General features: G+C 43.6%; 9 protein-coding genes across 13 annotated transcripts in view; 3 read left to right on the top strand and 6 right to left on the bottom strand.

Moving 5' to 3' along the window:
• lmd (lame duck) overlaps nt 1–2,144 on the top strand; it is a 6,410-nt gene extending 4,266 nt beyond the window's left edge. The window contains exon 3 of the mRNA XM_036822122.3: nt 1,140–2,144. Coding sequence (XP_036678017.3) covers nt 1,140–1,979 — 840 coding nt within the window. The 3' untranslated portion in view covers nt 1,980–2,144. The remainder of the gene's footprint in view (nt 1–1,139) is intronic.
• A 6,387-nt stretch (nt 2,145–8,531) lies between these two features.
• Nucleotides 8,532–11,761, bottom strand: LOC118879475 (uncharacterized). The gene is made up of 4 exons (XM_036822346.3): nt 11,479–11,761; nt 11,347–11,415; nt 10,022–10,144; nt 8,532–9,896 (listed from the first exon to the last, which is right to left on the bottom strand). Exons 1-4 carry the CDS (start codon nt 11,638–11,640, stop codon nt 8,970–8,972), a joined length of 1,281 nt encoding a protein of 426 aa, XP_036678241.3. The 5' UTR covers nt 11,641–11,761; the 3' UTR covers nt 8,532–8,969.
• Nucleotides 11,762–13,456: 1,695 nt separating this feature from the next.
• On the top strand, nt 13,457–24,081 carry LOC118877833 (uncharacterized). 3 transcript variants are annotated; one of them, XM_065866305.2, is made up of 5 exons: nt 13,457–13,640; nt 15,624–15,943; nt 17,232–17,321; nt 21,007–21,178; nt 22,687–24,080. In XM_065866305.2, the coding sequence occupies exons 2-5, from the start codon at nt 15,629–15,631 to the stop codon at nt 23,820–23,822; spliced, it is 1,713 nt and encodes a 570-aa protein (XP_065722377.2). In that variant the 5' UTR covers nt 13,457–13,640; nt 15,624–15,628; the 3' UTR covers nt 23,823–24,080. The 3 variants fall into 3 exon arrangements, with proteins under 3 accessions (XP_065722377.2, XP_065722376.2, XP_065722375.2); XM_065866304.2 differs by lacking the exon at nt 13,457–13,640 and adding an exon at nt 13,862–14,402 and having other exon boundaries at nt 22,687–24,081; XM_065866303.2 differs by lacking the exon at nt 13,457–13,640 and having other exon boundaries at nt 14,456–15,943; nt 22,687–24,081.
• A 1,762-nt stretch (nt 24,082–25,843) lies between these two features.
• On the top strand, nt 25,844–44,035 carry Nha2 (Na[+]/H[+] hydrogen antiporter 2). 3 transcript variants are annotated; one of them, XM_036817139.3, is made up of 11 exons: nt 25,844–26,073; nt 26,786–27,055; nt 33,481–33,847; nt 38,056–38,343; nt 38,398–38,580; nt 38,656–38,831; nt 38,929–39,035; nt 41,051–41,239; nt 42,384–42,527; nt 42,855–42,956; nt 43,645–44,035. In XM_036817139.3, exons 1-11 carry the CDS (start codon nt 26,058–26,060, stop codon nt 43,888–43,890), a joined length of 2,088 nt encoding a protein of 695 aa, XP_036673034.3. In that variant the 5' UTR covers nt 25,844–26,057; the 3' UTR covers nt 43,891–44,035. The 3 variants fall into 3 exon arrangements, with proteins under 3 accessions (XP_036673034.3, XP_065721992.2, XP_065721993.2); XM_065865920.2 differs by lacking the exons at nt 25,844–26,073; nt 26,786–27,055 and adding an exon at nt 29,693–30,040; XM_065865921.2 differs by lacking the exons at nt 25,844–26,073; nt 26,786–27,055 and adding an exon at nt 30,917–31,204.
• Nucleotides 34,078–35,707, bottom strand: Or94b (Odorant receptor 94b). The gene is given in 1 exon segment (XM_070995717.1): nt 34,078–35,707. A coding segment is annotated over 1 exon segment (1,167 nt). The 3' UTR covers nt 34,078–34,540.
• Or94a (Odorant receptor 94a) lies at nt 36,533–38,061 on the bottom strand. The gene is made up of 3 exons (XM_017068907.4): nt 37,146–38,061; nt 36,720–37,086; nt 36,533–36,658 (listed from the first exon to the last, which is right to left on the bottom strand). The coding sequence occupies exons 1-3, from the start codon at nt 37,886–37,888 to the stop codon at nt 36,605–36,607; spliced, it is 1,164 nt and encodes a 387-aa protein (XP_016924396.3). The 5' UTR covers nt 37,889–38,061; the 3' UTR covers nt 36,533–36,604.
• Nucleotides 44,036–47,793: 3,758 nt separating the features above from the next.
• On the bottom strand, nt 47,794–48,439 carry Gbp3 (Growth-blocking peptide 3). Its single transcript, XM_017068897.4, has one exon. The coding sequence runs from the start codon at nt 48,388–48,390 to the stop codon at nt 47,908–47,910; it is 483 nt and encodes a 160-aa protein (XP_016924386.3). The 5' UTR covers nt 48,391–48,439; the 3' UTR covers nt 47,794–47,907.
• A 16,479-nt stretch (nt 48,440–64,918) lies between these two features.
• On the bottom strand, nt 64,919–130,246 carry klg (klingon). Its single transcript, XM_036817132.3, has 11 exons — nt 129,931–130,246; nt 113,169–113,836; nt 78,329–78,481; nt 73,760–73,960; nt 73,518–73,639; nt 70,871–71,021; nt 69,943–70,040; nt 69,282–69,403; nt 68,226–68,406; nt 66,832–67,005; nt 64,919–66,684 (listed from the first exon to the last, which is right to left on the bottom strand). Exons 2-11 carry the CDS (start codon nt 113,377–113,379, stop codon nt 66,466–66,468), a joined length of 1,632 nt encoding a protein of 543 aa, XP_036673027.3. The 5' UTR covers nt 113,380–113,836; nt 129,931–130,246; the 3' UTR covers nt 64,919–66,465.
• LOC108005609 (very long chain fatty acid elongase 7) lies at nt 103,737–104,889 on the bottom strand. Its single transcript, XM_017068919.4, has 2 exons — nt 104,398–104,889; nt 103,737–104,339 (listed from the first exon to the last, which is right to left on the bottom strand). The coding sequence occupies exons 1-2, from the start codon at nt 104,794–104,796 to the stop codon at nt 103,908–103,910; spliced, it is 831 nt and encodes a 276-aa protein (XP_016924408.3). The 5' UTR covers nt 104,797–104,889; the 3' UTR covers nt 103,737–103,907.
• Nucleotides 130,247–142,671: the final 12,425 nt, after the last annotated feature.

The following is a 142,671-nucleotide window of genomic DNA, read 5'->3' as shown; positions in this document are numbered from 1 at the left end:
CAGCAGGCAAATCGAATAAACTAAACGAGTTACTTTCGTTGCCTAGCTGAAGGGGCAGGGCAGCCAATCAGGATCACAAAAGGACACAATGTGTGCTGGTTTGGCGCGGCTGCCAATGCCAGGGGCACACTCGAAAAAACAGGTGTTCCAAGTATTGTCACCAAGCTAGTTCTCAGGAAGCGAAAAATGACATCATTGCTAAAATTAAATCTAAAGAAAATGTTATATTTTCCTTATACTTGGAAACGATTACATTTTTGCGTGCAGGTCTCAGTCATCACTTATTCTAGTTAGGTTACTAGGAATTTTGAGTCTAAAATAAATGAAATATAACTTTAGAATTCTGAATTTTCGGAAATCTTAAAATTTTATTTTTCAACATCTGAGTACCATGAATCATTTTAAATGGAAATAAAATAACTTTAAATAAAATCATATGTTGTTGTGTATTTGTTAAACACATTAAAACTTAAAAAAACTCTAAAATTTTTGGGGATTCTTAAAATAAAAATAAAGTTAATAATATTTTTTAATTTTACAATGAAGTTCAAATATTTTTTATAAAGCTTATAGTTTCATTAGGCGTTTGATAATAATGTACAGCACAGTTTAAACTTCTATAAATCAAAAAAGAAGTAAAAAAAAGTTTAGCAGTTTCTATAATTAAGGCCGTATTTCTATCTATTAAGGGACTATATTATCCTTGACTCATGCATGTTAGGTATGTCAGGTTTCCAAGGCAATTGCAAGCTTCCTAAATTAATAGAAAAATTTTTTCCCAGTGCACTGCCATTGCTGTTGTCGCTTTCGACCCGCGGCTTTTGCCTGGGCAGAATAAACAAAATGCAGCATGACATTTCAAAACGATTTGACTTGGCAAATACGCTGGCCCATCTGTTAGCGGGTGTGTGAGAGTGTGGGTGTGTGCCATGTGAGGGTGTGTGTGTGTGTTATGTGTGCGTGTGAGTGAGTTAGAAGGACCTGCAGGGCGAATGGGAGAAATCAATTGCATAGTTTTAGGCGGCGGCGGCATTGTAGCACTGAGCTGCCGCTGCGGTTCGATTCGAATGCGAATTCGAAGCGGAGGCAAATACAAGTACTAACGCAACGCTCTACCAATTCTCGCTCTATTGGAACAGAAACCGTATGCCTGCCAGCTGCCGGGATGCACGAAGCGCTACACGGATCCCTCCAGCCTCCGCAAACATGTCAAGAACCACGCGCTGCGCAACGCCAACGGCCAGCTGCGCCGCAAATCTGCCGGCGGCGCCTCCATTCCGCCCGCCGGACCCAGGAAGGCGGCCAAGACCCGCCGTCACTCCGAGGGGGGCGTGGCAGGGGGATCGGCTTCGGGGGATCAGCGACAACACCGCAGCAATAGTTGCAGCGAGGCGTTGCTGCAGCCCGAAAACGACAGGACAACAGGGGCAGGGACATCTAACCGCAACAATTGCGGCACCACCGGTGTTGCAGCTAATAACAATTCAATGAACTTTAATGAGTTGTCAAATTGCATTGTCATCATTGAGCACAATCAGAGTGGAGATGGTCCTGCTCCTGCAGCAGCAGTTGCAGCAACCGCAACGGCAACTGCAACATATGGCGGCAACATGGCGCCCGCACCGGAAACGGATGTGCTTAGCGGGAGCAGCAACAACAATAACAACAACAACAGCAACGGCCATTACAATGGGAATATTAATCAATTAAGCGAACTGGAGCAATTGCTGACGACGGCGAAGCCTTCGGGCCCGTCATCTGGTAATGGAATTAGCCTGGCCAACAATAACCATAATAACCAGGCCAATGGCGACAGCAAGTGCCACTTGAGTGAGTTTGTGTCCTTCGAGTACGTGACCAAATATCTGGCGGATGTCTACGAGCCGCCTGCGAAAAGCCCGCAGCCTCCGGCTAATTTCCACTTGCAGCCAGAGTTCGACAATAGCTTCGACATGCTGGACTTCCCCCAGTTCATTTAACTTAAGTTTAACCTTAGCATTAGATATAATAAGAGCGCCCACCTGGAAAAGTCAGCGATTCAATGCCCAAAGATCTCAGTGCCTGAGCCCTTATAAGAATGCCTACCATTAGTAAGACACCACCAATGTAAATACTGTATTTAAGTAGTAGATTAGAACACGCCAAAAGAACACGCGTCTTCCCAAACTCTTCCCAATCGTAAATATAATTAGAATAGTATGCTCTCGGTTAAGTACTACCTGTAATTGCTTCGTTAAAGTTTGTCAACAAACACATTGACCATAATAAATAACTTAATTTGCATAATTTTTTCTTGTAACTTGAATATTTAATTTCATTTGAATATTCATTTTAATGGCTTGGTGAAACATTTAAAAAAATATAGAGTGCCTAGGGAAAAAAAGACAATAAAAAGATTCCGCCCAGAGTTAATAAATTGGATTAAAAAAGATTTAATGGTACTTCAATGAAATGGTAAGTATAATTAAATGTATGTTTCAAATTCGGATTACCTTAACGGTTTTTTAAGTACTTACATAATGATAAAAATATGAAATGTCCTTATCCTTAAATGAACTGGTTTTCCGCCATAAGTGAGTAAAACAATCGTTCATAATACTTTTAGGATGATCATTCCGTCTCCCAATAAACATTTTAACCAGCTATAAATCCATTTCTGAGTACATAATTCCTGTTAACGCGCCGTGATTACGCCTATCCATTCCATTTCGATTATATATCTCACACCTGGTTGCCTTTTCCGCGGAAAATCGGACAGGGAGACACGCACAACATGTTGGGATTTCCGTTTCATGTTTGCCCGCCTGACTTTACTTAATTGCTGTGCATTCAAAAAATAATTTACAACGCCAGCGAGCCACATTTATATGTTGGTATATAGTTAATTTATTATTCGCTTTTAACACATTCTCAGTTTTTCATTCATTTGTTTACATATATCGAATTAATTTGCGTTGCATATAAAATTCATAAAAATCGGCTTAAGTCTTAAATTAATTTGGGTTCAGGTCGCGCACTGATTGCAGTTTGTTTGGGGTCACCGAATCGTTATGGGAGAGGGGTTGAATCAACGCGACATTTGCCTAATTTGATTTAATACACCACACTGGGTCCTGTAATGGAAAATATTGGATACAAACGGGAATCTCATTAAAAAAGATCATATTAAGCCTTAAACCTTGACGTACCTCATTGGCCAACTGCACTGCCGATGCATTTTTAGTGACTTAATAAGGCTCGAATGGCCTCTTTCGTTAACTGGTTGGAAATGGCCCTGGCTGTGGTACACAGCGGGCTGTTAATGTGTAAACAACTGCCAACATATCAATGAACAGGGGGCGGTCGGGTCGGTTGGGGGCGTGGCCCGGACCGGAGGGCAGTCAGGCAAAAATAAAGTGGCCAGAAGCATGGCCCCGTTAAATGAGCAGTTAACATTGCCCGTTATGAACTTTAATATTAATAACCATTTATGCTTATGACAGACAATGAAAGCCGTGCGCAAATTTACTTGCCGCACAGCCACAATCCCCTTTCTCCCCCCGGAAAAGCCCCATACCCATGGCTCGTCTCTGTTTTCGCTGTTCAACTACGGCCCTAAAATGCTTAGGGCTGGAGTTTGGTGGGTGGTTGGGTGGTGGTATGTGGGAGGTGGTTCAGTGGGTGGTTGGGCGTTGTAGTATGCATTTAAAAATGCTGCAAGTGTGCCAGTTAATATGCAGACCGACACGGTCTTCATTACAGCCCGCAAACACAGACAGGGACAGACACACTCGCACACATGTACATATATCCACGGAATTGCAGGGACAGCGTCAACAAAATAAACAAAAATGTAAAGCAATTAAAAGCAGCCCAGCAGAACACAACGGAATATCCCACATAAAACATGAGCAAAGGCATGATTTTGACTTTTTTGCTTGCTTACTTTCTATTAGTCCGTCCCTGCCTCTCGGAGAATTCGAAACCATACTCTGCGGAGAAAAAGATACCCCTTCTTAGGATATTTTCATCAGGATCTCTTAAAAAATACTGCAAATATATCTTTAAGGTGAAAAATTGCAGCGAGAGTTAATAATCATAGTATACACCCTACTTTCTCAAGATGATTAAAAGAAATGCTTAGCATAAATCTATGATATGATAAAATTTTCCATTGCGTTAGCTGATCTTTGTAAAGATATCAAATGGGTAATCAAAAATTAAATATGCAGAGAAATAGGAACTTTACAATAAACTATTAATTGTGGCAAATTTGAAATGGAAATTTTTTTAAATTGTATCCTGTTTTGTAATGAAACACAAAACTATGCTAAAAAGTTAACAAGGTTTTTTTTTGTTTTTCAAATACAACCGATCATATTGTCCCGAAACCCATCCCAAATTCCAATACACCCCTTCTATTTTCGCCGATTCCTGGTCATCGAAAACGACTGTGGGACTGCCCGCTGAGGGCTACAAGTGGTCATTGGCTGGCTGCTGGCGCTCGTTCAGACCGGATTTTAGCTGGATCCGAAATGAATTTTTTGCTTTTGAGGTTAAAGGGCAAAAATGGTGCAGCTAGGCGTCGGCGAACACACATCGCAGCGGATGGCAGCTAAATATTTACAAGCTGAGCGAAAACATCCGCAAACAAAAAGCGCAGACACGCAGACGGAGAACGAGAAGTTTTATGAAAATGTCCATCGGTATATATGCCCCGCATATGTGGCGGAGTAATTGTTATGCCAAAGTCCCGCTCACAATTTATTTTTGTTAATCAGCAAACGGTCATTCCAGCCGGCCACGCCCACCGCCCACCGCCCACCGGACAGGCACCACGCGTGGCAAGTGGCAACAATTCGACAATTATGTGGCATTTCCATTGCTGCCCCTTGCTGTTCGTTTTTATTTTAATTAAAAAGTCCCCTGCCAGGATGCAAAAAGCGAACAGGTTCGCGGGTTCCCACACCTGCAGGCAAGTCAACCCGAAACCAACCCGAAACCCCCCTTGCAACCCACCCATGTGTTAGAATTTTTGATATTTATGGGCAGTGGGCACTGGGTCGGTGCAAAGTTACACCCCGATAAGCATCTGCACCACCCACAATCCACCAAAATCGCCCAATCCACCGGCCATTGCAGCTGTTGTGGCTCAGATTTTCGGTGCGTTGCGACGGTTTGGTTCGCAATTATGCAAATCGAAAGATCGCCACACAGCGATATCCTAAAATTCCATGCATTTACAATTTTCTAATCAATGGAATTTTAATTTTAATTTCCAAGGCTGCCCCCGCCGGCTGTGGTTACTCATATATCTTTGGAGTCTGCATTTTATTCGCTGCGAAAATATGGTTTAATTTGCTGCCAAGGGAACACAGAAATCTAGGGTAATCGCCGGGCAGTCCAGATGAGCTTTCGATTAAAAGACCCCATGTTTCGATTAATTCAATCCCAGTGTGAAATGTGTCACTCACCTGTCGCCCACTGAATCGCTTTGTTGCCTATTTACAGGCGCCGTGAATGTGGATGTGAGTGCGCCTGTGAATGTGAATGTGAATGCAATTCATATTCATTTTAATTTAATCAGGCTCTTGCGACATCGCTCAACCGTAATTAAGTTTCTTGTGCCGGGACCAGAAGCTCGGTGAGCGTGCGAGAATAAAAACAAAATACCCTGCCATATAATGGGGGAAAAATTGAATAAATCAGATAGATATGTGCACCACATTTTACAGACAGCGAACCCAGGGAACCCAGGGCCCCCAGCGGGCCCAGCTCATGGCGACTAATGCAATAAAAGATGGCCACAGCACGTTTTTTAATATTTAATTAAATAAATAATTTCCATTTGCCGTTTGCCAGTTGCCGTTTCAAATATTCGAACGCACGAATTTAAATATGGAAATACTTTGCACGCAGGCGGTTGCATTTTCCATTTTCATTTCGCATTTTGCATTTCCCATTTTGCACTTCCGGTGGGCGACTCGTCAAAGTTTCCACGAGGAGATGCACGCACACACACATGAATCAGGGGGTTTTGGGCCAAAAGTTTTCCCTCGGAGTAATTAGAAGACTTAGTCCCCTGCCAGGCGGTCTTTGGCTGACTGCTTAAAATGCTCTTTTGGCGTTAAATTTATGACAACCGCACATGTTGTTTGCCAGCAAGAAACAATAACAATAACAGCCCGCCAGCCGGCAGCCGAAGGCGTGCAACAACAAAGGCCAAAATGGGGCGTCGGCCAAGGGGGGCCAGATCGCAGAGGGTGGCGCTGCGAAATGCTCGTTAGAAAGTTTCTAAGGTTGCGGCCGCACACGAAACAGCTGCGCCGCCAAAGGGGCAGGATTCTCCAAATTGTTGCACGCTTTCCTTCGCTTTGGGGCGGTCACATTGTTGCTAAGCTATACACACACTCTGTAAAGACTGTTTCTGTTGCTGCCTGATAAGCTACACGGAGAGAATAGTACCATTAGAAATTCAGAAATGAACTTGTGGTGGTAACTCCCCAGGAAAGGTAATTAAAAATGGCTTCCGATGTCTTGAAGTGAAATTCTGCCACCGAGATATCTTTAAAGTCACCACAAAAGTAGAATAGTATATGATGATGCACAAATGACCTGAATATTATTTTGGTACAGATAGAATACATTTTTTAAATGAAACTGTTATTAAATAGACTTTAATTGTATTGAAATCACTTATAAATGTATCTAAAAGTATGCAATGAAAAAGGAACATATGTTATATATATGTTGTTGCATACTTTTAGACACCTCTTTTAATGGGAAAAAAATAAAATCTGTTTAAGTATTTTGTTTGAAATTCTGTAAAAATACTTTAATTTAAATTCTACTAATTGTACCCCAAATGTAGGACCAATTACCCCCTTTTTTTGCCAAGTGCACTGGGACTCAAACGCATACCCGTACCCATACGCCGTGTGGTGCACTGACGTGACCTCCACTTGTGCGGCAAGTGCTCGAGTGGGCGTGGCAGCGAAATTTTCGCTCCAAAGTGAATTTATTGTTTTGGCCATTACCACTTAGCCGTTCCCGAAACTTGCCCCAAAGAGCCGTTTATTTTGATGCAAGACGAGAACTTAAACAACGCGACTCGGCTGCCATGGATGCAAATTGTAGGGAGAATAGAGCGTCGATGCTTTAAGGGCTGAAGCCCTCTGTGTTTACCCAAGGTAAATTGCACTCGATAATGAGTGCTTCACATTAATTAAATAACCAATAGATCGGTCTGGGCTTCCCAGTGCAAATTATGCGGGGAGGTGATTCGCCGGGGGCAAAGGAAAACTGGAAGCACAAGCACACTTGTCGCGGTTTTCGCAGCGATTTCTTTTACCCGCGACAGCGAAATTAATTGCATTGCAGCGTTTCACGTGGAGGAGCACTTGTTACGGTTGCCATTAGCGGTGCCATCATCGACCCTCGAAATCGCTGTAATTTCCAATAGATAATGAAATGCAATTAGAAAACGTGTGGCTCAGCCTGTGTGTGCCGCAAGACTTGTGCGAAATGAAAGTGCAACAATAACAGCAATTTAAACACGCTTTTCCAGCAGAAGCAGCAGCAGCAGCAGTGCATAATGGCGCATAGAAGTTTGTAATTAAAGTTTGCCGACTCTGTCAGGTGACGACACCACGGGATATGGCCGTTTATTCCGGCCATTCCGACCATACCGACCAGTCCGGGCTCACAATGCTGCACCGGGAGCAGCATCACAGGCAGCAAATCAATTTCCGCAACCGGACGCGGATCCACGGACTGCGAACTCGGTGCTCCTGCTCGGACTTGGTCTTCGGCCGGGGCCTTTGTGCGGGGCATCAACAAAGCAGAAAATAAAATTCAATTAACGCGCTTAAATTAAACTGCCACTTCCTGTTTTGATGACATTTTCATAGCAGGCTCCATCGTGGAGCAGCCAGGGGGAGGCTATTCTGCAGCGATAAGAATGCGGTTGGATCGGAGCAACTGAGGGCCTGCTGCTGGCGTGGTTCATCCTCCTCCTTGGCCGCCTTGTGCATCAATATTAAATGGTAAACGGGCGGCATAATGGCTGTCCGACTGCGGCTGTCATTATGGTTCTGCCGGGACAGGTTCCACGCCTGGTCCCGATGACAAATAAAGCTCATTACGCGCTTGTCCGGCATCCTTCACTTCGCTCCTGATTGACCTGCATCTGCGGGTGGCGTCGCCGACTGCAGCCAGTGTTGGGCCTGCACTGGGAGAAAAGTAGGGCTTGAAATGGGAGAGAATATCTGGAAAAGATTAAGAAATATTTCATGGCAATCTTCAACACTTCAATCTAATTTAATGGATATTATTACATAATGTTGTGCCTAAAAGTATGCAATGAAAAATAACTTACCAAGATTCATGAACTTTCCTGTTCAATATATATGTTGCATACTTTTGGACACCCTCAAAAGTAATTTCAAATCCCTTGAAACTCTCGAAAAGGTATTTTATTGATTTTTACAAATTCTTCTTTTTCCTTATTTGTATTTTTGGTATTAGGTGGATTTCAACGAATTATCAGAATATATTTAAAAAAAATCCATTTATTTTCTGTGTAAATCGAAGACATGCATTTGTCAAACAAACCCCTTAAAGCAAAATACCCCGGCTTCATTATCGAGCAGCGCAACTCTGATGCCAAATGACACAAAGTCAGTGGAGCGTTCAGGAGTGATTAAATTAGAACTCAACTTGGCCAAGTTGAACTCTTCGCTGCAGTTCACCGGGCAGTGGAGCATCTCTGGATGCTGGACCAACTTCTTTGCATCTCTAGTCAGGGGCCTTTGTCCTGGCTCGACACCCATTCAATTCCTTTGCCGGGTTCAGTTCTTTGCGCGATAAGCAACTTTGGCCAAGCAACTGGCGTTTAATTTAATTAGTAAAGAAAACAGGAGGAGCTATTTGAGGATGGGAAGTAGGATGCCTGGCTGATAAGAGGATGCTGTTGATTGAGATGTCGGAGCTCAAAGCAAACGAAAAGCGGATTTGTAGCAGCAGTTCTGGTGCAGGTCCTTGGCAGGATCTTGTATATCCTGCAGCTCGCAGGGACAGCGGTACATCAGCGAGGCCGGCTTAGTTTGGACAACCTGCTGGGGCAAATCTTGGCTAGGAGTGACAGGAGGTATGTGAATGGGCTGCATCCCAGAAGATTCATTGATGGCCGGGATGTCGGCGGAAGACGGAGTGGGATGCAAGGATGCGGCGGAGCTGTGGCTGCTGCTGTCCGTTCCGGATTCCTTGTCACCGCCCTCGGCAGTCGGCTTAACCCCATCCTGCTGTAAATCATTCGTCGAGAGTGAAGGATGCTCCACACTCGCGTCATCCATGGCATGCATTGTTGTCCTTTCGGGGGGCGTGGCTGTCACTGGCGATGTCCTGGCCGGGATTTCACTGGGCTCCGTGGAGCTAGTCCGCAACAGGGTGGCGGCATTCGAAGGGGAGAGGTTGTCCATCGAGTAGGCACAGCCCTCCAGCAGCTTGGTTAGGAACTTGTTCGTCGGCAGCACAGGTCTGCGCTTTCGCCAGGTGTCCTGCTGTCCATGTCCTCCTGCTATTCTGCTCTGTCGTCCACTGACCACCGGTCTTGTTATCCCGGCGAAGAGCTTCTGCCGCAGCTTATTCTCGGATCGGCACATCTCGAAGGCGTTGGCTATGGTCAGGAAAATCTGCTCCGCCAACAGAGCCCGGCGGGGCGTGTAGAAGTCCCGGCAGACAGGACAACGCTCGGAGCGTATCCGACAGTCCACGCAGAGCAGGTGTCCGTTTTGGCACTGCATCGCCGGCGGAGAGATGGTCACTCCGCAGACAGGACACTCGACGAGGCGCAGGATGCTCTCCAGGACGAGAGACAGGCGTCGCAAACTTGTGGGCATGGGGGCACAGCAGATGCTCTGCGGATTGGCACAAAAGATACTTTAGTTAAGTGTCGGAATGGATTTATAGATAAATGTTGATTAAGAGATATTTAAATGTCATTCTAACATGAATATAAAATATATATCACTTTATTACTCACATTTTTATCACATTCCTTATCACATTCGCTGTTCCAGCAGAGAATTGTGACGCAATCCTTTTGGCTTTTGACCATTTTGGCAATCTCAGCTACTCTTAAGCCCAGAACATCTTTACCATTTACCTGAAATCATATGTATAAGTATCACTTTTTGGGGTTTAGATTAATAAGCGTTGTACGTAAATGAAGAAAAATGTGGATTTGTTATTCCAAGAATACATTGTATTAGGTATCTAAATATTTGTACTCAGACAAGCTTTAGAAAAACAAACAAATAAAGCGAAATATGGCCAACACATTTTCAAATTCCAAGCACTGCTTGCTAATGCTAACCCTCTGTTAACTGGAACTGTTAACCGGCACTGTTAGATATGTGAGATATTATCTGATAACTGCAAGTCGCTCGGTTTTGCTTGTTTTAAATATTCAAATATTTACTTAGCGATAATTAATCTTTGCCGTCAGTTAGTCGCGTTAACGTTCGAGTTGTGTCATAAGTGTTAGGCTCGTCTAGGGCGGTTTTTGCATTCGCCAGCTGTTTCAGATGCCCCCTCCAATACACCTTCCTCCAATAAAAGTGCTGAATAGCCCCGATGAGAAGCAATTAAGTTTTACTGCATTGCTATTTTAAGCAAGCAATATCCACGAAGAACAACAAAAGCAGGTACTAGACTGCAAAGTCCAGGCTTTAGACATAAGGTCCAACTTCCACTACAAAAACTTCGATTTAAAATGACTTTACCTGAAACGATTGGTAATTTAAATGTCTATATTGCTCGAAAAATGTCTGAGTTAAATAATTTTACTAAACCTTTACCTTTTGATTTGTACCCAACTGACTAAATTTATGTTTAAAGTAATGGCAACCAAAATTTTATTTAAGATATAAATTCATAAAATATTGTTAAGTGGACACCCTTTTTTCTCTATGCTTACCATAACGATTTAAAATAAATTACTTGTCAAAAATCAAGCAAGTGTCATGGGGCGTTTAATGGGATAATAAGTTTTCCAAAAAAATATAACGTAATTATTTTGTTTTCCGAAGAGTAGAGAACATGAAATGTTATAATAATGAACGCCTTCTTACTTTTATAATTAGTTTTAAATACTTTGGTACGAAAACACTAATCTAGGCCCTATTAGGTGAAGTATGTTCTGATCGTCACATATTAATTCAAATTCTTAAACCTGAGTTCTTGGCTAGATAGTGTTGCTTTCGCGGATGACCTGCATTTTGCATAATCCAAGCCAAGCCCCTTTTTTGTCAAAGCTGATACTTTGGTGGCCAGTGGTCGGTGGCAACTACGTGTTGCAGTACTCACCTCCAGAACGCAATCGCCGGATTTTAGGCCGCAGAGTGCGGCAGGTGTGCCGGCTGCCACATCGCATACCTGTCGTTTGGGGGATATGGCATTAGGAGTGGCGGGATATAATACTGCTACCTAGGTTGTTACCCATGGATAGGGATCCCACTTGCTGCGGGTCAGCTGGAATCCGTAGTTCTCCATGGCCGGGGCAGCCCTTGGGATCCTCAGCAGGCGAACGGAGGAGCCCACTTCGTTCTCCCCGTCATTTTCAGTGGGCGGTGGCTGAAGTCCTCCCCATGATTTCCTCATCTTTGGCTGGAAAACTCGCGATATGATCCAAAACAAAACGCGGCTAGCGAGAGACGTGTTCAACGTGCGCTCTCAGTTGGCAAACTGTTTTTCGTGTGTGTTTTTTTTAGAGCCAGCTGGCTATAAGTGGGCCGCCTGAAAAGTGGCCGAGCGCCGAGCACTGAGCGCTCTGGGCCGACGCAATCGGAATCGACGACAAACATTTTGGCCTCAGCTTTTGGCCAAGCTCGTAGCTCCCAGCATCAACCATTTAACCCCTGCCCCTCGAACACTTTGGGCCATATGACGCTGTGTTGTAAGATCCGAGTTCGGAGTTCCGAGATCCGATGCTGACAGCCAGTTGAGATCATGGAAATTAGTCTAGCGAAGCTAAGTAAATATTTGAACTTTCGGCTGGCTGCGGTTTTTGGGTGCGCTATAAATATGTCAGTAAAAGCGATATGACATTATAATGCGATAAAACATGAATAAACAAATACATGTTTCACCGATTAGGTCATAAGAAGACATGGTTTGATTTAAAAAACTTAAAAGTGAGTGTTACTTTAATTTAGTTACGGCAATTCTGCGGAAGTGAAATCGAGAACATGGCTGAATGAAGTAATTATCATGAACATTTGGAATGAAACTAAAGGGGTTTTATATTTCAACATTTAAGGAAAATTGTATTACAACCAGATGTTTCCGAAAAATAATATTTCCCTATAAGAAAACATATTAGTTTCGGAAATAAATGAATGTTTTTTCAATCTAGTCAATTTAACTAAACAACCAAACATAATAAAAACAAACCTCACCCAAAGCGTAAATTAAGTTTTAGGCACAACCCACACAAAGTGTAATCGGATAAAATCGCTATTAGCAGTAATGTACACGAAACTTAATCAGTTTAATTCCATTTTGTTTACTTTAAAAGTTTTCCGACTTTGTAATTAAATTTGAAATAAACAGCGTTGTTTTTCAGCTTAATTGCACGCCGGCAGTTGCCAAATGGGAGTGCATTGTCAATTGAGTGTCGGACCAGTGAACCAAAATATTATTATTTGAAAGGCCGAAGAAATTAAGGCAACAAACGTGGCCCTGCATGAAGGTGTCAGGCCGCGATAAACATAAACAATGAGGCCCTAAATAAATAATCGGTCCCAAAACCAGCTCGTCCATTAACCCTAACAATGATAACTGATGGAAATTGGCAGCTGACAAATGGATTTGGCATGGCATGGCCAGCAAACCATCGCAATCCATTTGACTTTCGCTTTTTTGTTGTTTAACTGCCATTGAGGCGGTGATTTGAGTTTGGCGCTCTGCTGAAACATTGCCCAAATAGCATTGAAATTGGCAATTTCATTAAATTTTGTGCCCAGCAAAACTGACCCTGGACGGCATTGTGGTGTGTGATTTCGTTTTGGCTTTTCAATTTGCCAGTTCAATTAGATTTGGCCGAATTTATGTGGCATCGAGTGGCCCACAGAAGCGTTCGGCAGCCAAAAGCCGTCAGCAGTGTCAAAATTACCAAATACTTGGCCATAACCAGGCAATAACATCAAAATTCATGTTACCCAAGCGAACGCCCACCCGAAAAGGTAATTGACTTTTATTAATCGGCCGGCAATTAGGCCTGGCCCAAAGGCAAATGGCCAAATTCAAGTGCAATTCCGCCTCTCAAAGCATTAACCACCGTCTGGTTTGTGCTCGATGGGTTTTGAAAAACCGTTCAAAAGCTCGCAGCAAGTTGGTTCAAAGCTCTGCCAAAAGAGGGCGCTCGGTTTAAGCCAAGTTTGTAGGTCTGTTGGTCAGCTGTGAAGACGGCGTGGCTCAGTTTCTTCGCAACTGGCAATCGGTGAAGTGCGCAAGCGCCGCAAGTTCCGCTAGCAAACGCGAAGTGCGAAGCGCCGGCGCCAAAAAAAGTTATTACGATACGATCTTAAAGAAGGAAAAACCAACTAGCGTGTCCAAGAGTTGTGAAAATTGATTAACCAGCTAAGCTATAAAAAAGAACGGTGTGTAATTGTTAACAGGCGAGACCTAATGGCCCAAATGACCTTACTATCCCAACCAACTTCCAACTTCCAAGTTGGTTAACGTTGGCTTAGGTCAAGGTCCAGCTAAGAGCCGAAAAACCCGGAAGTGTAACGCATAGTTATAAACGCATTTGCTGGCTTTTCGTATAATTAAAGCGGCAAACAAGTTTGCTTCTATTTCCTAGCTGCAAAGCAAACAAACGGGTCTAAATTGAATTAGAAACGCGCCAAGAGCGCATAAATCAAATGTACTCATACGCAATGCTTGCGCAAATCTCAAACACTCACATGCACACTGTGCGAAAACGGAGGCGAAAAAGCAAATCACGTCGGAATCGGAATTTATACACGGCAATCCCACGGAGTTTCAGGTCCCAGGCGGCTAATTGTAGAGCTGCAGCGTCAATGGCGCATGCGCAACTTTTTAGCCCGCTTTGGGGTTTCTGGGTCTCTGTCTCAGGCGCTTTTTTATCGTATTTGATTTTTATTTTTTCGCTTGCGGTTTCTTTCGTGTAACTGTGACGCAATTTTCGTGTGAGTTTGTTTTAGTCTCGCCTCGCCAGTTTTGCCACTGACTCAATCCCAATACACTGAAAACGAAAGCGGCCAACAAGATCGTGTGCAATGTGCCTTGCCTTCGGGCGACTGCGTGCTGCAGTCAGTTGCAATTCACACGCGTGTAAGCTCAGTTCGCTTCCTCCAGAAAGAAAGATAATCTACCATAATAGCGTTAACTTTACGGTATAAATACAGAAGTTGGCAATTAGATTTGGGCCCGAATTGGAGCGTTACCAGGGGCAGTCATCCTGCATTTGGGGTTTGCGCAATTGTTAGCCAAGTGATGCGCTTCATTGACTGGGTCCAAAAAGAAAACAATGGCTTGTGGTTCAATTCCAGTAGTGGGTGCAGCTTTGTAAAGTAATTAAATCAAACGCAACTCCTAATTGCCCTCACAAGGGATAAGGCATAATTGATTGAGGGCCAGCTTATTGTTCAATGGCTTATTTACTTTCCGCTGTGCCCACTTCAATAAACCGACGTCACAGCGACTTCATGGCCAATGTCAGTAGAAGTGAAGTGAAGTGATTTGAACAAGTTTGCCGTACTCGTACTCGTTTATCTACAGATACTCACATCTGTATCCGCGTGCGTAGACAGCCAGAGAGGAAGCTATAAATTCGCAATCTACTCCAAGTTTTGGAGTGCCAGAAACATAATCAATTCCGCTGAGAGAATCTTCTAAACTGACAGCCCAGCGAATCTGACGCAATTCATGGCTTCGACTTCTGAGTGACTAAGCGTAAGAATCCAGTTGGTAGAACAGCTGGTTCCATATATTCTATATGGGCATGTGAGTTCCGGGGCTTAATTGATTTTCGTTAGTGCTGAAAAGTTTTCAAGAAACCCTTTCTATTTTTTTCCCCTTCCCGAGGCTGGCCCCGGAAAACTTTTGATTTATGTGGGCAAATTTTACGCCTGGCGAACGTGGCGTATGCGTAATTACGACCACTTGGCACCAAACTTTCTGGCTAATTAATTGGGCTTCGTCTCGAAGCTGCCGAAAGGTGAAAGAATCGCCCGCCGAAAGGTGCAAATGAGTCGAGTGCTGGAAATCAGAGGACTCCCGGCTAAGGTTGCCCCAATCACACACACTCGGGGCATAATAAATGCGAGTGTGTACGTGATGGGCATATCAAGTGGTGTGTTGGCCCTCTAAGACAAACGAAATAAAACAGTTTGGTTTGGCAACATTTTTCAAAGCCCCTTTTCGCCCCCATGTCTATCCAGTTATATATGTGTTATATGCCCAGGTAATTAGATGAGCGAGGGTGTGTGCGTCTGGCAGACGCCCCAAGTGTTGAAAAGTGGCCAAATTTATGTTGGCCAAGGCAATGGGCGACCTTGTGGTTGGTTGACCAAGTGCTGGATTTGATTTGAACCTCATGTCATTACCAATTACAGACGAGATGCTTCAGCTGTGCACCATCTACGCCTGCGCGAACGGGACTTTGGGCCTGAATTTGAGTCGTGCCCCCTGGGATCCGTATCCCTGGGTCAGCGGGGTGCAGGCGAAGTCGAGTGCGGAAAGGGGCGGCGTCCGGCTGGGAGATACCCTCCTGGAGCTGAACGGAGCCGATGTCCTGGGATTGAGGATCAGTGAGCTGGCCAGTCGGTTGCAGGATCACTGGCAGAGTGGCGCCGAGGTCGTGACCCTGATGATGTGGCGACAGCAGGCTGCCATCGACCAAAATGAGGATCCTGCCGAGGCATCTCATGCTGTGGTAAGTATTCCACCGTTGGCCTAGTTAGAGTGTGTTGCCTATATAGGCCATTGTCTTACATGAGTGCCTTAGTCAGCGTTACGTAATACTGATTGACTTAATCACTGCTACTGCTGTTTTAGCCCAGTAATTAGCAATTAGACGCTGCAACTTGGTCCGCTTGCTTTGTGGGCCCCAGAATAAAGCCCGTGCCAAGGTTTCTTGGCTTATAAAAAATACGCAAGATTAGTCTGTAACTAATAACTCATCCATAACCGAACGTTATCGTATTTGACTGGCCATCAAATGCTATTTGCTTGGGCTTAATTGCGCATATAGAAACTTAGTTGCCTGCATTTTATCTTAGGATGAACCTATAAAAAATATTTTATTAGAAAAATGAGCACTTAAAATTTTTGTAAAATGGTTTTTTTTTTGTGTTTTTTAAAAAGTTATCATAACTTGTTTTAAAAGTTAACAAATAATTTTGTGTACTCACATCAAATGCATGCCAATATTATTTGCCTAAAGCAGGCCTTGAAGTTATTTAAAGCAGGTCCGAAAATAAGAGTTATTAAAAGGTTATTAAAATTAAAAAGTCAACCGGTGACCTTGATTTTTATTCGGAACTCAGGTCCACTTCAATGTATAGATAAACTGAGATCCTGAGGCGAGCCTAGAGGTGTTCAGCCATGCAGATGTCCGTGCGTCGTTGTAAATTGTTTATCTGCCGACCAAGAAGCTGTTTACTTTATTAAATGCAATTGAATCGAAATAATGCAATTTCGTTCTTGACACATTATGTGTACTTTATTGCAATTCAATTGACCTAAATGTCCTCGCAGAGGACAGTTGAATTTTAAGGGCATTCGCACACACGTGGTGGACATTCACCTGCACAGGTGGTTGGCAGGGAAAGTCCATTTCAATCAATGCCGAAGGCTGTGAATCACAGAATGTGTGCCAGATTGACCCGTTAAACAGATTAAACTTGCAACCGCACTCGGCCATAGGACATTATATTTCCTTCAAATGCAGGCGGTCCTTTCGGATGGGAATTCAAACACGAGTCGTTTTGATAATCACATGCAGAGTTGAATGGAAATCGGCTTAAATCAAAGCCTTTCGTAGCCAGTGTGGCGTGAATTATTAACACCGCCCCACTGAAATTGGGGTTGTGCCTCCCCAAAAATTTAAATATAATTAAGTGCAGGCGTCTGATTCAATTGATTAAATTTCCCCAAGTGTCGCTTGCCCTTGAAGTGGAATCCTTAAATTAACCAGCAGTCCTTTCCTTTTACAATTGCAGCAACACGGTATTAATCAACAATCGCTGCAAAAGTTTGCAACATGCCTGCAACATATTTCCCAATTACTGGAGTGTCCTGTGTGCCTTGAGGTAAGTGGATGCGGGATGCGGAATGCGGGATGTTTGAGTGGGCGGGAGGCTGGTCCATAAGGACATCCACTTCCAGCCGCCTGCATGTGCATTGCATATCGATGAGCCCGGCTGGCTTTAGTTTTAGTTCGTCATTATCTAACTTAGGCGGGCTCGAACTCTCGACCCAACTCGCCCCAAACTTAGTTGTCCAGTTGGCCTCTTGTTTGCCTTTGTGAGCCGCTGCTGTCAATCCCACTTTGAGAAAAATATCGCTGGGAACATAATGGAAATGGGTTCTATCTAGGTCATGTTATTACGGGCGTTAGTTTAAAATAAAGTTAAAAAAGTTTTATTATAGTTACGAAAGTTATCTGTCAGATTAATATTAAGATTAATATCTGAAGATTCACGTATTTTATTATATGTATTATCAAGGTTTATTTATAAAGGAGCACATATTTAAGGGAATATCCTTAGTTTCCATTGAATTTCTTTATTTCGATTATTACATTACTTATAAATTTAGATTACATTAGATTATTTTAGGTTTTTTTTATTAAGTACCAAAAATTAAAAGAAATATCCTTAGTTCCCATTGGTTTTCGTTACTCAGATCAGCAGTTGGCAGCTTCCTAATCCTCTGCCGACACACTTCTATTAGATATGATCTTTTCTTAACTGATTTTGTTCCAACTTGTTGTGCCTCTAAAGTGATAAAACCAGGATTGGAAATATGATATTGTACCGTATTTGTTCTCTGTGCAGTGGCAGTTTCATTGGCAATCCCAGTGCCATCCTCTTCCGGGCCTGCGTTGATTTTGCTGCGCAAGTTTGTTGCTAATCACTTGACTGTATATAAAGTTTGCAACGTCGGGCTGCCGGTGATTGCGTGCCCCCCTTGGCCCACGTCCATGGGCCCATGTCTCCGTCCCAGGAACCCCCTCTCTTTCGTCCAGGTGCCCCCTGCTTTGTTGACTCAATTACTCAAACGACGCACATGGCTCTCCATGTTGCCAGTTAATAGCCGTCGGTTATGTTGCCTGGCCAAGTTTTTTATTCGGCCGACTGCTCGCCTGTTTTATTTTGTGTCCCATATTCGAGTAGGTTTTTGATAAATGTTTGCCCTGGCATGTGATTTGATTAGTTTCGCAAAATATATACATCCAAAGCGGGCCGTGTGATTGATTATGTCGTTTAAAAATCAAATATTGACGATTAGTGTGTGTCGAGTGTGGATGGTACTGGGGATTGGGTAGGCGGCAGCGGAAGTCAGTGTGAATAATCGTGTCAATCGCCTGCGGGCCAGCTTCTGATTTTGAATTTGCTGTTTTTGATGCGATGTGATGGCCAGAGCCAGAGCCCAGAGCCCAGAGCTCGTTGTGCATTTAAATTAAAGCTGTTGGCGAGGGCCGGCTTTAAATTTATTTATGCCCAGCTTGTCAGCAAAAACATAAATTTAATTAATTAGACAAGATAAAGAGTGAGTAGGGCAGAGTGGAGGAGAGGAGAGCTCTCCTTTCTGGCCATTTAAAATGCAGAGTTATTTTCAAATGAAATTCTCGCCTGCAGCAGATCTCGTTGGCCCAGTGTGCTGGAGTGTCAGTGTGTAACCATAAATTAAGCATGTGCAGGGAGGGCAAGGACATCCCGGAGATATCCTGGACACGGCCACGCTGCAACGCCTCCGAAGCCAGCTGGCCACAGAGCAGCTTGAACTCCACTTGCAGCTGCACTGAATAATTTGTTTATTAACCCGAAATCAGTTTATGCTGCCCCATCCTGCGGCCGAGCTGGCGAGCAGGAGTCCTTCGGAATGGGTCATTATTACTCCAGCACGAAGCCGGCATTATATTGTATTATGAGCACACGCTGGTAAACACATATATATATCTATATAGTTATATATGGCATATCCTTCGTTATGCGCCATGTATGCAAACACGCACACAAGTCCATTAAGTTATTAAGGGATTTTGTTTTGCTAGATTTTCAATAGTTGTGCATCCTCGATTCCCTTGAATGCTAATCGCCTGCATTAGCCTGCATCCAGTCGGATAAGGATTTGCCTCTGCTTCTCCTTGTTTGACATTAAATCGGGCATGAAATTGTTTTTGTTCCATTTAAATATGCATAAATTTGCAGGCCATTTAATTTCCATAAATTTTGCAAGCAAACAGCTCAGCCATCGGTCTTGATGGCAATATGATTAATTCATTTTCGATCAGCCCGGCGGTGTTTTAGTTAATATAAACAATATAAACTATATAAACTGGCCAGCGAGTGAGCACTTCGAATCGAATCAATACTGTTCTAGACATTTACAATATGCCCAAAAGCATGCTATGCCAATTTCGATTGCCCTGCGACAGTTGCGGAAAAGTGGGCTAAAACCAAAGCTAAACCACTCGGCTTTGGCCATTTCCGCTGCCCCTTCCAAACTTCCCATTTCCCCCAAGCATTTTGTTTTCGCTCAGCTGCATTTAATTGATTTCTATCACTAATTGGAGTCTTTGTTTATGCATGCTGGGGTATTAAAATTAAAAGCATTTGCTCATGCCATTTAAGCCAATTAAAAACAATAAAAGACGAGTAACATTAAAATATCTGCCACACGTGCAAGTTCCTTTAATCCCCATATAAGCTCGTTGTTTTATTTGCCAGGCATGTTAGAAAGTTAGGGCTTTCTATTAAATCGCATATATGATGATCACATCCACGCACAAATATATCTGTATATTTTATTAAATCTCAAATATTTATATGGATTCAATATGGTTTTTACGTTAATGAGGATACAATCGTATATATTTCTTTCCCTGCACACACAGAGTCTTTATCTTGGTGTTTTTATCTGGTCAGATTGCAATCGAATCGTTTTACATTTGTAATACTTCGATTGCAGTTTTGCCAAATCGTAGCAAAAAGTATGAAAGCTGCTGTACTGAAATTGTTTCTTTATTCAGCTCGTAGCAAATTTATGTTCGCCTGCATATTTACAACAGTTTTTGGCTGAATTCACGCACAGACGGGCGGAGACAAAAAGCATTGGCCAAATATCGATACATATTCCCCAGTTCCATAGTCTATTTTCTGTATTTTTCTGTCCTTCTATTTTTTGTATTTTTATTTCCGTATTTCTGTTTTTGTGCTTTTGTGAGGGACCGACTTCAAATGCGCAAAAGTATTTGGGTGCGCATCAAACACAGTTGTATTATTTTAAATCCGCTTGCAATATTTTCAATTTGATTTTCAATTTAAATGGAAAGCTTGCTGCGCACAGCACTGCCAATACAATAATACATTTTTCATGCCGATTCCAAGAGGAGCAATCGGGGCTGCAGTCGGACTTAAGGATGCCCAGGTTCCGGAGGCAAAACAAGGAGCAAATGTGGGCAATAATCAAATTTAGCTGCCGTTTGTGCATTACGTATAACGTATGTAGACTAGAATTGGTTTTTGTTTAAATGCAATTGGGAAAATAATAATGAAGCAATCAGGCAGCCGGGCTCAATGCCAGCTCATGGGGATGGGCATGACGATGGGATGGGCTCGATGGCCATTATACTAATAATTAATTGAAATAATGCTCTCTCCCCTTTGAGTCCTTTGAATAATTACACACACTCACTCACGGAAAACTCTTTCTTTTTTCCCCATTTCCTTGGCGCTCCACATCCCGTCCACCTGGCCAAACGGAAATCAGGTCATCAAACCACCTGGCTGGCAGTGCTGCAATGGACACGTGCTCTGCAATAATTGCCGCAGTCGGTCCGTAAAGTGTCCGGTGTGCCGGGTTCCTCTGGGGCCCAGGGGCCGCTGTCTGCTGTCGGACAAATTATTCACCCTGCTGGCGGAGAGCTTCCCCTGCGACGGCGGTAAGTGCTGACCGGTTTTCGAGGACGTGTATTCGCGACTTTTATCTATTTAATCTGCGCGGAACGATACCCGAATTAGCCTTGTCATTAGGCAACAGCTGTCTGTTTCTGCCAGCTTCGGGGACCTCTGGGGGGTCTTCAAGAATGGCAAAGACAGAGGTGGGCATTGGGGGCTTACTTCTGTCTTTCCTCATCATTTTAATGAATTCCATTTAAAATCCCTCATTCTTTATTAATCGGATTTAATTCAGGTTTCATAATGGATTAAAACTTTGTGTTTAAATTAAAAGTAAAGGGTTTCTGTTCGTTTATTATATTATTAATTATTCAATGTCAAGACCTATATTACTGTCAAATTAATTATTTTATTCTAAAGAATTCGCGTTTTTTTAAGCTGCATTTTCAAATCGTTTAGACCATCATCTTCTCAAGAACTCTCGGTTCTATTGCGTTAGGTTTCCTAAAACAAAACGTTACCGCGAATTCTTCATAACAGGATGGCAAACATTCCTGCAAGTACAGTTTTTCTATTGTAAGTCCGAAATTTACCTCTTAGCACTACGCCTTGAAATAGTTTAATACATTTCCGATTGTCACAAAAATGTTATAATTTAATGGCTACCACTTCTATGATTAGATTTCATACTGGTGTCCAATGACTAGATATGACCTTTGAAGTGGCCACCCCCTTTCAAAAGCTTTTTCCCCCGCCCTGCCTAAATATGTCCTAAGCCCATTGGCAACATCCTGTTTTCGAGTCCTCATTTAGGTGGGCTCAAACTTTGCGACAACGGCAAGTGTCAATGTTTCACTTAAATCTCAGCCGAGAGTCGGTGTAAATGAAGGAAAAATGTGACGAGAAAGCGGAGCCGAGTCAAGAGTGCTTGAAATTGAGCGCAATGGCTCATCTTCGCTTGTTGTTCTTTTTATAGCATAATTATGTAACATAAATTGCTAAAGTTTTCCGCGCTTTTCTCCGCTGCCATCTAGCCATCTTGCCATCTTGCTGGCATTGCGTTACTTGTGCTTGGCCCACTGGGCGGCTTCGTTTAAAGTTTAGCCGCCCTTGTTGCCATTTTCAATCTGTGTCCGCCAACTTAACTTCGAGTGAAGTTTACAGCGGAGGTAACAAGCAGCAACAGAATTTTCCGCCGTTGTCTGCATTTGTTTTTCCTTGTTGGTCTTCATTTTTTGCCACTTTTCCCCACTTCGGGTTATTTTTCTTTGTTTTCCCAAGCTTATGCTGTGCTTAGTGCGTTTTTATTGCTTCTACATTAAGTGTGCATTCTTTATGTTTCGCCGAGATTCGCCCATGGCTGAAACTTGCATAGATATAGATGTAGGATATTTATTTACTTTTTTCCATTTTCATTTGCCACTTGAACTCCTCCGTCAAGAGTTAGGTACTGCCTAACGAGCGAAAATGTTAGGAAAACTTGGGAACTGTGCGTGGACTTGATATTCTGGCTGTATTTATTGTATTTACCTTTTCTAATGGCTCTTTCCAGGGAAAAGCAACCAGGTGACTGCGGCCCAGGGCCATCAAAAACTGAGCAGCGTCAACAAGTGCACAAATGAATATCATAATCAACCGAAAATGGCGTTGGCCAAGTCGAGTACCGGCAAGTCGAAGTGCGGCAAGCAAATCTCCAGGCAACTGGCAGTTTCGGTGGACCAAAACCGAGTGCCAAAGGGGACTGAAGATGGTGCCGAGGAAAATGCTGCGGCCCAAACTCCCAGTGAAATCAGGAGGAAAAGCCAGGAGGCTGTCCTGCAACGTTGCACGCTGATAAAAGTGCAGCACCAGGAGACTGCCGAGCACTTTTCGGGGGAAGGTCACAACAATATGCTCGTTAAACCAAAGTTAAAGTTGAGTAAGAAAAGTTGGCGGATTACAGGGCGAGATCAAGACGGATTGCGCTGCAATGAAGTTGCCTCCATGAATAATGGTGGGCAGGTGGGCCAGCCGGAGGACCAGGAGGAGCAGGAGTATCAAAATTATCATTGCCCCACTGGGAAATCATGCGGCCACAGTTACCAACTGGCCAACAAATTGTCAACAGTCGCGATGCAGGACACCGCTGTTGGGGATTCACTAGGTGCATCCTTATCAGCGGGGAGCCATAAACAGGCGCATTCATCCGGAGTAAATCAGGGAGTGACCCCCGCCGAACTGGAGGCGGGGTCAATAGGTCGCCGGGAGTGGCAGCTGCTGCGCCATTTGAGCGGCGACCATCGCCTGGCAGTGTTGCAAATCTACGGCACGTTCGGCGAGCGGTTGCACGTCCGCCCCCAGCTGCCCCAGGAGGGCGTGGCCTGCCTGCGGCTGAGCGAGGAGTCCTCCTCCGCCTCCTTCTCCTCCTTCTCCGCTTTTGGCCACGTCAGAGTGCACACATTTTTCTTGGCTGTCATTGCAACCGGCGGCGTTGGCGGCGATGAGTACGCCGTCTTCCTGTGGCACCTGGACCACCTGCAATCACCGCAAGGACCCACTTTCGAGGCTGTCATCGCGGCACAGGGCTTCCCGTTTCGAGGACCTGCCCACTCCCTCCGCCGCAGCTGGCCAGAGATTAGGGCCTCCGGCCAGTTCCTCACCTGTCGCAACCTAGCCGCCAACTTCGAGGTGACCATTCAAATCAGGTAGACCTCCCCAGCACCCAAGACTGGTCCCAAAGTATAGGAATAGTAATAGTATTAAAGCTAATTAGGTCTAAGAACTTTAAGCCAAGACTATGAACTGATTTCTCTGGCTCTGTTAAAGTAGCAAAAGTAGTATAGAGCAAACCAAAAGGCAATGAGAATAAAAAATGTGAACTGTATGCTTTGTAAATTATATTTGCATTTTTTCAACGCGCGCGTATTTATACGAAAAATGCAAAACGCAATTTGGAAATGTGTTTAATTTGCAATATTTTTAATTAATAAAAACATTTAGAAAAGTGCTGGCCTGGCAGCTTGAAAGTCGTGGCAGGTGAAAGGTGAAAATGGGCGCTATGAACCTTTAGATGCTCTATAAAATCCAGGAACTTTATTAAAGGTATGTATTTATAAGTGTGCATTTATCAAGGATAGCGATTCTTTTGATATATAAACCTGTTTTTTTTGTGGAAACCCATTGCAAGAGCATCTCAATTTCGTGAGTACCTCCTTTTGGTGCAAAAATAATTCTGATATTTGTACTGAAAACCGAAAACCGACAACAGCAACGGCGATGGTAACCAGCGCCTGTCTGTTTGCTGCCTCCTGATAATTGACTTGCATGCAAATTAATGTTTTTTGCCTCCTGCAAAAACGCGGGGGCGTAAATTGCTGCCCTGTCTGACAAACAGTAAACACGGTCAATGCAGCGGCGAGTCATTTTCATCAACGCGGCGCTATACATAAATCTCTGCACCATCGATGTTTACCATATTTAAGGAAAAAATTCCAATTTGATACAACAAAAATCACAGTCCTGTAACAACATGTGTGCGCGGCAAATAGAGCAAGTCTGTTTTATTATCCCCACTTCTTTTTTTTTTGGTTTTGTCGATGTCCTGCCTTTCCACACTATCGCCTGTTTGTTTTTGATGAGCCATCATCATCATCATCATGGTCATCTTATATAGTGGAACTCCAACTGCACTCGGCACTGCATACAATCGAAAAAGTGTGCATAGTTAAAATAAATTAAATATTTTCGCAAACGACACTTTTTTCAACGCGGATGATGAGGATATGATCTGAGTGAAGCACGGATAATGGCGGTGACGTCACTGAGATTGGTTATCTTTGTCGGGGGCGTCCATCAGGTAAATTAAAAATATTCCGGCGCAGCAATTAAATTACGGCGGACTCGGTGGGAGTGCAAAATAAGCCCAATATGATGAGCCAGTCAAAATGCAAATTTCCAGAAAACAATTTACAAGACAAGCGTCACCTTTTTTAATGAAAGCTGCGGTTGCATTTTTACAGAAAAAGAAATAATTACCAATAAAAACCATTCTATTAAAATATTTAAAACTATTTAATATTGTCTTTTTCTGGTTTTTGTAATACCTAACATTATTAAGCAACAGCATTGGTTTAATATATTTCAGAGAACATTCAGAATTGCGGTAGGTCAGCCACTTTTTCATGAAAAAGTGAAAGCATTTCATCATGAAATACCCTTGAATTGCTGATATAACACCCTCATATGATTATATGTCTATTAATAACCAAGCCTTATCTCTTTAGGATAAATTATGATTATATGTCAATTATTTATCAGCTAATTGGTTTGCCTTAGAAAACTGAGGGAGCATGGAATCGAAGATAAACGAGGGTGCTACTTCCCCTTTATAAGTATGTATTATATGTGTGCTCTCTGCCTTCCCCCACAAACTCATTCCGCTCATTTTTCTCCAACTGGAGGTTTGCTTTGCCCTGCTTGTTTGTTTGCCAATTAGTTTTAATCGAAGAGCGCTCGCTGGTTCTCCGCTCGCCAATCGCTTGTTTAAATTGCTTTTCTAATTAATGCGCTGGGCAAATATTTGCCAGTGCATGTGTTGTAATAAAAAGAAGCTCCGGGTTCCCGGTTCCTTGTTCTTGGGCTACTTCCATTCGATTCCGCCTTTCCGGCGGTCGTGTCGCGCGTGCTATCTCATAGATTCCTATACAGCTATATTCGCTCAATTCTCCGGGTCCGTCAAGTGGTCGATTGTGTATAGCTCCTCAGTTTCAGACCAAGTCTCTTTGGCCCACTGCGATTCTCTTTGGCTGTCAGTTTGAGTCAAGAACAGACGGCTACGTCATCGCTTGATTGCGTCAGCAGTCGCTCTTTGCCTTTGGCTTTCATATTTTTTCATTCACTTCTCAGTCTGTTTTGTTTTGCTCCGACATTCAACAGCCGGTCGCCATGAGCAGCGATTTTGGTAAGCTAATTCATCAGTGTTTCTAGCATTTAGCACGAGCGGCTCTCGATTCTCACATTCGGCGTTAATTTACGAGTTTATGGTTAATCAATTAAATGCCACTTTTTGCCGGAGTGCCAATAAATAAAACGTGTGCAAATACAGTCCAACTTCCATAATATAATCCAGTGGAAAATAAACTCTTTTGTTTATTTTTTCGGGTTGCCAAATAAATGCTAAATATTTTGTTATTTTTTACTCAACTTGGGATTTATAAACTATATTTATTGACATCATTTTTGTTAATGGTCTATAAAATTAGTGGCCTTGACAAAATCCACTAGAAAAATAACTCTTAAATTTATTATCTTCAGATTGCCAAATAAATATTAAATCTTGTATACTATTTTACTTAACTTAGATAATTAAAATCAAAGCGCTTTTCATTAATGGAGAATATTACTATAATTTTGTTTGATCAAAAAGTTCCATTTTTAATTAACTAAATGACTGGGGAGTAATCTAGTTTAGAAAACGTTTTAAAAATGTTCTATTTATTGGATTTATATTTTCAAAATTTTTTTAAAAAAAGTAAAATCTATTTAGAAAAGGCTAAAAATGTAAATTAAAAATGTGGCCTATTCAAAATAATTTAGCTATGTGCTTTTAACAGTAGAGTTTTGTGAGTCCTATCATATGTAAGCAGATTTTCAATATATTTCTTCACCTTCAGATGTAATGGACGTGGTGGCGGGTAGTGATGGTCCACCTTTGCAAGCCTTTCGGTGCAGCAACCCCTTTGACGAGTCCTACGAGAATTTGTCCTCCCAGCAGGACTTGGAGCGGGATCGGGACGCCAATCTGACCCCGCTGCACATGCTCCGGCGGGCCAGTGAAACGGTGACCGCCAGCATCCTGGAGCCCGAAAAGGAGCATCTCCTGGGCGACAAGCCCCAGCCCCCACCACGCAGCCATGGAACCTCAGTCCAGAGTGCCTCCGAAGGTGAGTAACATGTTTAATTGTGAACCGTCGTCATGGAGAACTCAAAAAATGCCGAGTTGAAGCAGAGCGAAAGTATTTGTTCCGGAAATTCTTGCCCTTCTCCACCCATCCACTCTGAGGTACAAATATATGCATGCCAGGGAATTGGACTGGTACTGGCAAAAGGATGCTGTGGAGAGACAGGTCTATGCCAGCGCTTTGTTGGCCAGCCAAGCGAAGTGGCTCCGACAGCCAAGTGCACAATGCGTGCTCAGATATGCACTTCAGCACATATTCATAGTTTGTTTATGCAAAGTTGTGGTTTTTGTTTCGCCGGCGAAGGAGGGATCCTAGCTAAATCACAGCCCGTTCTCTGAGCTGGCAGGATCTGATTGAGGCATTTCGATTTTAAGTGAACCGCACAATCACATCTTGGCACAACGGGCGGTGGCGAATGCGGCGTATACGTAATATTTCCGCATATTGACGCCAGAACGTCTGCGATTGGCAGTCGAGAAGCTGCTGTCCCGGCTCAAACTCAAACTCAAACCCAGGCGTTTCCTTGGTTTCCCTCTGGCCAGTGGAATTTTTCGCTACGCTGTTGTTGGCCATGTGTGCGGAGGACCCTGCTCTTGGTTCTGGTCGGGTTTTTGTTTACGCTCTTCTGTTTTGGCAGGTGGTCGCTGCTGGTTTTTCGCCCTCAACCAAACAGCTATTATTGTTGAAAGCCCCCGGAGTTGCAATTGTTTTGCATCTGTCCAAATAAGGGTTTTACAGCGGGGGGAGCGCGGGCTTTTGCCAACTTTTGCCCAAAACGAAGGGGCAAAGGAATAGCAAAAGGATTTCCCTTTGGGCCATGGCCGCTGTGGAATTTTCACACGAATAATGAGCCGTTTTAGTTGCGCCCAAATGCCCACAATCAGACAGCTAACACGAGTGGCAAAAGCCCGCGGCCCTCGGCAAAGTATGTTTCCATGAATATGCATTAGCCGGGGCTCATTTCCTGTGCATTTCATTTCGCATTTGCCACTTGCTATTTGCTATTCGCATTCGCTTTGCATTCGAGTTGGGCCCTCGAAGGCTGCACCACTGATTCCGATTCAGATTCTGTTTTTGATTCCAGCAGTTCTGGTACTGATTTCGCCTCTGACTCTGATTTGACTCGGGAAGTCATATTTAAATAAGTTTGCGCACCGCTGCAGGCTGCAGTAATGCTCGCATGTGCAGGCACTCGTTTATATTAAATAAATTCCATTTAAATGCAGCGTCTCGGGCAATTCCTCAAGCTCAACCTTGAATGGTGCACCAAAGCCCACCCATCAGCCCACCTGCCCACTTTTCACATGTCGCTTCTGCCTGTGAGTGAAGCGGCGACATTTCTGTTAACTAAAGCCAACATGATATACGCTTGGCACACAAACATTCGCTCGGCTATTGATAAATGCAGTGCATTGCGCATTCGCCCCGTGCGCCCCTGTGTGTGTGTGTGTGTGTGTGGGTGTGCAAGTCAGTTCATTACGTATACGCAGTGTGCGACATTTATAAATGCCAGAATGGCTGTGACTCGGCATAATGATTTCCAAATGAATGGCAGAATGTTAAGCGTCACGAAAACCCTTTCGACGCCATTTGAATTGACACTGGTGGGAATGCTGATGCGTTTTGCCCAACAGCATATCCTTTTGAGTGGCTCTGAAGGATCTGGCACTTGCACTTGCACCGCAGCTAATTACTAAAACTGCGCTTAATCGGAGCTTTCCGTTTCACCCCTGACCACCTGCCAGACTTTGCCAGCGGATTTGTTTGGCGCGTTTTCAATTTGTCGACTTATTTGCCAAGCGTCATTCAGCCGCTTTATGACCTGGTTTTTCCTACTACTATTTTTATTTCGTCTTGCCCCGAGCCAAGAAAGTGCCAGTTTCCACTGATTTGCGATGTATGAGCACTAAATTAGATGCGAATCGCTGGGGCGTGAGTTCATCTCTGCGCAGGAAGTGCGTGACAACGGAATGCAATCCTCGGCAGAAAGAAATTATTTTCCGACTGCGCGCTATGTGGAGTTGCAAGTCTGAATCGGAATCGGGATTCAGGACGCGCCAAGGATGCCGGCTGGCATAGTTAAAAGGCGGTACGCTTAAGTAAACATAAATAAAATAAATGTGTGCTGCGTACGGGCAAAGTGATTTGATATATGCTGCAGACAGAGCTGGAGTTTCAGAGTCAGACAGGCGGAACTTCAAGTTCCTTCAAGGTGGGAAAAAAGAAAAATATGAAGTAGAAAGAAGAAAGAAGAAAGCAAAAAGAAGCAGGAGCAAAAGTCATCACCGTGTGCAATTTAGCGTTTAAACATATTGAAAAAGCACCTGACGTTCGCCTGTAAATAATGAATAGTTGAATAACTGATATAAATCACCGTAGATACTAGCATCCACACCCCTGCCAAGCAATTTATGGCACTTTTTGCCCTGCACTACTACTGTCACGACGTAATAACAATCTAAATGTTAAGTGACAGGCAAAAAAGTTTTGCAACTTCGAGAAGTGCCATAAATTCTCCATCAGACCTTAAAGAACTTTTTCGAATATCTTGTTGTTTAGTTTTCGGTCCGACGTCGTCCGGAGAAGTGTTCGCCTCGCTTCCAATTAACACCTCAGATTCGCACTCGTACGCAATAGTCCGCACATGACAGCTGAATGACAAAAACTTTGGCCGGAAATGCAGCTGCAGCCATTACTTTTTTCCATCCTGGGGAGCAGGATCTTCGCTTTTTTGCGACCAGTGGCCATAATTTGTGTGGAAAGTTCTTCGGCAATTGAAAAGCGAGATGCTCGCCAGCCAGGGCCTTGGCTTAGAGGAACTTTTGCATTATTTTCGTGCCTGGTCACTTGAAAGTTGCAGAAAATATGACAAGATAAAATGCCAGAAAGTGCCGGCGGCAAGTGGGCGGCGAGCGGCGATAGGGGGCGTGGCACTATCCTGGGGAACTGAAACGGCAACTGCCAAAGGTAATAATCAATGGGGCGGCCAAAGAAGCCTTAATGACCTGCCCAACTTGCAGTTCAAGTTGGCTCAACGGCTTCTTTTTGCCGCGCAGCAAGTGCAGCGCATGAATATGAAATATGAAATATCACAGCAGCGAAAAGACCTCCGAAAGTGCTCTCTTACAATACCTGAGCGCTATCTTCGCTGACACCTTTGCGCAATTTATGCACCATTTTTTTTTTGCCAGGGCAGCGACAGAAGCTGGCAAAAAATAAAAGTAAGTGCCGCAAAAACTTTTAAATGAGGCACATAATTCAAAAAGATGGAGAGGAAATCTTGCCTCCGTTATCGTTCCACTGAACATGCAACTTTTCCCAGTTTATTTTGTTATGGCGGAGATATTTTAAATTAATTAGCAAAACTTAAATATTTGTTGTAGTTCAAACGCGAACTTCGCATTGAACTTGTAAATATAGTCATAATGAATTCAACTTAACTGAACCGCACCGAGTCGGGAGTTTAGCCGCGCTGAAATGGCAAATATTTGCAGGGCGTACATAAGTTTCCTGTTGGTTATGGGCTAATTAATTGATAAGCAAATGCTCGTAATCAAAATTGGGCCCCGGGTCAAATAAGTGTTTATTTTGGAGAGCAGTGTTACGCGGAGTATTACTTCCACAACTATGAAAACAGCCCGGGGCTTACAACGCACTTTAATCAGTGGGAATACCATATAACATCTTAATCATGATCGGTTTCCGACTGCTCTTCGGATTAGCACCTCCAACAAATAGTCCCATCCATATGTTCTCATTATCACACACGGGAGTTCTCTCACTCGCCATTTGCTCGCTAATTTTAAATTATTAAACAAATATTTTGTGCGTTTCGCTCGCGTGCCCACGAGAGCGTCTCGAACTCCTAGATATATGTTTTTTATTAGCATAAGATAAAAGGTATATACGACAGAGGCTGCGAGCTTTCCATACAACGTTTCCATCTCAGTTGGCCGCTGCCTTTGAACGCGATTAGTCGGTGTTTTGGCATTATATTTGTGCGGTTCGGTTATGAAACGATTTTAATAAAACAGCAATTTTCATCGAGTGCGAGTGTATGATGCCAGTGAATATTGCTAGTTTTATAAGTGCTGTGGCTAAAATAAACTAATTCATTTACCCGCTGCCCAGGTAAGCCCCAGTAACGTCAGGAAAGCCCATAATTTCCCGACTTTCATCATTCTGTTGATTGTTGGGAACCACCATTTCTATTAGCGCTCTGGGTTTTTTAGTTCGTTATTGTTTTCAAAAAGTGCATAAATTTAATGTTTTGCTTTCAGCTCCCGCGTTCCCAAAGCAGATTACTTTATTATTTTAAATGAAATTATAATTAAAATTATTTGGTTTTGATGTGTAGCTGTGAAGAGAGGAAGCGTTACTCTTTGTCGGTGATTATTTTGATTGCCGGTGTTTTGAAACGATTATTTTCGTTATCTCTCTCAGACAGTTGTAGGCATCAGTTGTGGTTTTATTTTTGTTTATTTTAGTTTTATTGTTGTCCAGGAAAATCAAGAATTTATAGTAAAAGTCTCACTTGACTTCGAACCAGTTCATTGCTGCATTGGTATGCATTCTTTAATTGGTGTTTAATTATTTTTGAGAATCCAGATTTTCAGAATTTGAGATTTTTATTGTTTCAGTTTTATTAAAATGGAACAGATTGAACTATTTTCGGTATATTGTGCAGGCCTAAGAGGGATTTAAAATCGATTTATGCAGTTGGTTTTATATTTCTTTTCTTCATTTTTTTTTGTCTGAGAGAATCATAAAATTTAAAGTCAAAGCATGATGGCCCATATCCTACTTGGCTGAGAATCAATATAAAAGCATTTTTGTGAATTTTTAAGTTGGTATTTTTGATTTATTTGAATATTTTGACTATGAGATTTGGAAAAGTGAAATAAAAAGAGATGTATTAGCATACAAAAATTCTATGAGAGGGACTTCAAATCAAATTAAGTAAATATTTCATTTGTGGTTGTAATAATTCGAGCTCTATTAGCTGTGATTACGCGTTCACTATATATATTTGTGCTTTCTGCATTATGACACCCAATTAGCATCGGCAATCAATTTAGCCGTGTGTGCCAAAGAGTCGTATGACGCGCTGAATCACAATCGACACGTGATCGATGGACCGATACGCAAACAGCGAAATTGTCACCCCGAACAACTGGAAATGGAACTGGAGTTCGCACCGGCGAGAATTGGCGCTAAATATTTGCGCACAATTAACACGTAGCCATTCGAGTGGTGACAAATGACAAGCAGATTGTCTTCTAAACTCAAATACAAACATGGCTAAAAAGGGCAAAGAATCTGGAATCGAATCAGAAATCAAGTGCTGATTGCAGGGCCTATGGGATAGAGACATATACAGAGTCGGCTGTGCATAATAATTGGGATGAGAAGGGGATTGTAAATTCTTGTTATTAGAACGGCGCTTCATATGCAAATATCAGTCTCCACTCCAATTAGCCGGCGTGGAGGCGTCAATTGCTTGGAATGGCTTGGATTCGGATCTCCATTCGGATTCCCAGAGAACCGACATTAAGTGCGCTAATTATAAATGAATATATTTATGTATTTCCTAGCACCTAGCACCTAGCGCCTAGCGCCTTTCTCAACCTGTGAAGTTGTCGCGGCAACAATGAAGCCAATTATGGAGGCGACTCTCGCAAACCGTGCACCTGTCTGTCTGGGCTCGTCCTTGTGCTCGTCCTGGCCCAGGTGAAGACAGCTTCCTGCCGGCAGCGGTGTCCTCGTGCTCGTCCTCGTCTGCGCCTCTGCCTGTGCCTCCTCGGCGCAATCAACGGTTGTCAATCTTTGTTGCAATCTTCATTGCGCCATCGCCTTGAGTGGTGAGGAGCTTGTGTGTCTGCTGCACTTTGCAATTTAAACGATCCAACTGCTGTTGGGCCTTCGTTATGCATGAGCAGCGGGAGTGAATGCCAAATGGACTAAATGCAGCTGCTTGGCACTTATAAGCCAGTCAATGGTCCTACTCTATTTGGTTTCGCCGTTAAATACACGGCAATAAATGTGAAAACAAGAATTTCTAAAATCAATAAACCTACTTAAAATGCCAAAATTGTCTATCTATTAAATTGTGTTATAGCCTAAAAGTATGCAGTAAAATAATTACGCTGTCTTTCTAAGTATACAAATTGTACAAAATATATTGTTGCATACTTTTCGGTGCCTTCAATAATTTTTTTAATTTATTAGTACTTCCTGGGGCCTCTATATCTTTTGAGCATCCTTAGAGCAACCAATTAAGTCTTTAAAAATAATGCCAGTTCCCAATGCCATTTCTTTTTAGGTATATGAACTACTCCCCATTTTATCCCAGTGCACTTTCCGCTGACATATCTATTAAGACATTTAAATCTGTTTGCCACTTACAGCTCAGCGCAGCAGACAACAGCAGCAGCAGCACAACAACAGCAACAGGGTCCTGGCGCCAGGTGACAATATGACACAAGGAGCAGCGCCCCAGGACGCGCAAGGCGACATCCCGGCCCCCCGCCCGCTGCATACCAAATTAGACATACAGAAAATCCCAGAGGATGCGGGCGGTGACGCCGCACAAAACGCTGCAACAATAATTTTAACGCCGACATCATTAAATTTAACAAATACAACACAGAATGTTGCCGGCAACAATGGGGGAAACTCCAGCTACCCGACCCCGACCCCAACTGCAGCTCAAACTCAAACTCAAACCCAAACTCCTGGCGGAGTCCGTGGCGAGGAGTACAAAGGACCCAAATGGTAAGTGAAAAGCTCATGTGGCCGGCACTCCGGGTTTCGCTGGGCTGCCATTGTGCGGATTTGCGCTTAACCCTTTGAATGCACTTCCGGCGGGACAGCAGCGCCGCCATTCACACTTGCATTGCACGCGTTTTTCGCATATCCGTTGGCTGCCTTCTCCTTCGTTTTGTACACTGTATTCTGTGTACTGTATTTCGTATTTTGTATTTCTTTTGTTGGGATCCCCAACAATGTCGTCGTGGAAGTTGCCGCTGCACTAGGCAGCAGCGCGTGCTTCCGCTCTGTTTTGGGAATGGGAATGGGATTCAGGATGGGAATTGGGGATGGGGTCCTGTTACCAGGCATATCTCATTCTCGTATCCCCCGACGTCTAGTCGCTGGCGAGCCCGATTTCTTGTTCCCTTTTTGGCTGCGACACTTAGTTTAATAGCTGGCGAAATGCCTTGTTGGCTGCAGGCGTTTATTCTCCATGTTCACAACAACGCGGCGTATGAGTTACAATGTTACGTATCCGACCCGTGGGTGGGTGCTACATTGTGGTTCTGCAGCAAGGGTCTCACTTTACTTGGATATCTTCAGCAGCAGGGCGAAGAAACTGTAGGCATTGTTGATAGTCTGCCAAAAGTTATGGGTTAAAGGCTGTGATATATGTACGGTACTTAAGAGGGTTTTCAGTTCCGAGAGGATAAAGGTTTAGATAATATAAAAATGTAACAACATGAAAATTCCTTTGGAAATATAAACACCTCTTGCTAATTTCACCTTTACAAAGATGGGCAGTCCTATTTCGAAGAACACCCCAGCTCGCACTTTCACCGGTCGCTTGAGGAACTCCATGTAGCAGATGAGCAGCTTCCGAGTGCCCACGGAGTACTCCAGCCAGTTGGTTCCGAAGACACTATTGGTAAGAGAATTGGCATGGAAGGTCAGCTCATTGCCGTAATAGCAGGGTAGGAAAATCTGAAGGATCATGACGGCCACGAACTGTATGGTGGTCACGAAAAGTCCGGGGCGCTGCTTAAAGCCCATGTGCACCAGTCGATAGGCACTGAAGCAGATGATAAGAGCACTAAAGACTACCTGAGATAGGAAATAGGGCGAAACCAGGACTTCACATTGCCTCGTCAATCGGCGGACTTTGGCATGAAGTTGGAAAATGTTTCTCAACTCCGGCTTGGCCTTCTTCTCGGGGGCATTTTTCAGAGCCTCCAGGCGCATCCCTATCAACCTATAAAGCGAGGCTATCTGGAACATGAAATAGCATCCCAAAGTATCCAAGAGAATATTGGATAGGCAGCACAGAGTCATGGCCACCACATTGTAGCCCCAGGCGTAGAAATATCGCTCCTTGCTGCGCCATTCAAAGGGCACGTAGTATCCGAAGGGCAGCTCGTACTCCTCTTGGAAAAACACGCTTATATATCCCGTTATAGCCACAAAAAGGCTGCCAGCGATGTACCAATAGAAGATGCGCTTAAAGCCCCTTTGATTTTGCTGCCAAAATTGAACTTCTTCGGTATTGCGCAGATTATAGGCAGGATCGTGTTGTAATTCGTTGATAAGGCTAGCTGCTTCATTGCGTCGATGCCAAATATTCAGGATTTTAGTGACCAGGGCAAGTTCGGCTATAGACATGTATAGAACTTGTCCAGCTTCCTCGAAATCAGATGAAGTTATGGCTTCATACCACATGAGTGCTATATAAGTAAAAGTCAACGGCAGGTGTAACAAAAAGGGATAAATGCGCTTCAGCCAGGATATAAGGCCATCTTCTTCCTTGTTTTCTCATTTCAGGAGTCCTATCCATCGTTGAATTACCAACAGAGATTGGATGGCACTTAGACGATTCGTGGACTCCATTTTCACCAGCTTAATTTTAATTTACTTATTGAATAACCTACACAATTTTCCGGCTTTTATAACCCTTCTAGTTCCCAAAAGCCCTTATGGGTCACCTTGGGAATATTTTTTTATGTGGCTGAACTAGGGAGGTATTATTAAATTTTTTCCCACAGGAACTGACTTTTTACATCCTAGTTCCTTTATGGGCTTTAAAATTATTACTTGCATCATTAAAACCATATTTATCTGTTGGTTATTATATTGAAAGTTAGGAACCGGTTCATATTGGGAGCATAGCTCTCAAGTTGCTCCGTCCCTGAATTGTTTAGGTAACCAACCAAAATATTTACACAATTAATGAGCAGGGCAATTACAATAATTAGCTTGCTGACATTAAAATCTATTAATTGTTGACCGTCACAAAATGTGTAAGTCACGCAATAGAAAGAGAAGATAATTGGGGAAATAACCCCATCATTGTTGTATGCATTCCCGAACTCCAAAAAATTTTAAATCAGTGCATCAAGATCTGACCAGCAGTAAAGATGTCTGATTTTAAGAGTCCTAATAGGTTTCTGACTTGATGATAAATTTTTTTAAAATAAATTTGTCAAATAAAACGTATACAAGTCGAAGAAGATCATAATTTTTTATCACATTTTAAAATTCTAAAATGATTTATTTAATTGTTACCTAATGCTTGCTAATATATACACAGATGCAAAATAAATTTGAAGGGAATATCCAACTACTAAACAGCTATTTAATAAAATGAATCTTTAGTTTGAAAAATTATAGTTTTTATTTTCTTTCTAAATGAAATCGCAATTAAGATTACAATATAACAATAATTCGATACATTTCATATTTAATATTTGTAAATTATGTATATTTTATTTTTTTAAGTTATACAATTTATTTCGATACATTCAATAATAGAGCGAAGAAACTGTAGGCATTGTTGATGGTCTGCAAGATCAGAGGAAAGATCTTTAGAGAAGGAGATATACACAGGTTGGAAAGTAGAAACCTTAACAAAAATGGGCAATCCAACGGCGAAAAAGTTGCCAGCTCGGATGGTGACAGGTTTCTTCAGGTGCTCCATATAGGCAATCAGCAACTTGCGAATCGGTGGTCGACATTGCAGCCAATCGGTGTGATAAACCTCGTTGGTCAGCTGGTTGGCATAGACGGTTATCTCGTTGCCATAGAAACATGGCAGGAAAATCTGCAGGACCATCACACTGACGAACTGCAGCATGGATATAAACTGGCCGGGATTATCCCGAATGCCCACGTGCTGCAAGCGATATCCACTGAAACAGATGATTAGGGCACTCAGAATAATCTGAGATAATATATAGGGAGATACAATTTTCTCACAGCTTCTTGTTAATCTGTGAAATTACAGTAATATTATAAGAGAAACTTAAGATAGTTAGAAATATCACCAGACCTTCGAACACTCTGATGTAATATAAAGATGCCACGCAACTCGTGGTCAAATTGGGCCTCATCCTCCATATTTTTAAGATCCCTCAATCGTAGGCCAAGTAGACGATATAGAAGAGAGATGTGGAACAGGAAGTAGCATCCCAGGGTGTCCAAGGTGATGTTCGAGATGCAGGTCAGCGTCATTCCAGCCATATCGTAACCGTAGGCGAACCAATACCTTTTCTCATTTTGCCACTCGAAGGGAACGTAGTAGGCGAAGGGCAGCTCGTAGTCCTCGAGGAAAAGCACCCCAGTACAACCGCTGTATACCACGCCCAAACTAATTAGGATGTAGATGTAAAAGAACCACTTAAAGAATCGTTGCTCCCGGCGCCAGAAATCCTTTTCCTCCTGCTGGCGAAGTTCGTAGTCAGGAGCACTTTGTAGCTCCTCCATCAGCTGCCAGGCTTCAGTCCTATAATGCCAAATACTCAGGATCTTTACCACCAAAGCCATCTCGGTGATGGACATGTAGAGCACCTGACCAGCCTGCTCCAAATCGCTCGAGATGAAGGCCTCCAGCCACATGAGTCCGATGAAGGTGAAGGTTATGGGCAGGTGCAGCAGGAAGCGATAGTTCTGCTTTAGGAAACCGGAGAAAGTCCACACCTCGCCAGCTTTCAGGGAACAGGGCCAGAGGCCAAACAGTTGCATGACCCGGAGAATCAGGCTCATGGATTCAATGCGTTCCTTGTGGCTTACCATTTTAGTCCTGGTTGTATTTTCCCAGGGGCTGGCTGCTTTTATAGCTCTAAGTGGGCTCGGTAATTAGCAGCAATTACGTGTACATAATTTAGGGAGAGACACATGAAAGGCTTTATAAAGAAAGAGGTTCCTTGGTGTATTCATAACCTTTTTGAACTCCTTCTCAGGTGGCTGCATTTTCTGTCCCATTGGGTAAACACTTCCGAACTGGTGGCCCTGCTGGCCATTTTCCTGGGCCTTTGGGCCATGGGCTGGGTTTTGCTGCCGGAATACTCGCAGCCACAGACGGTCATCATGCGCATTGCATTCCTCTTCGTGGGCGCCCAGATCTCTGGAATCCTGGTGACCTTTGTCAACCTGCCGGATATGCTGGGCATGCTCTTCTTCGGCGTGCTGTATGCCAATGTGGGCCTGGCCAATTTTGAGGGCTATCAGAAGTTCGAGTTGTTTTTAAGGTAATATAATAAATAATTTTGAGAAACATATAATGTGGTTTCCTCATAATACAGGGAGATGGCCTTGATCAACATCATGTTGCTGGCTGGCCTGGGCCTGGATGGCGAGGCCTTTAAGCGGCTATGGTTCATGATTCTTCGCCTGACCCTGCTGCCCACCATTGTGGAGGTGGCCGCCATCGCCGTACTGGCCTACCTCACGCTCTCCATGCCCTGGCTGTGGGGCATCGCTTTGGGGTGAGTGCGGCTAATGGAATACTTGGATTAACGGAAGGCTTAACGGTCCTGGTGGCCCCGGGGGTATTTTTACAGCCTGGTCATCACAGCCGTCTCCCCCAATGTGGTCGTCACCGTGATGCTGAAGCTTAAGGAGGATCGCCTCGGCCTGAACAGCGGCATACACACGCTCATCTACGCCATGACCACATGCAACGATGTGGTGGCCATCTTCATGTTCGGCGTGATAATCAGCGTAATATTCTCAACGAGTGCGTGCCACCCGCCGTGCCCTGGAAATCGGGAATCGGATTCAGAGTCGGAATGAGTGTCAAAGTTAAATAAACCCCCCACTCCGCTTACTTGCAGCCTCGCTCACGCAGCAAGTGCTGCAGGGTCCCATTGGCATCGGGATTGGACTCGTTTTCGGCTATCTCTACGGCTCGATGCTCCAGTACTTGCCGTCGCGCAACGCGGTAAGCTGCCAGACAAAGGCGCGGACCCAGACGCAGCTCGTCCTGCGCGTCCTTCTCGTCCTGCTGCTCGTCCTCGAGCGGGCTGCACTTAAAATGCACATTCAGTGAACACTTAGACACTCAATCAGCGCATTTAATGATGCAAAACGCGCGCCAGTCTCTAGAGAGAAAGGGAGATGGGTGGGGGTTGGGGGCGGTAGCTGTGCCATATGTACGTGGGGCTTCAGAAGACTGCACTCAGAAAAATAGGTCCTGAAATGAATAGTATTTTCACGATGGAAAAAAAACTCTATAAAATAGGATTGCCATGGATAATGATATGTTATGATATAATAAGGTAATGTTCATATTGCTTTCGCAATATTTTGAGAACGAAGAAGAGAAGTCTGTATTATGGAATCGGTTTATTTGCAAGTGTTCAAGTTGTATATACAACTTCGGTTGGAACTTGACTGCAAGATATGATATCAGCACTCTAAGCTATGTCATCTCAGGACTGAAACATCTTGAATACAAGCTACCAATCCCATTCTTAGGACCCTCATTTTCTCGCAGTGTTAGCTTCCGCTCAGCCCCCTGCGCGGTTGTTTGTGTGGGTGCATTTTGCATAAAAAGACACTTACATGCATAGCGGCAACGACAACGACAACGGCAACGACGGAGCTGGCGACATTTGCGACGACAGTTACTGCCAGCATCTATGTGAAGTTATGCCGGGGACATCGAGGCAGCCGCAGCCAGAGCCACAAAACTCATTGCCGCAACTTACACCGCTAATGGCGCGCATAATCAAACGCCATGGGTGGTGGTGCACTGAATGGGTTGCACCACCCAACCACCCTGCCCCCTTATACACACACTCCCGTCGAGTTCTCATAACTTTTGTTTTCTGCAAGTCGCGCTCGCCTTTGCCATCGTCAAGTGGCATCCACATCCGCATCCACGCAGGGCTGCAGTTTGTACAAAAATTTCACGCTGAGCGCCGTTGAAGTTGCATCCTTGCATATTTTACACACCACCCCCAAAACCACCTCGTGCCGCCCATCAACCATACACACACACATACCATATATATACAGCCATGGGCTATTCGCTGTCACACCCCCAAGGGGGTTCAAATAGTGGGAAAAAGGGCTCCGAAAGGGGGGTCTGTCATCAGGCCTCGGTTTCGGTCTCAGCATCTTTTCGCATGTCATCGCCACCGCCTTTATTTTATTATTATTACGCAGTCCTCTGTAATTTTGCATTCAACGTCACCTTTTGCCACTTATTTTTCCCGAGCCGGTTGACAGTATTTTTCAATAAAATATTCGCGTAAAAGTTTGTAATTCAACGAGGTGGCGGCAACTCAAGTTGTAGAATTAAATAAGTATACCGGTGCGAGAGAAAACTTCCGTTTTCCTATAATAAAGACTAGTAAGACCTAACGATGTCGAAGGCAATTTCATGCCATTTTACTAGAACGACCAGTTTAAAGTTAAATGAAAATATCTTGACAAAGGCGAGGGCGTAAATTGAATTGCAGCCATTTGCGGTGTTTCAACGGGCTATTGGGAAAGTCACCAGGTAAATTAAAAGATCCCAATCACTCTCAGCACCAGCCAGAAAAAACTGACAAGTTGACACTGAAGATATTACAAAATATCCAAAAATTCCGGCTGAGAAAACATTGTTGCAGGCGAGATTTATCAGATCTAAACCGTTGTAGAAGTCATTTTAGTACAATTTTAGAGCTTGGAAAAAAATGGTATATGCAAACAAAAACAAAGAGGAGATGGGAGGATAGGATAGGAGGGTTTTCCTGGTTTTCCTGGTTTTTCCTTGACTGCAGCACACGTTGCGTATACGCAGCTGACCGCATACACACACACAACACAAACAACGCAGGTGGGCGGGTAAAAAAGCAGTTTCCATCAGAGTTTTGTAAGTGATTTCGCCTTTTTTGCCCGGCCAGCCTAACTCACCTGTTTTGCCATTCACTCTCTTCATATCTGTCTTTTTCCCATCCTCCGCAGACGTACGCAAATGGGCTCCGTTTCGTCCTTACCGTCTTGGGCGGAACCATCGCCGTGATGGGCAGCCGCGTCATCGGTTATACGTCGGCAGGAGCTCTGGGTTGTGTAACGACCGCCTTTATTGCGAGGATTGGCTGGCGGCGGGAGGAGGCCAGACTGACGCCCCCGCAGCTGCAGGCCCAGCAAATTGTGAGTACTCCGCACTGGTAAAAATTGGGGGTTACATGTTGTAAGGAAAAAAGTAAGGATCTGGATAACGTTCAAACTACAAGATATGAATAATAGCCAGGAGTGATTTTTTTATTTTATGATAGGTCCTTATTTCTTCTTCAAAGCATATAAATTTGATAGGTTTATAACACTGTTGTCTCACCAATGTATCTTATGGAAAAGATACTTCCTACAATTTGTATTTAAATTTTATTTAATTTGAAACAATTTAATATGAATCGATTATTTTCAATTTTGATATTTATCCTATTCAAACATTCAAGAACTGGAAAGAAAACCATGACATTTTTCCATAATTTAAATGCTATCAGATTGATATGTTCAATACTTGTCTCAGCTGTCTTATTTAATGTCTGAGGTATTTCCTGCACATGTGATTAAATATAATTCTTGAAAATCTTTATGATGTTTTATCAAACTTGGAAATATATTTTCTCCTTTGAAATTTTGAAAAAAAATTAGAGTAAAGTATTATTAGGTTTAATCCTTCTTAAAGTTTACTCATCTAGAAGACCTGGCATGGATTAGCAGGTTTTCCCCCAATATTTTTCTCCATGTTTTAAGGATCAGGATTGGTCCAGTCGGCTGGCTCTCTGAGCTCCAGACTCTGGCTTTTCCTCCACCTTTGAGATTCTGAGTGCTTTTGGGGTATAGGGCCCACACGCTCCTTTCTTTTTCTGATTTGTTTGGTTTTGGGTCAAGAAAAATGTTCCCTGGCAGTAGTGCCATTTTTTATGTCTGTCCCGCTGCAGCCGAAAAAAGCGGCTGTATGTGCGGGATTTTTGCTAGGTAATTTGTGACATCACGTCCTTGTCCCATGTCAGAGTTGACTGCCGGTTCTCGATTTGTTTCGAGCAAGTGTTTTGTTCACTTTTTTTTCGTTGGGTATCTTCCCATTTACCTTCTGTCTTAAACTTTTAACCCAGATCCTGCGAAAGGCGGTGTTTTTGCACTCGAACTGCACTTGAGTTCCAAGGCAACGCTCCGTAAGCCGATTGGCTTGCTTCCTGCTTGCCGGCCATTGATGGGCTGATTTAAATGGGGAATATAATGAACTAGCTGCCCGATCTAATAACAACTTATTGATTTCTCTCCCCTGCAGGCGAGTGTTCCCAAGCGTCTGGACCTCATGTGGAAGTTCCTCAAGCCCGTCTCGTTTGCCCTTATTGGCAAGGAAATTAATTTCAACGTGCTGCAGGGCCATGTAATCGGTTATGGCGCATTGTTGGTGCTCGTCGGAAGTTTGGTAATTAAAATGGTCGCCGGAGGCGTGGCCGGTGGTGCAACAAATGTTCGCCCCGGCCACTTATTTAATTTCTCTCGCTTCTCAGCCAGTTTGTGCGGGGAATACTCGGGTCCCCACGGTTTTGTGGGGTACATCCATCCTGGTAAAACAAAAAAAAAAAAAAGAAAGAAGAAAGCAGCAAAGCCAAGTGGAGATTCCGGATTGGGTTTGGGGGTGAACCGAAATGAAAATGTTCCGGCACCGCAATGCAAATGTTACCTGCACACGGAAAACTGAGGGGAAAAAACCTAGAGCTAGAGATGACCACTTTCTTGTTCTTGTTTTCAGTTTCGCCTGGCTTTTGCATATTTATCCACATATGGCGGAAATCTGTCGAGAAAGGAACGTGCCTACATTACAATTTCCGGTTTTCCCAAAGCAACTGTCCAAGTAAGTTTCCCGTTCCGCGTGTCATGTTGCTGCGGTTCCCATTGCCACTGCCCCCCATTCCCCTACCCTTACCCTTTTCCTACTCCATTTTCCATTTTCCATTTCCCATCCGTTGTCTCCTGGCCTGGTGGCGCTTTTTATTTCATTGCCGGCCATTTCACTCGCTTGCCACGAGCAGACTGCCCGTCGTCCTGATCGTCCTGGATGTCCTGCCCGTTCTGCCTGTCCTTGCTGTCCACCAGGTTGTCCTGGCCCCGGCCTGTCCTGGTGTTTTCCCCATGCTTAAGTTATACACGTATTTGCAGGTCATGTCCTCTTTCGGCCAGAGTCATCGCAGGTCCTGCTCCTGCGGCTGCAGTTGGCATGCCAGCCTTTTGTTTGCAGTTTAACCGCAAGCGGACATTTTGTTTATGTCGCCTGTGCGAGCGAGTGTGCGTCTCTGTGGTTGCCCCAAAATTTAAATGTTCCGCTGGCTTACTTACTTCCCCAAAAAAGCTGAGTTGGTCACATGTGCGCCTGTCTAACTTTTCCCTAATATGCGGTGCATATTTCACTGTCCACCTTCCTTGCAGTGATTTAATTAAAACTGCAAAGCGAACCGCATTTAATCCGAATCCGCTGCACAACGCACATATCACTCATACGCAGCGGTGGCAAGTGCTTAATTTTAGCCCTTTTCTTTATTTAGGCCGCCTTGGGTCCCGTGGCTTTGGACATGGCACGTGCTGCCAGCGTGGCCAGTGCGAAGCAGCTGGCTCTGGCCAGCAATGTGCTCATCATCTCGGTGCTGGCCATTATATTCACCGCTCCGCTGGGCGCCATCCTGATGCTGCGACTGGCGCCCCACTGGCTAAAACGTGGCGATGCCGTGGAGGCGGTGGACTCCCCGACCACGCCCACCATTCCCAACGCCAATTCCTTCAAGGGTTCCTGAGCTGGAGACCTGGAGATCTGGAGCTCTGAAGTCGACCCCACCAGTCGAAAGTTTTAATCCATGCCGTACTTATACTTACGTGTACTTAGTCGCATTCGGTAATACGCAGTTCAAATAAAAATAAATGCGAAAAGTTGCCAACATATTTTCCTCAAAGGTTCCCTTTTCAATTCATTCCCAATCCAAAGCACCTTTTTTTATGGTCCCAAATTCCCAGTTATTTGCCTACTTGTCCTTAAATTTCAGCGAATTAACAAACTTTGGACTTAATCCTGCAGGACTAACGCCCCAAATGGGCAACTTGGCCAACTGGGATTTTATTGCTATTTTTTTTTGCCCCGCCCATGAAAGGAGAAGAAAAGCTTTTGGGCACCTAATTATGACTGGATCTGTGTTAATCTCGGGCTTGAGCCTGTGCTAATTGATTTTATAATTAATTTCGGGGGACTTAAACGATCCGCCGTGTCAATCTGGCTCGAGTTTTTGTGTCATGTCGAATCAATCCGTATTAATGATTGACAATTGAACAAGCTGTTATTGCCAGTGGAGGCAGTTTGAAGAGGCTTTCGTCGAGTTGGTCAAGTAAATAAATGAACCCAAAATGATTTCGTTATTTTCAAAGAACAGTTGTCGACCTCTTTTCCCCCAGTTTCCACTCCGATGTATTTTTACGCCTGCTGCTTTTGTGGCAGAATCATTTTGCTCCGAGCTTCGGAAAAAGCCAGAGCCATGGCAAAAAACACAAAATAATGGCAAAGAGGGAAGAATGGCATTTAATTGAAAAGTGATTGTGGGGCCAACCAGCCCCGTCGACAGGCGATGCAGAATTTGCAATGCAAACGGCTTAGAATGAACTTGATGTTCTGGCCGCCTTTGATGCTTTTGGTTTTTGTTGCTGCTGCGGTCGCCTGACAACCGATGGTACCGGGAAAAAAGGGGACATTTTTTCCTAAATTGTCACCAATTAGGTTTCGAAACACTGAAAGAAGTTGGAATATTTTAGGAATTTTATTTTGCTTCTAGCCAAAAATGAGATAAACTGTGTCATAGGAAGTCCTTTTAAAAATTAACCGAAACAAAGAGAATATTTCCATATTTCTCAGACATAAAGTTACACGAAAGTTCTTTAAATTCTTTTATATCAATTAAGTTTTCGAATATATAGCTATCTTAATTAAATGGTATGCCTTAGACTTTTCCCCCAGTGTAATAGCTGAGCTTCAGCTGTGGCCGGATGAGTGAATGCTGAAAGGAATGAAATTAAAAGACGGCAAAAACGCAGCGAACGATAGAACTGAGAGAAAAACTTATCATTTTTATTATCCTGCAGCTGCGCATATTTATAACCGCATATCCCCGTCTCTTTCGCATTCGCATCTATCATTTGATAGCCCGTCCCATTCGCACCGCCATCACTATGCCATCACCATCAGTGGCCTTTGTGTGGCTCGAAAAAGAGTTGGGAATTGAAGGTAAATTAGTGTTATTAAAATGGCTGCACAAAAATAATTGCGCAACTAAATGAAAATTTTAATGAAAATTCTTTGGTTTCTTCCCCATTTTGTTGTACCTGTGCTCCAGCAGTTTTTTTTTTGCTGCGATTGCGATTGCCTTTGCCCCTTTGCTTTCTGTTATTAGTTGCATTGTTTCCGCAGTTGATGTCCGTGCAATTAGCATAATGAAACCATCTGGAGGACTAGGATATTTGCGCAAATAGCCGTGGAAAAACACAGGAGAGAGCATCCGATGGCCGGCCAAGGGCCATAATGAAGTGCCGGAAAAGCCAGATTGGAGCAAAGCAATTACGCCGCCATTGAGTTATGTTCGCATCACATCCATTATGCTGCCACCGGCATAATCCTTCAAAACTCATTGCTCTTATCGCGGCCATTGAAATGCCAGCGGCCATAGATCAACCTTATCAGCGCAGCCAAAGCATTTTCCTGCGCCAAATAAATTCCAGCAGTTTATTATTCTAATTCGCATGCCGAATTCCGGCTGAAAAAGAACGCCAGGCACGTCAAGCCAGCCCACCTGAAGCCCCCAGAAACAACCTGAAGCCACCCAACCAGCCAGGAAAATATCCCACCCACAGACAGCCAACCGATATGGCTAAAAAGGAGTTGTGCGAGTGCCAAACGAAATCAAATCAAAAAGTTCACAAAAATGCCAGACCAACAGAAATTAAGTTATAAAATTTTAAGGACTATGCGCAGTTTAATTTCCAAATGCCATGCCACCACCCACCTCCTGAACCACCACCCACAACCCACCGCCCAAAACCCCCAAAGACACACAGGTGGGCGGTGCAGAGGGGCTCGAGCTGAAGCGTATTGCGGTTTTTGTTATGCGCCGATTACCATAAAAACAAGCCAAAGAAAGTTGCGTCCTCCTTGTAAGTCCGACGTGGTCGGAAACGGAAATCAAGAAAACAAAAAGAATGGGCCCAAATGAAGTCAAACCTGGCGCCCGCGCCTTCAGTTAATAAAGTTAGTTGCGTTTGCCTTGACGGCGAAACTTTTGAGTTATAAGCGCGCAAATTATGGCTTACAACAAAGCCGAGAAACAAGCCACAATGCCGAACAAAGGAAAACAATTAACATGACGAAGACACATAAAATTTCCACTTCCATTCCAGGCTTTCTCCACCCACTAGTTGGGTGCGTCGAATTAGCAGTTGTATTCCCTGGCTCGAAATGTGCGTCAATCACGTGATGGAGGGCGGCTCCAAGCCCTCCAAACCCTCCAGAAATCCACTACCACTTTCTCCAACCCCCAGAAAGCCGTTTCTTGTCTGCCTCTTCTTGTTTTGTTAATTTTAATACATGTACTTTTTATCGCTCGGCATTCCGCAGCAAGCTGCTCGCTGAATTAAGCCATTTGTTAGCTGTATCTGTGGTTTAGCTTTTTGGCTAAGACCTTCCCCTAATCCCCCCCCCCCACTAGTTCCTTTCTGGCAGAAGGCTATCAATGCCAGGGGCTACAGGTCACAGCACATCACAGTTATTTTCGTGCAAATGGCATATTTTTTATGGCTTGTCGCTGGCTTCTTGTTTCTCGTGTTGTAATTAGACAAAATTGTTGACTGCCACGACTACGCCCAGTGCCCCGCCCGCCCGAAGGTAACCCCCCCCCCCATCCACTCGCGATTGTTCACTCGTTCAGTCCTTAATTCCGCCACTCATGTCTGAGTCCTGCGACTGTTGTCCTGCCGCTGGAGGTGTGTTTGACACTTGGCGTGTCGGGACAGCGAAAATATTATTCCCGAACAGCGACCACTCGCAGGGGAAATGCACTCCGAAAAATAAATTTAATACTTTATAACTAAAGAGCCAAGTTCACTGAATTTGGGATGGTTTTCCTCTTTTGGTTAGGTCTACAAAAATAATCAGTTCCTTTATGTTCTGAACTAAGCCCATAAAAATTCTCCTATTTGGTCTTTTGAAACATTTTTTTCCAACTTCCTTTGAAAAGCACCACCAAAAATAAACAAAAAATTAAAAAATATAGATTAATGATCATTAAAATATGATAATTGGACGCTTGATAATAATAGAAACAAACATTATAGCCACCAAAAGTAGTTCAGCTCAATACGGTTTGTGAGTTACAGTAAATCAGGTTCTCTAGGATAGTTTTCGATGAAATCATAAAATTGGCACACGAATATTTTAAGCATCTAAACATTCTTTAATTATTATGCATTCTTCTAAAAGCATTAATTTCCCACAAAACTTTTATTGGGTAATTCCAAGTGATTCAAATGTTTAATTCACTGATAGGGAAATCAGCCATTCGTCACAAAACTCAGCCATTTGTTGTGACTGCTAGATTAGCGTTGTTTACACTAAACACTTATCAACTTTTTCACAGTGGTCGAACACAGGGATGATCTTTGGGCAGTTCAGCAGTTCATTGGGGTTTTATTGTGATTATTCAGACTATGCATGTTTATAAAAAATTCCACAGGTATACCTAATAATTATGCATTGGGCACGTGTCACGAGAGCCGTAAAATTACCAGATTTCCCGACAGCGACCACGATGGTCGGGCAGATAGCCCGGCTGACAGGGAAAATCGATCATGGCCACCATCATAGTGTTAACGGCGGGTTTTCCGGCGACTGGGGGTTCCGTTGGTGCCTGATAGGCAGCCAAGACCTGCTCCTCGTCCAGATCGACGCACTGGTTGGGTTTGGCAGTGGTGGTCTGGTTGTTGGGACAGGTCACTCGGTGGAGGCAGTACTTCAAACAGGGCCTGGGAGCCGGGACCTGGGTGAGCTTCTTCTTGCACTTGAACTGCCCTTCACACCCTTCCTGAATCGGGGGTATATTGTTGTTGAGGAAGAAGGGACGACGGGGCTCCTCCGTGGTTGTAGTTGTGGAGGTGGATGTGGAGGTACTCGTGGTAGAATCCCGATGAAAAATCCTGCCCAGAATTCCAGCCTGAACGGCGGCTACCAGCAGAGCGGCCAATAAAGCCACCAGAATCTGCTTCATCGCCGACTTGTTTGCACTGCGACTGTTGTTCGACTACGGAGCACTGCCAGTTTTCAAGAGCAGCGCGACAATCGGCGAACCACTCGCTCGATAACCTCTGACCCCAGAACCGCGGCATGCAGATAAACAGACACACACTACCCGCATCAGAAATACACTCGCACCCATAATTCCATACAGTTTTTCTTTCATTTTTGGTTAGCTTTAAATTGGTTTATCGCCAAATTGAATTGCATTTGAGGTGAGGGGCCATGGGTCGGGGGCCCCGCGCCTATTTTGGCAAATTTGACACAGGAATTGAATTATCTGCATTCTGTGAGCCGCAAAATTGTATAAATAAATATTAGTCAATTCGGTATTTCATACACATGCGTACGCATAATTTCGAGCTGCCATGGGCCAACCAAACTGCCAGTTTAGTATAATAGAAAATAACCGGGGCAGGAAACGAAAATCGACACGAATTTCCAATGATAATGTCGATGGGCGGCTGATTTGTCAATTGCGCTTTAAGTGGATTTAATTGATAAGAACTATTGGGAAAAAGAGCTCCGTTATTTTCTTTTTTTGACAAGGCCGATAACTGTTTGAGATTAAACTAGCTGCAAAAATAAATGACAATCGCTTTTTTTATTCCAATTTTTAGTGCTGGGCAAAAAATAGATTTTCAATAATTGGTGTTTATTTGAACACTTTTTTTATTGGATTTGTGTAGATTCAGGCTTTTAGATATGTCTATGAAAGCGTTTTATTTCAAATAGTTTACCCAAAATCATGCAAATAAAATAAAATCTTTTACAACCAAATAAAGACGAAACTTGGGAAGTACAATCGGTAATAAACATTATTGAATATAGAATTCTAAAAAAAATAACTCGAAATTCGGAAATAATTCAAAGATGCGTGCTGTCGATTGATTTGTCTATAGTATAAAGGAAATCATCACATGAGACACAAATAATCTTGATTAATTTTCTGAAAGTGCCAATTTAATCTGTGGTCCTTAAGATGCCTAAGCAACCCAAACTAATGGATTAAACTGGTAACTTAAAGTAGCACTTTCCAAGAGCCAAGAATCCCATACCCCTGCCCAACTGGGTGTCATAGGAACATGGCCAACACGTCGAGAGCATCAGATATCGCTCATTATTGGAAACAAAGCGTCCGGCTGCCCTTCAATGGCCTGCACTGACCAGTGGCCAACAAAAGCCGGCTCAGCGCATGGCATGCTGGTGACTTTAGAGATGGGCCCTAATGAAGCGGCTCATTGTCGATGTGGGGGCTGGCACTCCTTTGAAATCCAGCAGCTGGCTCCAAACTATTTGAATAATTGATATTAATCGCTGCCAATAGCTGTCAAAATTAATTTGTGATGTGTTTCCAAAGCCAGATTATTGATGATGATGATTATGGCCGGGCCGGGCCGTAATGAAGGCACTGGCTAATGGAAGTGCTCGCTCTGACAATTGAGCCGTTCGGCAGTTCGATAGAAACGCTGAGTAGTTGGTCCAACTCCAAGTCTAGTTTGGGTCCACAGCGGCATTAATTACACTTGGACTTGGAAAATTGATTCGCTTCGGACGTGGCAAACTTCAACCACCCGTCGACTGGATGGGAAATCGCTTAATATGTATTAACATTTATTGCCGGGCAAACTTTCCCAGCTAGGGAGAGAAAAAAGTAAAGCTAAGACAACAGCAGGCCGGAAATTGCCGAATGCTGATACTTCCGCCGGAAATAAGTTCAATTCTCGTTGTTCACGCTGGTTGAGGTGGCTCTGCCTGCCTTCCTTGGAGTAAATTAAGTTAAGGTCGCCGGCACTCTATCAGTCGATCGAACATGAAGGACAACGCCTACTGGGCGCCTTCAACTCGTCTATCTATGGAAACACATTTCACATTTGTCGTAAAGGCGGCTTAATTGCCGCCCACTCGCCGGTTCACAGCACTTTGCACAATAAACAGATCATAATCTGGCTAAAACTATCAATTTCCAGCCAAACAGAAGGGAATATCTCAATCGCAGAGAGAGAGACAGTGGAGTAAGGAAAGCGACAAAAAACAAATGAAAATGCTTTACAACATAAAAACAAACTGGGGATTGGGATTCCGGGGCGACGATGGCAACGATGTGTTAACACTTAGGAGGACGAACGAGCAGTGGCCGGGTGACAATGAAGACAGCCGAAATCCTTCGATAGGTTCCCGGGGTTCGAGGTCCTGTAGGAGAAGGAGCAGGCGGAAGCTGACGACTGAGCGTCCTCATAGATTTACGCACACTTAGGCAGCGTTTACTCAGTCCTCCGACTTCAAATAGTCGTATAAATTGTTCGGCAGGCGCAACTGTAGCCCGGGCATTCTGTTTCAGCTGCTCTTTGTCTTTGGCTTTCGGTTGAACTGCTGTCCGGATGGAGTTCCCTGGTTCTTCAGCCATCCAGCTCTCCAGCTTTACAGCCATCCAAAGAGGGAGGCACTTCCGGGGCGTGAATGAAGTGCCATGTTCCCACGCTCACGCATTCGCCAAGTGCCTGCCGGCCCACATGTCGTATGAGTTTTATGTCCCTCTGTTTATAGGACTGTCTCTGTGCGCTCAATCGTTTCTGAGACACATTTATTTGCCCAGTCGTTGCTGCTTCTTTTGTTAGTTTAACAAATAAAATTAGTGCTATAAACATTCGTTGCCATGGCCTGGCTACGTGGCATCACAGAATGAAGAAAAAAGGGAGTTAAAGTTTTCGCCTTTAAAGATGTTAATAACCCTAAGGTATTTTTTCAGTATTTTCCAAAATGTTATATTTGGATTTTCACTTAATGGCAGCCCCTTTAAGCCACGCCACTGGTCTTCTTTAAATATTTGTTTACACAATCGCAACTCTTTGCCACTTCATGAGTTCTTTTTTCTGTGCCACCCACTTCCTTGGGGGATTTATTGCCACAGCGAATCAGTTGGTATCGGCGGTTCGGGGGTCAGGGGTCACTGAAGGAAAGCCAGACAAGGACCCAGCTTGTATCCCATTTCCGGCTGATGACTCGGATGTTTGTTTTAGCGGCGGCATTCCACTGTGCTGCAACTCTATCCGAAACACTGGCACATCGCAGCGATATTTGCACTGCCGATTCGGTTCAAGCTGGAAGAAATATCTATTAAATTTATTTTATATGTATGCCATATCGCAGCAAATGCATTTTGCGCACAAATAGCCAGCGGGCGGACATAAAACATAACAAAAGATGCTCAAAGGTAAACACAATGATAAACAGACGATACTTTGGTGGAGAGAAATTAATGTGTGGACTAAGGGATATCCTATTAGTCATATATGATCTAAAATAAAATGATACCCTTCTTAAGAGAGTTATATTTACGTGGTCCTAACGTTTTCCATTTAAATTCAACTAAGTCCAAATTCAAGGACATGTTTTGCTTGTATTTAGGAATCTAAGGGGTTAGCAATCCACCAAAACCATAACCCCTTTAAATACCCGGCACTTTGTCTTTTTGATGACAATGAGGGGGTTGCTTTCAAGGTTCTGTCTTTTTGAGAGAGGAGAACACGTGTCCCTGGACCCTTGGAGGTGTCTTTAATGGCCTATTTTTCGGGGTGCTTGTGGTATCGGACCCCAAGGCTAGACTCTTTCTTACTCGGTCTTTGTCTATTCCCATGAGAAAGAGCCCTTTGTTGGCCATTAAAAATGGCAGCCATATTTATGATAGGCCACTGGTGTGTGTGATTATATAATTTCAATTTCAGCCAAGCCGGGCCAGTCAGGCACATGATTATAATTCGCTGTCGGACAGCCACTAAATTGCAGAATTCTCGCTAGCAAACGCCGAAACAAATTGCTGCGAATAAATTTTATTATTATCGCAATTGAATTGAATTTGCGATAAACGTAAAAATAATTCGCATGTTGCACATGACCGCAGTAGGGGCGGGGAATCGATACGGATTTGGATGGTCAGTGCGTCCTCGAAAATCTCAGCCAGCATGCCGCTCCAGCCAGGAGGATGGGAATACGAATCTGAATCGGAATCGGAATCGAAAGCGGGATCCGTAGCATGTTCCTGTGTGTTGTAATCCCTGGCAAAGCGATTATAGTTTTTGTTTGAATTTTGAATGTGCACACGGGAGTGGGTTCTGCAGTGCAGTGGCATTGAACGATCTGCAGTATTTACATTGATGCACTTTAGCCGCATTTTAATTGGATGCTAACTGGCACTCCTGCCCACATTTGGCCGATTAGCGCCCAATGGAGTCCGCAGTTACTCTATTTCCAATTCGAATGCAAATGTTTCTGGTCGGCGGCAGGAGGGCGATAACAATGGTTTAGGTTTATGCCCGCTAATTTCGCTGCCATGCGGTAAATGGTAATAAGCGCACTTTCGCCGTTCTACAAGCCATGATGGCCATGAACCCAGCAAACTGATTGTTATTTATTTTTGTTTTTGCCACGGCCGTTTGCTCTATAATTTGTCACTGCCGCCGAGCCATAAAATCCGTTATAGATATGCATGTGTAGGGCCTAGAGCAAACAAATTGCTGTGTTTTATGGCCCTTCCATGGACTGTGCTAAACTGGACTGGCTTAAAAGCTAATTACATTTTATTTGTGCAAATATTCGAGGCCCGCTCATTAGGTTGGACCCTCTTCGCACAACTTTCCACCCCCCACTTTCTACTTTCTCCGCTCTGCACTTGGCTTCACACTTGCCCGCATTCATGTAAAAATCGAGCGGCCATTCAGAGCTCAGCCTCACTTGAGTTCAATTAAAACCGCACTTGTACTTGTTTGCATAACAAACACACTCTCAGCGCACTCGACACACTCGGCCAACTGGCCAAGCAACCGCCACGCCCCCTCTTGCGAGCCGCCCGCCCCCTTTTGGCCCACCATAATGCAAAACGAACTCAGTCAAAGGCTGAACGCAGTCATTGTTGGCCATTGTTTAACAATTAACCGCAAATTGAATGCAATTAAATAAATAACGGTGTTGAACCTTTGTGCAAACGATGTAGGCACGTGTACGCGTCGCCGAAGTCGCTCCTCCATATCCCTCCATATATATATATGGTATACTATATATAGTATCCAGAGGATCCCCCTTTGTGGGGGTATGTGTGCGTCCTTCATTGCCAGGCCAACGGTGAGCAAACACACACACGGGACGAGTGTGCAGTTGCGTTGTACAAATGAAATGAAATATTACGTATACGTCACGTCGGTCCATTGGCCAGCAAACAAACACACTCGCACAATGGCCGCCCGACTGGAGCTGCCCGCTGGGCGGCGTATTTGCCAAAGTTATTGTTGTACTCGATGCACAGCCCAGCAGGCAGCTCCTCCACCTATTTTCTTTATGGGGATTACGCATATGGAAAACGGCCGAGAGCTTTTACTCCACCGCTGCCGATTGCACTTACCGCGTGGTAAACTGGCTTAACTTGTGGATTTTTAATGTATGGACAGCTTTTAACTTAAGGCAGCTCCATAATCCCTTCCAAAATTGGTATACCCATTTATAACCTTGAATAAATAACAACACATCTTGAAAAAACTACTAAATCATGTTCATCATCATAGCTTGATTTATAAGATTTATCCCTGTAATTAATCCAAATATAATATAATATATAATACTAGCAAATAAAACCACATATTTGAAAAATAAATGTCCAAAATAACCCAATCATAAGGTGGTTATTTATGGATCTAATCGTTGTTATGTTGTAATTGGTTATTATTAAAATCATTGACCTTTATCATGTCAAATCTAAAACATACTATTTTAAAAATGGAAACCAATCAACTGGTATTTCTTATAATGAGACACAATAGGATATAAGTATCGATGTTGAAAACCATCATCTCCTAATATTTATAATAGTTTTTAATGGATTGTAACTTAAAAGAATATAATCAAAAGTCTTTTTTACCTATTAAAAAAATTACTTTATGAAATGGTAGGTATATCTTAAATATATCTAAACTTACTCAATAATAATGCATTTACTTATGGATTAAATATTTATAATTTTTTGAATCTTTTTAATATTAAGACGTCTTTTTAAAAATGAAAATCAATTATATAGTTATTCTTATAATGAGATACGGTTACTTACTGTTGCAATTCATTCTATCCCAATCGTAACATAAACTTTATAATATTTTTTATGGATTGCAGAGACCTCAGGCTAGCCATTACACCATTAACCCACTGCTACTCGCAGTACAGAACTGTGGAATTTATTGCAACTGCAGGCAGCGTAGACAAGCGAAACACAGGCCGTATAATCGGGGGCCAATTAATCGCAACACCCTGCTGCAGTCCGGCCGATAAAAAGCCACGACTCGAGAGCACTTAAAGCGCATAAATGAGTAGTTAAAAGATTGCCACACACTTTGGATTGATTGATGGATTTGCTTTGTTCAATGCCCATTGAGGCCATTCGAGGGGCCAAGTGCCAATTGCTAAAGTTTGACTGCCATTGAAGGACCACCCCTGAACCCCCACTCCCTGGGAACATGGACAGGCGAAAGGGGAGGCAGACTGCCCAATTTGACACTTTTTATTGAGCTGTTTTGTTTTGCGATCGGTGGAAAAAATTTCAATTTGCTATCCGGATGGGTTGCCAGGGACATGTGCACGCAATCTAAAACTTGTATGACAACGAGACACTGCACCCATTGCTGTTGTTGCTTCAATTTGGCCCTCCCGTCGCGCTGATTGTCTATTTGCCAGGACCACATCCGAAAAAGCCAGCCCCCCCCCTCCCAAAAAAAAAGAGTTGACTATCTATGGAGTATTTTGCAACTGCAAACAGGACTCACCGCGAAGCGAGTATGAAACACGAAACGCAAATGTTAAATGTCAGTAAGACATGCAAAGATACTGTCACACATTGCGGCCTGTTCGATGGCGGTGGTGGCGGAAAGGATAATGCAGGGCTCCATTATATTCGGGGACCTCGCATTGATTGACTTTCACATATGTCCTTTGAATCTCGACCGAGTGCCAGGGGTGCTGTGGGTTGGGGCAGGGGGTATTCGTTTCAAAAGGACCTGCGCTCGTGTGTTATGACAATTTATTGCCTGGTGTTTGACGAAATTGAATAGCCCAACGTGGGATATTGTTGGCTGGCCTCGCCGGATGGAAATGGAAATTGGAAATTGAAAATTGTTCGCAGCAAATGGAGTGGCTGGAAAAGCCCTGAAAGGACTCTTGCAACAATGGCATAATTGAATTGCCTGCCATTAGGCCACATCGCACCTTCGACTGCTCACTTGCCTAATGATTTCTGAATCCGGGCCAAATTTAAATTCCTTTGAACTGTCAACATGACCAATACACAGTCCGCCATTCACAATCCACGTCCTTTTGTCCTCGGCCAGCCAGGTCCTTCTTATTCATGCGAAACTTTCGCATTTCGACAAACAAGAAGTCAAATTGAAAAGTTTTTATTTTGTCAACAGCGGAGGAGAAGAAAAAGTGAAATTAGAAGCCGCGACTGGGAAAGTGAAACAAAGTTGGCCAATTGCCGAGTTGTGTTTCCAGTTCGAGCAGAACAAATAGCGGCCAGAACTTGGGGACACACTCGTCGTACATATAAGTTAAAGTCGCACTCCTGTTTTCCGCCTTCCAATTTAAATGCGCTGCTTTCTTTAAGTGGATTACCACATAATTGTGAAATATCGATTGGCAATTAGTTTTGCCCTGCATTTGCATTATCACCAAGAGAGGGGGCCTTGGAAAAATGATGGCCAAGACAGACGCAGATAAACTGCAGCTCGGGAGGTAATTATTATTCCTAATTATCCTCGGATGGGTAGCCGGGCCAAGGAAGTTCCATTGAAAAGATTTGCTCCTTGGCAGGGCAATTATGCAAACGCTGGGGCAGGCAAAACAAAACAATGCCGCGATAAGAAGAGCTCTATCCATCTTTTTTTGGCCCAGCCTTTGCGCTCGTTAATTGTAATTGAAGTTTGTAATTAAAAAGTTTATACGAAGCGCGTAGTCATTAAAACGAAATGATGCCGGCTAATACAACTACCGCGTCCTATGCTTTCTATGGCTGTTAAACTGGAACTTCCCGGTTCAGGTAGCACTCGGAGCCGGCATTAATTTTGATTTAAATGGTGTGTAAACGCTTTTAAACTTCCGAGATTTGTGTGGCCCCCGTTCTGGCACTTTATTTAGCCGCAATTGAGTTATTGGCCTCATTAGCACAGGCTTTTTGCTCGGGGATGCAGCCCGAAAGCGGATCCGGTTCGACTAATTACCACTGAGATGGATGGGTAGGGCACGTTGCCAGACATCCTTCGGCAGGACTCCAGGTCCTGTTTCTACCCTCCTTCTGGCCTGTTTACCTCCACCTTGTCAGCCAATCAAAGTGGGTAAACACCACACCGAACACACACGCACTCGTAGACACACAACAACGACGAGTAAACGACCTCAACCTAATCATGAATAATGTGCCACATATTCACACAATAAAATCAAGAAAAAGGCAACACAAATATCATAACAAGCAGTCTGTCGGCGCAGTTCGCCACCCCTTGGCTCTTCAAGCGATCCTATCAGCCAAAATGTGACACAGGCCACGCGCGAAGAGGCGTCTAAAATGGGGGGAAGTACACTGGACAAAATGTAGTTTAAAATTTGGTTAATTTTTAACCGGTTCCAGAAAGATAACCATTTTTACGGAACAACGTTTTAAGGGACTCTGCCACAATATGTAAATGTAAAGATTTCGACTAAAATTTTGTTACATTTTAAGGGTTCAGAAAATTAAATTTTTTGCAAAGTCAAAGGAACTCTTAATCACTTTTGACTTTATTTTTATTACTTTTGACTTATTTATTTTATTTTATTTAAGATGATAATAAAGTTTACAAAACTAATACTAACATAGGGGATGTAGTGCTAGCTACGAGGCCTTCGACTACGTATTTATTTACTTAATTTAACAATTCATTTATTTACTTGATTTACTTTTGACTTATTTTAACTAGTAGCTTGTATTTAAATGCATTGTGAACTTAACATGACTAATCTTTAAATTCCTTGTTGTATTCAGAAAAATGTAATGTAATTATATTGAAATCATTTTTCTTAATTATAGCCTTGTCACACATTTAATTTGACTTGGTTAGTATTGGCAGTAGTATTAGTAATGATACCAAAAAATGGCATATATCGCGACTGAAAGCCCTTTTTCTCTCACTGCATGTAGGGTGGCCCGCGTATTAAATATGCGTGTCATGTCCATTTATTTGGCTTTGTTGTCACCTTCGGCCATGTTGACTTTTCAATCTCGCCGAACACCCGACGCTGGGGAAATCGCACGAGGAAGGCAGGGCCAATCTGGATAATGTTGAGAACATATTTCGAACATCTGCCAGATCCTCGTGGCTCTACTTGATTGAATGGGCCTAGACCAGTTCCAGACATCTAAAGTGCACACACATGACTTGCTCGGGCGCAACGCCTCCATTCCCATTCCCAGAGCCCAGTTACCAAACCCTAGAACTCATACCACACCATACAGATCCCCTGCTTCCAGCACTCGTGAGTAAATATTTTTTAGCCCCAGTCGGCCGCTTAATCAGCATTTGTCAAATGAAAAACCTTTCACCAGCTCTTGGCCCGGCTTGGCTCTGCTCCTGGCCAAAATGACACTGACATTGCCTGGGCTGGCAAATGGCTTTCTCTTTGTGTATATTAGTCTGTGTGAAGATGTGACTGTGGCTGTGGATGCTTCTTAACAATGACACCAAAATGCCTGGCATTATGCGGGCTGGTGGCTGCATTGAGTCTCACGTCAACTGTTTCAGTTGACAAATTTGAGCAAAAAGTAAAAATGTCCCAGCCAGCAGACGAATGTGGCTCGAACGGGGGGGTATTTTCCAGGGGTTTTGGCCTGGCAGGTGAGTCAGCCACCTGGGAAAGCAAACACACAAAGGCGGTTGCAAAAGCAGCAGCAGCAGCAGGTCGAGTGCTTTTCCCAATGCGAAGCTGGCAAATTTCCATAAATCATATTAACCCACATTTGACATTACCCGCCCCGTTTCCTCCTTTTCCTCATTGTTTGCCTAAAAGTTTTCATTTTGCACATTTGGCATAGTTTCGCCTTCTCAACTCAACTTTGTGCAGCTTCCTTTCTTGTACTCGCCTGCACTTAAAAATTTCCCTTGAAGTTGTTAGCCCGGAAAAAGGTTTTCAGGGCCAGTGTTCCTAATGAATATCGAAGCTTTCACGTTGGGAACGCCGAAAGTACAGGTAAATAATTTAGGTCGAGAGTGAATATTGATGTAAGTACACTCCGCAGAGCACGGAATATCTTTCAATTCGGCGAATCGATTTCGAGTCGCATGCATTTTTTATTCTAATTACCGCCGAGAAACAAAATACCCAGCAGATTCACATGCTCCCCGAGCCTTTGTGGGGTAATAAATCATTTTTATTGTTGGCACTTAAAATACCATTGTGTTGCAATAAAGTCGCCATAGTAAAACACGAACACTTGCTCACAGAGCACAGAATATGGGCCACATTAAACGTAAGGCTGACCTGGTACTTGAGTTCTAGAGTGCCTATCCTGGTTTCGAGGGGGGGACCTAATTGAATCGGGATGTCTGGCCTGTCATTAGTTTTAATTCCCATTTCGGGATTGTGTGGGCAGCAAAAATGGTCTTGCAGTGAGTAGAACCTCTCCTGGGTAATTATGCAATCACTTTTTGGCATGGCCACCGAAACGAACCGCTTGCATGTCCTCTTCTCAGGCTCCAGGACCTCTTACTACCCAAGACTCCTTCCTTTCCTCTGGCATTACAAATTGCCGCCATACGAAAGCTAATGCTTTGCTATTTGTACAAAATGCTAATTTGATTTATCCGCATTTCATTTTTATGAGGCCGCGCTTGTTTCGCGTCGCATTAAATCCATTTTTCAGCAGACTCGCGTGCCGTCACCGGGCTGAATGTAAATAGTAAATGGCCAGGGCTCCACATCTGCCAGAAGAACCCAAGACTAGGCTAAGGCCAGCTCCCAATTAGGATAATCGTCGGCGGGAAATGTTAATTTAAATGTGAGTGATTGTGGCTCTGTTTGTTTTCTGCTTCGGCTTCTATTTTTTGCTCCTGGCTGACTATTGGACTTTCGTGTCGCCGGTTGCGTGCTGGAGTACATGTGTTTGGGGTGCGGAACTCACGGCGATTGTGTAACCGCTTGGCTAGGCTTGATTTCGAATGGGATTCTCTCGTGACAGGCGGCCATGCGTGGGGCATTGATTGAGTGGGGGACTCCAAAGGGTCATGGAGGATCCCCTATGCCTCCGAACGGAAAATATCGCGCTGATCTTTGGTCATATCGCTCCAGACGCTAGCAGCCTGTCTCAAGTCCAAGGACTTCGATATGTTTCCATAGTTCTCATGGTAAAAGTCCATGAAATTGAGAAAACCATTTGAGGTTGGCGAATGTTCATCAACGGCATCACCTATTACACTCTTTTTAACATTCTTTTTGGTATTCCTTTTACGAGCAGCAGCTTTTTTAAGACCCTTTTTAGCTGTTTTGGGAGTCGCCGGCTTTGGCCCATCCATTACCATATCGGATATAGCACAATTCTGGAAAATGAGTAGGAAAGATGAGGAAAGTAGTGGTAGGGTTGCATTATCTACCATCTGGGCATATCGCATCCGCTGAGCCTGTGAAAAAGTTCCCCAATCACGGGCTGCATTCAAAAATGCATCATTTGGTAGCATTTCGCTGTGCTGCATTCTATATAATCGGAGAAAGTTCTTGTAAGCAAGAAGAGAAGCCCGACATACTTTGGGACGACTGAAAATGGAACCCATTCTGAAAACTAGTAATTTTGTTGGGTTCTATCAAAAAAGTATATTTTTGAAATATATGTACGAACTCAATTTATGTATAAATTTAACATTTAACTTATTTTCCAAATAAGACGCAATCTTAAAAGGGAAATGTGACAAGTAGTTTTTATATATAATGAAATGTTATTAAATTAATATCTTTAAATCTAAAAATATGACCCCATTATTCAACATTTCCGTGAGTGCTGAGGTGATATAAATTATTGTTGATAAATATTTTAAAAACAAAATGATGACTACTCAATAGTGACGTCTTAGTACAGAGCCAAGAGTAGATTTAAGCCAAACATGAACTTTGTACACTTTTCATAATTAAAGAGCTTCCTGGTACAAACATTGGTGATTGTGCGAGCGCTGCCACAACTCCTTTTGACCAATCTTATCGGCGGGCTAACGAACTAACGCCATTAACCAACGCGGCCTGTGCGACAAGCAGTGGCTACGTAATAAAAAAAGGGCAACAACCGACCATTAGGCTCTTGGCCAAGTTAGGGGGATTGGAAGGACGAGGACCAGGCCGAGGTGAAGCCTAATGAAATTCCATGGAAACATGTTCTCGCCTGATAAGCAGCCATTGGTCAATTGGCCGGCGGAGGAGGAGGGCAGTCCGCCTCGAAATGTGCACCACACAGGCAATCCGGAGGAAGCGAGCGTGACGCGGTACGCAAAACGCAAGCCAACCGCCGCACGAAATATGAAAAACTGCAGGGGCGAAAAGTCAATGTCATTTGCAATGCAGCGCTGTAAATTATTTTACATGGCCGACTTAAGGCCAAATGGCAAGAACGGAGCGAACGGAGCTTTAAAAGCAGAAAACCCAGGCTGGAATACAACCAGGATGAGGCCCACTTTACCCAAGCTCCAACTGCTGGAGCGGCAGCTGATTGCAGTTTAACTACACTCAGGGAAAAATTAGGGGAATAAATTAGCTAAATATAAGAGAACATTTTTAGTTTAAAATTCATAAAAAATCCTATGTGAACTTTTCTGGAATTTTTCTATACCGCTTCCTTACACTACACAAACAGAAATAAATAAAGTATGTCGACTCTACTAGAATTTATATTTAAGGATTCTTCAATGTATATTTACCCAAATTATCTTTTATAGACTTCATGTACAGAATGTCTTATATGCTTAAAGGCTTGCGTTTTAGTATTATAATATAATTTGATTGAAAAATTGGATTCGTTGGGATCATTTAATTCATCACAGGCAATTCCCGATGGTTTAAGTATCATGATACAAGTATTTTGAAAAGCTTACCTATGCGATATGTTCTTTAAAACTTAAAGAAGTGAAAATATAGGTACTGATAAATTGTAAAGGGATTACCATTCTTTATTGCACTGAATTTGTTTCCAGTGCATATCCAGGTGTTTTGGAGCGCTGCTGCTGGTCGTGTCCCAACTTTCTGGCATTTATCTCTGTGAAAAGGAATCGCTCAACGCCCAGCGGAAAAGAGCGGTTCGGGTGGGGATTCTTTGTCTTAGCCAAGAGCTGGTGGCAGGAAGGCCGGCGGACTGGCAAACTGGATGAGGATGGAGGCCAGGGAAGAGACCCCGGAGGAAGGAGCACGGAGTGGCCACCGCAAAGCAGCGTTTCCGCCGCGTATTCCTGTGCAGCGAGTCCTGGACGGGGGATACTTGCCCCTCCTTTGGCTTTGTGTATGCAAACAAAGTACGAGATAAACTTTTGTTCTGCCTGAACTTTGTCGCGGCTTGGAGTTTGGGGCTTCTGCAGCTGCCGTTGTTGCTGTTTCAGCATTATAATTTCAGCTCGCTTTCGCACAATTCCAGTCTCTTTGTCCGCGCTTTATGAAAATGAGTTAAACATAATACGAATCTCTGGGGCGAGTTTGGGAAATTGTTTTTAAATTTACCAGATCCCCAGTTTTCTCTCACCCACTTGGCTTTGGTTTCTGTCACACGCGCGGCGTCGGCGGCGGCGGCGATGGAATTGAAAATGGCAGGAACAATATGTCATTAGAATATAAATTGAAATTGACGGCCCAACTTGTTTGCTTTTCGTCGGCATTTCTTTGCGGCACGCAGACAGGAGAACTGTCATTGGTTTTGCATGTTGCAGGTTGATTAAAAAACTATACGAGAGTGCTCTCCACTCACGTGCGGCACGCAGGTCGAGGCGAGAATTATACGGACTTGTGAGGAAAGTGGAAATAAAATCAGGGAGCAGGGGCTCAAGGGTGTCAGGCCATAGACATACTTTTCCAATTTACCCCCACCACCAGAAGCGGACTGTGCGAAATGAGCCACTCAAAGCAATCAGGCAGACACATCTCTGGCCCCACCCAATCACTCAGCCGATATCCCAGCCCCGTTTCCGGCCGAAGAACCCATGCCATCCCATCCTGGGAACCCATCCTCACCAGCCATCAGCGCCATGAATTATGCAAATCTCTTGCGGCCAACTCAACGCACAGGCGAAAGGCGAGGGCATCGGCGAGCTGGGAAAAAATCAAACAAAATCGATTGATGTACAAATTTTTCTTAGCATCCGCAAACAATTTTCTCGCAAGGAGGCGGCTGCCTTTTGATTTGTGCGTCAGTGACAGGCGGAGGGGAAATGTTGTCTTGTCCTGGCAGCCTACTCCTAAATTATGTAGATTTGTTTTAGCATAATGCTGGGGTGTTGTTCCGGGAGCAGGGATCCTACAGCGATTTTTTTCCCTTGGCTGCAACGTTTTAAACCGCCATTAAGCTGCCCGCCATAAATATCAGGCTGCCCCGCCCCCGCCACGCCACTCTGGCCGCCCCAAAGAATTATGTAAATTCGGTTGCTCACAGGACTACAGGACTTCAGGACTACAGGACTTCTTCACCCATCCGTGGTCCTCTCATTGAATTATTGTGCGTTGCCCGGGCAACCGAAGGACTCGCCTTTTCGACATATTCCCACATCCGTTGCCATAGTTGGCACTGTGCGGTCTCTGTTTGCCTCGGCTAATTTAATTTATCGGCATTCTCTTGGCAATTTAGTTTAATTTGCCGGACATTCCCTTTGATTGGCCAATGCCGTCGAGTAACTTTCCCATCGGCCATTGTGGAAACTTGCATTTTTAGCAATAACTGTTGGAGAAATCAAATCAGCTGAAAATTAATTTAATTCGCACTTGAACGGCAAAGTTTGGCTGCCATGTAGCTTTATGATTTGCTTGCTTTCCTTTGCTTTGCTTGGCTTTTTCTCGAAAAAAAGGCTAAAAAAAACCGAGCTGCAAAATTTTAATTATAAAAGTTTGGATCTTGCTCGCCTTGACGCCTGCTTGCCAGGCTAACTGACTGACTGACTGGCTCCTTTTTTTCCGGATTGGTGGGCGAAAGTGGGGGGCATTAGTGCGCCAACCTCACCACCCACTCCCCACTGCACTTTGCCAATTTCACCAATATTAATTATGATTTCATTTTCGTTAGTTAACAGTTTTTCGCAGCGATTCTTTATTGCTGCCACGTTCCTTTGAAATGAATACCAATGGCAACTGCAATGGATGTGGATGTGGCGGTGGAAGTGAGAAGGATGCTCGGATGGGGCAAGTGAAAGAGTTTCCTTGTGGCGCAACTTAATTAATTTTACATTGCTTCGAGTGCACCGCTCTTTTCTGGCTGTCAGAAAAGTGTTCAAATGATAAACGAGCTAATTAATATGCGCCAAAACTTGTCCCTGGGCCAACTGTTCGCAGCCAATGCAAATGGCTGGAAAGAGTCGCTTGTGGCTCGCCAATTATGCGATATGATTTGCAAAAAGTTCCCCTCTAGTTCCACCATATTTCTGCGGAATGTCCCCATTTCCCTGGCCAGTTCAACGACACAATTTTCATTAAAATTCATGTGCAATATATTGAGACTTGCATGCATAATGGTCACTAAGTTTGAACCCGGCAAACTTGGACGGGGGCGTCAAGTGGGCCTCTGGAACATGCAAATACCTGGGTGGGCAGGGATAGGAATGTCCCAGGAACTGGGAACTGGTAACTGGCAACCAGTAACTGGCATCCGGACATCCTCTGCGTTCCGTTCCAAATGAAACTTGCAACGGTGGTATCCGCCTGTATAAAAACGCAGCTCAAGTAGCTTGTGCGCCCTATGAAAGTTCATGCATAAACTTTTGCCAAATGCAAAACTTTTAATAATTTAAACCGTGCACGTATGTCGAGTCTTTCTCTCTTTTCTTTTTTTTTCCTCTGCCCTCTGGTCAGCGTTTGCGTTTTTCAGAAAAGAGCTTAGAAGAGCCCCGGGCGAAGTCCTGGCAAAAAATCGACAAAAAAGACCTGGCAGTTCCATCGATGATTATGTATTTTCATATAAATTTGCAGAAAGTTTGCGAGTCTGTTGAGTGGCACAAAGGATGTGACACATTAAAATTTCATACTTGCATTATGGCAGGGAAATACTTGAGGGCCCCTTAAAATTGTAAGTCCTAAAAGCCGCTTGGGGAAAAATTGCAATACTAATTTGGAACTGATTTGTGTCCTGTTGTGAGGTCCAAAAAGTTATTCTTTGTGCTAAGAAAAATATGGAAAATAAATGCAATTGTATGAAATAATAACACATACCAACTTTTTCTTTATTTAATTTGCAGAGAGACCAGAGGAAATAAAACAAAATAACCTTTTTAGTTTACATCTAATGCTTTATTTTATTTTTGAATATTTTAGGGTTTCTTATGCGCATTAATCATACAATTAGCATCGTACTATGTAGTTAGTAATTAATGAATTCACTTTTAATGAACACGCACTGCCAAGGTGCTTATCTATTTCTGATTTATCTGAATTATACTTGTATTTAGTTTCAGATCGGATCGTTCGGAGATCCATGTATCTGTTAAATCTGTAGTAATGCCTTCGATTCGTACTCCTCCCGCATCCTGCATTCAACTGGCTATGTAAGGTACACACACATACACATTTATGTAGATAAATTGTAACGCTTTTACTTGGTTTTCGATTCGATTCGATTCCCCCTTTTAACTCGGCTTTTGGCTTCGTTCGACATGCTAAATACAGGAGTTGTTGTATATGTGGTAATACGAGTTCGAGGGGCCGCGGCCTATAAAATATACAAGTGAGCTTTGACCTCTATTGTGTGCCCTAAATGAAACAGTACGACCTCGATTCGGATTCGATTCGATGGGGATCGCACAATCGTACAATTGGAAAGGTGCAAAAGCTGATAAAATGCCTGCTGGGTTTTTCGTAACACTCAATAAGTACAGTATTCATGTATTTACAGGTTGACACTCCCTGACGTTCGTGACGTTCGCGTGTCGCTAATATGTATGCAAAAATTCACATTCAAATGCTCCGACTAATATTCCGAATGGGGGATTAGCTTAGTTCCGACTTTTCCGCTTTTCCGCTTTTTTTGGTGGTACAACACGTTTGCTTAAACTCTAATTTACATCGAAAAACATTGTATTGAATTGCTGTTGCGTTGTTATCGTTTTGGTTATGGGTGCGCTTACTGGCTAAAATAAGACTACAGCTGCAATCGAAGGAATGGCAATGAAACGTTTACGGATTCGAATTCGGAACACAAATGGCAAGTGGTAAATGGCAAATACTTTACATACTAACAATTTGCGGTGTGATTTTATTCCAGTGTTTTATTTTTTTTGCCTATTTCATCCTCAATATTCTGTTATTTATGGTTTCGCTTGAAACTAAATAATATCACTATATAATGTTTGCTTAATTTACATACACATCCTGCACACCGAGCATCAGCCCGACATTTATGAAGTAAAATGCAGTTCACATTCAGATATCTAATGCTTATTTACATGACCTAGTTCGAGTTGCTTATTCTACCATGGGGATGGAACTGGGGGGTGGGATTTGGATAGTGGATTTGCATTCTCGAATTGCAATTTCCATTAACCATTTTCCGGTTTTATGTGTGTGTGTGCTAATTTAATCGTGGACAAAACTCTCGAAAAATTATTTACATGGGTTTTTATTTTAATTTCCTTCAGCTTGCTTTCTATCTCATTTTGCTTTTTAGTTGGGGCTAGATTCACTTGCTCTTTGGTTGGCAGTATGCAGAGTCCAATAATGTTTTTTGAGAATTTTCTTTGGTGTTCCTGGATGCCTCTGCATCTCCCCGCCAACCTTTGCTGCTCCACTTCTGATACTCATGATCCTGAACTCCTGCGGAATAAACTTATCCCAGGCCCAGTCGTCGCCTGTCGAACTGACAATTACTCAAGGTCAGGACCAAAAGGAGCACCGTATGGAGGAGCAGGCTGTGGGGCAAGGATCCTGGCAGGCTGCCGACCGAGGCACCATTGCTGCGCGACTTGGAGCTGGCCACCACCTCGGCGTCCTCGGGGGCAATGTCCTGGCTGTTGCTGGCGACGATAAATTGAAATATATCGCTGACCTGCGGGGTTGGGAAAATGCGGGGGAAAGCGAGAAGAGTGGACAGAGGTTGAGTAAAGAAAAGTGGCACAAAATCAAGATTAAGTAGCCGCCCGACTAGATTTATGCCGGTCTTTTGGCACCGAGAGCTATAGGGTATAGAACTCACCTCGTTCCAGCCATAGCGATTCTTGGCCTGCACAATTGCCTCGTAGTAAGCGCCCGGATGCAGATTCTTGATGGTGTAGGACATGATGTGTGTCAGGGGCTCCGAGGCCGGTCGGTGTTCCGGGGTGAGGATGAAGTCGTGCCACCTGCCGGGCTGCTGGTACGTATCATTCATCTATCCGGCGGAAAAGTGGAGAAAAACGAGAGAGAGAGAAGGCACAGAAGAGCCAAATTAAGTGTCGGCTTTCACCATTGACAGTTTTCCTTTGATTCCTTAATTAATTTTATGTCCTGCGCGAGGAAACCAAATGATTTCCGCTGCGAGCGCCCGATCAAGTTATGACAGCTATCACATCAATTAAGTCTCCTCTGCCTCCAGCAAAGGCTCTTGATATCCCGCCCCGGCGGAAAGTCCTCCAATAATTGCACTTCAATGGCGCATGAATGCAGAAAAAAAAATTCAGGAAAAATTATCTCCGCCCAATCAACGGAGCGTGGCAGGCCACTGCAGTTTGACATTCATCGCCAAGTGTGCGTGGCTCGAAATCTCATTAAATTTCCCGATTTGCCCCGTCTGTATAGCCCAGAGTCGCAATTAAGCGACATTTTCATATGTCTACGCTGATACTCGTATTAAAAATCACTTTGCTCTGTCTACCTCAGATTTGCTACATCGGAAATATTTTATAAATGATTTAAGAGTATGATTTTGTAATATTTATTTCCTAAAGTAAATACGTGTATGCTTAAGATGATAGATATAATAAGAAATCGGATTGTTAACTAAATCATATTCTTATCATTGCAATACAATATACAATTATAAAAAAAAACCGGGAATTTGTTTACGCCTAAATCTAAATTTAAAATTTAAAAGAACTATTTATCTTTAATCAAAGTTCGGTGAAAATTCAGTATTTTGAATACCTTAAGACATATAATCTTAGTCAGAACAATAATTTATTTCTTATGCTGAATTATTAAATTATTCCTTTTAGAACCAAGTCTTAATATTTCTCACTGTACAATATGCCCCCTACTCATTTCCCTCTATTTTCTACTTAATGGCTTCGATTCGCTTTTTTGCTCGCATTTTGGTGCTCGATTTTTTAGACATCTCGGTGAATGTAATTTTAATCACGTGCTTCATTAGTGAGCAAGTCTTCTCCCAAAATAAAAGCCGTTTCGAGACGAGACATCAAGGTATCGGATTGCTTTTTAAGGCATCCAGGGAACACCATCCAGCCCATTGTCTAGATGTCAGTCTGGCTGGATCGGGCTTTGTGCATATTTCACAATTAATTAATTGAATATACTCCTTTCATATCGGATTGCCAGTGGCTTCCCACCTCATCAACCGCCCACTTAGCCATCCCACTTATTCATTCAACTCACCAGCACTCGACGGTAGAGCAGACGGACCTCCTCCAGCGGCGGGTAACTATCGATTTTCCAGGTCAGGTTGTAGCTGTCCGGCGAACGACCCCACTTGGGCGAGTAGAACTCGGCGGGTCCGGGGCGTCCGGAGAGCTCCATGTACTTGCGGGAGCGTCCCAGCGAATTGTCCGCCACGCAGCTGAAAGGGATTTCTAATTAGCATATGGCTTAAATGGTTAATTGCCTTAATTGGCTTTTGGTTTTTCCAATTTCACCCTCTTGTTTATTTTTTTTAATTTGGTTTGTTAATTTCTGGATGCGTCATGTTTGCCTGCAATCACTTTTGCACACGGCCAAAAATGTAATTTCCTTTTAATTTTGCATTACACTCTGTCAGCATTACTCATACGCCACGTGGGGCGCTGGGGGAAGGGAATGGATTCTCAGCCATCCGCCATGTGGACTTGGGCCCGCATCGATCTGGCAGTCGGCAAGTGGCTGGCAACCAACTGGGGAACTCGACTCAACTAATCCAAACACGTCGACACGTCGTGTGCACAAAAGCCACTCACTGTGGGTGGTGACCAGGTGGTTTGGTGGTTCGATGGGCACCACCACCATCACCATCACCACCGCCACTGCCCCCATTCGAGAAAGATGGCTAAAACTTTGTGCATGAAATGTTGTGTCAACATGGCGAAACTTCCGCTTCTTTAATATGTTTCAGACAGATTGACATTGATGTGGAAAACTTGTTTGTCCGCAAAATGGGTGGGCCACGCCTAGCACAGACAATTCCCCAATGCCGGACGTGGGTGTACTACTGTACCAGAACACCAATGTACTACTGTACTGCCATGTAGTATGTAGCAAATACTAAGCCTCGTTCCCCGGGAGCAAACTCAGACAAGTGGCAACTTCGAACTGCTAACTGGCTGGCAAAAAGTGAAATAAGTTGTAGCCAAAGTTGCCAAATTGACTAAATCAACGCTGGCCAGCAAAGTTCATTGTAAGCCACAAGTTGTCCCCGTCGATTCCAGAGCTCCAGATTCCCAACTCTAGAGCTCCACTCACCTGTAGTTTCCGAAGTCCTCCTGCTGAATGTGCCGGATGGTGAGTGTGTGCCGGTTGGCCCTGGTGTTCATGGTGCGCCTGTCCGTCGTTTGGATCGGAAATGAGTTTTGGTACCAGGACACCTGCAGCGAGAAGGTCTGTGGATTAGCTTGGGAAGTGACTGTGCGATGGCGATGATCGAGATGAAGATGAAGCACATGTCAATTGAGTGCCACTACGATTGCAACTAATAAATTCAACTCAAAATTTGACCCACTTGCAGTAACTTCTTCCTGCCACAATTCGAAACGAAACGAAAAACGAAATGAAATGAAAGTTGGGCAAATAAAAATGGCATTAATTTGCCACAGCAAGACATCGGAGAAAGGAATTGCAGGCCAGAGTGGCACAAAGCCTGTGAGGAAAAGGCAACTGAACACAGCGCAACACAACACAACAGAACCGAAAAGCTGAATAAATGAAAAACAAGAAAAACAGGAAAAACTGGAAAAAGTGACCTGAAAACAAAGTTCTTGCATAAGGCGGGGCGATGGGGAGGGCGGGATGAGACTGCCTGCCCATGGCCCCGTAATCGTAATAATCTAAAAATCCACGAAAAATAACAAAAACTATCTGGGCACAATGGAACGAATGGAACGGTGCATTCAAAGAGCCAACAAACCGTTGCGACTGGATCAGCGTAAACAATGCAAACGAGCTTCGCCTCGAATCCTTCGCCCGAGTGTATCCAGGACTTCTCCACTTGAATATCCGGGGGATCTGCACCCAGATACCCAGATACCCAGGCATCCGTCAGGTTGCAGGATGGCAGGGATGGTAGGACCAGGATGGCAAGGACACACAGAGAAAGAAACAAAGAGAGGCGGTAGAGGAATTTAGCACACGAAGCTGCAATCTGATTACAGTCAAAAATCAATTTATATACAGTTGCTAAGACTCCGTTTGGTCTCGGCTTTCTTTTCCCGTTCAAATTGTTTCCTGCCCTGCATATCGAATCGGCGGTGCCGCATTGTTGCATGCATCGAGTATCTCGAGGTCGAGTCTTGTATCTGCACAGCGGTTTCTGGTTTTGGCTTTGAAATCCCGCTGCAGTCAGCAGCTTTAAGGCACTGATTTACGAGACCCCCGAGACTCTTTTGCCCTAAGATACTTTTCCTCTCTTCTGTCTTGTAGATTTTTTTCACTTTTCTCCAACTTCAGTTGCAAAACGAAAGTTAAGTTATCTCCAAAAATGGATTTCAAGTTGCTGCTTTATTCGCTCAATGATTAATGACAGATTTCGCGGTGCAGATACTAAGCACTTATACACTTCAATAACTTTTAAAATTATATTATTTTCTAGTTTTCCAATGATAAATATTTAAAAGCCTTAAAAAAAATGCCTTCGTTTAAACACTGCTCCAACATAAAATTTAACATCTTATATTATTTTATTTTGATTGGTTGCCAATATATGTCGGAAAATATTCAAAATCCCCTCTTAAACAGCCAGAAATCGCGTGAAATTAAATGTTTAAGAAAAGATTTAACATGTAATCTGGTCTTAAATATCTATAATATTTTTATTAAAAGTCCTTATAGGTACTTACACAGCACATCCAGCCTCATATCGACTGTGACCGGTTCGCCCACGCCGTTGTCGGCGGTGCACTGGTAGACTCCCGCCTGCTGGCGCTCCAGCTTCTCCAGGGTCAAAATGGGTCCGTCGCCGATCCTGGCCGTCGACTTGTTTGCGCCGCTCTGCGAGGACATGGAAAAAACAGGAAAAAAGGGGTGGCATATTCTGTAACGCTTTGTAAACAGAGTGGCAACAAATTGAATCAATCGCAGACATCTTTTGGCCCGGCTAAAATGAAGTCGGCGAGAGTGCAAGTAGCAAATGTCAAAAGACAAATGCTGTTGGCAAGCGAAAGAGTGCGGAGGCGAAATGAAACGAAACGAAACAAAACCCAAATGAAGACATCCACCCCGACGAAAAGCGAAAAACTTGCTCCTGCTGCACAGTGTAAAAGAGGCAGGGGCAGGGGCCAAAGGGCAAGTTGCACAAATATTGGATGTGGAGCATGCAAAACTGGATGTAAACACAGACATCGGAGCGGGTCTCAAAGGGCCAAAAAGGGCGTTGTAACAAGTCAGCTTTCTGGCTTTCTAGCATTCTAGCTCCCTGGCATTCTGGCTGCGAGCGTCTTTTCTTTGGCAACCGGCTTTTGGCTTGGCTCGATTTGGCTTGGTTTGGGCCAAGTGCCGCCCCTGGGGGAACACGTGTCAACGTGTGCTCCAAAGACAGCCGAAAACAGGACGGAAATGCTGGGGCAGATTGAAATGGAACGCAGCGCCATGGAGTGACACCCAACTTGGCAGTGTCTCCAGGCGAGCGGGTGCAGGTGGAAAAGGACGAGAAGGACGAGCAGGACCTTCCCCATAACGTACATAGGTAACTCATCGTACCTGCCGAGGAGCAAACAAATCGAACGGAAATGTCAAATGCGCCAAAGTGCAGTAATGCAAACGAGTCTTTTACCCAAATGCTGGGGCTCTGACATAGACGTATATGGCACACACATTCCCATTCGAGGAGTGCTTACTCCGACACTTGCCTTATTGAAAGTTTGTGTGCGAATAGAAGCAGTTGCACTGAGAAAATAGTTACTAAGGTATGCAATTTAAACTTGTACTTATCTCAAATTGAAAATAAACCCTGTGCTATTAAGAGCTTTAAGGTACCAAGTCATAAGTATATCAGTTTTGCTAATTTAAAATTATTAATGAGTTTCATTTTTAAAACAACTACATTTATCATGCAAATAATATTGTTTATGGTCATAGGACACTGACTGTATTTGTTAATAAAAGCCATATCAACCTAAAGAAAATAATATGAAGTTATAATATAAATATAAATATAAATTGTGTACATTAAATCTAAAGAGATATGTTTACAGATACGATATAGGTTACCATAACTTTTATAAATAAATCTAGTTGTCATATGGCCATTGGCATCATGTTTTCAATTAGTCAAAATTAAAGCCAGTGTCATATGGCCATCAAATCTTTGTAATTTGGTATTCTTTTTTTCTTCAAATTAATCTGTTCCTGAACTATTGACCTGTTTTCTGAGTGCAAGCCTCTTTGTGTACGTGCTAACTGCTTGAATGGCAGTGACAGTGACTGGGTCAACTGGCAATTCCTTGGGTCCCATGTACGGGTTCATTCTGTGGGTCTATGAATCGCATATCGCATTAATTACGCTTTGAACTCGAGCAAGCAATTCAGCCTGGCAACCAACTACCTACTACCGACTACTGGCAACCTGCAGTCTCAGCTCACCTACTCCGCATTTGCAAGTGGCTGGTGCTGACAGTGATTTAGTGTAAATTCGCTGGCATCGAATCAATGCCAGATTCGGAACCCATCCCGAATAAATGGCTCCACTCAGTACAATGGTTTATGGGTAATGGCAATGGGTAATGGTAATGAAACCGGCTTGCCTTTGTGTCTCTACGCTCCAGTTGGCAACTTGATAAACTTCTCGGAATTAGCAGCGAAAACTAATTGCCAACTCGCATCCGCATTTGCAAGTCATATAAGTCGGCATAAATTCATTTGGCCCGCTCCCGTTTCGGCCCACTTTGAATGGCTGGCAAATATGTTATCCCTTTGTTGGCTCATGCGTAAAATTATGTGTTTGTTGAATTCATAATTGCCCCCCATTACAGCCACATGCCGCAATCGTAGATTGTTGGGGTCCTGCGATTTATCATCTCGCTTTTTGTTTGCTCCCCGCTGCCGAGCGGAGATTTCGACGGGGAAAGTGCTGAAAACTGTGAGTGATGAGATATGTTGTTGATTTATAATGCAAACAACACACTCGCATCAGGACCTGGCCCGTGCTGTGTGTGACTTTAATGTAGGCGAATCATATTTAATTAATAACGAACTTTTGGCCATCCAAAATGGCTGAGCTGAACTTTTCTACACCCCCCTTTTCGGTTCGCCAGGAAAGTTGGCGGGCTCTCGAGAGCTTAAAAGCGAGTGAAAGTGAAATCTGAAAAGGGAAAGTGCTTAACAACTTAACAACTGACCCCGCGTTGCGAGGAGAACGCAATTTAAATTTACATAACGATGCGAAACAGTTGCGAAACAGTTGAAATAAATTCAATTAAACTAAATGAAATTCACTTAAAATGGCATCGGAGTTACCCCGGCCAGAGGACAAAGCGATGTGTAACGAACCTTCTTGGTCCAGTAAATGGATGGCACAGGATTACCAGAGCCCTTGCACTCCAGCGTAATGGGTCCTCCTTTGCGGGCCTGCAGCTGTCCGGATGTGGGGATGGCCCGTACACTGGGCGGAACTGGGGGCGAGAATCAGTAAATCAGTAACCGAGTGGCTAATTGATGTGTGCGACTTAAGAGCACTTGTCAAATGGAAATCTGTGCCCTAATGCTGTGCAAACATGCCGACGTGTACTCACCCAATATCTCAACTGTGTGCACTTGATCACGATTTATTTTGTCACTGATTTGACAAACATAATCCCCGGCATCTTGGGGCTCCAAATCGGATATCTCTAAATTATAACCATCTATCAGTCTTACGCGCTCATCCCTTGTAACCATAATGTTGGAGGCGGTGAGCACATTTGTTCCTCGTCGCCACAGAAGAACGAAATTGCCTGCAAGAGATAGAGATATATACTATATATATGTATGGAATAGGGAAAAATGAGGGGGGAGGTCCTATAAGCAGATGAAAAATATAGAGCAGAATGTGTCTTCTCGTTGGCTACGAAATTTATTGTAAAATGCCGCAATATAAACATGAAGCATTTTGCTGCCAGCGTAGACATATACTTTCAGCTGTCACTGTGGCAGGGAAAGTTGGGCGAGGAAAGTGGGAAGTAGCAAGCGAAAATAGTTTTCGTCCTCACAGATACATATCTATCTCTCCGTCTTTCTGCAGATTCCGTTCTGTTTGTCTATCCTGAGCCGAGGTCCTGCCAACGGCAGGAGCGGCAGGATATGTGTGGGCTTCTGTTTTCATCTATTTTTTAGTATGTTTGCTCATATAAATGACATAATTTTGCAGATGTTGTTGGCATAATTCTTTGCTTTTTTATTCTTTTCGTTCTTTGCATATTTTATACCACTCGGATCGCTTTTATTGTCGTCGTCGCCACAAAAAGGCAAACGAGAATTTGTTAAATGAGATTAAGTGGCGTATAATATGTTTATTTATTTTGTGTGCTTAAGTCCTGAATGAGAGACCGACAGCCCAGCATTCGGGCCTCCGTACCGCTCCGCCAGGCTCGAAAAAATTTATGAACTTGTATTTATTATGGAAATATTAAAAAAACAAACGTGAAAAAGCGCCGCACGGACGTATTACGTATACGTGCTGTAAAACCGAAATCAGAGTTGTGTAAATACAACGTCCTCAACGTTTACCCAATGAAAGGGTGGGCAGGTCGGGCTTCGTCCTGCGTCCTTCGTCCTTCGGTTGAACGGTCAACGGTTTGTTGGAATATGATTTCCACCATTCGAAATATGAAATTTTAATGAAATGTTTTTATTTTCCCGACCTCCGCTCGCACATATTTACTACATTTGTGCGTGTGCTCCCCCACTGGCAGCTGACATTTTCCTGACCTTAAGCTGCCATTAAATAATCACAGCTTAAAGTAACGCATTATTAATGCCGCTTTTAAAATGCATTCGCCTCCATAATGAGTGTGCTCTTTCCTTCCGGTTATTAACAGAAGTCGAGGGCAAAGGGCAGCCCTCTTCAAATGCAAATAAAATACTCGCTTAAGTTGCTCAAAATAAAATACCTCCTCATGGAGACCCCCATAAACTGCGGCTTAAACCCGAGCAATCATCATTTTATTGGGGCTCGATTATTGTTGAATCGACTCCAGACCTCCGAACCTCCAATTGCCCGGCATTTTGTGGGTGAGCAGGTGGCGGTGGAGGGTTTTATTTTGATTTTATATTAGAGCTCGCCGGCTTCCGGTCCTGCATTTTATTAGAGTCTAATGGCTGTATATTGATATTGTTGGAGTGAGTGGGGAATGCCATAAAAATTTCATTTTATAGCCCGTCAATATCGACATATGAATTTTCAGGCGAGTTAAGCCCGCAAAATGTTCATATTTTCTGGGTCCTGCAAGATGGGCTCGAATTCCTAAATGAGTTACCCACATTCTAGGGACCCCTTTTCAATAGACTTTAGGCGAAAGCAATTTGGCAAGTCAATACATTCTTGCTACCCTCTAGACCAATGAAAATCCAATTTCTAACCGCGCTCAATATTTATTGAGCAGCGTTTTTGTACGCCATTCACCGGGTGACAACATGACGTATACGTGTTTGATTCGCACATATATGTGAATGTGACGAATGTAGGTACACATACGTATATCGTACTACAGCGAACGGCAATCAATGAACGGCTTCATAGACCATTTGATACTTAATTTCTTTTATTGGATTAAAGGCTTGCCTCGTCGCCCTCTTTCTGCTTGACCTCGCCGGGGGCTCTTGGGGCATGAAAGCTGCAATCAAACCTCGCCATGTCACCCGTCGTTAAAAGCTGAAGCGGATTGATGACAGTGGAGTGCAAAAAAGTGCACACACACCCAGTGGACAACCAGGAACATCGACAACAAGAGTTAAAGTGCATCGGGGGAGATTTCTGGCAACAAATGGTGGAAGCCACAGTATTGTCTACATATCAAGTTACTCCCTGCAGTTGATGTTTTCGCTATTATCTTGATTATTTGGCAACAAACTTTTAGATACATTCTAGTTTAATTACCAGCAGGATGCTCTTGATATACCAAGCTGCCATTAAAGCCTCAGTCAAACGAATCAACATCACCTGCCATCGGATGCATATAGAGAATAATAAAGCCGAGCGAATTATAAGCCCGAGCTGAGCTCAAATGACAGCTTAAGGCGCAGATTGGAAATGTGTGTTGCACAGCTGAAACAGCCTCACAAAAAGTCGAAACATCAGGCGTTAATGGGAAATCATTGCACTTTAATGCCTTGGCAAGTGAATCGAATTAAACGAAAATATTTTTCAAAAGAAAAAAACTACGCACAAACAAGCTGGTACAAACGGAAACACATACGGCATTTGTTGGACATGCACTCAGAGAAAAGGTTACCTTTGAGTCTTTGCAAATTTTGTGAAATAACCTATTTCCATTTAAGGCTTCATGACGCTTGCCTAAGTTTCGACTAACTTCTGGATTTAATGGCATGTAGGCATGTATATTTGATTCAATATATATATCAAGTTGTAGATATTTAGCTCATTTTGGATCTTTGATCTTTAAAAAAACAATTAGTTAGTGCGAGTCATAAGGCAATAAGTATCTAATAGATACTATATATTGTAAGGTTTTGAGGCTTGCATCCATGGATATCCTTTAATTATTTTCATTTTAATCAATATTTAGTGGGCCTGGAAATTAAAATTAGCTAGACTGATATTTTCTCAATTCATGCTCTGAAAATACCCCACCTTTTTCCGCCGTGTACCATCCGTTTGATCTACATTGGCTTTCCACAATCGCGGAATGGGAAACTTTGACTGATGTCAATCTGGGCACTGAAGTGCATGCTGCGCGGACTGTCGTCGCTGCCATCAATGTGCAATTTATTTTCATTTGCTGCGAACGGTTAATTGCATTTTATTTATTGGCATGTCAACAGCAGTCGCAATTTAAACTTTTCCCCCTTGTTTTTCGCTCAACTGGGTCAAAATTAAAGCGGTTCGATAGCGATAATGACTAGAGCGAAGGAAAGCCATCAGCTTGGTCAACATTAGTTGAAATTGTTTAGTCGGGGCAAATATGGCGCCCGCCTTTAATTGATTAAAATTCGATTTTCATTGGCCCCGCTTGCGGCATTATCCGCTTGGTGACTTCCTGATGGAGCACTCCTCCTCATTCGCCACATCCTGACCAAAGCCAGTTGTTTGCCAACAACGCCCAGCATATTGACCACATCGATGATAGAATGATGGGCTAGCTACTAGCTGGCTAAAAGTTTTTGCGGCACTTAGCGATATAATACACTTAGCCCGGGCAGCAAACCCAATTTGACCTGAATCGAGCTGCCTTTGTGTGTTGAGACCTTGATCCATCAGGTAGCATATCTTATATGCTCGCATGAGTGCGCTCTGGAATTTCCTTAATTAAGATATTCATATGCAAAAGTCAGGCATCAAAGCGCATACATTGCAATCCGTTTTGAAATTTTTGCATTAGGCTGCATCGCCTGCTAATTGAAGCCGAGAAAGACATTGCTGGCATTGCTGCATATTTTAATATGTCTCTCAAACGGCAGCGCAGCCATTCATGCATCCATGGGCAATCAAATGTCATTTTATTTGCAGCCCAGCTGCATTCACGCTTGGATTGCATTTCGTTTGCCATTTGACTGCCTGCAGTAGGCCGGATTCGGATTCCGATTCGAATGTGGATCCGGAATGGAAATCTATCAACTGGCGAATCGAATCGTATCGAATCGATGCTAAAGCTAAAACTAAACTAAACTCCATTTGGCCATGACAAACGACCAGCGACCATCAACCATTGACCATCCCACTGCGGCGGGCGGCGTTAATCAGCCAAATTTATTTGCTGTCAATATGTGTGAGGTTGCATATTTTGCCGGCCGATTTATAAATGCGAAGAGAAAAATGTGTCGATGTGTCGGATGGCCAGAACGCAGGCCAGAACGACAGGCTGCTGACAGCTGTTGGTTGGCCAAATGTTGTCGCCGTGCTCGAATATTAAATTTATGTGAAGTGACATTTTGCCTAAGCATATTTGCATATATTTTGCATAATTCGCACCGCCTGCCGCCCGTCGAAAATATTATTATTATTACTATTATTGCTGTAGGCCCAGCTCCACACTTATTTTTATGATCGCATTTTCACATATAATGTGAGTACATGAGAGGCGTCGGATTAATTATACATGTAGTATCCAATAGTAGTAGTTCCCCCCCGTACACCCGAAACTCACCCAGATTCTCCACCTGGCAGGGCAGGACCAGGGTGTCCCCGACGACGGCGCGGTAGGTGTGTCCGCGGGACAGGAAGCGGGGCAGGGCGGCGGTCAGGGTGGAGGGCGCCACCGCCGACTGCTGCACGTTGCTCATCGAGCGGCTGTTGCTGCCTGAAAATGGAAAATGGGAAATCGGAAAAGCGGGTTATATTGCGGCTCTACACGGGAAACAAACTTAACAATATCGGTGCAACTGAACTCATTGTGCACACACCAATTAGGGCTCACACCGCATCGGTATCACAGAGTTGGGTGCATCAAATAAGTAAATCACAATAACCTTTACCCATCAATTTGTATGCTCGCCACTGCAAAACCAAGCTTAATTACATATGTTCAATAAAATAAAACATTCCCAAATATTCACCAGCTATTTTAAACAATTGCATTGCCAAATAATTTTAGCGATTTAATTGGCTATTGTTTTTAGTTGTTTATTACTCTAATTAGAAAGTGCATAGGCGTAACCATGATACACAATGAGCAAATAAAATAAATTATAATTAGGACCCGGCTGTATTTCACGCACTTAATTGTCTTATAAATCAAACGCATTTTTTCTGTCATTTTTAAGCATGATTTAAAGTCGAAATAAACGTGACAAACCACAAGAACTTCTTATATTAAAAGAAAGATAAATAAATAAATTTTTTTTTAGTCCGTGTTAAATAGAAGAAGAAGACAAGATTATACAAATAAGTTCCTCGCTTATTCTTATAATTTGTTAGAAGTATATCTATCTTTTTTAAAAAGAAAATCAGGAAATACATTCGCTTCAAACTTAAACCAACTTTACTAAATCAAAGTAATATACAAATGATAAATGAATAAGCGACCCTCGCTCATTCGTATTATTTGAGAAATATTATGCTTATATAACATAATATCGTAAGATATGTATCAATGTATCTTCCTAAACCAAAGTAGTTGTAAGTCAACCTCAACTTTTGGTAGTAACTGGTAGCCAAGCAAACTAGTATTTTTCTGAGTGCACCCACACTCATTGCTTAGAGCGTCCGTCTATCGATGGCAATTTGTTTCCATCTGAATGGGTTTCAATTAGCATAAAAATGTAGCAGCGAGTCCTTCGCGTTTACGGCGAGACGAGGCCCCAGGACTCCCAGGATGGCAATAAACGCGCAGTACGCACAGACCGGAACGTTGACGCGTTATGTGAGAAGGGGGGATGGGTGTCCATATAGCTTTATATGGCGGATATGGATGGAAGCCACTCCTCCTGCGTCCTGGCCCCTCTGACCCTGCTGCTCGGCGCTCAATGCTCGGTGTTCGGTGCGTGTGACCCGTCAGAGTGTGTTAACGCACTCGCCGTGCCCTCGGGGGCATCGTTGCTGTCCTGACCCGTCCTGTCCTGTTCGTGGCAACATGGCCAACGCAAAAATTGCTGTCGCCCAGCAGCAAAAGCAGCGGCAGCTTAAAGCCACTTTCCACTGGCGGCAAGAAAAACAGTCTGACCCCGGCACGCAGTATCTGTTTGGACGGCTTTCGGCGACAAATGAGCGCAGCGGAGCGTAACAAATGGTTAGAGCAGCCCGGCTAAATGCAGTTCAAGAGCAGGTCCTGCGCGGCAACAGGACACCAACGCAGCGTAACAAATTTGATTACAGGAACTGCTGCAGGAGGCGACTTGCAGGAGGACTTCTCTTCGGTCCAAAAGACGCCCCAAGGAGTCGCCCCGAGAAAACGGCAACATCAGCAAACAGGCCAAAAGTCTTTGCCCCCTCCGCCGACTGCACTTTTGCCCATTTTGTGTGGGTCTGTGTCTGTGCCTCTCCGTCCCCCTCGTTTTATCTTTTACGATACCCCTGGACACGGCCATCTGCCGCCTCCTTTTGACCCACCTGTCTGCTCTTAGCCGCCCCCTTCTTAAGAGACACTTTTACAGGTCCTTAGCGCCCAGCGGACATAAAAGGACATTTTCGCAGATCATCATTTTGCTGGGGAGGGGCGGAGGCATGGGCGGGGAGGACACAAAGGAAGCGGGCGAAAATTGCTGGGGCTTTAATGCTGGACATGGCCGTGCGAATTTGTCGACCCTCAGATTTTATATTGTCTCGGCACAAAAGCGCACGCTTGTGTGAAATTGCACAAATTTTGCAGTCAAATGAACTTTAAGAGGCACACTCAAAGGGGGTAGTAAAGTAACGGAGTAGTAAAACCGAATAACAGATACTCACTACTCGAAAGTTTTTGTATTACCTGTTTTTACGCATACCCATTATATTTTCACCGAGTTCTGTGGCTTAGATACAGATCACAAACTGAGTAAACCACAAAACCAACTCCTTACTCTCTTTGTAACATAAATCTACAGAAAAGCAATCTACCCCTAAAACTCCCCGAAGCACCGTCTATAAAAAGTGTCGAACGGGTCCTGGCGGAGCACTTTAAATCTCTTTTATTTTCAGGACACTCTCGAGTTTCTCGACCGCCCGTCGAAATACGAGCCGACCCCTGCGTTAATATCTCGGCCTGCATAAATATGTCTGGGTTTTGCAGTCGACGCGATATGCAACCCCGTCCCCTTTGAGGCGAATGCCGAAATTAGAGTTTTGCATATTAATTTCGGGCAACACTCTCGGGTAGCCGCCTCCTTTTGCCTTTGCCTTTGGTCATTCGGGCCAAAACGACCCAAGTGGCACATGTCGAGGCTCCAGCACATATTTTTCAAATGACCAAAAATGCAGTTGGCCTTAAATTGCATGCATGAAATGCATTAAACATGCAAACCACTTCGCACCGAGAAGCCCGAATGGCAGGAAGGTGATTTGTGTGTGCTGGGGAGTGGGTGTGCGTAAGCCTTTTTCGGGGACGGGTAAAAGGGGGCGGCAGAAAGGCCAAAATGTGTGGGCAGGGCATAGGCGCATTAAACAATTTTAAAGTGGTTTCCAACTATGCACGAAATTTCATTAAAACTGGGCAAAGCTGGTGGAAACAAAGGAGAGGAGCTTCGATGGAACGGCAAACTTTATTGCTGTCTCTCAAACGGAAAATCCGTAATGTTGCACTGGGGAAAAATGTGACAGCTTAAGACATTTCTTATAAAATTTGGTGATACTCGTAATAAAATAATAAGTATGGCTTGAGAACCGTTTTTATTTCGAGTATTCAAATGTTGAATTTGCAAAACAATATTTCTAGTTCTGTTCTTAAGAAACTTTTCTTAATGTATAAATGATTTTATGTGAGACTTATTATATGTAGAAATCTGTCTCAGCTTATAATTTAATAACTGATGAAGATTTATAATGTGGAATGAAACTTTTTAGGCCCCCTTTTCTGAAAGTTCTGAAGTGAAGAAGAAGGGGGATTTCCTTTCCTAGATAAGTCTCATAGTCCATCAAAATAATGACTAGAGCTGGGTTTTAAAACTGCAATCTCCGTTTCTTGCCGTGCTGCACTTAAATCCGAGCTCGAATTTAAGAGTTCTTAAATTTATACCCTCCACTGGCTCACGTAGCTAGTCGCGTGCGTTGCAGAAAACGCAAAAACTTTCGCCACTTCCGCGCCGAACACTTTCTCTCTGTCCGTGCTGAAAAATGAGCTCGAATGGGTTTTGTCCTCGCTGTCGCGGAAACTGTGTCACATGAGTCCATGAGTCCACCGTACAGTGCGCACTCGCACTGACGCACACACCCTTGGAGGCAATCCCTCCCCTCACCCCCCTGCAAATTCACTCGCACGTCGAGCACTTACATCAAAAATGCATGCAACATTGCAGCTGCACCGCACAATAGACTCGATTTTGAAACGGACTTCCAGCTCGACCATGTGATACCCATTGTTTGCACAACACTCGCGACAATGGCGAGGATATTCAATCCCCTTTCCGTGACGATTGATTTCCACCTGCCAGCAAACAGCGGTGATATGCTCAGCATTCTGCAGCGAAAGTGGTGCGAAAAGCACAGTTTGTTGCTTAAATAATTTATATCGTGCACAAACACACACTTTACGTGGCGGGGGTTTTTAGCAGCTAACGACATGAAGAGGGGCGGCGAAAAGGGGGTGCAGCCCCGCCAACATTGTTGCATAAATAGCGACGCTGCTTGCAGTGAAGTGCACTGAAAAGAACGCATGTTTACGGCTTAATATTTACTCAACAACAACGATTGAAGTAGTTTCCCGACTGGTGTAAATTGGTTAAGGTAAAACACCTTACAAACCAAGAACATAATTTCAAATAGGCATACAGTATCTATAAATATTACATATGTTATGTCAAATATTACAATTTTTGGAGAGAGTGTTTTTTTCGAGAGGAGATAATATCAAGAATGTGAAGAAATATGATTAACGAATAGGGCTTGAAACAATTTTCAAATCAATAAGGGCGTTCAGAATGTTTTTAAAGAACTTTGTAACATTAGTAATGTTACATAGTATTTTTTGATTATGGCAGGTCTAAGATTTTTGAGAACATTTTGCTCTCAAAAATTTAGTGGCGTAGAACAATATAAGAATTCTTCTCCCTGTACCATATCTCCCGTTTTCAGGCCTTTCTGTTCAGTCCCCCTTAACCAGGTAATGGCGGTTGAGCTTCGCGAGCAGCGGTGACTGTGGCATTTGCGCCTGCTTTTGTAAACGAAGCGCATTGGCATACTTTCGCCAGAGGCCTCTGTTCCCAACCCATTCGGATCTGTTCAGTTCTGATTCAGTTTCAGTTTCTGTTGCAGTTTCAGTTTTCGTGGCCGCGAGCTGGGAGCAAACGGAAGAGCCAGTCTGCCACCCGGCTGAATCGATTCGATGCGAGGCATTTGAAATTGTTTTGCCGAAATCTGGAGGGGCATCTCCTCGGCGCCTCCCTGTGCTTTTCTGCGGCTGCAGCTATAGTTTTTAGATTCAGCTGCACTTTCGTGCGATTCGAATTGTTTTCTGCCGGCAAGCGACAGTGCGGTTGACAATGAGGAGCAGCTGGAAACGCTGTCACAGGCGACTGATATATGCATGCACTCCATTTCCCAGTCAGCGCACTAAATTTGTTGCATTATTTTCGGCGGACGCAGAGCCCGCACATGCAGCGTTTTCTCATTTCCGTTGCGTGGTTGCAGCTTCCACGGCAAGTTGCCTCTGCTCTCGGTTCGGTTCTGCGGTTCCGTTTACACGCCAGACCATTTTTCCCACGATTCATCAGGCAAGGGATGCAGACTTTTTCTCGGAGCTCAAAACACTTGAACAACTTAATATGAAGAAGTTTTGTTTTCAAATCAAAGGGAAAAATACCATGCACAGTATTACAAATATTAAATCAACAAGCTGTAAACTAAAGCTCTAAATGATTTTTAAATTTTATACAAAGAATTTTTTTTATAAATTTTGAGAAATTAAAAAGAATGTTGCGTTTAAAAAATATAGGAAGTAGCTATGGTCTTGTATTGCTACCCCATTTATATGGAAAGCTAAAAGCTTTTAAGGCATACCTAAATTATTCAGTTTTTTATTAAAATTGTTTAAAAAAACCAAACTAAAAACCAAATAATTAGGTATAAAGATAATATTATATAATATAACATTATAAAATGGCTTTTTTATAACTCAGAATAATTGGATAGCATTAATAATGCTTGAGTCCTAATAGTTTACTTTCATTTTAAGCCTTAAGTATTAAGAAATTTAAATAAAAGAGTATCTTTTGGCTGCCAATAAAAAAGAATTGGTTTCTGCATGTTTTTTATTACATCCCCCTTAAAGCTGGGTACCTCCACCCCTGCGCAGAAGTAGTTGCAGCAGCAACAGCGGCAACAGCAATAGCATCCTGCAACAGCAGCCACACTTTGTTTCATTAAAACTTTTGCCACGTGTCGTGGGTACATGTGTGCTGGGCATATTGGGTTTCAGTGGGTGTGGGTGGAGGGGGTGTGAGTGTCGGTGTCGTAGTGTTTGTATATGATCAGCATCTTTGCTTGTTTTGCCATTTGTTTAGTGTTTACTCGCCACCTGCCACGCCCCCACCCACCCCCAACTGCCGCCCACTTGGCGTGCTATCTGCATTTCAATGCATTTTAAAATATGCATAGCGGGGGGTAAGATGGAAAAACCGAGAAAAACTAACCAAAAACGAAGCGAGGAACAAATATTTTAGTTTACTGGGGGAATGTTCATTACATTTTCCATTTTTTTTTGGCTACTGTTTTTTTTTGTGTTTGGCAGTTTCTTGGCGCGGAGTTGGCTTGTTAGCCGAGATTTCCATGCATATGGAGCGGAGAGCCGCGGGATACGTTGCCACACCTGCCAGGAAAATCCAGGTCCCAGATCCCAGACCTCACTCCACACTCTCAGCATATTGCATTTTCTGTTGTTTTACCTTGTTGCATATTTAATGCATGCAAATTATTTACGGTGTCGACTCTTGGCCCGCGGTGCAATGTTGTTTTTAAAGCGCAGCTAGCAGCGGCCAATTCATTTTTATTGCCTGCAATTTGGGCCCACCCTAGCCATTAGGTGAAGGGATGCTGCCCCTTCGGAGAAGACCCCCTCACATCACAGTTAGTAAGCTCTAGTGACTTGGCTGACTTCGGAGTCGTAAGTGCATTTATCAAAATCCCCTTTTCAAGGGGGGGTTTCGGGCAACGGAAAAGTGCACGTCAACGGCAGAGGCGTGGAAAACGTGCCATGGACCTGCTACGTCGGCACAGCAATTTCCCAGCAATTTCGCAGAAAAAATGACAAAAAGCGTACGAGTGAAATGTCATTCAAGCAGCGAATGCCATTTACCCGAAACCCCAACCCCAACCCCAGCACCAACCCAAAAACCCCAACCCCAAGCCCAAAAGCCATCGGCTTCCATCAGCCAGGTGGAGAAGTCCTGCCATTTGACACCCGAAATATGCAAATGCTGTCAGCTCTCCCGCGTTGCTTTTCCCTCGTTACTTCCGCTTTTCCCACGCTTTTCCCAACCGATGATGCAGCGGTGGGCGTGAACTCGTCAAGCTTTCGCGCTTGTCGATAGTCAATCTATTCATCTTTCTAACTGGTTTCACATGTGCTGCCAGAGCTGCCAAGCTGCCACACATTTTCCAGCTCATCCCCGCCCATCTGGCTTTGGCCGTGGGGGCGTGGCCGCTGTCAGAATCGAGCTTGACTTTTATGCACATATCATTTGCATAACATTATTTGAGCAGAGTTCGCATTAAATTCTGAAATGCCAAATAAATCCGCAAGCGAAATGCTATTTTTCCGAGCTATTTTCGTTTACGTTTGCACTTAGCATGCACTACTAGGAGTCCTGTGAGTCCTGAGTCCTGAGTCCTCTGATTCCTCCTCTACTGCCGCTGACAGTTTTCTCAATTTGCATTTGCAGTTGCAGTTCCATTTTGAGCTCGAGTTCCAGTTCGAGTTGAGCCACGTTTGATTTACGCTTGTTGACGCTGCACTTGGCGTATGCGTAATAAGCGTGTGAGCACTGACTCGCCTCTTCAAATTCCAAATGGGTATGGGAATATATGTTTATGGGGATGGGGTTCAAAAGAGGCGTCGTAAACGGTTTTATTACCCTGTCATGCCCGAACATCCAGGCAGCTTCTTATGGACCGGCCATAAACTTATTATGAATTCCTGTTATTTATTTGGCAATTTATATTTCAAGCGCATTTGCAACCCCTTTAAATTAAATAATAAAAACAATACTCCCGCTTTTCTTTTTGCTTAGCCAGCAAACAGTAAAGAGCAAAGGATCTGAAGGAGAAAATCCTTTCGCATCCTGCCAGCCCACAAACAATATATAAGGCAGATAGAAGAGCCCTCGGAACTCGGGCGTTATAAAAATATTAAAGCCGCACAAACGTGCGGACTTGACTTGGTAGTTATGGTTCTCAGAAAATATTGGGAAATGCTGGCAATTGCCCCAGAAACACGCGCTCAACCGCACGCACATGTTCGCCTAATAAGCGAGGGAAGTGGGGAAAAACAAGCCATTTATCTGCCACAAGGACATATTCTCATCCTCCTTCACATCCTCAGCCGTAAATCAAACTTCTCAATAGACAGAAATGTTTGCGGTTATATATTGACAGGAATTTTCACTAATATTTTACAGACACACACCGCTTCTGCTCGAGAACTTCTATGGGTCTTATGTGAAGGCGGAAGGATCCGGAAAATAAAAAAAAAGGTCACCCACACGGCGTATGAGTAATGATGCCGGCTTACGGAACTCGTGCACCAAGCTAATTTGAATTTTAAGGCCATTTGCGTGAACCACTCCAATTTCAATTGCTCGGAAAACTTCGACATTGAAGTCCTTGCCGTGGTGGCCATTCATTTGCAACGCCTCAAAATTGTTTACGAAACATTAAGCAATTGCAGTGCCAGCGAAAAAATGGTATTAAATATACAGCATAGTTGCCCTGCGAGTTAGAGGCGTCGCGAGTGGGTGGCGCCAGATATCACATTAAGAATTTAAATTAATTAAATTAAAATGCGTGGTGCTCTGGCTGGTTGTTGTTGTTCCTGCTGCGGCTTTTGGCCAACCGAGCGACCAAGGACGAAGGACGAGGCAGCAGCTTCTCGCATTTGCTCGTTCTGTTCCTGTGCGGTTTTTTCCGGGGCCTGGGACGGAGGTTTGTTAAAGCTGCCACAAGATTTGCATAAAGTATAATGGCCATCTTCCTGGTCGTTCTAGCAAAGGACTAAAGAGCTGGCAGAGCAAAGGGGAATGAAGGGGAAACGGGGACCTCCTCCTCCCCAGGATCCACGATGAAAAAACCAACCGAGCGTGGCCATTCAATTTTCATTTTTTCTCTGGCCCCGTCGTCTTTGAACTTTTCACATTTCTTGTTTTTTGGCTGTCGCGGAGCATTTGTACTCGTTCTTTTTTGCCCAAGACATTTCCGCGCCGCATGTCCAGTTCCTGTCCAAAGCTTTTCGTAGTCGGTAGTTGGTAGATGCTTTCCTTTTGCCTTTCTCCACTTTCCCCACTTTCCCACCATCCACCGTTTATGGCTCGCTCGATTTCTCTTTGGCTTGCCTGATTTTTCCCAGCCATCGCCTTTTCCTTTGCTTCCTGGCTGCAACCCGCCCCCCGAAAAGTCTGGAGCAGCGACGAGAAATTTCAATTTGATTTCGCTCCCACGATCGTTTTGTTTTATTTCCTGTAGATATCTGAAATTTCGTGTATCAGATTTGCTCCTTTTTACAAGCGGAGCCCAATAAAAATTGACTTCGCTCACTTCCGCCGCCGCCGCCATCGAAAGTTGAGCATTTAAGCTGCCGCTTCTCGCTGTTAAACGAACTGATAAATTTAATGCTCCGTTATGGCCGGTCCTTGGAAGACGACTAAACAGGCCCAGGGCACTCCGGTTATTATTCGCCTAAAATCCAGGCTGCTCCTGTGTTTAGGGCCGAAACTGAAAACGTGAGTGTGCGGCGGCTTAGCTTACAAATTGCTTTTAATTACCGCCTCGGAAAAGCGGTAGGAAGCTTAGGCAGTCGACTCACGAGCGAGGAAAAGGTGAGTGGCTACTGCTAGGGGATCAAATCGAATTTTCCCCTTTTGCAGGGCGAAGGGCTGTCTGCAGTTTTATTTTCAGTCAGCTGGCGGTGGAAAGTTTTATCCAGCAAATAGCCCGAAGTGCAAAAACTTGGCAAATTCATTCAGCACACAGAAACACACCCACACATCACTTGAACCACGTTTATGCGGGGATATCATGAATTTTAAAATGCACGAAATGGGTTTAAAACTTATAGCACGTTCTTTTACCTTACTCTTGTTTTTAAATTTAAAATTAAAATGATGCAATTTTAAATGTTTATTTTTGTGTGAGATCTATAAAAATAAATTCCTTATGAGGTGCCAATCACTAAGTTTTTTGAGAACTTCTTTCTTTCTAAATATTTCAAAAAACTACACAGTCATGTTTGGGTTTTGAGAATCTAGTTTGAAGGATTCCATTTTCTTAAGGGTAGAATCCTAAAACAAATTGTTTTCCTTTTGTATACTACAAAATAAGTTATTCATAAGCCTACCTACAGTAAAAACTTTGTGTTAATAACCACTGTTTAATTTATGAAAGTATATATTTCCAAGTTCTAGAAATGCGTAAAATCTTTATATGCGCTCCGCACAAACGTGGCCAAGTCGAAGAGGCGGCCATGTTGGCGAACGACCTTTGTCTCTCGGCCCGCCTCATATTTGTGTTAACTGTTTGCCCAGGCGAGTGTGTTCTTTGAGGCCAAAATGCAAATGTTTGGCCGCCTCGCAAATCCTATTATTTTATTATGAGGGTCAGCCGAGTGTCGTCGGGCGCAATATTGTTAATATGAAGAGCAAACAAAGGCCGCCGACGCCCTCTTACCACCAAAAATTGTACGAAGGCCGTAAACAATCTGATATCTTTTGATAACCTTGGCCCGTCATACAATAAATATATTATACCCCATAAGCTGGATGCCAAATTTTTGCGTAATTTAAGGCACCTAATCGGATTCTACTTGATAAGCCGACAGCATCCGTTTAAAGAGCTTTAACCTGGCCGCATTTTCACTATTAGTCGGGATAATTACGTGCATTTAATCACAACAGGAATGCGGTTTAGAAAAACCAAATCCACATCCCCATTCCCATTCCCATTTTCGTGGGCCGTTGGCCAATTTTCAGTTTCAGCTAACTAATGTTTGTCTGTTACTTTGCATTGCGCTTATTTCTGCTTCTTTTATTTTCTGCTTCTTTTTAGAGTTTGCCGGACGAGCGGGGAGTTTGAAAATAAATTAAACGGGATAATTTGTGGTGCGTTTGTTAGCAAAATGTTAATGAGGTCGGTTGGGTAGGTCGGGGTCTGGGTCTGGGTCCCTTTCCATATAGGTAGGTGATTCCCTCCCCGACATGGTGACACTGCGAAAGATAAAGCCAAAGCCCGGGGAACCGAACAAACATTTAGCAATGTCAAGCAAGAGGGGGCAGTAAATTTCAATTTGCTGGCAGGACCAAGAGCATCATTTAGATTGTTTAAATACCAGCAAAAGTGAGGCTGGGCTGGAGTGTTCAAGTCAAAGGCAAATGGAAATGCATCCACACGCAGCCAGACAAATTGGGCAACAGTTTTTCAGATCCTGCCCGTAGAAGAGCAAAGGAAAGGGCTGTCCTGGTTGCCTGTGGTTTCATTTGCTGGGCATAAATCAAGCAGAAATTGCAGCTCCACCCGCTCCTCCGGACAATCTGTCAACCCCGCAGAGCTCATAGGTCTTCTGAAATTTTTAAGATAAACACTCGCCAGACTTGTGTCTCTCTCTCCGGACCGAAGTTATTTCATATTTAAGCCAAATTTAATGGCCATGTCCGAGGCGACTGGACAGGACTTAGACTCTTCAGCCTGGGGAGGGCAAGTCAAATCCCTGCTTATGTATGCATGAATTTATATCCCAGTGCCTTTTGCTCTGTCTGGTTCTTGGATTTCTATCTGGTCTAAGTCCCTGGCCTGCATATTTGCCAATCAATTATATATTGGGGCCCCATTGGATTTTGATATGTGTCAATGTAATGCTGCCCAGAGCTTTTTCAATTGACAGTGGAAGTAGGGTCACCTTCTAATTACTTTAATTTAAGGGACTAGAAGAAGTACGCTCGATAATGGGCCGCATTTCAATGGGAATGCCGAATCAAAGTCAATGCAACTGGGTCGAACAGCTGTGGGTAGTTTGCCAACTTGAAAGTTATCGGCGACCAAGTGGGGGCCAAGCAAATGTTGTCTGCGCCGGAAACGGAAACAAGCTGTGCACACGAGTGGAGGCGGCCAAAAGGAAGTAAGCCAGCCAGCCGGGCAGGCTGCCTTTCAGCCTTGCAGGCTTTCAGCCATCCAGATCCAGATCCAGAGGGCCAGAGATTGTCGTTGCCGGCACAGTTAGTCAGCAAGTCGTTGCAGCAAATGGGGCGAACAGAAGGAAAAAAGGCGGCAAGGAATAATCCTGCGGCAGCAGACGGAATGCTGCTTAGTTGACTCGATTTTTCTCCGGCAAAGGAGAAACAGGACGTGGACTCCTTGCCTCCGCCTCAGACTCAAACTCAAACTCACATGTGCCAGGCATTCGAGTGTAGTTTGCTTTTAATTCAACATGGAAAATGAAATTGAAAACTGTGCCAAATGTGTGCACACAGACACAAGCCACCGCATTGGCGCGCTCAGATAGACAAACTTGCTTCGTGGCACTGTAATAAATAACCACTCTTTAAATAAAATATCACTTTCAATTTGAAATTTAAAATGTACTTAGGAGAAAAATGTATACTTTAATAAGAATTTAATAAGAATGTTTTGAATCCCACTAAGACCTAACTTAACACACCTTTTCTAGCTTATTCTTATATTTAATCCCTTTAAGGGTCACTTTTTCCATGTTATGTTAACGTTTATCTTTGTGTTAAGTTGCTGCTTCGAACAAATTTAGTATCTTAAATATTATGTTAGGTTTTAGCAGACATAAAGCTCTTAACTAGTGTTTCACGAACCATTTAACTTAATGTAAGGTTTCTCTCAGAACTAACAAACTAGAACCTTAACGTGACATTAAGAAATCGACCATAACACAAAAGCTATTAAAAATAAGTAAATAAAATAAATGAACATAAAATAATATATTTTTATCAGTGCACGGCTGATGCTGCTCCGGAAACCAAAGGATGGCTCTTTGCAAAAGTGACATGTAATAAATTTTATTGATTTTCGCTTTAGTCAGGAGGCAGCAGGCGCACCGAGCTGCGGCTTTAATGCATTTTTAAGACTTTAATATTGCGGTCGGAATGGGTTTTTCGGGGCGATGAGCTGGCAATTATAATTGAATTAGAAATGCCAATCTCGGTCTGAGTTTGTGCCGCTGCATCGAGTGGATTTAGATGGGAATTTGTGGGCCCATGTTGTTGGGGTTGCATTTGCGATTAGTTTTCCGGGAGGACTCTGCTCGGCAATTTGCTTGAAAATAGTTGGAATTGGAAAACAAGTTCCGATTCCACCCCTGCAGTTTTGCATTTTTCATGCATCGGCTGTCACAAACACTGATCTCCCCGACAGACATGCCAGTGCATCTCAGTTTGAATTTATTGCATTTTTAATCAGTCGGTTCGGTTTCCATCGAGAAACGCCCCATTTTATTCCGTGTTTTTAAGTTCAGCTTACACGGCACAAGGTTAAACAATAAACGCCCTATTAATAAATAACATCAACTGCCACTGTTTGCTTTGCTCTTTTTGTGCAATTTATGTTTACCCATTGTTTTTCACGACTCGTCTGTCCAGCCAGAACTCACCTGCAAATAAATAAAATAAAATACAAAACGAATCAGAAATGGTTTGGCATTGTAAAAAGAAGTAATTAATTAAATGTTGTGTGCTGTTGCAGCGCTAACAAGATAAGTAAACTTTGTTGGCCACAACAATGTTGTATGTAGCCCATTTATGTGGTAACAATTTTCATTGGAAATTTTCCATTTCTAGGAACTTGAATCGTGCCAGTAAACTGGTAATTTTAGTCTGCGACTTATCTGATAAAATATGAGTGGTAAACATGCACATCTAATTTGGAGAAAGGAAAAATTATAATATATTGTTGTCGTAGCCGCTTTTCTGCTGATTCCTCTATGCGATTGCTAGTGCTTTTTTTTTGTATTTCTCTCTCTGCAGCCGGCTTAATGTGTGTGCCTCATTTATCAAAGGGCAAAATGCCGCTCTTGTTTGCCGTCAAAGGGTTGAGGAATGTCCTTCGGCCAAACAACCCACCACCCATCTACCCCCTGCCAAGTGCGTGTAGGGCACATGAAAAATCCTGCGGCTAATAAGTGACACGCGTCGATTAATAAAACTGTAAGAGGCGTACAAGGCCTCAACCCTCCGGGGGGCGTGGTCCCGGGGGAGTGGGCGGAATGCCACTGCGTGTGTCGTACATTAAAAGGCCATGTCACAGTCAACGATTATGCAAAGCAGCCAACCGATCTTGGATAAGCCCAAGACCCAGAAACTAAGACCCAAGACCCTGCGAAGGACTTCCCACCCCTGCAATTGCGTGAGTCCCTCGAGGACGTTTAGGTAGTTCGGCGTTAATAGCTCCTGGAAATTCCAGATGACCCCTGAATAGCTTTACATAACTTTTTCGACTCCCATCAATATTTTCATATTCCAAAAAAGTTGTATTTTTTTAAAGATAGTAAATCTTATTAAAGAATTTCAGTTTAAATTAGTTTAAATTGTAATCCATTTACCTCTCTAGATATTGATCTAAAGAAAAACTCCATTAAAAATCTTCCTAAGTAACTTTATTATTCAGATCTGAAAGTTCATTAACCATCCACATTAAAGCCAAGCCCATGCAAGAATTTACATAATTTTTAAAGTCTGACAGATTATCTCGCCCAGCGAACCAATGGAGTTTGCATTTCGCTTTCGTTTCGTCTAAGCATGTGGCAAGTAAATCAAATTTTAAAATATGCCAACAGCAAAAATATGAAATCAAAATCCATTCAATTTCCATTTGAGGGAGGGGAGTGTCCTGTGGCTCTGCGTTCATCTTTCTATTTTTTTCTTGTGGCCCGTATGGAAATGAGTCTGCTGGATTCTTGCTCTTCTCGGTTATTGCTCTTCGTTATTTTGTGAGCGGTGGAAAAACAGATGCAAATCAACAAGCTGCCATCCAGATAAGGCAAAAACAAGTGTCTCCTTGCCATCCTGCGTGTCCTGGATATCCATCTATCCATCTTTTCAAACCCTACCCAAAGCGCCACCCATATTTTTGTCACTGCTCTTTGGCATATCGCCCGTATTTACAATCCGTATGCAGAGATGAATGATGCTGCCAATGAGCTTGTATGTCTCGGATGTGTTTTGACAGCATTTTGCTATTAACTTGCTATTCCTTGCCAGATATTTGTTTTTCTTTTCACTTCGACCGGGTGACATGTCTGCTCCTTTCTTGGGAACATGGACAGGGAATCGAAATGGTATTTGATAAGCCGTCGTCTGAGCTAAATGACTACCCCGGGGTCGAGCAGATCTCAGGATAAGTGATTTATGCATTATGTGTCTATCGTTATGGACATAAATCGTATTAAGATGGCCCACTGCGATCCGTTTGTCTCATTACCGTCATCATCCCCCCGAATGTCTGCTTCTGCCCCATGCCCTCAGCTCCTTTTGAAGTTTACACCTGCGGCATCTCAGGATCTGCTGGAAACTGAAAACAAAAGCTGCTTTGTTTGCCAACCTTCGGCAGAGTTGTTTGGGTGGCGTTTTTTTTATTTCCTCCTAACGAGAAACTTCAATATTGTCCCTTCTGCCCAGTGCCAAACAAAAAGCGAGCCAGAAAGAAGGCAAGACAAATATTAACCCGGGGCTATTCATTAAACAGTCCTTTGCTCATATGTTTTGCTTTCGCCTGCCACTCTGTGTCCTTTCATTAAACAAGCCAGCCTCTTGTACCCATCCTGTCGAGCTTCCCCCTCCGGCAGCCACTTGAAGCGCTCATTGTTTGCACTTGATGATGCCGGGTTGACAGCCACGCCCACCTCAATGCCAACGCCCACACCCTCGCCCTACGCCTCCTCCCCCGCCCCATCGGTTTGCCAACGAGTTGCAGACATTTATGGCCATATTGCCGGGCATCTTCGACAGCACCTGCTGCTGGAGGGAGGCAGTGCACTTGGGAAAATTGTAACAAAAAAGCTATAAAGTAACATTTTGACTACATTACTAGTAACTCAAGAGTTTTCCATTTGGTCACATCAGAAAGAACCAGTGAAAAATATAATATATATAATATTATGAGGAGTGGAGATTATTATAAAAGGCTTACTTCGGTGACAACCCCTTAAAAGTATTCCAAAGATACAAAACTTCAACCAGAGTAATAATTTTAATATTTGATTCTATCATTAGATTTTTTCTCAGTGCTTGGCTGGGTTATGAGAAAATACTTAACGCCAACTTTGAAAGCAGGGCTCGATTTCTCATTTCAATTTCGGCACTTCTGGGTTGTCGGCTTTAATAAATATCCCTCTTCTCCGGCGCATTCTCGCCTCTCTCGACTTTCTCCAGCTCAGCAGCTTTTCCCATTGTCTCCGCTGACGGCAGCTGGTCTCCTCGTCGTCTGGCGGCAGAAATTGTACATTAAAAAGCTTAACGATGGCGCGCTCAGTTGTCCTTGTCATTAGGTCCTTGGCTTCCTTCACCACCCGCCACGCGAAACCCGCAGGATACATGGGAACAACCCCGTCAGCCGTTTGACCGTCTGAGTGGCATTAAACGCACCTGATGTGCAGAAACTGCTTAATTGAAAACATAAGCTTCTATAATTTCGCTCGCCCGGCCACGCGGTGTCAAAGAACTCAATTTAAATATTCTAATTTATGTGCCTGCATATTAAAAGGCACGATCACGTAGCCACGACAGCCTTCTCCAGCTCCATCCATCCACATTCACATCCATTTGAGGGGACTGTGAGATGGCCACTTCTGGCTCCCCGTCTGTTGTCTGCAATTAAAAGCGCTTAAATCAATAAGCCCACACAGTTGACGTTCCATTTCTCATTTGGCCAGAACGTGTTGGCTTTTAGTATGCAAAGCACAGACACTGGAGGCTAATGGATCCGTCATCCTCCTTGGCGACATCTTCCTGACTTATCGTCTGGAATTTTCTGTAACCGATTGCCGGCAGGCGCGAAACTGTCCCAGCGGTCCTGTTGCGATATTGTGATTGGCATCCTGGGACTCCAGCTTCTGCTCCAGCTCCTTTTCCTTTTCCTGGCACCATCATATCACAATGGCAACTTTGGCTCCCGTTTGCCGGCTTATCAAAGTCACTGCTTCAAATCTGCCAGCGCGACAAATTCGCGCGTTATCTCAATCTTGGCAGCAGGAGAACCAATCTCACCTGGCACTTTGTTGCTTTTCGAGGGGGAAATTTGGGTGGCTGACAGGGATGGGTAGTTTTCTGGGGGCCGTACTTGGGTACTTTTATAAGTCAAGGTACATTCCGAAAAAATAATAAATCAAGGTATTAATTTTTGGTGTCTGAAAGTATGCAACAAAGTATTTAAAGCTCGGAAATGCAATAAATTCATACAGAAAGTCGACAATCCTTTTTTCGCTGCATACGTTTAGACACCTAAAATCCTAAAAATGTGTATTCCGATAATATAGTAATTAAAACATCTTGAAACCGCTTCGGGCTAAGTCTATTTCTATATTTTCTTGTAATGAATGGCTGATCATATCATCTTTCTAAGGTACATTTATCGCTTTATAATGGTGAGTATAAAGGTAGTACCCTTGGCTTCTCTGATAACGGGGTGGTTGGGTGATTGAGCGGTGGGTTTGGTGGGTTTGGTGGGGTGGTCTTCATTATTTCTTTTCACGCAACCGTTTCTCGGTTTTTGCGGTAATGGAGGGGGGCTTGGAATGAAAGTGGAACGATGCCAGCGAAACTTCATCCTCCTGCAGTCATTCATTCCCCCGGCAGATAGCTGGGAACTGAGAGCTGAGAGGTCCACCATTGTTGCTCGTAATTTATCTACCGCTTTTGTCTACCGCCGGCGTCTCAATGTCACCCGTTTCTGGGCTCTGCGGTCTTCGGCGACATTCCTGGGGCACAACCCCAAACCCTGAAGACCCCCTCTTCGAACAAATGGAAAATCTCAGCGCAGTGCTTAGCATCTCAATTCGGTTTTGGTTGGGTGGCTCGTGGCTGTGTTTCTATCTCTGGGCCGATAATAAAAATACCGCCGCCAAGGTCCCAGGGGTGCGACAACTTCCAGCTTTGATTTTTCCTTGTTTCGCTGGCTCTTCTTTCCCCTCGTAATTTTCCCCTCTCATACGACTCAAATGTCTTATCAGCAAGTGCCGCAACCCCAAGAAGTATGCAACGCTAAATTATGTCAATAAGTAAATGAATTTCGGCTAAATTCAGATTTTAATATCTGCTGTGGAGGGGGAAATCTCGCAGGATCTCATTTTCCTCGGCCTGCTCACTTATTCATACAGCTGAAAAATGTACTGGCGCACATGTGGGTTGTTTATTTGTCGTTTTGATGCCGACATCTCAAGAAGGAGTACATATGCGGCTTGCCACGCCCACCACTTTGTACTTGATTTTAACAAAACTGTCTGTTTAAAGGAAACAAAGTGAAATTGTCTCCTTGGGGGGGTCCAAAAAGAACGAAAAAAGCGCCCGAAATGTGATGTTCCAGGGAAATGTATTTAATATGCAAATCCTGTGTGTCCTTTGAGAGGATTATGGCGCACATTATGTCCCAAGAAAACACACGTAGGAGATGGAGGAGAAAAGTGACTTTCCCAACGCACACACAATTATCGATTTAAAAAGCCGCTTTCCACTCGTTTTTCTGACAAATGGTCGACTAATTTAAGCGAAATTAAAGAACCTTTCAGCCCCATTCGGAATTTGAACACGAACGAATCGAGCTGAAAATTAATATAGATGGGAAATTGAGTTGGTTTTTTGCTCTGGCGGATTTGTTTTGCGAGTGCCCCGTGGAACTTTTCCAATTTGTGCACCGAAAAAGGATAGATAAACAGAGACGCAGACATGGACATTAACTCTAACTCGAGCCCAGACATGGGAAAACACGGACCGAATGCAATGCACCTGGCCAGACATCCGCCTCCAAGCCGTGACCACCTCCACTGACCTCTGCGGCCTGGTGGAAAGCCGGAAAAAACTAATCGAACCGAAATACTCGAAATGTTTGCCTGATTTCTCGAGAGTACGCGCAGCTTGAAATTGCAATCATTGAACAGAATTATCCCCCCATTCTCTTTGCCATGTTATTTTTCCTTCGATCGGAAAACTTCCGCCAACTTGTCGGGGTGAAAAAATAGAGAGAAAAAATGGAGGCTCCACTATACCCGATAAATTAGCTCTTTAGAGCCCCAAGCCCCGATGGATTGGGTGGTTAGTCTTTGCTTTGATTGCATTTAATTCGATTTAATGCGACTACGGTTGTTGCGGCGAAGAAAGTGCTTTCTGTTTTGCAGATGGATATTTTAATTCCGGAAAGTTCCATGATGACATTTGGCACGTCTAAATAAGGATTTTTTCTGGACCAGCGTTTAATTAAAATACAAACAGCGATTCTCTCGCAATTATCCCTTTTTTCTGGGCTGCTCCTTACTTTCATTCTGATTTCTGCGCATCTCTCGCCTCGGGCCCTGATAATCTCCATCTAAATGATGGCAAAAAATTATGCTCGAACCCGGAAAATGGTTGAGGTTTTTTTTCCATCTTCTCTCAATTTTCCCATTTCTCCCTAATTAAATGTGTGGCATTAGGTGGCGCATTTTGGCACCAAGCCCAGCTTCTGGTCACAGATTTGTGGCCGGCGATAAGGCCAAATGGAACATGTTCTTCGCCGAGCAGATGATGTCAATGCCAGGGGTTGGGGGTCAGGAGGTCAGCGAATGGCGGTTTGGCCAGCGCTTTCAGCTGCCAATTTACGCCGCCATTATTGAGGTTTTTCATACATTTCAGTGACCACTTCCGGCCGCCTCAGCATCTTGTCTTGGGCTGCCTCTTCCTTTTCCGGTCGTCCCTCGTCCTTCTTCATTTAATTTTTTATTTATTTCCCGCTTTTTTCCGCTGCTCTGTTTGTTTTGGCCCGGGCCCACCGAAAAATAAGTCCGCACTCGGCCAGCGTACCGTCATTACGTCCGCTCTTTTTCCTCGGCGTTACGGAGTCGTAAAGTAAATTTTTTAATTAGAGTCACGAGTAAAACAAACCAATTAGTAAAGCTGTCAGAGCAATCCTTTCGCCGCCCTTTCTTGCCGGCCGTGTTGTATTTTTAATTTCTTGGCCGTGTTTTGGCCGCAATTTACGCGTGCTGCCGCGTTGGTGGCGTGTGAATTATTGAAAGAGTAAATTATGTGAAAAGGGCAAATTAAGAAGGTTCGCGCGGTGCTTGCCATGATTTTTACGACTGTGACCCCCCACCCACTCCTGAATGATTCCCGGGTCTAATTCCGAGGCATCAAGTGTCCGAGTTCGAGTACAGGGGGCTTCTTCTTCTTCTGCTCCTCGAGACCCAAAATGTAGTTTTAATTAAATAGCACAATTGCCACCGCCGCCGGGCACCTTTCATCCTTCGAGGAAAACTTCTGGCTCGCCTTGGTTGTGTTTTAGTTTTAGTTCTCGGTTTTGGTTTATATTCGTGGCTACGTGAGCTGCATGACCGATGAATTGTTGGAGCACTGGCAAATAAACAGAGGAATGTGCATGACCCACGGAGCGGAGCGGGTCGAAGTGAAACGAAAAGTGCGACGGTCTTGGGGCTCACAAAGTTTTGAACTTGGCCCCCCGTCGCTGCAGAAGGCAAAAAAATGAGCATGAAAAACAGGGCAAAACAAAGGGAAAACGGGGAAAAACCGAGGAGAAAACTAAGTTATTAGCACCAACTGTGCTCGGGCGATGGGCGTTTTGGTTGTTGTGGGCGTGGTCGCTGCACTTGTAGTTTATGTTTACTGCATTCTGTGTGCAAACGTGCGGCAACAATTTTTGGGCCACCCTACGCGGCCATTGTCGTTATTCTGACCAGCGACAGTATATGATTTGAACAGAGAAGGAATACTGAATTTAAGAAATAAATGTTAGTAATCACTGCCTAGAATATGGCAAAACAATCTAAAACCGATGTACCTTTAAAGTTAATAATCCATGAATCGATTGTTTGGCACAGTCCTATAATACTACCATGCATTCAATAAACAAAATATAAACCACTGCCTTAAATATTTCATAAGCATCTCTAAAGATTGTTTCCACAACCCAATCCCAAACAATTTTTAAGTTAATACTCCATAATTTTATTATTTTGAACATCCCCAATAACACAATCATGTAGAAAGGCAAACTTTCAGGACTTGTTTTTCCTCTGCCTGCGTAATATTTATTATTTTTGCACTTTGTGGCAAAATATTTGCGGCCACTGGTATTAGCATTTTATTTTATTTGTACAAATGTTCTTCCCTATTTACTTTGGCCAAGTTTACCCAATTGTGTATCTGTTTGTCCACAACTCGTTTGGGGCAATTTCCAATGTTGGTATGGAGTAGTAGTCGATGGATATTGCCTTTGTTGCCGCCTTTGTAAACACACTCGACCTTTAGTTGGGGGAAAGGAAAGGAGAACCTTTTGGCAGAGCCGTGTCTTGGCACGCCAGCACCTGGTCATACACACCGCCCCCTGTGACCCGACAGGGCCTAATAAAAATAAATAGCCATATAAAGGCGAAACAAAATTCATGGCAACGCCTGGCGATACAATAAAGCATATTATTTCAGCATTTATTTCCCCGTCTCCATCCGGACAGCCATTTGGCAGTGCTAAAGTGTTTTTCCACTCGCAGTCGGAATCGAATGTTGGCACCACTCCGCCGGCTAATGAGTGCAAGAGCTACGTGATTTACTCGGATCTCGGGTGCCTAGGAGCCCAGGAGCCCGGGATCCCCGAATCCCAGTCACTCAGAATGCATCTGAAAGGGCGTTTGTTTCCAGCTCATTAGAGTTCGCTGCCTGTGAATCTCCATTACCGGCAGATAATTCCTGGCGGGGAAGGGCCCTTGCTGTCTCTTCGCAAAACACAAATGCTTATTTATGCCCGAGATTGCTCGAGTCCTTGGCAAAAGTCCTTGTCGGTTATTTACTCTGCAGGAGCACTTCGACTCCACTCGAGTCGAATGCATCCGGCTGAGAGGAATCGAAATGTATTGATTTATGGCTGCAACTGAGCGACTGGCAGGACAGCCCAAGGTGGAAAGTTTGTCCTGTATCCAGAGTCCTGCGTCCCGAATCCCGAATCCTTCAGCTGCCATTGCGACTTCGACTGTGGCCAGCTGAAAGTTCAGCCAAGTGAACTGGCCGTGGCCGGAGTTCGGTCATTGATAAGTCATAAGTTGCTCCCCATCTGGCACACAAGTGCTCCAGAGAGTCCGAGTTGCGTCACAAAGTTTGTCAAAGTCAAACACAAAGTTTCCCGCTGGTTGGAAAATGCCAATGGCTTAGATATTAGCAGTGCATTAGTTGCCAGTGCATTATTAATGACCAGCTGGGCATTGATTTTTACACTTGCTCGCTTGACAGCTCTGTTTTTTCCGCCTTTTGTTTTTCGTTTACCGCCCCATCAATATTAATTGAGTTGATTGAACGGATGAACACGAAAAGGCTTTCCGCTCGGAATCGAATAACGTTTGCACTCGGAGAAATGTCAATAAATTCTCCTTAAACATACATAAAAACCAAACATTTAATGGCACTTAAGAAGATATTTTTGGATGCATTTTAAAGGAGGCAGTTTTGGAATCTTGTAAATCATCTTCCAGAAAAGGAAAATAAAGATATTTACTGTGGGTGTTTCTGAGCGAAAAATAAGAACATTGTTTTATATAATATATTTTTAGAAGTAAGAAATCCTAAAGGAAGAATTTAAGATCTTAAAGAGCTTAAAAATGTTTGAAATTTAAGACCTATTGTATTTTCTGAGTGCCTTTGTTTTAAAATGTTGTAAAAATACCAATACGTAAGAGTCGAAAAATGTTCCAAATTCCATATCCTTAATATTTTCTGAGTGCTGGCCGCCTTTCGCCCGCCCCTTTGTTAACCCAGATATTGATAACTTTTCACATTAACTGTGCCGCGTGACCCCGTGACCTGTTGCATGTTCGCCCGTGCAGTTAATTACTTTGATTTATTTGAGAGTTATACACATGCGTGGTCCGCCTGTCACATATTTCAAATCGCGCTTAATTACAGCGCCGTGTACTTACAAATTAACAAAATTACCCGGCCCGCAGATAAGCCCACCCACTCGGCCGCAAATTTATTACAAATTTCAACTAAGCTAACAGCGGGCAATTCACCTGCCACTCGAGACTGGAAGCACTGGATTTATTGTTTCGTTAGACCAAAAATGAGGGCGATAAAAAGCTATAAAGCTACAGAGTGCTTAAGTGCGACATTTGCCAAGGAACTGGCCGAAGAGCAGAGACATCGATAGAAATCGATAAGCATCGGCAATAAATTGCCAACCAGAATTCAAATAAAGCCAAATGCCGGCTAATCTCCATTAGGCAAATACGTTGAGCTTACCGAAAATGTTGTGACCCATTTGGGGCCATTGTTGTTGTTATCTGGGGCGTGGGAGGTGGGATATGCATGGGTTGTAGGTGGAAAGTACGTGGGCTTCGGGGTGGAAAAGGTCACTCTAAGTGCTTTTCATTGAGCACTGAACTGCGAACGGAAGCGGGCATAAACTTAATGGAATTTAGATTTCTTCATTACAGCAACAGGTGAAAGGAGCAGCGAAACGTGGCCTTTTAGACCGACTTGATTACCTGCACACATGAAAGAGATTCCAGATTTGGGTCTTTTAATATTTGGGTTCATTTTCTTGGGATTATAAAGAGCCTTTGGCCCGGGGGCTAAATGTTCGAGCCCAACATCAATGGCAAATTGATTTGCTCTTGATAATTCGAAAAGGTAAACAGGATTAGCCCATATTTTTGGATAATTGCCGAAGTTGGGGGAAGAACACATATAGCAAGTGGCTTAACCCGCTGGGAATTGATTGGAATGCACTGGAGCACGTGTCGTAAAAGTGTGTGCTCACTGTACAACATGAATAAATGGGAGCATACGTTCCCGCACTTATTATTTACATTCGGCTACAACATTGTCGCAGGACTCGAATGGCCAGTTGGCCAGTTGGCCAGTGAGGTCCTGACCCAGTCGATATGCTGGCCTGTGTGTACAGTACATGGGCACACAATCAAGGAGCCTCTTCCGCGTCCTTTGGCCCGGCCAAGTTTTATGCTGAGTAATGGCCACAGCCATAGCTACAGAGAGTGGCCGTAAAGAATCGCACTCGCAATCGCAATCGCACTCGCACTCGTAGTTTACATAACAGTTTTACGGCCAGCACTTAAATGCCATGCGAGTCATAAATGGCGGGCAGATATCAAGCATACGCCATGTTCGCCATGCTCGGTAACCAATCTTTTTGGCCCGATTGATATCCCTGCAGAAGCCCCAACTGCGAGTTCATCGAACCCTTTTTGGCAATGATCGCACTGCTGGTTGTACTGATGTTAATGACGATTCTGGCTGTTACATTGTGCGGGGCTAACACATACCAACCCGGACATAAGTTCCGGCCAGAACATGCACAACATCCGCCGACCAGCTTCCGCCTGGAATATTTACGCTCGGCTTCAGTCGCAGAAGTTCGTTATTAGAAAAGTTTTAATGTTCCTTCCAAACGCACAACAGCACTCTGAAAAAATGCTTCCCAAATTTGTTTGGGGAAACTAGCTTAAATTGGAGACCAAGAATTTATAGTCTTAGTTTGAGGAATTATTTGTACTAGATTTATAGTCTGAAATTTGTGCAAGTTACTGAGAAGGAAACAATATTGCATAACAAGTGTCATATTGGAGATGGTCTAGTGAAAATGTATCTTTAAAATTTGTTACATTTTATTGAGCTAATTTAAATATATATTTTTTTGAGTGCTTGCATGCGTATTATATTTGGTAAGAGCAACTGCCCTGGGAAGCCACATATATGAGCTTGACAAACGACTGGCAATGATCTGCTGTTGCCACTTAATAAGCTCCATTTGCGCCAGCCGCAAAAATAAGGCGACCTTCGGTTTGTTGGCTTTTAATTTGTCATCGAAGGATTCCGCTTGACTGGGCAGCAAAGTTTGAGGCTGCTGGGAGCCTCAGAGACGTCATCACCGGACTGGTGGGCCGAAATTTACATAACTGAAAAAATATTGTGCGGGCGGGCCTAAACGAGGCACAAACGCCGCCCTGCGGCTTTCCACTTGCCGCCCTGCTTACAAGCATTTTTAAAGCGGTTTCCCCCTGGCTCTCCTTTTTTTCGGGGAGCGAAAGCAGATGTAAAACTTCTGGCAAAGAAAAAATGCCAAAGCATAAAAAAAGATGGAAGGAAAATATGAATAAGCCGTGCATGAGGCAGCCTTCTAGGCAAATGTGTTTAACATGGGCGGCGGGCTTTCCACTCTTTGGCTTTGAAAAGGGGACAGAAAAAACAACATTGGCCAGAAAGTTAAAAGGTGGCCCTGGGCCACATACCAACGACACATGGCCGGAATCCAACATAAATGTGGCTCGGGAACACGTGGCGGCCATAACTGGTTCCGACTTCATCGATATTTCATTTAACCCTTTAATAAAAGATATGTCAGGCGAACTTACTTCATAACTTGTCGCCGGCCTCTCGATATTCTCCCAGGCGGCCAAGAAGGAGTTAGGGTAAGTTCGGGGAAAGTTTTGGGAGCCTCCAAATTTAGCCGCTGGCAAATTGAAATTGATTACTAAAGCAAAACAATTGAGCGGTATGTATTTTTTGTGGCGATGAGGCGGAGGGGTTGGGGCGCAATCCGAATGTTTATTTATACCAGGCATTTTGGGTTCGATCGGGGCCTATTTGCATAAGCGACCGACCAGCTTATTACACAATTTAATATGGAAATGACGCGCAGTGAACTTGAACCTTATTTGCTATCGAAGTTCAGCTGGTTTTCAGCTTGGTTTCCGCCGATTTCCGCTGCTTGCGTATGTAGGTTTTGTAATAGAAGTCGAAGAACATGGAGAACATGAAGATGTTCTGGATGAATCCGATGAAGGCGATGAAGACGGGGAACTGGCATGGGTTCCGGACGATCACGAGCAGGAAATGGCAGGTGAGGTAGCCGAACTGCATCAGCTGGAGCTGCGTGATCCTCTGTTTCCACCACAGAAGGTTCTTCACGGCGCCCAAAGAGGCGGCATAGTAGTAGGCATACATGACCGTGTGCACCAGGAGATTGATGATCCCTAGCATGGTGCAGTGCGAGCCGCCCAAAAAGGTCATGAAGATGGATACCCCGAAAACCATGCCGCCGTGGTGGTAGACATGCAGGAAGCTCACCTGCGAGTTCTTCTTCCTTAGTACTATGAAAACCTTGAAAAGTACTTGAAAGTTGAGATAGTTTCCTATATCGAAGCAAATTCCTACTAACCGTATCTAGGAGATCCAAATACTTGAGCATATAGTACGCATACGAGGCGTACAGGGTGTTCATCATGGCCGGCGAGGTGTCCTTGTGATCCACCGGCTGACAGGTCCAACTGTATCCCGGCTGCAGGTAGGTGTTGGTCAGGCCTATGTAGAATATGGTGGCATTGGTCAGCACCTGCACCACATTGTACACCTGCATCACCCGTTTCAGCTCGAAGGGATTGCGATGCTCCATCCAACGTGGTCCGTAGTGGAGCACAAATGCCACATAGGCCGCCACAATGGCCAGCACGATCCACAAGTTGCCCAGCAAGGGCAAATGGGCCACCCGGGGATCCCCGTGCTCGGCGTACAGATCCCTGACCAGGCAGTACAGGTAGGCCACCATGTTGTGCCTCATCCTGATTTCGATTCAGTAATACTCGTTGCCGAACAGCCGGAAAGCGAATTGCGGCCCACGAAGGTCTTCAGTCTTCTGAACGCAACTGCTCGAGAATCCGGTATTCCGAGCATGCCGGCTGGCTATGTTAATGACCGATAAATGGAAAGCACCACGCACGCCCGATTAACCCGAGTCAGGCGTTGCACCGCCAGAGAGAATCGCGTTCATTGTCAACGGTCTAAAACTTGGAATACCTTAAGTTTTACGCTCAAAGAACACTGAGGGAAAGTATTGGGGATCTTGAAAATAAATTACTCAAAAATCTTTCACAGAGATAGTAACTTAGAATGTTTTATGTAGGCATTCATTTATAGAACAAACAAGTAAAGAGGGTACCCAAAAATCTAAGGAATGGTTGTAAGTCTTAAATGAGAGGTTATTTAGACCCTAAAAAATGAAAAATCTTGGTAACAGGTTTACTTCTAATTATTTAATGGGTAAGGTATTTAAGGCATCTGTAGAAGCAGCACATTTTGTATATTGCACAAAGAATAATTAGGGAAGTTAACTAAATATGATCCTAAAAATGAAATATTTTAAAATCTTAAAACAGGCTTTACCTACTTCAGAGTAGTTGATGTGAATAAAATATATAATGGATAAATTAACATCTTTCTCATCTTTTTATTGCCAGATTTTTGCATTCTAGAACCGTAAAAACCTTAGCTGTTCAGTTAAGTGAAGAAATAGCCTTTTATCTCTTCCAAAAAACATCTGCCAAATTTTCTGCAACATTTTTTCTTTATCTCCATGAACTTGTGCCTGTCAGGGGGTAAACAGGGTTTAGCTATTACTTGACAATGTATGAGAATTTATGGGCTATAACCAGCCGCTGCGAAACTTTGCTGAGTGGGAAAAAATGATGTTACAGCGGGCAAAAGTGGGCGGGGGGGCGGTGGGTGGTGACATCAATTTGGGTTACTCAACGTTAATCGTTTGGCTCGCAGCTTGCGGCTGCGAGATATATGCAACTAACCCAGTTTACAAAGCATGCCAATAAATTTGCAGCATAACTGCCAATATAAGCGCAACTGTTTTGAAATTAAGCCAAAAGAGAACGGAAAAAGGGGCGGAAACGTCAGCTGCAGCATCCAGTATCCAGTATCCGGCATCCAGAATCCCAGTATCCACCAACCTCCGACCTCCGACCATCGACCATCTAGTATCCAACATCCAGTGACCCACTGAGCGACTCCGCCATGCTTGATAAATTCGCCAAGTCTGTACAATGGCTGTAAATAGCCGCGGGCATCGGACAAATGGCCCTTAAAAACAACAGCAGGAGGAGCTGAAGAGCTGGAGGATCTGGAGGAGGAAGGTCCTGGCAAAGCCAACTCAGCGAAATAGGCAAAAGTGTTTTACGACCTGGCTTGAAGCGAAAAACCGAGGGCCATGCAAAGGAGCGGGCTGCAGGTGGCCAATCAAACTGAAGCCAGGTGCAATTTGTTTGCGCAACGTGCAAACTTGGCTAGCATTTTGTGGTCGAAAGTTTGCAGTTCTCTCGAGTTTATTTCGATAAGTAAATGTGCCAATTTATAGGGGGGAATCAATCAAGGGGCAGTACTATACGTACACCCAGCCTTATTGGCCATTAAACGAAGGCAGGTGGGCTAAGTCAGGCGAGGCCGTTTCACTTACTTTCACTCGTGTCCTTAAGCTGCAATTGATGCGTGTGTTTGTGTGTGTGTGTGTGTGCAGGACATACACTGGTGTCCTTGGGGCTCCTGCGGTGACCTTGTTGTGCGGCAGACATTGAGCCAGCCAGCGCCAAAACAATCATTTGCATTTCACCTCCCCACGGACAATGTAATGGACGTCAGCTCATTTGCACAAATAAGCCATAACCGTCGCACGCTCCCCTCCGATTGGCGGCCATTTTCGGAACTTGATGGCAGGACGAAGGATGGCAGGACGTCAGGACTTCAGGACCAAGGAGCAAGGAGCCAGTGCTGTTGCAATAACGGTAATGGCCGCGGTAACGACAACAGCAAACAACAGAAATAATAATGATAATCATTTTGCGCGCACCGGAAGTATGCAAATATACGGCTCGAAGGACCCAAGACGAAGGATGCGGATATGCGGAAGTGCGGATGTGCGGCTATACGACTGTGCGGCGTTACCCGGTCAAAGGAAAAACCCTGGCCTTAACAGGTCGCCCTGAAAATTAAAAGTCCGCCACGAATGAAGCGTTAATGAAGGCGAGTAAGTAAACAGTTTTCGGGGCGACAGCATAAATATGAAAACGCGAATGAGACCTCGGCCACGCCCCCTTATGTCTCATACATATATAGCCTTCTGTGTCGTTGGCCCTGGCATGAAATGAAAATAATAATCTCTTTGGCCAGGAAATGAAGGGAAATTCAACAGGAAACTTTTGTGACGTGCCGCAAACAGTCCGTGCAAACACAAACACACTCACACACTCGGAGACTGTTAGTGTGGGTGTTTGTATTTAAATGGAAAAGCCCAACACAAACACAAGGCGACCAACACTCATGCAGGTGTTAAACTGCGCCGCGTCTCTTTGTGTGAGTTGCCAATGCAAATTACAGTCATTTGGCCTGATATTTTTTCCCCCCGACTTCCTCGGGAATTTTATTTAAAAACGCTGAAAAATATATAGTGCTTTCGGCGGATGGGAAAATGCCCGCCGATTTTTTCCGCCAGTTGCCGCTGCCCAGTGTCAATGGCATTGTTGCTTGGCACGCACTCGCACTGCGAAAAAAAAATTATATCAATTTTCGCTCGTTAGATGGATTGAAAATTGACCAAAAAAAATGTCTCTTTAAAGGTTTCCATTAATATTATTTTCTGGTTGTATTTTCTTATTGAAAGAATTCTTTATCACATCTTTTGTCAAACTATCTGTGTTTTTTCAGGGCTCGAAGTAGGAATGCATGGCTTCTGGTTTTAAAAGGTTTTTCATTACAGATGGGACAGATAAGGGATGCATTAACATTATTAACCACTTTAATTTAAATGAATAATAACTGATTTGAATTGATACATTTAATTAAATATTTTTGAATACATTTTTTGTCAAACATACTTTTTTTATATGATTAAAATGGAAATACAGAACTATACTCTGATTTAAAAAGGGTTTTCATCAAATGTACTAAAAAGGAGACACAAGGATGGCAGACAAATGTTGGGGATGTGTTACCTTTTGAGAACCGGTTTTTATAAACACCCCCTTTCATTTCCCATTTTAAATAAACGAATCTCCATTGTTTTTTCCGGTGCACCTTCCATTGTGCCACCTGTTCTGACCACGGCGCACTGTCCACAGGAACAGCAATAAAAGTTTATGCGCACTCATTATGCGCCCCACTGCCCAACCGCCCAAAACATTGCACCTCCGAGGACTGTCATTAGTACATAGTGCATAATTTTCGGGACAGCCGACAATCTGTGCTCTGAAGGCCCGTAATTATCACCCCGGCAAGTGGATGGGCGATAATGGCTTGATTTTCAGCTGGGCAAAAGAATGGGTATTAATTATTATGATTATGGACGGTCCGAAGACACTCGTTATTGGCCTTCGGATTGGCATTGGCATGGCACATGGCGCATTCTTGGAACCATTACCTCCCCTTTTATTTTGGCAGCTTGGCTCGTTCAAGCGGAATTTGGCAAATGCCGAAAACTTCAAGGGTATTATATAAATGTTGGCCCTGGCCATGTCTTCTAAGCATATTTTGAATGCCAAGCAAATCCACATCGCGCCACTCCACTCCACATTTGCCCCATGTTTTAGCCATGAAAGTCACTTCCAAAGTTCAAGTCAATGTCGCAAAATGTTAACGGCGCGTTAATAATGCGATTAGTGGATGCTACAGACCCATTCCGATCTAGCGACCCGGCTACCCAGCTACCAACTCCTGGGCTCCCCGACTTCCTTTCCAGAACCCGGGACCAGCATATATCCCCTCTGGAGGAAGGAAAACACATTTGAATGCGACCGCCCATCTGAAGAAACATGGCGAAATTGGCTTTAATTGGTGAAATGGGGCGGTGGAGTGGAGGGACTTTGGGCCACAGAACATGAGTGCGGTACCGCCCTTGGTCCTTCCCGTTCTGGTGCTAATTAATAAATTTCTTGGGGATTTCATGCAGCGTCTTTTTCGGGTTGCCTGCCATAATTATCGCATGGCATCGCCCAGGGGACCCTATGCTAATATTCGAATTTATATGGGGTATATACAGAGACAGCGAGAGCTCCTATATGATCCTGCGAAATCCCCGCTAAGTGAAGCCTTCAATTACATTCGTCGGTGTTGCGCTGTCGGCTTCAATCCCCTGGTAATAGGATATTTTCAATTTCCATTTGCCCGCTCGTATATTTCGCAGTTTCGTATTTGTTTTAAGTTATGCGCCCAGGACCCTCCAGGGGAATCGTTCATATTTTTTTCATCCCATCCCCGTCGAGCATATTTCATTGATACGATGCTCCCGAGGAGTAAGGGAAAAGTAACACAACAGGGGAGGATGTACATCTGGGCCTAGCTGGAATATTGTCAACTCAACCCGGCGAGAAGAGCTGCCACGGGCCGTATTGGTCACGTAATTGAGCCCTACTCCACGGGGTCTCGTCCAGTCGAGCCGCTTTCTGGGCAAAAGAAATAGGAGTAGGAATAGAAAATGAATTGTATGCACGGAAATATGACAAACAATCAAAACGAATTCGGAAAAACCGCAACACAAACCAACAAATGCGCCAGCTGAGCCAGAGATTTGTTTCCCCAGTAACCAGTAACTGGGGGTACGGGATGGTATGGATGGGACGGTGGGAATGGGTGGTATGGGTAGTACATGCCCTACGAGTTAATGGAAATGGAGGCGCAGTCTGCGAGAGGCTGGAAAAATCCTGGACGCCTGGCACAAACGACAACGACTACGGCGACGGCGTCTGATGGAAATTTATTGCTGGCAACATACCCAAAGGGATTCGCAAATATAATACTATAGTCGGAGCGTTGGAGCAGCGGCAACCATCCACTGAGAAAATGGGTATTCTAATATAAGATGAATTCTGGGATAAAAGCTTTAGTTTATGATGATACCGCCTTAAATATTATTTGTAAACGATTTCTAATAAGCTTTATGGTACTTAAAATATTTCGTTATAGATCAAACCTATTTCTAAATGTTGTACTGCTCCTCAAACCAATGTAGAGAGTACATCAACCAGTATTCCCCTGTACTTTTACCAATGACTTTTCCCCCAGTGCTGGATCAGCAAATGGAGGCGAGGACTGCATACGAACACGTACTCCATGTCAGGCCGTTTGCCAGCCCCTGGCGCGATCCCTCCCAGCTTACATGGCTCAGAGTCTGCGGAATGGAGCCAGCGAATTGGCGGGCGGGAAAACTAACCCTATGAACAATTTCCCAAAAGCATCTGCAAAAACATACAAAATGCGGTTTTAGCCGCTGAGAGGAAATCTGTTGGGGGAGAGTCGGCGGTGGCGATGGGTATACAAAAATCTGTTGAAAAAATATATGACAGCTAGAACATGTTGCCAGTTTTCCCCCGATCCCCGCGGACTTGCCCCCCCCCACAACCCAACCACCCACCAAATCCACCCACCATATCGCCACCCGGCAAACAAAGCTGCTGTGTTGAGCCAAAAGTGAGCTGCAAGCACGCACTATGCATATTTTGTTATGAAAATTTAAGTGAAATCACTAAAAATGCCAAACAAAACAGCAAGATATGCAAAAATGCAGCGTTTGTGGGAGTGGCAGTGAGTCGGTGGGCGGAAAAGCCCTCGAGGCGGAAAACAGCTGTTGTTTGTGTTTGCTGCTGTCTGCTGATGATGCTCGCCCGCCGCTCCCGCAGTCTTATGAAAAATTGTTGTTAGTTTATAAAATGGTAGCTAGATGTGAGCCACTGCGCATCCTTCAAGTGCATCACGTGCACCAGATTCTCAAACAGGCAACTGATGCCAACAAAAAATGGAGGCGGGAAAGGGGAGTGGTACATGGTACATGGCTCCTGGCTCCTGGCTCATGAAAATGGGTCAAAGCTGGAAGTTTGGTCAGCGGGCGGAGGTGGATCGCTTGCAGTTTATGGCTCGTGTTACTCAATAAACATTTGTCAAGGCGATGCAACCTTCGCACTTCCGCCCCCTTTCGAGTGTCCCGCCAATTTGCTGCTATCAGAGCCAGCAGAATCCCATTTTCCCTTCGCTTTTCCTTTGCGAACTCGGCTCCCTTTTCACAGTGTTCCAATGTCAATTGTTACGTTTTATTGCCTCGTTCTTTGCTTTGACTACACTGGGGGAAAAGGGTTAGGAATTTGAGAACTACAGGTTTCTCAATTCATCAAAGTATCTTAAAAATTGAAACTTTATATCACATGCTATTTCAATTCTATGTAACTCCTTGGATTTTAAGTTGTATATTCATTTTAATTTTGATATATTATCCACTTTTTCTTTCCGGCTTATAATTATTTTGGAACTTCCTTTAACACTAGAGGTCTCTTCAGAATTTATTTAATATTTCTGTGTACAAACACATACAGAAGGACCGAGCTAACGCTAAAGGTAACTGGCGCACGAAGAAATTTATGATCAGTGACAAAAGCACATTCTCACCTTTGATATAGCTTTACTGCCTTTCCCCTTTTCCACTCTATATTGCAGATGTAGCTGGGATAAGAACAGGTCTGTCTTTGGTTTGTTCTGTTTTATTGTGCCCGCCCTTTTGTGGCTCTGTGGGTGGCTGGGTGGTTCAATGGCAAGGTGGTGGGGTGGAGTGGGTAACCCGAAACCCACACCCACTCTAAGCCCCGCCCACCTTGGAAAAGTCCGAAAACCCGTGCCACGCATCGATGGCTCTTTTATGCGCTCCGCAGTTTTTCGTTTATTTTTTCTCATTTTTTTTTTGCGACCCTCTGCCGCATTTTTTGCACAGTGTTTGCCTTCGGATTTTTGTGATAATGGAGACAAATGTTGTGCTCTTAAATTTATCGATTGGTTGGCAAAAGTTGCCAAAGGAAAATATAGCCCTGGATGGCGAATTTGTTTTTATGGGTGCGCCCGCTCGTTCATTTGTACGTTCGTTGCGTATACGCCCCGTGTTAGCCGTTTCGCTTGGCTTTAAAGTTCGCTGGCGGCGCACCTGAGTTTTCAATTTATATCATGTTTTTCATGGCCTAATAGAAGAAAAGCAAAGTGGCAGACAATGGACTCGGAGTTCCAGATAAACTTGTGCCGAGATAAGCCAACTATTTGTGCAGAATTTTCGCCTCTTCACCCGTTTTTTATGGGGAGCGGGTGCTGAAACTTTGCAATTGAAAGTTCGGCGTTTAAATTTAGAGAGAGAGAGAGCGGGAACTGCTTAAGTCTCCGCGGCCATAACGAGTTATTAATTGTGGTTGGGGTTTTGGGGTTTCGGGGCTTAGTGGGTGGCCAAACATGCTCCTGGCCGGAGGCAGTGGCTCAGCTGACCGCTCCGCAAATGACCTCGGACCCGCTCCATTCCCTATCTCGTGGTGAGCTTTACTCTATTTTTTCGCGCTCCTCGCCAGCGGCTCCAGCATTAAACACCACAACGTGCTCGAGGACCCCGGCGCCTGGATTTATGCAGCGTTACATTGGCATTAAAATAGCAAAAAGGGATTACGGGGAAAGTGGCAGTGGAAGTGGGAGCCAGCTCTCGTATTTTATTATATTTTTTACATTATTTTTTTTTTGTTCCCGCCAGCGCTTTTGGCCCCGCTCGCACTCTCTATTATGTAAAAACATAAATGCAACTTGCGTTGAGTGCTGTGCGAAATAAAAAGCGATGACTGCAAAGCGATGTAGAAATAAGTACACAGGAAACTCTACTTTGTAGGAATAAAAGTCATAGTCATAATATGATAAATGGATTCCATCGGTTAGTTTAACATATCAAATTTGTTAATAATATATTAAGGCCCTTTAGATTTTATAAAGTCTGTGCTAAGGAAAGAATGATCATTTTACAAAGGATCTTGTAGGGGTGATTTTGTAAAGTAAAAAATATAACAGATGATACCATAGTGATATCATACATCTTTTGAGATTATCAGAAGTATGGATACAATGATAGGAAGATTTTATTGGTCATAGGTTTGAAATAGTCTAGTTTATTACAGAACAAATTGTTTTGGTATTTGACTTGATTTTTCTTGCAGTGTATTAGAAAATCTGCACAAACCCCGGTGCGCAGCTGCCTCACTCCACCGGACTATTGTTCCGAATGGGATGTGACTCGAACCTGGGGTACCGTTCCACATTTATATATATAGGGGGCAGATAACGGGGAGTGGGGCCCGAATCCGAATCACTTACCTCGATTTGAAATGGCGGCCTCCACGGCGAACCCGCCGCTTCCGGCGTGCGCGTGCAGCAGCCATCCGAGGCTAATTACAATCAGAATGGGGCAATTCATTTTGAGCGGAGCGCGGTGGCGTCTCTGGCAGCTTTTCCTAGTGCCGGGGGCGGCAGTGGCAATGGGCGTGGCCAAGGCGCCTGTACGTATGCTACGCGAAAATATTTTCATTGTTCCGCGCTCGGCGCGTATGATGTGGAGTTACTAGGTTCCGGAGCGGAGTTCCCCTTTTTTTTGCAGCTTTGTTATTAAATTTGCTGGAGTTGCGGACTTGCCTCGTTTTTTTGCTCGCTTTAAGTTTTCATTTGGTTAAGCGCCAACATACTTTGCATAGTCGCTTTGCCGCTTTGTTTAATTTTCAGTTTTCCAGTTTATTTTCGAGGTTTCCCTATATTTTTTTTCCCCGTCTGAGCTCTAATTATAAATTGAGCGAGGGACCGGACCGCAAGCTTCCATGTATAGCGCACTTTTGTGCGCTTTCCCTTGACAAATTGCGGCTGTGTGATGCGAAATATTTTCTAATTAATTTTTATTGCACAGCTCTTTGTTGTTGCGCCGGGCAACTAATTATTGTCTGTCCAGCGGCAATGCCAAGTAAATTGCGTATGGATTGTTTTTTGCTGGGTATCTGCAAAGGAAATGTGGAAACAAATAAATAACTATTATTATTTTCAGTTGTGGCTGCAAAGTGGCAGCTGCAAAGGTTGAAAGTTCGTAACCGTCGGCAAAACTGGGAGAAAAAACAGTTTTATGCGATCTTTAAACTAAACTCCGCTTCCACTTTGGGCCACAAACTCTCAAGTGCAGTGGTGCTCAGGAATGTTTTTGGTGCTCGAACTCAAAGCGAACATTAAAGCACAGGATATCTGGATGTGTGTGGCACTCGCATGCGCCCCATAAACCCACACTCATGCACCAAAATGCGTCTGCAAAACTTCACTGACACGCAAAATTACCCCACAAAGTGCAATTAGCACACAAGTTAAATTATAAAAGTTCCGTTTTTTAACCTTTTCCCCTTGGTTCTCTGAACCCATCCCACATGCAAATTTTCGACAGAAACAAAAGGGAAGGGTGAGTGGCGAGCCGGGTAAACAACACTTCAAGAGCAAAGTCCAAAGCCAAATAACAAATTGTTCCTGGGGCGGTGGATCCGTATACCCTATACCATTATCCCCCATCCCCTAGTGCCATATTTAATGACAAAGTTTTGCATAATTTTATGAGTTTGCTGCGTTATCCTAGCCACACATACTATATACACACACACATGGCCCTGGTAAGCCGAAGAAAAATCAGCAAACTGAAAAGTTCAAATTATTTCATTATCGCCTTCGTGCAGGGCAAACTACGGGGAAAAAAGAAATACCCTCGAAAAGAACCCATAAAAACAAACTGCGCCCCAGCAGCCGGATGTCCTGGTCAGTGAAATGGGTCGCGACTGCTGGGCAAAAAAAAATGAAGTTATAAATTTAGATTAACCCCATGCAGCCGATGGCGGCGACTCAGTCACTTTCACTCGGCGAACAAGGCTTGAAAAGTCCATTAAAAGTCACCAGGCAGCCCCATAATTATCTATCGCTTTCATTATTACCCTGGGCATCCCGTTCTCGGGGCCGCGGCATCAAGTATACGCTACGTGCTGCGCTTATGTGCGGCTCATGTCCTGGAGGAGCAATAAAATATTTGTATCTATCCCGGTCCGCGGCAAAGTAGGTCGCGTAGGTGGCGCCGCTACAAATCTGCGCCGGCCATATAATTACTCAAAAAGTTACCTCTCGCCCGGAGATCTCGGGTGTAGGATAGCCGGGATAGCTCCGCTTTTATGCGCGATGAGGTCGGCAAAAGGCTTTTATCATGTAGGCGGTAAATAGCCGTAAATAAACAGGACGGCGCATAAAACGGCAACAAAAGACGGGCCAGGACAAGCCCAGGTTGCCGCTGTTGTCATCGCCACCGATGGAAGAGCATTAGCCCGAGAAGATGGACACTTGCAGAAAAGTCTAATCAGGGAAAACTTAATTCTATGCTCCTTCACAGGTATAAACAAATACTAGTACTAATGGAATCTTGAAAGTATTATTATATCCCTACTGAAAGGTTACGTTTTTCACTTTCATGTACAGCTTACATAAAACAAACAGATAATTGTAGCCTTTTTACTTCATATATTACTTCATATTATAACATAATATAAGCACTTTTTATTTAATAATATATATATTCCATATCACTACTCCAATTTCTTTATATGCTATTCCATGGGTTTATAATAGATTTTATAAGAAAATATTAAAAAATGACTATGTATATTATCAGAAGACTCATTATAAAATATTGTACTTTAAAATTGTTATATTTTGGGTGGTTTACTTGGTTCAAGAAATTATACAAAACTCTTGCATACCTTTTTTTTAACATATATCAACATATACCATTAAAGAGTATGTGCAATAGCCCCATTTTCTCCCTGTGCAGCTGCTGTTGTTATCCACTGTTGTGGAGGGCCAAGGTTATCGGTTTTATGGGGCTTTGGCCTACAGATTTTTATATGTGAGCCACATGCTGTGCGCTGCTGCCTTTATTTATGACACAGGCAACGGCATCGCAGGATGCCCTGGCTGCCCGGGCTACAAATTTCTGGAGTCCTGCAATTTGATCCCGGTGTTTCGGCTGGTCAGAGAGCTCCGGCTAAATGTTTTAACATTTTATCGGGCTCTCGTCGAGTCGCTGCGGTGACTGCGGTTGCCCGGCGGTAGCCGCCATAAAAGTTTAATATTCTAATAAAGCGGATTTAATTATTTAAAAACAACATTGCCACGTCCGAACGCCGACGGTTTGGTTTTTAATTTTTACGCGCCCTGTTACGCTGTTTTACTGTCGCAAAAAAACCAAAAAAAAAAAAAAAATAGCACGAAACCGCGCAACTTGAGTCGACTTTCGCCTCCTGCTGATGCCTCGACTTTCGTCTAAATTGCACTTTGCGGTACAATTTCCAGCTGCAAGTTTGCCAGAGCAAGTCGTAATTAGTTTTTGCTGGTTTGCTGTGAAACTGATTTTCACTTGACGGGCGGCAAAAGGGGTTTTGCTGGAGAAACTGAATCCGAGGGAAGGAAAAAGAAATAGCTGCGTCTTTTGTCAGCCAGGGGTTTTAGCCGCCCCCCGTCGAACCCCCCGCCACGCCCCTTGTGGTTGACTGGCGGAACTTTAAAATGGGTTAATTGCATTGTAAACTAAACGAACAAATGGCAAACAAGTGGCACAAGAGGGCAACAAGACAGCCGGGCAGGAAAAACAGCAACGAGACCAGCTTGCAGCTGCAGATTCGATTTGAGCTTTGGCTTATTTATAAATCTGCAATTTCACCCTATCGCCGGGTCCTCCATCCTTTGCCAGTTTCGCCTGGCAACCGTCGAGGGCATCATTAAAACAAGTAAGTGGGGATAAATTCCAGGGCCTCGACTGGGAGTTACTTGGTGTCCATTTCATCAGCGATAAATAATGCCTTCGGGTCTGCGGTGGCCTCGGGCTAAAATGGTCGGTATATAGGGATGCTATGCTTTTGGAGCTTGAAGATAACATATATTGAATACTATTCAGCCAAATACTTTTATTCTGCTTGTAAGCTTTCAATTCCCCCATATTTGTAAAACTTTCATCTAAGTTCTTTGAAACTGTTCATTAAATTTTAATATTTCAAGGACTTTCAAGCGAACATACTAGTTCGGTTCAATACCTTCACATTTCGGGGACTTTAAGCTAAATATTTTATAATAATATATCCCTATTTTCCAGGGTATACTTAGCCAGTTGAAAGAATCAGTAAGTTCTGCATAAAGCAGAGCGGGGAAAGCTCATTTTATATGGCAGCAACCTTCGAGGCGTGTAATCAAAGAGGGGAATATGGCTAAAACATCTAATAGAAACGCACATGCTGCAACCCCTCTGGCTCTGTGAATTTTTTATCCCACGGCCTTTGGCAGTGAATTATTTGCAATTCTGCGAGAATGACGGCGACAGCGACCATGAGCGCCACATTGTCATCGAAATGATTAACAAGGCGGGCCACAAAGTTGCCAACTTGGAGCACAAAGGCGGCTGGTAAAAAAATCAAAAAAAATGGAGGGGATAACCCCAAAGCTCTTCACATACGCACACAAAGGCCGCTGCGTGCAAAGTTCAAGCCGAACACTTGCCACAAACTCTGGCGGATTGACACGGCAACAATGTGGCAAGATGGTAGCCCTAGCTCCTCACGCACGGGGATCTCTTTCTCTCTCCGGATCCCCACCTAATATGCAGTTGACAAGTTTTAATGAAAAAAAGAAAAAAGGAGTAGATATATAGAAGACGAACGACGGGATAGAAGTAGAAGAAGATGTAGATCCAGCCCGCTCGATAAAAGATTATTAAAATTTTCCAAACGAATGGCAAAAGTTCGCTGCAGCAGTTTGTCAAAGGTTCAAAGGTTATCTGCAGCACACACACACACTTGGAAAATCTTACGCTCGGAAAAGCGGTGGAAACTCACTCACTTGACGGCCCCTTAGTTCACGTGTGCGCGGGTCTACAAAGTTGACAGACATTTTCCACAAGCAAAAGTCAAGCACCCATCTAGTACTCGACTTGCATGCGAATATCCCACACAGATGGGGTCAGGGAAGTGGTTCCGATAATCCCCTAAATTGGGAGGTATTAAGTTTTATAAAAAACCTCAGTGATTTTCATCTAATTTGTTTTGCCAGTTGTCGTGTTCTAATCCCATATACATGTGTTTACATGTGACACCTCCTATTCCCAGGTTGCCAGGACTATAATGTCGACCGCCACTGTAGCAGGGGCTTTAAATTCTGCGTTATCTGTTTGCAAGCAGTGCAAATTAAATTCTGGCCTGGGCACACTGGACAGCGGTGGTACCCTGGATGCCCGTACATGAAATGTGAAAGTAATCTCCGCATATATTAAGGCATTTGACGGCTGCTTTAATATGCAGCCAGCCGGCAAAAGGAGGCGCATCCCGACAACCCGACATCTCGGCTCCTGGGCCCTTGATACTTTGCATTTTTGCTGAGGCAAACATAATTCGTCTATTATGCAGGCTGCCACAGAACAGGACGAACACACACATGGGATCGCATGGGGATGGTTGGGGGCTATGAAGGAGAGATGGCTGGAGTTCATAGATCCTGACTGGCGCTGTATTCACTTGGCAATTACTGCTTTATTTATTATGCCGAAATGGATTATCCCTTGCAGTGCCCGGGGATGCAATTTCTGCTTGTGCTGCTATTTTGTGCCGTCAACATTTTTTTTCTGCAACCCCTCTATCGCCTATGCTGGGAAATTTTCCGAAGCACTTGTGTCGTCGCTCCCGATGGAAAATATTTGCATGGAAGAATTCTGTGGCAACAAGGCCTACGGCTGGGGCTCTAGCCGCATCCTTGTATCTGTGTACCCTTCAATCATGTATCTAATCCACAGGCTGCTGCTGCTGCACCGTTTAAAGCGCACACAGTTTTCCTGGTCACACAATTGAATTAAGTAAAAATAAGCCTGTGAAAGGACATTGAATGCTAGGCTTTAAATGCAAATTCCTAGAGCCACATTGTTTGAACACTGAGCTCACAACTGCCGGACATCGCTGGCCTCTGGCGCACGGCGACATTTGTAACAAATTCGATGCACACGAAATCCATAAATCAAATCAATAAAATGACAGCATGAAAAATTGCCAACACAAAAAACCGCAGGCCAAACCATTATTTTGGAGTCAAAAAATCGACAGCGAGAGGCAAAATGTCGCCGTTTTCACAGAGGAGTGAAAAAAGCACAAAAGGAGAGCCCCAAACGAAATCCGCAACCGCATTCTGAATGGCAATCAGCAGTTAGAACAAAACCAAGGCAATAATAATAATAATAATAGAACAATACAGGGGCGATATGCAATGGAAGTTAACCTTTCGACACCTACAAATAAATAAATGGCCAAGTAAATATTGTAAACAGCGCAGGAGCAAACACAAAAAAGGGGGAGCTCGAACAGAAAGGCTGTAACGAAACAGGGATACGGTTTTTGGGAGGCTGGTCCTTTGGAATGGCAACGGGTCGTATGGATAACAAATAAAATTGTTGACTATGCCATAAAGCGACAGCCGGAGTTGCAGGAGCAGCAAAAGCAGAAGCTCGAATCAGAAACAGAAATAGTAATGTAAAAGACAACGAACCAGATTGAATGAAAATCCTCGTATGACATAAAAAATAATACGCAACGTGCGAAAACAGACAAAAATGCACACACAACAAATGGGAAAACATCGAGCGAAAGGATTCCGGGGCGTATTAGTTATATTTCCCTTTGCCTGTCTATGTGTCCGTTTTCCCGTGGCGTCAGCTGGCCAGGATGAGATGAAGCCAAGCCAAGCCAAACCGAAGCCAAGGCTAAAATCCCAATCGGAACGCGAAGCAAAGCCAAGTGGAGCAACAGAGAAAATGCCGCTGGCAGGAATGGCAATAATAATACGTTATTGGGAATATTGATTGCCCGTATTACGGGGGGGATCTGAATCCCAGTCTCGTCCCGAAAGCGTGCTAGGATTTCCTTTTTGGCCAGGAAATTCGCATGACAGCGTATGACGGGCACGCACACACACTGATAAACGTTGGAAAGCCCAGCAGCAGGTGTTCTTTGTTTAACGCCCAAATGACTTTCGGGTTTCGTTTCCCAACATTTTACCACTCTTCCAAAAACTCGAAAAACACACTCAAATGGCAGACGGGCCCCAGGATATCTGATGACATGCAACGATTCTGTCAACAGGAAAGCCAAGCCAAGCCAAGTCAAACCCAGCCCAACTCAGCCCAGTCCAGTCCCGACCAGCTGTGATTAATAAACAAATTGAAATACCTTCGGCTAAATAAAGACCCGAAGACGCGACTCAATAAATCACCAGCTTATCCACTCCCCGTCCCGGCCAAATCAATTATAGCCGAGCACACACAAAAACATGGCCTTTAACAGCACGAATTCAGGGCCAGGAGGCATGGCAGATAATTTATTGATTACCATTAACAAACAGCATGTCAAGTAAGTGTCATTAGAATGTCAACGCATGTTGACGAAGACGCTGCCCCCCGGATTTCCACGTCTGGCTGGGCAGTCAGCCAGTTGGCCATCTGGCTGATGGACAGCTCTGACCCCCGGCCCGCGTTCTAGGCCTCTGTCACGCTCATTAATTTGCGCGGTGTGTGCCAACAAGTTCATTTCGTTTGCAATTTCCTGCCAAAGGCGTTGGGTTACTGACCGCGGCTCCATCACAGTTGACAACGCAAATTGACCAAGTTGGCGGGCCAAGAAGCAGCCACCTTGGCAGCTGTCTTCGCTGACGGGTCGACACAAAAAAAAGCACACAAAATACTGACAGTTTGACAAATTGTTTATGTAAATGGAAGTGCAAGTGGTCGAGCAGGGGGAGAAGGGCGAAAAGAAAGCCAAGATGGCCAAAGGAAGTTTGCTGGGGCCGAAAAAAGCTTAGGCATATTGGCTTAGTGACACGTTTCTGTATCTCGATTCGGCGGATTCTCCAGTTCTCCAGTTTTCCAGCTGCCGGGATCCATTTCACGCTGCAAGTGAGTAAACATCTAATTCACTGTTTGTGCTCTTTAATTGTTTGCCCTGCCCAAGGGGACAGCAGAACGCTCGACAGGCGGGCTGTGAATGGTTTTGTCGGCCCCATAAATGACAACGACCTTCGCGGGGCGTTTAGGTTTGGGTTTCAGATGGTTTCAGAGGGTTCCGAGGGTTGGTTCTGGGGGAAGACGCCGCCCAGGCAATTAAAAATTGCTGTCTTGAAATTTCAACGGCGGGCAGCGTCTAGCCTGCAGCGATTTATATAGTTTAGGTCCTCAGTTCGTCGCAAGCAACACGGAGAAAAATATTTATCTTAATATTAAAGCGGAAATTAAAACAAAAGAAAATGTTACAAAATATAACAAATATTTTAAAAAAATTATTATTTGAACAAACAGGTATATAAAATAGACTTTACTCCATAGTCATATATTTTTGCTTATATCCTTGATTGTAACGAATTGGTTTATTATTAAACCACAGCTAAATTAAAAAAAAACATTCCTAAGCCATCTCAATATTTCCGAATAAGTTAGGACTTATAAGTAAAATGTAGGGGACAACCAAACAAATAATTTTAAAATGTCTCTTAAGGTGTCTAAAAGTATGCAGTGAAAAAAGTTCAATTCATTGGAAGTTTAAGTATATTGTTGCATACTTTTTGGCACCTTATATGAAATTTTAAAGTGATTTCAGTATCCAACCCATTATTAATTGTGAGGCACCCAATTTTGACAGAAAAATATTTTCCTAGTGTAAGATTAGAAATCTGATATATTTTCGTAGTGTAGACCTGGCCAACTGGCACAAGTTAGCCTCCTCGGGCGGTTGGTTAGGCCGACTTCCTGGGCGTCGCTCTCGTTGGTGGCCAGCAAAACGCTTTGCCAGCTTTCTTTCCCTGTTTTCCATAGTTTTCATTTGCTTTATGAATATGCGTGCGGTGTTTGTGGGCGAGTGTGTAAGCGGACACAAAAGCTGTTGCTTGCTTTTCCGCTTTTCTGCTTTTCTGCTTAGGCGCTGGCTGAATGCCTTTCCGCCAGACTTGCCGAAGGGCAGAAAGTTTTCCTTTAGAAAGTGCCTCTGCCCCGTTTGGGTCTTTTATGGAGCGACTTGGTGATACATTTTTTTGCCTCTTCCAAGCCGTTGCCCTGCCTCGGCGTTATTAACTCTAATTACCACATTAAACGCCAAAGTGTCTTAATATTCAATTATAAGTTTTTTCCTTGAGCCAGTTGGTTTCCTTGCGTGTCTTGGTCTCCTTGCGGTGGACTATTGGAAAAGTTTTGCCGATATTCGGGCCATCTTTGTGACCCACAGACCCACAGCTACCGGCTTTAATGATGTCTGAGTGCTTACAAATTATTTCACCAAATGTGTTTGGTGTTTAGATTGCTTTTGATTTTGTTCGGTGAAAGTTGGACAACGCCAGCCCTAATGTATGACAGCCCGGTGATGGCTGCCCCTCGAAATGGAACCAAATCGAATCGAATCGATAAAATAAATTGCACTTATTGACTTTTTGTGAACCGCTCCACTGGCAATTAACTCTTGCTAACGGCACTACCCGTTTGTCATTGGGGATAAAGTGCACGGGGGAAAAAGTACTGGAACTGTTTTTTATAACTTTAATGGCTTATAAAATACTTGTCCCACTTTTAAGAAGAATATATAAACCTTTACCTTGGTTCAGTAAGCTTTAATATTTGATGTGCTGAAAGGGTGGTATATTTTAATCCGATAATGGGACATTTTCCCCCTGTGCACGTATTAAACTCGAGTGTAATGAGAGCCCTGCGATGGCTTCATCAGGGAAATGCCTGTCGCCACACAGAAAAACACACACACTCTCTCCTGTGACAGCAACTCAATAAACTAATGAATGCTTATAAAGTCAGCGTCGTTGACAGAATTTTAATTAAAGAACCGTATAGCGCTAATTTTGCATATTAATAACCGAGACAGGACTACGCGGCACGCCATGACGTGAAGGCCACAAAGGATGTCTGGCTGGGTGGAACTAGCTGAAACTTAATACTGGCAATGGAACTAGAACTGAACCTGAAACTGAAGCGGAATCGCACATCTGCAACTGGCACACACAAAGGCAATAAATAAAACAGTAGCAGGAGTCGTCGCCTCCACAGTCATTTAAGTAGTTGAAATTAATTTCAATTCAGCTCGCACATGTCTCTCCGCCACACAGCCAATCCGCATCCGTCGGATGGTGATGTTGGGGAATTTTCCTCACAGCCTCGTCTCTTTGGAGTATTTTATTCCGACGGCACACGTTGCAGACATAAAAGTCGCCTCGCTGCTAAATTATAATATCAATTATTTCGCAGCACAAAACACATAGGAGCCAGGACACAGGAGGCTGGAGGGGAGTAAGGACTCTTCGGGAGCAGGCTAACTGCCATCAGGAATGAAGGCTCTTTCGCCGGAGGCTGCAGTAATTACCGCTCGGTATGCAAATGGCAGCTAACTAGCTGTGTCAGGTAGGCAAACAAAGTGACAGCTTCACCCACTCGTCTCCTGTTTTCCGCATTCCTGGCCTCTCGACTCATTTTGTTACGTTCTGATGGCTTTTCAATTATGCGCTATCAATTAGCCAGCCCGCAACCCACTTACTGGCGGCCCATTAGCCTCGGTCCTAGTTCACAAATCAGGGTTGGAATGCCTTATGGCAATGAGGAAATATTACACAAATCACTGAATATTTTAGTTACACAACTTTTAAATCAAAAGATACATCTATATATATATATAACTAACCATACGAAATCAAAAATCAATCCACAGCCTAATCCACTTAAAGGACAATGCTAAAATTTCGTGTCATTAAAGTTGTATAATGAAAAATTCATTTGCTAAGGTGAGTGGCTAATTGGCCCATTTACCAATATGATGAGTAGGGAAAAGTATTTATATACAAGGATATTTTAAATAGCTATAATTATTAGTAGGGAAAAGTATTTGTATTTCAAGGATATTTAAAATAGTTTTAATTATTTCAAATATCCTTGAAATATAAATACTTTCCCCTACATATTTCCCCCAGTGCGACATTAGTAAATTGTATCTCAATTTTGGCCTGTAAATGTTTAATATCAAAGAGCATGTCAAAGTCATACTTGCCTTGTGGCACATTCTGTCCAGCATTTAGATTCATTGCACACCAACGCCTCGCAAGCTGAGGAGCTTTGCAACTTTAATTTAAGCATAACACGGCGTCTTCCCTTTGCCTCGCAAAAAACTCATTAAATCAATTTCACACCAGACTGAAAGCCAGACCAGTTAGCACTTTTCAGGAGCGATAAAAAAAATGCCCAGCTAGGGTGGTCAGAACCTTCCCGAATTTCCCATGCTTTCCGTACCGCTTCGAAGCTCAAAAGGCGCATCAAAAGCCGCTGCCGCTCCAGATGAGTAGGCCCGGAAAAAGAGACCCACCGAAAAACCCGACCGCTGGTGGCCTGCCATTGTTTGGGGAAAATGCTTTTCGCAGCCTTTGTTTTCATTCCGCTCCTTGGGGCTCCGGCTGCTTCTCGCCTTTTTCTCTACCAGAGAAATTGTTTCTGCGTGATTGAGGTTTTCCGGCAGAGGCGGACCTTTTCTCCAGGCCTTTGCAGCTGCTTAGCTTCGTGAAAGCTTCGAAAGAATCTTGGGCGGCGTTTAAAGAGTCAGTGGAAAATGTCTTTGTGGCCACAATTCATGAAATTTGCAACTGGCCCACTGGCTATTTTTAATATTTTGATTAATTTGGGCTTCCCTTTGTGGCGCTCAACCCACAACAAAGATGCTTGGCCACAAAGTGAAAATTGTTATCAGCGCTCGATCTTTTTCAAATACAATGGCCAACCCTTTTGTGCCACCAAGATAAGGTTATTTTTGTGAGGAAGAAATAAAAAGGATGGAAGTTGGGGGGAAGCCCACAAAAGCTAGGTCAGGAATCAAAGGAATGGTGGGACCTCCTTCACCTGGCAATTCGCAGATCAGAGCCGAAAATAAAGAAAATAATCTAAATGCAAATAAAACTATTTTCATGTCACAACAATGCCTTAAACAAAAATAAGAGGGGAAACAAATGGCTGAGAAGAAAGGAAATTCAAGGCGCTGAAAAGTATGCAACTGAAAGGAGAGCGAAAATAAACACCAAGGAGCAATGGCACACATTTTGAATACATTTATTTGCACATTTAGAAATGCAAACAGCGGGAAAATACTGAAAAGCCGGGCCAAAGAAAGGACCCTTTTTGCGCAGCCAAACCCGAAGGAAAGGATACTTCCGAGGGACTTTCCCCCAGCAACAGCTCCGAAGTGAGTGAAATGTGTAACCCTTGCAATGATTTGTTAAATTACAAGCAAAGTTTTTCCCCTGGGGGGAAGGGCGCTTCAAGTAATTAGTGAAAACCTTGGCTATGGCAATGAAAAATTGCCTGAAATTGGGCGTGAAAATGGCTTACAACGTAGCTGCAAGGGATTCCATTTCTTTTTGGGCTCCCCAACAGCCCGAAAATTCCCCAAAAGTCGCATTAACTTTGCAGAGTACACTCCTGGTTTCATTAGCGTTCCGCCCTATCAAGATCATGTCCTCATTTTTTGGACCAGCACTCGTAAGCCATTACTAATGCAGATAATTACGGTTTTAATGTGTGCCATGCATTCCGCAGCTCCAAGCTCCAAAAGGCAAATTAATGAAAGTTATCGGCGGAGTATGAGTATTCAGGCAATCACAGTCTTGTCTCTGGGAAAGGCAACTTTTTAATGGATCCCCAAAATTGGGGAAAAGTTTTGAGCCAAAACTTAATCCGCCCCGAAAACTCGGAGCCTGGACAAACATCTCAAGTATCCGAAGAGTCATCGACGTCCGCCTAGAAGCTGCCGCTTTCAATAAACAAATTTGTACGCAAATATTTTGGTACACAAATTTCTGCCAGGCTACTAAATATTTTGTGTAAAGTCGTTGAACATTCACAAAGATTGCAATAATGACAGTCGAGGCTTGGAGGCCCAGAGCCTAGTGGGTGTGGCGGGGATTGGGAGTGGGGATTTGGAGGATCTCGGGGCTGGAGGAGGCGCATCCAGGGCGCAGAATGTGTGTAAACTGGAGCAAGAGGCGGCATACATTACGGAAACGAAACGAATCGAGGCACGAACCTACGGAATGGGTACTGGGAACTGGGAAATGGGAGCTGGTGCCGGGCTGAGCCCAACTGAACGGAGCGGGACAGACACACAAAAGTCAACATAAAATTTAATTAAAAACTTTGCAACAACTACAACGATGGGGCGTGCGCCGCCTTCGAAAATGAAACAACATAATGCAGCGCCAGCGGAAAACGTGAGGAAAACAGGCCCTACGACGACTTGCCGGCGAGTCTTGTATCTTTTTTGGTACGGCAATGGGTTTTACAAGTCGCAAGTTGAGGCAGTCCAAGATGTGCACTGGACAAATATTTAGGGGTGAATTTAGATAGGCTTATATATAAAAATATATAAATAAATTAAACCAATAAAAAGACTAGACCCTTTTTAAAAATGAAGTGTAAGTCATGAATAAAATTATTTGTTATTGAGCTTTAACAAATAAAAATATTAACCCCAAAACAGAACCCACTATATCTTTAATTATAATCAAGTTTAAGCCAGAACATTTTTTAATGAAGACTTGATAAACAGAAATAGCATTCGTTTCCTTTTTTCTAAGATGGAACACTTTTTCTTTCCATGTGATTTCTACTACTATGCCAACGAACGAACTATGAACTTGGAGTCAGTTAAATTGGCCACGAATATTGAGCCAGAGCTGGCCTAAAAAAATTCCCAACGAACTTGGAGTTAGGCAGATAAAAAAAAGGCAGCGGCAGAAATTTAAATAAATAAAATGGCTGAAAATAGCGATGCCAAGGCAGCCGCGTCTTCACGATTCCGATGCGGCAAAAGGAAAACCAATTACGAATTCAAATGAAATTCATGAAATTCCTGCCACTTTGTGCCGAACTTAAACCACGTCTTTGTAATATATATCACTTTGAAAGCCTCCCGAAAAGAAATGGGAAAACAGGAAGAAGGTGGCATAGTTTCGTAGGGCATTGAGATTGCACGAGGATGTATAGACCAGCCCCTCGGGACTTCGAGACTTCGAGAGACGTTCTAAGGGCATTTAAATTGCCGGCATGATTTGAAATACAAATTGAGCAAATTGGCAGGAAAAACTGTGCAAAGTGCCCTTCGACCGCAATGCCGAGTGAATTGAGGTAGGATGTACTCTGTGTGTAGGCAGCATCGGGAGTGCTCGAATATTCCCCGGGAAAGGCTCTTAAGTTCGCCATCTTTGTCGCTCGAAATTGCTATTGATTTTCCCGACTTATCTGCGCATCTCGCGGAATATGAGTACACACAGATATCGCGTTACGCGCCGCCATAATTAAAATGTTAAAAATGTGGTCACGGAATATTTGGAGCCCCCGCTTCCTGGCTTTTTTAATGGGCGATGTCGTAAATGATATGGCGACCGCATTGAATTTCCAATGAATGGCGACCCGGTGGGTGGTCCTGGGTGGCGGTGGTCCACCCGGTGGTGCGTTGTCACCTTGACAACCACTGGGAGCTCGTTAGCCAGCTTAGCTACAATTTATCTCCTGCAACTGGCGACCCACAACCACCGTTCACCACTCACCACTCAGCAAAACGCTCTTCTGGCCGCCTAATCGCATTCAATTAACACACAGCTCTGGAAAAACCAAAGGAAAAACCCCCAGCCACAAGAAAACGCAACTTTCGTCGAAGGCGAGCTCGTAAGTGTAAGACGGTCCAAAGTGCAAGGCAGAAAAACAAATCCAATAAAGTTGTTATTGCTTTTGTTTCGGCTGGTCGAAAGGCGTTTATAAATTACTTAAAGCGCTTAAGGCCGGAGAAAAGAAAACCCCGTAGAGTGGATGGAAGTGGGAATGGAGTGGGCCAACAACTTGTGGCGTGACCAACCGTTCGAAGCCAATCCGGCAATATGTTCGCCGATTTTCCTATTGCCTCGGTCGTTGGGTTGGCTGCTGAGCAGATTAAAGCGTATCGTGTAGCAGCAAATCCAAACCGCAAGCGGCCAACAAAGGAGGAAAACTGGAAGCGAGACGCACTGGGAAAGCCTACCAATTGAATATCAATCAACTTTTGGGGCGTGCGTGTGTGCGACGGCGGCAGTGGAAATCCCCCATCAAAAAGGAGCTGAAACAAAGGAGGCATACAAGTGGGTGTACGGGTGTGGCACAATTGAAGTGGCCTTGCCCCACCACCCCCTCTCCCCTCCCGTAATGGAATTAAAACGGGCAATTTCGGGCCAAAATTGCTTGATAGGCTGTCTTGTCTTGCAAGTGTTATGGCTGCTGCACAGGAAAAAATCCATAATCGGATTACTTTTATATTCAAAAAGTACATTTCAAACAAGTTTTTAGTCATCTGTCGTTTGGTATCCAAACTATCTGCATAGCTAGTCAAAAAATCTTTAGCTATCTTAAGTCACTTGAAAATTGGCATTCATAAAAAAATCTACAACAGATTATAATAATCCTCTTTGTATTTGTAGTTTTCAGAAATATCAAAGCAGAACTATTTTCATGGCTCGACACAAATCCCTAGCTATTAAAAATCACTTGAAAATGTGAATACCTACAACCAATTCTACTATGGATTTTACCAATCCTCTTTGTATTGTAAACATATTTTAGGTTGTTTAATGAACCTGAATAAATAAACAAATAAAATGTATTGTGATTCACTTTTAAAGTATAGGAAAGCCTATTACTCTTTGGTATACAAGTTATGTTCGATTTCTTTTATTTAAGTGAGAAGTATTTTTTTAACATTCATATAGGTATTTTTTATCAGTGTCTTGAATCGCCGCCACATTGGAATTTTACAAGCGCGTCTAACCGAATTAGGCAACACAAATCAATTGCATTAAATGGCAGCTAGCGCGTGTCTTCTCCCCTTTTGGACTGCCAAAGCCTGTGTGGTTGGGATTCCACTTATACCACACCCCCCCCCTAATACCAGAATTTTAGCATACGAAATTGGTGTACACGTCTCGAATGCGGAATACTTGCAGGCGTATGCCAGAAACAATTGTGCTGGCCCGAACAGGCAGCCAAATAAATGCCGACGAACAGCTGCAAACGACTTATTTATGCCACAAGAATTCGGAACCCACTCCACCGGATCGTATGATATCCCTATTATGGCCTGCTGCTCGGGATTAAGTCTGCCTGGATCCTAATTTGCACAGCTTCTGGGTGTTTACCTCTTCTCGGGGGCGGAAAACTTTTGGCCAAATGAGAAGAGAGTCGGAAGAAATGGCATTTTCGGCAAATACTCTCAAGTATTTAAATTCAGCGGATTTTTACGTAGCTCTCCCGTTCCCAGGACTTCGCCTTTCGGCATTGCATGTGTTTATTTCATTTCTCATTTTCACAAACATTTTCCCACCCACCCACACCCACACATATACAACTAGGGAGGCCACATGCCAAGTTCTACTTCATTTCATGTCGGCATTTGCACATTTTCTTTTTGTTTTCTTATAGAGAGTGCGTGGGTGGGTGTGTGTGTGTGTTGGGGAAAATGTTGTTATACTTTTTGGTTTCTTGAGGCGTATACTACTCCCTGCCCGCAGAAAAAGTGCGACTCGGAAGCTTCCGCAAAACAATGAAAATTGGTTTTGTTACTTTGCTTACTTTCGCAGACTCTCTTCTTGGCTAAGACCGTTCTGCGGTGGAGCCCTTGGCGGTGGCTTTTTATTGCCCGCCCAGTGTTATTGTTGCTGTATTTATTTGGCAGCTGGCGGGAGTTTGGATAGGAGCCACAAAGCCACCCAGCCGCACAGCCACCCAGCCGCACAGCCACCCATCCTTTCAGCCAGCGAACCACCCAATCACCCACTTTTGCCGCTTAGTATTATCGCATAAAATCCAAAATGTAAACACTAGCACAAGTCGGGTCCTTGCAGCACGTACACGTTTATATTCTAAGCGACATTCCCTGCCAATTTGAATATTTCAGTGCGAACGGCTCCCACAAGAATTCACTAATATGCTGCAAATTATTACCTGGGCCAGCACCACTGGAACTCACATGAAGAGCGATCGTTTCAAGTTTATTATCCTTAAAGTTTGCACTCTTATTTCTCAGTTAGTTTATCCACTTGGGGGTATTGATACTTATTTTGTAGTTAGTTGCAGTCTGAGAACTGCTTCGGTTTAGTTTAGCACACTGCACAAATAACCATAATCCTTTTTTGCTGGCACATCTGATGTCCTGCGGGGGCCTTAGCCTGAGCTTCAGGATTTCTGCTCCTGCTGAAAATACCACTAGAGCGAGTCGCGCGCGATTCGTGTCAACTGCGTCGAAGGTTCACTTTCAACTGAAACACTGCTGGCGCTTCGCCGTCGTTTCTCAGCGCCCTGCATTCGACTTCGGGCCGCCACTTCGGGCAGCCTCGGCTGGCCTCGGCTACGCCCACGAGGACACCCGAGTGCCGGAGAGCTGGGTCGCTGCTCAGAGAGCGAGCAGGTCGCGGCTCTCTCCCAGTTCGCCGCAGGACAACTGTGCCACGGCGAATTGGGTACTACCAACTCTAGTTGTTAGACTTGGCAGCTGTGACTCGGCTTGGCCATTAAGAATAATAAACAGTTCTGTTTACAATAGATGATATCTAAAATTAAAGAATATTATTGCTTATTTTTATCAGGCAAAACTTGGGATGATATCGTTGCATTTATTGCAGGTAATGTAGGCATGGCACCTTAGAATTTTAATATACCCCTTGGCTTTGATGGTTGATTTTAAAAGTAGCCGATATTAAGAAGTCTATAAATTAGTTTTTATTAGGATTTTTAGTGTGTGTATAATCTAGTCTACTCAATTTCCAGGTCTAATCTGACCGAAAATATATATCCCACGTTCAGTTAGAGTTTTGTTTTTGAAATATCATCAATCACATTGTTTTCGGAACGTGCCTTTGATCATGTAAAGTTGTCATATAACATTGTTAACCTGTCGCTCGGGGCTCTTTGAGTTTACCAGTCACTCTCAGTCAATTTTACCCATAGAGAGGCATAAAAAACTACCCCTACCACATATTCGCCCCGCCATAATGTCACTCCGAATTTCTCTCCGAAACGAGGGGGTGACTGAGCAATTGTTGCCGCACTGGAAACGTGTTGGCAACATTCGAATTGGCCCAGCAACATTTCGAACTGGGAGACAAATTGCGGCATGTCCTGCTAATTTCGGTGAGTGAAAGTTACGTGGCGAGTTCCCAGGTGGAACGCTGTCACTTTTCACATGAGGAAAGGCAAGAAAAGCTAGAAAATCAAGTTATCGAGGCGTGACCACCGAGGGCAGGCTCGCGTGTAATTAAAACTAAACACCAGGAACAACATCAACAGCAACATTTACACCGGGGCAAGGAGCCACCCGCGGGTCATCCGGATATAACGCTGAAAAGCGAGTCAGCAGTTTGTCCAGTCGAGAACAAAGGGAAAACCAGGGACAACCAACCGACTGACTGCACGGGCATTACGCTGATGACGAAACCGAATATGGAAGTCCATAAGTCAGGATTAAAAACGGCGGCGGACACGCAAAATATGGCGACAACAACCTGGTCAAAAGGAACTTTGCACAACAGTCGGGCCGGCGAGAGATGTCCTGAAATTAATTTGAATATTTCCAACCTTTCCAGAACCCCCATCCACCGCCCACCGCGCTTTTGGCCTTTTGTCTTTGCTTTTATTTCAGTTTTTGTTTCAGTTTCCGCTCTTGTAGCAACGGGGCTTTTGACTTCATTAGAAGTAATGGCCGAATCTGGCTGAAAAGTGAAAAAACAGGCATCTTTCCGTGCTGTCCAGGTTCCCCATTTCAATGCCCCCCCATCCCACCAAACTGTCAGCGACGCAACGGTTATAAAATTCCAAAATATGCACATAAAGACATAATCCTCCCCCACTTTTCCCCATTTTTCCGGGAAAATGGAAATAGAAACAACTGCCGAGTCAACGGTCAACAGGCGGCGGTGGGTCAGTCAGTTTCAATTTATTGAGCGCGCTTGAAAATAAATTTGTTTTTCGAAAATGCGAACATCAAGCACAGCGTGCCGTGGGCAGAAAGTTGGGTGGAAAGTGGTGGGAAAAACAGGTGGGTGGGGCGGTACAGGTATAGACCAACTCTCTGGGGTCCTCGCGGATGAAAAACGATTACGCAATCTGGCTCGTGTCTGCTAAAACAAGTGAAACAAGCGGGGCGGTCAGCGTGAAATGAGCTGAGTTTATACGCATACTACAAATAAATCTATCTTCCTCCGGGCACTTTAAAGTGCGCCCCAATAAATTAAACAAAACGATTCGAAAATATTGACTTCCATCACAATCGATTAAATTCGATTGAATCTCTTTAATTACTTAATCTTTTGTTTTCTATTGCTCGTCATTTGTCCTATGGACTTCATTTGGCTGTAAAAGTTTCTTTGTTTTGTTTATTATACATTTTCTTTGATTAGTTTCAAGTGTAAGCCGATTCAAAACTAATCAGGTTACTTTCAAAATGAAGCAGCTGACACTCATTAATTTTTGTCAAAGTGAAAACAAAGAGATGCATTTACTTTAAGTTATATATACAACTTGTAAGAATAAATAAATAAATGTTACAAATTAAATAAGCAGCTGCTGCAGCTCCTCCCATTTTTGCATCGTCGCAGTTATTGCAACATTCCTCAATTAGTTGCAGTAGCACGATTCGCTTCAGGTTTTCGGTTAAATTCAATATTGAACATTAAGATTGGCCACCTGAGTGCGGGATTGGTTATATGTTTGCACATATAGGGAGTGGGTGCACTCAGCTGCCGCCGGACAGCCCAAGCGGATTACGATTCGGATTCGATTTACTTTGTCGTCGCCAGGAAGTCACAATGCGGGTGCGTTACAAACAGGCAACAGTTGAGGGTTCGATTCGAAGGTGGGATGGTATGGGGTGGTATGCTATGGGCAGGAATGTGGATGGGTGGCAGTGAGAGGTACTTGCACTGGCGGACCCACAAACAAACAAACAAATAAACAAGCGGCTGGCAAACAGGCCGCGCCGTGATTGCAGGACATTTGCGCAAAAAGGCAAAACAATTGAATTGAATTGACAACAACGGACCGGGACCACCGGGATCTGGGTGGGTTGGTGGTGCTGTATAGCTGGCAGTGGTGGCCAAAGGTGGTGCTGCCGCTCGAGGGCCGCTCACTCGACCGGTAATGGTGTTGATAGCATTAAGCATGCCTCAACGAAGTCCAGTCGGGATATGCGTACAGGCATGATTCCACCGAAGGCCAATCTGTTCACGGCCCTTGGGTAGATCGTGCACTCGCCGAAAATATCTTAAAAATCATAAATGTTTCATAATCTGGCTAAAAAGGTGATTACCATCTATTATATCGTTTTTAAAAAATTTTAAAAGCACTACGTTAGGAAATGAGTTTGTTATAAAGGTCCTCTGACCTTAAGATTAAAAATTTTTATAGATTATTTGTGGTTTTTTTTTACAATCCGTAATTTTGAAGTTATTTACTAAACTTACATAGATAATCTTGATCTTTGATCCTAATAAGTAATGTTGGAATGGTGATATTATAATAAAAATTATCAATGCTTAATTATGGTTGCATATAAAATATTAAGATCGGAGATTGCTTCGGTTCTGAGGAAGAGCAGAATTTTATTTGCATACAAAAATGAGCTTCCATACCAATTTTCTTTTGGATCGATTTTCCTAATTCGTGGGTGCTTTTTCGCCCAGTGTAGCTGTTGTTCCGTGTGCTGTTTTCACTGCACTTCAATGCTTTTTGCAATGTAAACAGCCGCCGCAGACACCGCCCTCGGCCTTCCACCGACACTCGCACATATTTTCACATTTCCCATTTCCCTTTCTCTTTTTTTTTTGGGTTTTGCATTGTTTATTTGCTTTACTGTGGTTACTTTTGCTGTTTTTCCGTTTTTTCCTGTTTTGTTCTCCAGCAGCTGGTGTTTGTTGTTGTTTGTGTGCTGGCAAATTAGTTGAATTTGGGCAAGAGCCTGGCCAAAAGGGTGTGGAGGCTGTTGAAAGTTTTTGTTTGACACTTTCTGGCATAAGCCTCGACCACATGCGACATGCAACAGAAGCAGCAAAAGCAGCAGCAGGAGCAGGAAAAGCAAAAGCAGCATCGACAAGGACAACCGACAGTCTGGTACTATTCGCACTTAAATGTCCTTCGTTGAGCCTGCTCCTGCAGCACTTAATCCGCTTAAACGTTAAAAGTGCTAATAGTTTTTCATGTTGCAACCCTGACTTCTTTATACGGCCAAATGGAAAAAGGGGGCGGGGCAGGGGCGGGGAAAACCCACCCCCGGCAGCAGCAGAAAAAACAACATTTGCTTCCCCGGGGGGTGAAAGGTGTTAAAAGGCAATAATTTATATGCTTAGAATTGTCATTTGTAGATGTTTTGTGTTCAGTATTCATCTGTTTGTTTGCTTTGCTCTCGGTGCGGTAATTGCAATTTTGTTTTGAGGTTTTACCCCCCTTTAGTGGCAAATAATTACACGCTGCTTTTTTACGCTTCGTCGACTGCAACAATGCTTGGCTAATTCGCAGATCAATTAAAGATATTCCCCTGGCCAGGTCATCAATCAAACGGTGATCCAATAAAATCGCATCTGTGCGAAACGCCCACTACTCCCCTCGCCAGCATCCTGCGTCAGGCGGAAATGTCCTGCATCAATTAAAGGCAACGAACCGTTTCGATTGGAATGTTATTGTAATGGCCAAAAGGACAGCTCCCCCTGAATTATTAACCAAACTGATTGAAGCGGAACTATGAATTAATACTTAATAAGGCTAAAGTTTCTCCAAGGAGCGGAGGACATGCAAAAATGCATTAGCATCGATTTATGGCATGTGTGTGTGACTCCCTGATTCTCATTTCCGGCGGGCGTGGCCACATCATTCCCACAATATTGCCATATTACACTATTCATATTTCAGCACTGGACCAAAAATCAACGATTGACCAGAATCCTAGGAGGGACCGAAATACCCTCCATCCCCCGCAGAGAAGAAGGAAGGACGTCGGTCGGATGTCCTGCCGCGCATTGAGCCATTCCAAGCTGCCTTATTATTTATGATAATGTCGGCCATTCGTTTGGTTTATTGTGCTAATGTGCCGCAATTAAGATTAAGAAGACGACTTTTCCCGGGTTTTCACCAGGGAGTACGTGACCGGGTGCCTATGTGGCTTTGAAGGGGGTGCTTCCACCTATGGAAAGCAGACCTTGACCCAAACCAAAAAAGGGATTCAAACTAAGGTTAAAACTATAAAAGACCTTACCAGATTTTGTCCTTCTGAATAGTAAATAGCATGATTATTTAATGAATACTTTAACGTCAAATGTTTGATTAATTCACATGAAATATTGAACTGTTTTTAGGTTTGTATAATGTATTTGCTACTTGCATAATACACACATTGCATTACTTAATTATTCAGTTTCCATAGGGTATTAACTATGTAATCATTTTTTGTTCTCTCTTTAAAGTGCGTTAATAAGAAGTATATGTAAAATATTGGTTTTGATTTAATAGCAAGGACCTTAAAATCTTTGTTTTAATTTTACTACAAAAAGAACTGCTGGTATAACAAAATTCGTAAAAGGGATATAGCTATTACATACAAAAGTTTAGGACTTAAGACAAAATGTGGTATTACCAAAAATATAAGGGCTAGAGCAATTCTTATAAAAGGAATGTCCCCAAAAAAGTTACCATGCTCTTAGTAGTGGAAAGAAATAGATAACCAGGCAAAAGTTAAATGCAAGAATCTGCTAAGTATCTGGTACTTAGGGGAACTTCTTGGACAGTTTTCCAATCGTAGTCTCAGTTTGCCAGAGTTCCAACAATTAAAACTTTAATCATCTGGTGGCCCAAAACAGACGATATCCCCTGCCACCAGGGGATTGCTACAAATGGCATTCGTTTTTTGGCTTTTCGCTGTGCCGATTTGTGATTAATGACTTGGGCAAAGGCAGAGGCAACGAGGAAGTCGGCGGCAGAATGGTCGTCACAATCCAAATGGAGGAGTAGGTCGTACAAAATCGTGCGATAAAAATTCTTAAGCATCAATATCCATCGGTTTTGGGCTCCAACGTTTCGCCATTGACCGCTTTGCGCTTTTATTTATGACAATCATTTATCACAGCGCGCGGTACAAGGCAAATTTTACGCGATTACGCTTTTCCATTATCCTGGCGCTGCCATTTCCTTTTCCCTTTGGCCGCCTGCTTGTTTTCCACCGGAGTCCTTGTATTGCACAATGGCACTTTGATCTCTGGCAGGAGATTTCCCAGAAGCTTTCCACCTCCAACCCCCTGCCTTTTCGATTGCATTGATTTTCTCGTCATCCCCGTCGATGGGCAAAAGGAGCTTTTTTGCGGTTTTGCATGACACCTGACACATGTCGGGGCGATAAGTTCGAGTGAATAAAGATGAACAATTGCCGTAAGAGATTATTAAATGTTGCTTAAAAATAATTAAGCCGCAGCCGGAGGAGTTGGTGTTGAATTTGGTATGCAGACAACGATTGGGTCAGCTCCATGAAAAGAAATATCAGCCCGGAAAGATGTGCTAACTTTTTCCCGAATATTAAACAGTTTTTTTTTGACTAACAGGGGATGCACTTTCCAACGAGACGGGGACAATTTCCGCTGGCGTCACGAGGTCGACATTGACGCGTCTGGGGATCTCGATTTTATGCAATTCACGTCTCGGACATTAGGCGATGTCAAGTCCTCGCAACGTGCAGGAATCGTTCATTTAAACGGGGGGTGTGCAACTCCTTTGCATATTCATTTCAGTGCTGTGCTTCCTTAGAGCAAATCCCTTTGATTACCCCGAAATCCAATTAGAAACCTCTCAGATGCAATCCGACGTTGCCTCAATCTTCGACCTGTCTTCGATTTGTTTTCGTTCCATTTGGCCAATTTGTTTGCGGCCGGATTGCAGGCAAAGTATTTAATTGATGCTCACATCTTCCGGGAATCGAAACGGAGCCCCGGCAAAGATTAGCATAAACATTTGTAATAAATATACGGAACGCTCGCAAAATTCCAGCTGGCAATAATTCCGGTTGAGATCCAACATGGAAATGCTTTGCCTAATTGTTTGTTTGTTTGCCTGGGAGAGTTTACACCCCCCTGAACCTCATCACCCCCCTTCTGGGAACAGATGTGTGCGTTTGGCTCGGAATGAAACATAAATATTACGCATACGCAACGGTAGACACAGCCCATGTGGGAAATGCAAAAGTTCATGCAGCAGCACACCCGCACAGTTATCTGCATGATAAGTTTAATTGATCCAGCCCCAGAACGCCAGCCCCCGCAGCCCCCCGGATAAATAGAAATCGAGCATTCAGCTCCAGCTCCTCTGGTGCTGGGAAATCATTAAGTTTTTGCCTAGCTGTCTGCCGATGCCAGGGCAATCACAAAGGAAATTGGAAAATTAAAACGTGCGGAAATGTGCCGCTGAGAGCTAATTAGCTTTGTGGTTTTGCCGGGCGCCCAAGTGCACAAGTGCTCATCCTTCGACATCAACTTATTCCCCGGCTTAGTCTGTCCCCGTTACCGTTCCCCGCCTGCTCTCAACTCGTCCTAGTTGGCCATTTTGCGAGATGGCCACTCAATCAGAGCCAGTCCGATTTGGTCGACCTCCCGATTGATGGCCACTTGTGCGATCTGCTGGCGATACTTGGATTCTGGACCTAGCCCACGCCTCATATCTATCTGCAGCTCTTCCTTCCTGCCTCTGGCCCACGCTAATTGCGCGTCATTCCGCCTGCTCATCGGCTTAAATCCTAGCTCTGGCCGGCCATCGAGATTTAAACGCATCCGCATCCCTCAGCGACGAATGCGCAACTCATGGCGTCCAATCGTCAAATGTTCCGCACGTACGCGCCTTCCATATGCGGGCCAGACGTCTATCCACCGATTCTAGATTGTCACACTGAGAAACTCGATTTTAAATGAAGATAGTGCTGTGTCACTTACATACAAAATATTCTTTTAAAGGGGTTTTCTAAAATTACACAAAATGTGTATATTTTTAGTTCCCTAAGTCTTGAAAAAAAAGGAGACAACCATTTAAAATTTTAATAAAATGTTTGGGTTAATGTTCATTACTTCTTTTAAAACCTTCATTAACAATACATAAGCTAACCATAAGATTGCCTCTGTCATAAAATTCTGACTAAAGAAATCAACATAAAGTAAAAAATCTGAAATGGTTAATATATTCATAATATCTTTTACCATCCATCGAATTAGGATTGTCTCTCCAATATTCTAGATTTTAAATAAAGATAATGCTATGTAAACTTTTTAAAAATATTCCTTTGAAGGGATTTTCTAAAATAACTTATACTTTTGATCATGGATTTGATTTTCCGGAATAAATTACTTTTTAAAATTTACAATTAAAAAACAAATCTATAAAGTAAACATTTTTGTAGATCAACTGAATTGAGCTTATAGGAAACTTAAACTGAAAAACTTAGATCAAGAGACCGTTTAATGAAGAAAATAAGCTAAAATAAAAATCCTAAGCGAAGAATATGAAAATGTTTTTAATTCACAATTTCCATTTTATTTTTCTCCCAGTGCAGATCCGCCTGAGTCCCTGTTTCTCTCCTCTTCCCCTCTTCAGACGACAATATCGACAGTCATCCCGGTCGACGGGAGAGTGGGCGGTTTTCGGGGAAATCTCGGGGACAGGATGGACACGTGGGCCGCACTTTGGCCGCTGTTAAATAGCATTGACGAATTAAAAGCTGAATTGGCAAAAGGGACCGAGCCCACGGCGCAAAAAACCAAAGTGGAATCCTCCGACAGGGGTGTAAAAGGAAGGCGTATATTTTCTGCAATATCATCAACTATAAATTACGAATATTGAGGCACAACAACTTCGAGTACGTGGCGTGATAATGGATATTTGTCAGATATGTGAACATTTTAAACTTCCGCCCCGGAAAAAAAAGTAGAGTAGCAAGAACGGGCAGAAGGTTGCCTTGCCGCACGAATCGGATTCGGCACTTTTTGCCACATAAACATAAAAAAAAGGTAATACGGCACCGGGGACTGGAAATAACCCAAATGTGTGCGGCACTCGGATCAGGGGCGTGCCCCGTCGAAAATACTAGGCAGGATGGGGGGCGATTGCGAATGCAGTAAGCAGGCAAAACACTCGGGGGTGTCTGAGGGAAATGCGAAATGGCAGCAAGAAATGTTTTGCAATGATGCGGCAGGTTTTCTTTGGCCATCCAGCCGATCTCGTTATGATTAGCCCTCGGTGGGTGGAACTGGACGATTTCATGTTAAGCGCATATAAGCGAATCGAGGAGTAAATCCAAGACGGCAAGGAAGTCAACTTCTTGCCGAGAAAAGTGTTGGGCCCCAACACATAAAAGTGAATTCGAAAATTATTCACAACACTCGAATGGGAAAAAGGGCGGCAGACACAGAAAGTTGTCCTGCCAAGGAGTTTGAGTTGTTTGGGTTTTTATGCGCAATGGGGAAAGAAAAAACCGACGAGAAACTTTCATTACGAACGGATGTTGGGGGGAAATAAAAGATACAAACAATATACACTTGGACCTGCCGTTGTTTTGTGACATTGAACTTTTTGCATTAAACTTGAAATGTTTTTAATGAATCCCACCGCCGACTTGCGCCGTTTCGTTCAATCTGCCATGCCAAGCCATCCCCGGATTTTGTTTCAACTTTAGCCCCAATTGTTATTGTTGGTCTAGGGCTAAGATATCCTGCAACGAACGTTCGAGCGAAATTTTTGGATGCAAAACTTTGCATTTCCTGCATATTCTTCTCCATATTTTACAGCAGCAACTTCCGGCTTCCGCTCGAGAAGCATAAAAATAAAGCGAAACTCCTGCTACCACCCAGATTTGGATTCAGATTCAGATCCCGATCCTGCTCCGCTGCCATTTTCCTCGGCCTTCTGCGACGCCGAATTGTTTTGGGCCAGAACGCAGAACTTTCCCAGACATTTGCCATTCATTGGAGCCCGTTTCTGGTCCCCGTTTTGGGCCTCGACTTTGGCTTGTCAGCGCCAAGTCTCCTGCGTCTGACTGATAATTGCAAGAAAATAAACTTCAGACAATTGGGAATCAAACTTCGCAGACGCGCGGGGCTCCCTCCATCTGAATGGGATTAAAATTTCATAACAGCAGATTCGGGGAACTTGGAAACTTCTCCTTTGCAGCAAGGAAAACCGGGTTGTGTACAAATGTCTATCACTTACGCCGAATGTTACGCCACATTCATCACATCCAAGGCACGCGAGTTCTGGGAAAGCCCAAAATAAAACCCTTGCCAGCCGGTGTAAACGATCCACAAACAATATTAATTGAAACGTACCGCTCATATGACATTTATGAAGCGGCCCGAAAAAAACCGCGGCCAAACAAGTCGGAGAACTGAAACTGTCGAAATGCGGCAAGCAGTAACAAGGCTGGACAGTGCTGTGTATTTTAGCTATTTCTTAGATATATTTCAAGGAGCAAAGAAAATTCTCAAAAAATGTATAGCCTAAAAGTTCGAATTCAAAATTATATGCAATATAAAATATTTTGGCATTTAAGTTTAATGATAAAACGTATCACCAAAAACGAGTAGAACTTTTGTATGTGTATGTTTTAACTAAAAACAAGCCAAGATAAAATGTCCCCAATCTAAGAATTCGTCTTTTCACTTACTTGAGAAGAAATGTTCTTGAAATCAAGACGAAAATACTCTCAAATTTTTTTTTTCATATTAAACGATTTTTTAATAGAGTGTGAAGTATTCGTGACTTAGTTTTTTAACACAGTTTCGAAAACTGAGAACGACTAACGTAGCTTTTGAGATTTTAAGACCATTCTGCGTTAGTTTTTTCGAAACGGGTGTATTGGTATTTAACTACCATGGTTTCTGGACCATTGAAAATGGGTATTTTAAACTCTAGTCCGTTTTATAAAGGTAAACCTAGCTTCATTTAGCTACTTTTTTTCAATATAACTTTTGGGCACCGCTGAATCTGGATCAAATCAACCCTTGGCCCGTGCGCCGTGTGCATGTCCAACTGCCAAATACAAGCGTTAAGCTAAATGAAAACAAATTACCGTTGCATGTGAGACACCGTCCAAGGCGCTGCCATGCCCTCATTCCCCCAGTCATTCCCTCAGTCATTCATTCATTCAGTTAGTCAGTCAGTCCACCCCCGTGAAATTTAGACTTTCACCCCCCGGGTGACGACTGCTGCAATATGGTGCCGTCATAGCGAGACCAACCTGCATTCTCTGCGCTGGCATTTAAACATTTAAACACGCACCAAAAACCCAAGCCAGAAAAAAAAGGAATACACTATAAAGGGGGAAAACATCGAATGAAACAGCCCGAAATGGGAGACAAATTAATGAACGCCGTAATGAAATGAGCTGTGCGTACGGAGCAAATGATTGTCGGACTAATGACAGGGCAGTTAGGAAGTCAAATCAAGTCGCGACTGGAATACGATATTACTCGAGGGTTTGGATTGTCAGCCCCCCAGCCCAAAACCCATCACAAACCCAAATCCTAGCCCAAACCCGTTCGTGTTTGCTAAAGTCCAAATGAAATTAATTAGAGCCAAGGGTGTTTGCCATTTCCCGTGATTCCCGGCCACGATTTACTATAATTTCGTATGCTTAAAGGTGAGTTGCAACGCGGCTCATCCACAACTGCCGAGGAATGCTCATAAATCTCTCTTCACAGCGACTGCCATGCTGCGCACATGTTCAATAAACCAGAGATTATACGCAAACATAGACAAAGTGAATATAGAAGTAGAAAAAATCTGACCAGCAGTGCTGAAGCGTGAATACCCTTTGAAGGTGGTGTGAAAACTAATCAGGACCCCAGTCAGGTTCTTCTCACCCACTAAATGAATTTTTAAGCGCCGTTAAACTTTGCCCCGAACCTTATGAGTGCAGTTTATTAAAGTTCTCCATCGTTTGCCAAAGGGTATTCGCAAAAAACGCTGGTTGAGAAAAAATACCTGCGCGACGGGGGTCGCTGAATGCACGGCGCCTCCCAATGAACTGCAATAAATCTCAATAAAAGTCGCACAACAAAGCGAACCAGGACCAGCAATCCAATGCAAGCGTCGCAAAACAAACAACCAGCAAGTGGTCCTGGAAAAGCGTGCGAGTGGGGGGGAAAATGCCCCAAAACTCAGTCCTCCCCCATTGCGAGCTTTCCCCGCGAAAAGCGAACAATGTGTAGAAGGAATATTTTAAATTTGATTATTGAAAGTCGCGCGACGGCAGCGATTATGTGATTTGTAGGGCGACAAATGTATTTGCCATATGAAACGGCACTGCGAGAAGATATTGCAGTTCCCGAATGATAAATGATGTTATACAATCTTATAAATTACAATTTTCATATCCTTTCTAAAATACAAATGTAATGCGGTTCTAAGATGTAATATTTATAAAATATATCTTTTTTGAATATATATCTTATAAATATTCTATTATAATATCCTAAATATAATCTTTTTTATTAAAATATTTATTATCTTATAAATATTCTACTATAATATCCTACATATAATCATTTTTATTAAAACTGAGTTGGTAATGATATATTTTGACACTAAACAGATTAGTTTTGAAAACTTTATTGGAAATATGAAGCCGATATGGTTATATCTTTTCTCCACGTGAAGTTGCGAACTCGGGGGCGC

The sequence above is a fragment of the Drosophila suzukii genome, chromosome 3 (genome assembly GCF_043229965.1).
Source record: "Drosophila suzukii chromosome 3, CBGP_Dsuzu_IsoJpt1.0, whole genome shotgun sequence".
Classification (NCBI taxonomy): domain Eukaryota; kingdom Metazoa; phylum Arthropoda; class Insecta; order Diptera; family Drosophilidae; genus Drosophila; species Drosophila suzukii.
This window is presented reverse-complemented; position numbering and strand designations above follow the sequence as displayed.

Coding starts and splice junctions, on each gene's coding strand:
- LOC118879475 (XM_036822346.3), bottom strand. CDS start 11,640: ATGAGGAAATCATGGGGAGGACTTCAGCCACCGCCCACTGAAAATGAC. Junction 10,145..11,346: donor CCGGCGATTGCGTTCTGGAG/GTGAGTACTGCA, acceptor ATATGATTTCAG/GTAAATGGTAAAGATGTTCT. Junction 9,897..10,021: donor ATAAGGAATGTGATAAAAAT/GTGAGTAATAAA, acceptor GCCAATCCGCAG/AGCATCTGCTGTGCCCCCAT.
- LOC118877833 (XM_065866303.2), top strand. CDS start 15,605: ATGTCATTACCAATTACAGACGAGATGCTTCAGCTGTGCACCATCTAC. Junction 15,944..17,231: donor CCGAGGCATCTCATGCTGTG/GTAAGTATTCCA, acceptor TTACAATTGCAG/CAACACGGTATTAATCAACA. Junction 17,322..21,006: donor AGTGTCCTGTGTGCCTTGAG/GTAAGTGGATGC, acceptor AACGGAAATCAG/GTCATCAAACCACCTGGCTG.
- Nha2 (XM_036817139.3), top strand. Junction 33,848..38,055: donor GAGTACAAAGGACCCAAATG/GTAAGTGAAAAG, acceptor ACTCCTTCTCAG/GTGGCTGCATTTTCTGTCCC. Junction 42,528..42,854: donor TGGTGCTCGTCGGAAGTTTG/GTAATTAAAATG, acceptor TCTTGTTTTCAG/TTTCGCCTGGCTTTTGCATA.
- Or94a (XM_017068907.4), bottom strand. CDS start 37,888: ATGGTAAGCCACAAGGAACGCATTGAATCCATGAGCCTGATTCTCCGG. Junction 37,087..37,145: donor TTACATCAGAGTGTTCGAAG/GTCTGGTGATAT, acceptor GTAATTTCACAG/ATTAACAAGAAGCTGTGAGA. Junction 36,659..36,719: donor GATTGCCCATTTTTGTTAAG/GTTTCTACTTTC, acceptor CTGATCTTGCAG/ACCATCAACAATGCCTACAG.
- Gbp3 (XM_017068897.4), bottom strand. CDS start 48,390: ATGAAGCAGATTCTGGTGGCTTTATTGGCCGCTCTGCTGGTAGCCGCC.
- LOC108005609 (XM_017068919.4), bottom strand. CDS start 104,796: ATGAGGCACAACATGGTGGCCTACCTGTACTGCCTGGTCAGGGATCTG. Junction 104,340..104,397: donor ATTTGGATCTCCTAGATACG/GTTAGTAGGAAT, acceptor GTACTTTTCAAG/GTTTTCATAGTACTAAGGAA.
- klg (XM_036817132.3), bottom strand. CDS start 113,379: ATGAAAATATTTTCGCGTAGCATACGTACAGGCGCCTTGGCCACGCCC. Junction 78,482..113,168: donor GGCCGCCATTTCAAATCGAG/GTAAGTGATTCG, acceptor TTCCATTTTCAG/GCAGCAACAGCCGCTCGATG. Junction 73,961..78,328: donor CTGCCAGGTGGAGAATCTGG/GTGAGTTTCGGG, acceptor TATCTCTTGCAG/GCAATTTCGTTCTTCTGTGG.